Raw genomic sequence first — 144,179 nt, forward strand, 5'->3', positions numbered from 1 at the left:
CACTGGTGTGTCAGCTCACGGTGTTTCTAAACACTTCAGTTTAATTCACACCGTGCCCAACATTGTGAACTCTCACTTGGTGTGTCAGCTGACTGTGTTTCTAAACACTTCAGTGTAATTCACTCCGTGCCCAACATTGTGAACTCTCTCTTGGTGTGTCAGCACACTGTGTTTCTAAACACTTAGTGTAATTCACTCCGTGCCCAACATTGTGAGCTCTCCCCTGGTGTGTCAGCTCACTGTGTTTATAAACATTTCAGTGTATTTCACCCCCTCTCCAACCAATTGAACTTTACCCAGGTGTGTCAGCTCACTGTGTTTATAAACACTTCAGTGTAATTCACTCCGTGTCCAGCACTGGGATCTCTCCCCTGGTATGTCAGCTCTCTGTTTTTAGAAACACTTCAGTGTAATTCACTCAAAGTCCGACACATTGAGCTTTCCATTGGTGTGTCAGATCACTGTGTTCATAAACACTTCAGTGTAACTCACTCCATGTCCCACACTGTGAGTTCTCCTCTGGTGTGTCAGATCACTGTGTTCATAAACACTTCAGTGTAACTCACTCCATGTCCCACACTGTGAGCTCTCCTCTGGTGTGTCAGCTCACAGTGTTTATAAACACTTCAGTATAATTCACCCTGTGTCCTACACCGTGAGCTCTCCCCTGGTTTGTCAGCCACCTGTGTTTATAAACTCTTCAGTGTAATTCCCTTCGTGTCTGACACTGTTAGCTATCCTCCGGTGTGTAAGCTCTCTGTGTTTATAAACGCTTCAGTGTAAATCACTCCGTGTCCGACACTGTGAGCTCTCCCCTGATGTGTCAGCTCACTGTGTTTATGAACACATCAGTGTAATTCACTTCACGTCCGACACTGTTAGCTATCCCCTGGTGTGTCAGCGCCATGTTTTAATAAACACCTCAGTGTAATTCACTCCGTGTCCAACAATGTAAGCTCTCCCCTGGTGTGTCAGCTCACTGTGCTTATAAACACTTCAGTGTAAATCACTCCGTGTCAAACACTGTGAACACTCCCCTGATGTGTCAGCTCACTGTGTTTATAAACACTTCAGTGTAATTCACTCCATGTCCAACACTGTAAGCTCTCCCATGGTGTGTCAGCTCACTGTGTTTATCAACATCTCAGTGAAGGCAACAGTGCATGGTAGCGATAGGGGTAATGATAGCCAAAATTTGACAGAGAGGTACAGAGCGTATACACATAAGAGAGCATTAGAAAGAGGGGTCCGAATAGGGAAAAATAGTTAATAGACATCATTAACAACTCTATATCTGAAAGCAAGCAGCATTCGTAACAAGATAGATGAGTTGGCAGCACCAATAGAAGTAACTGAGTTTGATCGGACAGCCTTTAGACAGACGTGGTTGCAATGTGACTAAGGCTGGGAACTGAATATTCAGGGGGTTTTGGCATTTCGTAAGGATAGGCAGAAAGGAAAACGAGCTCTCTTAATAAGGGTTAACTTCAGTGCGGTATTGAGAAATTAAATTGGCCTGCAAGATCAAGATGTAGAATCAATTAGGGTAGAGATAAGAAATAATAATCGTAAGAAGTCACCGGTGGGAATGGTCTCCAGCCCCGCAAAACAGTAACCACACGGTAGGGCAGAGTATACATCAAGAAATAATAGAAGTTTGTAACAAAGGTAGGGTAATCATCATGGGAGATTTTAATCTTCATATTGATTGGACAAAGCAAAATGGCGAAGGTAGACTTCAGGAAGTGTTCTTAAAGACTAAATGGGATGGTTTCTTGGAACAATATGTTATGGTTCCAGCCAGGGAGAAGAGTATTTTACATCTGGTAATTTGTAACGAGGCTTGATTAGTTAATGATCTCGAAGTGAAGGATACTCTTGGGAAGAGTGATCAAAGCATGGTAGCATTTCAAATTCAGTTTGAGGGTGCAAAAGTTAGCTGTCAATCTAGTGTCTGAACATAAACACAGGTAATTACAAAGGTATGAAGGCAAATCTGGTTAAAGTGGACTGGAAAAAACATGTTAGAGTGTAAAACTGTAGAAAAGCAATGGTAATCATTTAAGGAGACATTTCATAACTCTCAGTAAAGATATTTACCTGTGTGAAAGAAATACTGTAAGGGAAGGATGAACAATTCGTGGCAAATTAAGGATGTAAAGCATGGTATCAATTTGGAAAAAAAAAGTATATCAAAAGTTGCAAAAAATAGTGAAAGGCCAGGAGATTGAAATTATTAAAAAAACCAGCAAAGGACAACTAAAAAAATGGTAAAGGGAGAGAAGATAGCTTATGAGATTAAGTTAGCAAGAAATATAAAAACAGAGAGGAAGAGTTTCTACACGTATATTATAATGTAAAGCGACTAGCTACAGTAAACGTTGGTCCCCTAGAGGATGAGTCTGGGGAACTAATAATAGGAAACAGGGATATGGCTGATATTTTGACCAAATATTTTGTATTGGTCTTCATGGCAGAAGGCATTTGAAGCATGCCAATAATGGATAATCAAAGGGCTACTGGAGTGCGGGGTGGAAACTTGAAACAATGACTGTCACTTGACAGAATGTACTGGGCAATCTAATGGGACAAAAGGTCGACAATTTCCCTGGACACGATGGCCTGCATCCCAGTGCCTTAAAAGATGTGGCTGCAGAGATAGTGGATGCATTGGGTGTAAATTACGATAGATCCCTGGATTCTGGAGAGGTCCCAGCCGACTTTAATCCACAAATATAACGCCCCTATTTAAGGCTGGAAGTAGACAGAATGCAGGGAATTTTCGACCTGTTTGCCTAGCTTCTGTCATTGGGAAAATGCTAGAGTGCATCATTAAGGACATGGTAGCAGGAGAGTTAGAAAATTTAGAGTATAGCCAAGCAGAGTTAGCTTAGTTTTATGAAAGGGAAATCATTTTTGCCAATTTTCTGGAGTTCTTTGAGGATGTAACGAGCAGGATGGATAAAGGGGAACCAGTAGAGATCGTGTATATGGATTTCCAGAAGGTATTCGATAAGGTGTCACATATAATGTTTCTACACAGGACTAGACAGACTAGATGCAGGAAGGATGCTCCCGATGGCCGGGAAGTCCAGAACCAGGGGCCACAGTCTAAGGATAAGGGGTAAGCCATTTAGGACAGAGATGAGGAGGAATTTCTTCACTCAGAGAGTGGTGAACATGTGGAATACTCTATCACAGAAGGCAGTGGAGGCCAATTCATTAAATACATTCAAGAAGGAGTTAGGTATATTTCTTAAGGCTAAAGGGATCAAGGGATATTGGGAGAAGGCAGGGACAGGCTACTGAAGCTGTATGATCAGCCATGATCTCCTTCAATGGCAGAGGAGGCTCGAGTGGCCAAAGGCCTACTCCTTCTCCTATCTTCTATGTTTCTATGTTTACACATGTTAAGAGCTGATGGGGTTGGGAGTGATATATTAGTATGATGGATAGAGGATTGGCTAACAAACATATAACAAAGAGTAGATGTAAATTGGACAATTTCAGATTGGCAATCTTTAACTAGTGCAGTGCCGCAGGGATTGGTGCTGGGGCCTCAACTACTTACAATCTATATTAGTGACTTGGTTGAAGGGACTGAATGTAATGTGGCAAAGTTTGCCGAAGTTAGAAACATAGGTGGGAAAGGAATTTGCGTGGAGGACACAAAGCATCTCCAAATGTATATAGATAGGCTAAGTAAGTGGGCAAACATCTGGCAGGTGGGGTACTGCGAGGTTATCCGCATTGGTAGTAAAAATTAAAAAGCAAATTATTATTTAAATGGGGAGAGATTACAGAATGCTGAGGTACAGATGGATCTGGGGGTCTTTGTACATGAATCACAAACAGTTATCATGCAGGTATAGCAAAAAGTTAGGAAGGTGACTTATGAAAACTACTAGGCACTTGGTCTAAGCATTAAACAAAGCTTCAATCAACTGTTTTACAACATGGAGGTCTAGTTCTGTCCTTCACTAGATCCTGATAAGAATTGTGTGGAAATGCCGGAGTTGTACTAGGGTGGACAAATGTAAGAAGTCACACAACACCAGGTTGTAGTCCAACAGCTTTATTTAAAGTCACAAGCATTCAGAGCGCTGCTCCTTCTTCAGGTGAAGTGGAGAAATGCATAAAGACACAGCTTATATAGTCAGAGAATCATGTCAGATTTTTACAGGTAACCTTTCCAAATGCCATTTATCACACCTCGGCAGAGAGATAATCACAGCAGCCAAAGGTGTGAATGGTGTCCAAACAGGTCAGTCAGGGAAACATTACATCAAAGAACAATGAGGTGGGGTCACAAGGGGTCAAATATTGCAGATGCTGGGGTCTGTATGAAAAACAAAAAAACTGAGAAAAAACATTTTTTTGGCTGGATATCACAGCAGGTCCGGCCGCATACAGACCCCAGCATCTGCAATATTTGACCCCTTGTGACCCCACCTCATTGTTCTTTGATGTAATGTTTCCCTGACTGACCTGTTTGGACACCATTCACATCTTTGACTGCTGTGATTATCTCTCTGCCGAGGTGTGATAAATGGCAGTTGGAAAGGTTACCTGTAAACATCTGACATGATTCTCTGACTATATAAGCTGTGTCTTTATGCATTTCTCCACTTCACCTGAAGAAGGAGCAGCGCTCCGAAAGCTTGTGACTTCAAATAAAGCTGTTGGACTATAACCTGGTGTTGTGTGACTTCTTACACTGATAAGAATGTCCTGCGCAAGCTGGGCCCGTGCCCGAGTATTTATACCCTCCCTGGACAGCGCCACCCACATGCCGCTCAACATTATTTCATAAAACTTTATTTCATGAATGATTGATTCATTTCAGAAGGCAAATGGAATGTTGGCCTTTATTACAAGGGGGCTGGAGTATAAAAGGAGGGAAGTCCTTCTACAAATGTGCAGGGCGTTGATGAGGCCACACCTAGTGTACTGCGTACAGTTTTGGTCTACTTATTTAAGGAAGAATATACTTGCATTGGAGACAGTTCAAAGAAGGTTCACGAGGTTGATTCCGGAGATGAAGGGATTGTCTTATGAAGATAGTTGGAACAGGTTGGGCCTATACTCATTGGAGTTTAGAAGCATGAGAGAGGATCTGATTGATAATTATAAGATTCTGAAGGGTCTTGACAAGGTAGATGCAGAGACGATGTTTCCCCTAGTAGGCGAATCTGAAACTAGGGGGCATAATTTCAGAATATGGCGGCACACGTTTAAATCGGAAATGGGGAGGAATTTGTTCCATCAGAGGGACATGAATATTTGGAGTTCTATTCCCCAGAGATCTGTGGAGGCTGGGACATTGAATATATTTAAGTTGGAGTTAGACAGATGTTTGAAAGGTAAGGGAGTCAATGGTTATGGAGAACGGGCAGGGAAGTGGAGTCCAGGCCAAGATCAGATTAGCAATTATCTTATTATATGGCGGAGCAGGTTCGAGGGGCCAAATCACCTACTCCTGCTCCTGCGCCTTATGTTCTTATGATGTTATGTAATTCACTCCATGCCCAAAATTGCGAGCACTCCCCTGGTGTGTCAGCTGACTGTGTTTATAAACAATTCTGCATAATTCACTCCGTGTCCATCACAGTGAGCTCTCCCCTGCTGTGTCAGCTGACTGTGTTTATAAACACGTCAATATAATTCACTCCTTGCCCAATATTGTGAGCTCTCCCCTGGTGTTTCAGCTCACTGTGTTTATAAACACTTCAGTGTAATTCTCTCTATGTCCGACACTGTGAGCTTTCCCCTGGTGTGTCAGCTCTCTGTGTTTATAAATACACTTCAGGAAGGTTGGGAAAGCACTAGAGACGGTGCAGAGTAGAATTACCAGGTGCTTTGTGCATTGAGTGCTGTTGGAGTTTTGCTAAGTGGGAGAAAAATCATTTAAGTGTATTTTGTGAATTTTAGTGTGTTAAGAAGTCAATTATTTGAAGTAAGTTTAATTTTTTAAGGGTTTTTTAAACTCTTGGGCAGTTTAAACAGGAAGTAGAATCCGGGTATAAAAGGGGAGGGGCTAGTGCGGTGCACGGAGTGCTTTGTGCATTGAGTGCTGTTGGAGTTTTGCTAAGTGGGAGAAAAATCATTTAAGTGTATTTTGTGAATTTTAGTGTGTTAAGATTTCAATAATTTGAAGTAAGTTTAATTTTTTAAGGGTTTTTTAAACTCTTGGGCAGTTTAAACAGGAAGTAGAATCCGGGTATAAAAGGGGAGGGGCTAGTGCGGTGCACGGAGTGCTTTGTGCATTGAGTGCTGTTGGAGTTTTGCTAAGTGGGAGAAAAATCATTTAAGTGTATTTTGTGAATTTTAGTGTGTTAAGAAGTCAATTATTTGAAGTAAGTTTAATTTTTTAAGGGTTTTTTAAACTCTTGGGCAGTTTAAACAGGAAGTAGAATCCGGGTATAAAAGGGGAGTGGCTAGTGCGGTGCACGGAGTGCTTTGTGCATTGAGTGCTGTTGGAGTTTTGCTAAGTGGGAGAGTTCGGATAAGTGGGAGGTGAGGGTGTGTTTTTTGCTCTGTTTTGTTCCCCACTCCCAGGCTTAGACATCACTGCAGAGGCGGAGCAGCGAGACGAGTCAACCAAACAGGCTCCACAGACAGTATTCAAGGAGGAGGTTGGTGATCAGCTGGTTGCTTGGTTTTCTTCCTTCTCTTCTCTTTCATACATTTAAGTTGGTAAGTCCTATTGAATAGTGGTGTGATATTATCATATATATCCGGGCAGGGTCTTCATAACTAATAATAAGAAATTTAATTAATTATATAGAATGGAGCAGGTGATGTGTTACTGTTGCGAGATGTGGGAGCCAGTGAACCCCATTGAGGCTAACGGTGCTTACATCTGCGACAAGTGTTTGCTGCTAGAGGAACTCAAGTTCCATGTTATGGAGCTTGAGACCGAGCTTCGGACACTGCGACACATCAGGGAGGGGGAGAATTCCTGGACTCTATGTTTCAGGAGATGGTCACACCTATGAAGTTAATTACTGCAGATGTAGTCCGTGGTCAGGGACAGGACGGTGTGACTACGAGTGAGGAAGGTACAGGGATCCAGGATGTAGTGTTGAAGGAGACGCAGCCCTTGTTCTTGTCCAGAAGGATCGAGGTTCTTACTCCCTGTGAGGGCGGGAGCGGGGACTGCAGGGAGGATGAGCAACCTGGCCACAGCACCGTGGTACAGGGGGCCATTCAAGTGGAGGGAGTAAAAAGAAATGTTGTAGTGGTAGGGGATAGTATCATTAGGGGGATAGATAGGGTTCTCTGCAGTCAAGACCGGGAGTCCCGAAGGCTGTGTTGCCTGCCTGGTGCCAGGGTTAAGGACATCTCTTCTGGGCTGGAAAGAAACTTGCAGTGGGAGGGGGAGGATCCAGTTGTCGTGGTCCATGTTGGTACAAACGACGTAGATAGAACAAGGAAGACGGTTCTGTTAAAGGAGTATGAGCAGCTAGGGGTCAAATTAAAAAACAGAACCTCAAGGGTAATAATCTCTGGGTTATTACCTGAGCCACGAGCGAATTTGGCTAGGATAAATAAAATTAAAGAGTTAAATGCGTGGCTCAAAGACTGGTGTGGGAGAAATGGGTTTTGCTTCTTGGGACACTGGCACCAGTACTGGGACAGGAGGGAGCTGTTCTGTTGGGACGGACTCCACTTGGCCAGTGCTGGGACTAGAGTCCTGGCGAATCATATAACTAGGGCTGTAGAGAGGGCTTTAAACTAATTAGTGGGGGGGAGGTTTCTAGAGAGCAAATCATAGAAATGACAACAGAGAAGGTCATAGACTTAGGTAGCAGTGGGGGAATTAAAAAACAGAATATGTCAGGAAGGGACAGAAGGTATGGAGTAAAAAGTAAAGTACTAAAAAGGGAAAAAACAGGAACTAAGTGTTACAAAACATATTTGAAAGTTCTTTATCTGAATGCACGTAGCATTCGTAACAAAATGAATGAGTTAACGGCACAAATAATGACATATGGGTATGATCTTGTGGCCATTACAGAAACATGGCTGCAGGGTGACCATGACTGGGAATTAAACATACCAGGTTATTTAACAATCAGGAAGGACAGGCAGGAAGGGAGAGGAGGTGGGGTGGCTATGTTAATAAAGGAAGGAATCACTATAATAGAGAAATGATATTGGGTCAAAGGAGCAGGATAGTGAAACAGTTTGGGTGGAGGTAAGGAATAATAAGGGGAAAAAAACACTAGTGGGTGTAGTCTATAGGCCTCCGAACAGTTGCAACTCTGTTGGACGGAGTATTAATCAGGAAATAGTTGAGGCTTGTAATAAGGGAACAGCTATAATTATGGGGGATTTTAATTATCATATTAACTGGACAAATCAAATTGGGCAGAGCAGCCTTGAGGAAGAGTTCATTGAGTGTATTAGGGATGGGTTTCTTGAGCAGTATGTAACTGAACCGACCAGGGGGCAAGCAACCTTAGATTTGGTCCTGTGTAATGAGACAGGATTAATTAAAAATGTCCTAGTAAAGGATCCCCTTGGAATGAGTGACCATAACATGGTTGAGTTCCATATTCAATTAGAGGGTGAGAAGGTTGGATCTCAAACAAGCGTGCTGAGCTTGAATAAAGGAGACTATGAAGGTATGAGAGCGGAATTAATTAGAGTGGACTGGGAAAATAGATTTAAGGGTAAGACGGTACATGACCAGTGGTGTACATTTAAGGAGTTATTTTACAACTTCCAAGAAAAATATATTCCACTGAGGAAAAAAGGGTGTAAAAGAAAAGATAGCCATCCGTGGCTAAGTAAAGTAATTAAGGATAGTATCCGACTAAAAACAAGGGCATATAAGGTAGCCAAATCTAGTGGGAGGATGGAAGATTGGGAAGTCTTTAAAAGACAGCAAAAAATAACAAAAAGATTGATTAAGAAAGGGAAGATAGATTATGAAAGTAAATTAGCAAAAAATATAAAAACAGACAGTAAAAGTTTCTATAGTTATATAAAAAGAAAAAGGGTGGCTAAAGTAAATGTTGGTCCCTTAGAGGATGAGACCGGGAAATTAATGGTGGGAAACATGGAGATGGCAAAAACACTGAACAATTATTTTGTATCAGTCTTTACAGTAGAGGACACTAAGAATATCCCAACACTGGACAAACAGGGGGCTCTAGGGGGGGAGGAACTAAATACAATTAAAATCACTAAGGAAGTGGTACTTGGTAAAATAATGGGACTCAAGGCGGATAAATCCCCTGGACCTGATGGCTTGCATCCCAGGGTCTTGAGGGAAGTACCGGTAGGGATTGTGGATGCATTGGTGATAATTTTCCAAAACTCACTGGACTCAGCAAAGGTCCCGGCAGATTGGAAAACTGCTAATGTAACACCATTATTTAAAAAGGGTAGTAGGCAGAAGGCTGGAAACTATAGACCTGTTAGCCTAACATCTGTGGTTGGTAAAATGTTAGAGTCCATTATTAAGGAGACAGTAACGGGACATTTGGATAAACATAATTTAATAGGGCAAACTCAGCATGGTTTCATGAAGGGGAAGTCATGTTTAACAAATTTGCTTGAGTTTTTTGAGGAAGTAACATACAGGGTGGATAAAGGGGAACCAGTGGACGTAGTGTATTTAGACTTCCAAAAGGCATTTGACAAGGTGCCACACAAAAGATTATTGCTCAAGATAAAAAATCACGGGATTGGGGGTAATATTCTGGCATGGGTGGAGGATTGGCTCTCTAACAGAAAGCAGAGAGTTGGGATAAATGGTTCGTTCTCAGATTGGCAACCAGTAACTAGTGCTGTTCCGCAGGGGTCAGTGCTGGGTCCCCAACTCTTTACAATCTACATTAACGATTTGGAGGAGGGGACCGAGTGTAACATATCAAAGTTTGCAGATGATACAAAGATGGGACGGAAAGTTGTGAGTGAGGAGGACATAAAAAACCTGCAAAGGGACATAGACAGGCTAAGTAAGTGGGCAGAGATTTGGCAGATGGAATAAAATACTGGAAAGTGTGAGGTTATGCACTTTGGCAGGAAAAATCATAGAGCAAGTTATTATCTTAATGGCAAGAAACTGGAAAGTACTGTAGTACAAAGGGATCTGGGGGTCCTGGTGCACGAAACTCAAAAAGTTAGTATGCAGGTGCAGCAAGTGATCAAGATGGCCAATGGAATGTTGGCTTTTATTGCTAGGGGGTTGGAATATAAAAACAGGGAGGTATTGCTGCAGTTGTACAAGGTATTGGTGAGGCCGCACCTGGAATACTGCATACAGTTTTGGTGTCCATACTTAAGAAAAGACATATTTGCTCTCGAGTCAGTACAAAGAAGGTTCACTCGGTTAATCCCGGGGATGAGGGGGTGGTCATATGAGGAGAGGCTGAGTAGATTGGGACTCTACTCATTGGAGTTCAGAAGAATGAGAGGCGATCTTATTGAAACATATAAGATTGTGAAGGGGCTTGATCGGGTGGATGCGGTGAGGATGTTCCCAATAATGGGTGAAACTAGAACTAGGGGGCATAATCTTAAAATAAGGGGCTGCTCATTCAAAACTGAGATGAGGAGAAACTTCTTCACTCAGAGGGTGGTAGGTTTGTGGAATTTGCTGCCCCAGAAAGCGGTGGAAGCTACATCATTAAATAAATTAAAAACAGAAATAGATAGTTTCCTTTCCGGGGAGCGGGCAGGAAATTGGACATGAGTCTGGGTTCGGAATGGTCATGGCCCTGTGGGTAGTGGAGCGGGCCCAGGGGCCGTGTAGCCTTGTTCTGCTCCTACTGTGTTCTAATTCTGTTAGATTTCAGGAGATGGTTTTATTCCTGTTCCTGGCTGGGGTGGAGATCGCCTTTACAGAAGGTAAGTACTGTAGAAAATATAGGGACAGAGTGATCTCCTGGAAGAATTTCGATCGCCTAGATGGGTCGGAGAGGAATTTCCCAGATTTTTTTCTCCCAAATTGGCCATTGGGTCTTTATCTGGTTTTTCGCCTCTCCCGGGAGATCACATGGGTTCGGGTGGATGCAGAGTGATAGAAGATTTGAGGTTAGGATCAGATCAGCCATGATCTTATTGAATGGTGGAGCGGGCTCGAGGGGCCGATTGGCCTACTCATACTCCTATTTCTTATGTTCTTATGTTCTTAATTGTTCCGGGTTTGGGGGATCTTAGCAGCAACGACAGATTGGAGAATCTAGATTTGTTTTTATTTGAGCAAAGGAGGCTGAGGGGTGATTTGACAGAAGTGTACATGTTTTTGTCGGGCTGGATAGGCAAGGCGGGGAAAGGTTGTTGCCACCAGTTGATAGAACTAGGGCTACGGGACGCAGATTTAATTTGTTGGGCAATAGATACAGTGGTTATGTGAGGAACAGCTATTTTACACAGCGAGTGGTGAGTACCTGGAACTCGCTGCTGATGGAAGTGGTGGAAGCGGAGACACTCAATGTTTTCAAGGGGAGACTGAATAGGCACTTGAGGGAAATAAACTTGCAGGGCTACGGGGATAGAGCGGGGGAATGGGACCGACAGGATTTCCTGCAGAGAGTCTGCATGGACACTATCGGCCGAATGTCCTCCTTCTTTACCGTTATGATTCGATGACACTATGACTATAACTATTGATTGCATTCCTAAATCAGCCTTTTTTACCAATTTGGTTTATGCTTCCCTTGTCCAACTCTTCCAATTTCGATTACATATTTATTTTTAATTTCCTTTTCCATACCATCAATTATCTCCCAATCGGCCTAGTCACGCCTTATCGAAGTTGGTAATTCCAGATTCCTCCATTATTTCCTCAATAACCAGGGCTTCCACATTGGGGATCACCCTTGTGGCTGTTCCCTGCACTGCCTCAAGTATTTGAATATATCCCTTGTGTCTCGGTGAATAAAGGTGGACAGATTTCTTAAGCTTCTGACTGAGCCGAGCTCCACACAATAAAATAATTAATTTCACTGACTTGTACACTATTGCGTTGGATATGTAGTTGAATATGTTATTGATTTTTTGATTGCTGTTTTGCAATGGTAATCCTTGTTGAGTATGCAATCTAATTAGAATCCAAAGGGTATTTCTGCTTTAGCCTCAGCTCAACAAACACTATTCAAATAGTATATGGACGTCCCATTCACCTTACGATGTGTAGTATGTAACGAGATTCAGCATAAAATCACACCGACCGTTATTATCCCTCCCGAAGCTTTTGCCCAAAACGTTGTGTTGTTTCTGAGCTGTGATCTCCGCCAACTGAAACTCCCGAAAATATCTGCAAGACTGACAAATTTACATTGAGTTTCATAGGTTTTATTTTTGAAGTAAATTTGCAATGAAAGCTATCTCAGCACCGATCAATAGCAACCCCACTCAGTAATTTGCCAACCTGGTATAACGCCTGTAACATTTACCAGATGAATTCTACTATTACATCTGTTTGTTATCCATTTGAGGAAAGATATTATTCCAATGTTTGACGTGTCACTTTGCTATTTTTATTCCCATAACAGTATTAACCTGGGAGTAAAGTGGCTGACGCAACCTGTTTGTTCAAATGACTGTAACTAACATCAGTTGCCCGGGGACAGAACTGTTCACTGGAGATTTCCCTGCTGTATAAATAAAGGCTGCCTTCAATGTATCACATCACACTTTCCACCGGGCCTGCTGTGTCCATCACTACAGGGATCATCGCTTCTCACACTAAATGGAAGTCCTGATACTTCAGCAGATAAGCGCCATTTACTATCCTATTCTCGCAGCTGTTGGTGTTCCTGGTGAGTGGTGAAGAAAGACATGAATCTGATAAAAAATCTCTTAACTACAAAGCTTCTCGTGCTGCGTGTCTGGCAAAATGTGCTTTTCTTATTCTCTGGGTAGCACAGTTATGTAAGGTTTGCTGTCAGATTAACCCGAATGTTCCCTGCTTAATTAACGTGGTGTCTTCCTTCACACTGCAGTCTCCAGTGATGATACCATGCTTCTTCTAAAAAGAATGGCATGCAATCTGGGTTCCGGATGAAAGGACACTAAAACATTGAGAAATAGGGTCGTCTGACTTAAATCTGCAACACTTTAATAACTAAATAGAACTGAATCATGCTGCTATGCTCGCTTTCTCCAAAAGTCACTTTCAACTAATAAAGAATGTATTTATTGATGCTCAGTGGTGTTTCTGTATTGGAAAGAAGGGATGCACTACCCAATAACATTATTTCTATTTCAGTGATATTTCTTTTGACTGTTATACAGCGAAAACTTCAGGAATGTTTTCCAGCACAACAAGTTGTAAATGTTAAAGGAATTTCAGTGACTGTGTTTATTTATCTATTGAAGCAATATTCATTCATATATTCACCTTGAGCAATTCTGCAGATCTCACTATTCAGTTCAGTCCAGTGTTGCTCTATATTTCCTGATATGGTGTTTTACTTTCAAACTTTCTTTAATGTATAACTGAATTGCCTTGGGAAGTATACGGTCCGATTTTACATCTTGTCAACTACCTGTCCCTCAGTGATAAACATAAATTGCCACTTTAGAAAGTGGGATTGCTGATTACAAAAGTATTATTAAATTATACGTTAAATTGTAAAATTCTTTACAATATGTATATTTTTAGCTGGTCCTTGGTACCAGCTGCCAATATTTAATTCAGAAAGTTGCCTGTTGAAGTTTCACTCTGCTATATAAACTTGCAAGAAACTGACATTTCCTTTAGTTGGTGCTGCATTGTCAAGGGTGAGGAACCACGTTTCCCCTTTTAAACCAGGAGCCTTTGCAGGAGGGACTGCTCTCCAAGTTTTCCCCTTTTTGTGGCCAGCGTGCCTACTTTAAACCAGCGCCACCGAAAAATGTGTTCATTGGATCTTGCTCGGTTGCTGCTTCAGCTACAACAAACGGGGCAGCGCTTCAGATCTTCATGGGCGCTTTGGGATTTTAGCAGAAGCCATGTCAAAGTGCTAATCTCTGTTTATATTGTGAATCGCACATTCCTGCTGAACAGATGTGGAAGTAGAAATACAAATACATTCTTTAACAGCAATAGGGTTAATCAAAGTAGGCCCATTACAAGAGTGAACCCCAGGAAACTGAAACGTATGTCTGCTGAACCTGATATAATTACCACACTACAAATCAACAGGAGTTCAAAAATAGGTTGAATTTTGAAAGAACAGTGAGTAGTTCAGAGCATAATTCATTGGAGATTGCAGTATTTAATTTGGTTGATAATTCAGTGGATAATCGAGTGCTTACTTCTTTGTATAATATAATGTGTCATTCGCTAGATAGTTGTGTGGTTAATACATTGGATATTTCAGAGTTGAATACTATAGATAACTAAAGGATAATTATTTGTATGTTTCAGTGTTTAATTCGATGGATAATTGTGTGGATAATTTTTTGGATATTTCATAGTTCAATTCGGTGGATAATTGAGAGGATAATACTTTTGATATTTCAGTGTTTAAGTCGATGGATAATTGAGAGGATAATACTTTGGATATTTCAGTATTTAATTCGATGGATAATTGAGCTGGTAATTCTTTAGATATTTCAGTGTTTATTCGGAGGATAATTGTGTGGATAATTATTTGGATATTTCAGTGTTTAATTCGATAGAAACTTGAGAGGATAATTATTGGATATTTCAGTGTTTAATTCTATAGAATATTGAGTGGTTAATCTTTTGGATATTGCAGTGCTTAATTCGATAAATAATTGAGTGGATAAATATTTGGATTGTTTAAATCGGTGGATAAATGAGTGGATTTGTCTTTCCATATATCTATATTACATTCACTAGATAATTGAGTGCATAATTCAGTTGGGAATTCTGTTGATAATTCAGTGCTTAATTCGGTGGATAATTTAATAAATAATTATTTTGATGATTCGGTTGATAGTCGTTTGGAAAATTCTTTGTATATTTCAATACTTAATTCGGTTGATATTTGAATCGATGTTTTCGATGACAATTATTTGACTCCTTCAGTGTTTCATGCGCTGGATAATTCAGTAGGTAATTATTTTATAATTTATGGGATAAATATATATGAAATCCATTAGAATGAATTTCTCGAAATTGCAGAACCAATGAAAGTTCTGTGGACATATCTGCTTGTCGTTCACATAATATTACTTCTCACTTTTCTAATTTAATCCCACTTTAAATCAAACTCAATTTTTTTTTGGTCTAACAACAGAAACCGCTGGAAAAGAATTTTCCAAACCACTATCAACCGAATCATCAAAATAATTATTTATTAAATTATCCACCGAATTAAGCACTGAATTATCAACAGAATTCCCAACTGAATTATGCACTCAATTATCTAGTGAATGTAATATAGATATATGGAAAGAAAAGGCCAGGCAACATCCGTGGAGAGAGAAATAGATTCAACATTTCAGGTCGATACCCTTCATCAGAACTGAGAAAGAAAGGCAGGAAATGAGATAGATTAAAAGGCCATTTGGCGGATGGGAAATGGGGGAGGGGATGAAAGAACAAAAGCGAAGTGAAGAGACATTAGGAGGTATTCAAGACGAGACGAGGTGGTAATAGGACAAGTGAAGAGACTAAAGACGGCTCTAGATGAAGTGTGAAATCCGCTGGCAGAATAAGAGACAGCTAGCATGTGGGAGAGAAAAAGGGGGAAGGCACAATCAAAGGCGTGGATTAAAAATATATAGAAAATTAATAGAGGCCGAGATTGTGATGTGAATTTGTTGAACTCGATATTGAGTCCGGGAGGCTGTAAACTGCCTATTCGGATGACTAGGTTTCTGTTGTTATTTCGGATTTCCAGCATCAGCAATATTTTGCTATCGTTTTAATTCAGCCTGGTGGCGTAGTCTGGGGGGAGGTAGGGAATTCTGCTTCAAATTATCGCGTGTTTTATCCGCAGTTATTAAAACGTTGCTAAGATAAGTCTCTGTGGTCAACATCAGCAACATATTTGATATCAGACAGACAGCAGTGCGGAGCCTAGGCCCAGCACCATATTCAGATCCTCCCCACAGGTGAATGTAAAAGGTTTCTCGGCTTCTATGTATGAAAACACGCCTATCCTCGTATCCGTGCCCAATATCTGCTCCTGGCTTCCCTCCAGTGGTCGCTATTCATGTCCTCTTGCTGCATCCTTACTCTTATTGGGTCCACCTCTAACTATATCACAATGATTCAGCACTATCAACAACTCATTACTTCTTTCTCACTTATCTACTGTACAGCAAGCCCGATTTTAGACTGTAGGAAACACGTGTTCCAATTGTACCTTCTTCCTGCCACGTCCCCATTGCAGCTTTACACCTTCCGGTCCCCAATTCTCCTTCCCCAGGTGCAGTACTCATTGCACCATCACCATGCCGAGTCCCTAATGCAATTTCACCTACCCATACCCCATGTACCTTCCTCCTGCCCTGTTTCCATTGTACCTACACCCCGCAGGTTCCCCTTACATAGAATGGGATAACTTACAATTTTACAGCATAGAAACAGGCCATTCTGCCCAACAGATTAATGTTCCACACGAGCCATTTCCCGCATTTCCTCATCTCACTCCACTAACATATCATTCTATTAATTTTTGACTCCTATAGTTATCTAGCTGCCACTTACATGCATCTTTGCAAAGTTCTGCAAATACTGCATGGCATAGAGTCATAGAGCCATAACGGCAACAGAGGAGGCCAGTCGGCTCATCGAGTGCGTGCCAGTTCTCTGTAGAGCAAGTCCGTCATTCCCATTTCAATCGGGGGTAGTCTTATGAAGAACATTTGAGCAGGTTGGGCCGATACTCATTGGAGTTTAGAATATTGAGAAATGATCTTATTGAAACTTATAATGACCCAGAAATTCGGGTCTCCACGGCTGAGTACGCACGGGGTACTCGCCCGTGGGCCCAATCGAAGTGCCGTTTTCGTGTGTGCACTGCACATGCGCGGGAAAGCAGAACTTCCATTCCCCTGAAAGATGGGGTTAAGAGGTGGAACGCGTGCGTGGGAGAGGCAGCGCGTGCACATTTAACTTACTATTTTTTCCAGGTTTCTCCAGAAGATAAGTCTCCAGAAATTAGAGATGTAAAGTGCAGTCCTCAGGCCTGCTTTTAAAAAGGTAAGTGGTGCATTAATCAATGTTATGACATTTTTTCCACAGGTTTATTATTTTTAAATACTTCAAAGAAAGGTAAGCTTATTTTTAGCCCCGTTAGAAAATGTAATTAATTTTTTCAAAAATTTAAATTATTGTTTAAAATAGTTATTTCATGTAATTTATAGTTATTTTAAAAATGCAATGTTTTTTTTTAATTTATTTGAAATTTTAGTTACGTTTTGGGGCTTATAGTATTTATAGGATTGACAGCTCTTCCTGTCAAACTTATGAATGAAGCATACCCTGCTACCATTGGCTCTCCATGGCCCACGTGATCCCAGGGGGTTGACTTGAACTAACTGCGCCCCTGGGATACACAAGCACTGCACGCCGGCAGTTGGAGGAGGCACAGGATCGGAATACCACGCAGGCCCACATCTCAACGGCCGGCATGCTAGGTAAGTGCACGTCAGAGGCTTGCACCCGCGGGAAGCCACCGAACCGAATTTCTGGGCCAATATTCTAAGTGGGCTTGACAGGGTAGATGCACAGATAATGTTTCCACGCGTGGGGGAATCTAGAACAAGGGTGGCATAGTTTCTAATTGGAGATGAGGAGGCATTTCTTCTCTCAGCTGGTCGTGAATCTTTGGAATTCTCTGCATCAGACAGCTGTGGATGTTGGGTCATTGAATATATTCAAGGTGGAGATAGACAGAATTTTGAATTATAGGGGAATCAAGGGTTATGTGGAGCGGGCAGGGAATTGGATTCGAGGCCAAGATCAGATCAGTCATAGCCTTAATGGATTTTAACGAGTTCCACTTTCTAATATTTTTTGCACTTTCTCCAGTGCTTCTATCCTCTTATTGGGCTAAGCAGATCATAACTGTTCACAGCACTCTAAGTGTGGTCTCTCCAAGGTTCAATATAAGTTTAACACATCTCCTCTGTTATTGTTTTCCATTCCTCTAGAAATGAACTCCGTTGCTTTGACTGTACGCTTAATGGCTTCTTTCATCTCTTTGTGAATTTGTAGCCCTAAATTCCTTATCTTCTCCCACCATTTGGACTCTTATTTTCCAAGTCTCATGTGCCCTACTTATTCCACCTACCAAAATACACAACCTCACATTATATTTACTGAAAATCAGTTATCATTTTCTCTCCATGATTCCATTTTGTTAATAACTTCCTGAATTTTGTCGCAAACATCCGCAGTGTTAACTATACCCCATAATTTGGTGTCATCCACAAATGTTGATATTATATTTCTGATTCCCAAGTCCAACCCACTACTGTAAATTGTAACCAATAGTGACCCCTGTGGAACACCACTTCCCACATTTCCCCAGTCTGAGCAACTACCTTTAACATCTACTCTCTGTTTTCTATTGAGCAGCCAGTTTTTCTATCCATTCGGCCACTTTTCCACTGAGTCTACAGGCTCGTACCTTAGTCACGAGTCTACTATGGCGGTGGAAGCTTTTATAAATGTCTATTTATATTATATTCACTACCTTACCATTATCTACTCTGCTAGTTTTTCAAATAACGCAGTACGGTTGGTCAAGTAGGAGCTTCCCGTTTGAAATCCGTGCTGACTAGACTTTATTATGTTTCGGTTTCAAGAGAAATTTCTTTTTTATGTTTGAGCGAAGATTACTATACCTTTCCTCTCACCCTTGTTAAGCGCACTGGATGAAAGTTCTAAGAATGTTTACATATATTTATATACAGTGCCTCTGCTGTCTCTTCCTTAGCTTTGACTGTGAGTGGAAATAGTCCTTCCAGACACGGGATTTATCCTCTATACATATGTTTAGTTTATCATAAGAACATAAGAAAAAGGAGCAGGACTCGGCCATTAGGCCCCTCGAGCCTGCTCCAACATTCAATGAGTTCATGGCTGATCTTCTTCCTCAATTCCATGCATCGGCCTTATCGCCATATCCCTTGATGGCCTTACTAGTCTGAAATCTATCGACTCCTGTTTTGAATACGCCCAGTGACTGAGCCTCCACTTCCCTCTAGGGCAGACAATTCCAAAGATTCTCCAACCTCTGTGTGAAGAAATGTCCTCTCGTCTCAGTCCTGAATGGCCTTCCCTTTACCCTGAGGCTGTGCCCCAGGTCCTAGACTCCCCAGCCAAGGGATACATTCTCCCAGCATCCACCCTATCAAGCCCTGAAATCATTTTGTATGCTTCAATGAGATGCCCTCTCATTTTTCTAAATTCAAGCAAATACAGGCCTAGTTTACTCAATATCTTCTCATGCGACCATCCTGCCATCCCAGGAATCAATCTCGTTACCCTTCCTTGCACTCCCTCTATGGCAATTATATCCTTCCTTAGGTAAGCAGAACAAAATTGTACACAATACTCCACGTGCGGTCTCACTAATGCCCTATATAATTGGAGTAAGACATCTTTACTCCTGTACGCAAATCGTTTTATAATGAAGGCCAGCATACCATTTGCCTTCCTAATAGCTTGCTGCAACTGCACATTCATTTTAGTGACACATGTACAAGGATACCCAAGTCCCTTTGAGCATCTACATTCCCCAATCTTTCACCATTTAGGAAATATTCTGCCTGTTTGATTTTTCTACCTTCAAAATTATCCACATTATAATCCATCTGCCCTGTTCTCGCCCTCTCATTGAACCTGTCGAGAGCCCCTTGAAGCCTCTTCACATCCTCTTCGCAACAGACACTGCCACCTAGCTTTGTGACATCAGTAAAATCTGGAAATGTGACATTTAGTCCCCTCATCTAAAACATTGACAGAGAACGTGAATAGCTGGGACCTAAGCAATGTCCTTGCGGTACCACTCTAGGCACAGCCTGCCATCCTGAAAAATACACGTTTTTCCCTACTCTTTGTTTTCTGTCTGTTAACCAATTCTTAATCAAGGCTAGTATATTTCCCCCAATTCCATGTGTCCAAATTTTGGTCACCAACCTCTTGTGTGTGACCTTATCGAAGCCTTCTGAAAATCCAAATACAACACATCAACCAGTTCTCCTTTGCCTGCTGCATTAATTCCATCCTAAAAGAACTCCAATAAGTTTGTTAAACAGTATTTCCCTTTCATAAATCCATGTTGAATCTGCCCAATCTTACTATTCGTTTCTAAGTGCCCAGTTATTGCATCCTTTACAATATATTCCAGCATTTTCCCAACGACTGATGTGAGGCTAACAGGTCTGTAGTTCCCCGTATTCACTCTCCGCACTTTCTTAAGTAGTGGGGATACATTTGCTATCCTCAAATCTGCAGGAACCGTTCCTGAATCTATAAAATTTTGGAAGATGAAAAGCAATGCGTCCACTATCCCAATGGCCACCTCTTGCAAAACCCTGGGATGCAGGTCATCCATTCCTTGAGGTTTATCGAATTTTAGTCCCATTAATTTTGCTACTATTTTTTTTTTTTACTAAAAATAATTTCTTAAAGATCCTTATTCTCGCCACAGCTTTCGTTTTCTCGTATTTATGGGAGATTTGTTGTGTTTTACTTCGTGAAGACAGAAACAAAGTATTTATTTAATTTCCCTCCCAATTCCTCATTCCCCATTATAAATTCTCCCGTCTCTGACTGTAAAAGACCTACATTTACTTTCGCCAGACTTTGCCTTTTTACATACCTAGAGAAGCATTTACAATCCGGTTTTACATTTTTCGCTAGTTTTTGCTCATATTACAGTTTCATTTCCTTTATCAAATTTTGGTCACCCATTGCAGATTTCTAAAAAATCCCAATTCTCAGGCTGACCCCTTTTTCTGGCAACTTTTTAAGCTTCCACCTTTGACTCAATACTAGTTCATTTTATTTTGTTTGCCATGGTTGGATCACTCCTCCTTTTGGGTATTTATGCCATAGAGAAATATATGTTTTTTTTCAAAATATGCATTATTACCTTGAATGTTAGCGATTGTATTTCCACCTTCGTACCTTTTCGTATAGCCTCCCAATCTACCATGCTCAACTTGTCCCACATTCCCTTGTAGTTTCCTTTGTTGAGACTGAAGAATTTAGTTTCAGATTGGACGACATCACTCTCAAACGTATTACAATTCAATCATATTATGGTCATTTGTCAGTAAAGGACACTTTAACACAAGATTATTGATTAGCCCTTTCTCATTAACAGTACCAGATCCAGCAGAGTCTGTTCCCTGGTTGGTTCCTTCAAATATCGATCGAGGAAACCATCTTGCATGCATTCCAAGAATTCGTCCTTCACACCATTAGTGGTTTTTGATTTGTCCAATCTATATGTACATTAAAGTCAACCATGATTACTGTATTGCCCGTGTTACATGCACTTCTAATCAAAGACCTCGATCCTGTCTATCTTAGAAGCCTTGGTATGCATTTTGAATTCCTCGGATAATTTCACGCCCACCATGTTTGTGGCCCTGGTAAAAACTGAGGTAAAAGAACTGTTCAATTTATTTCATTTCACTGCTTTTATTTTAGAGTTTATCCTGTCCATTCCTAAGTGGCCATATCCCTATTTTCCTATTCCTATGCTTATAGAATTCTGAAATATTTATTTTTATATTGATTGATAATTTAATTTTGTAATTCGACATTGATTTCCTAATTGTATATTGGCTTATTTCCTAACATCGTGTTGGCATTTGCCTTCCTCTCCTTTATTGTCTCTGTAATGTACTCAATGTATACCTTTAGTTATTATTTTCTCTTTAATCAGCCGGGCTCACTTTGTATTGGCACTTGACCTTCACCCCACAGTCCCAATTTCACCTTCACTCTGCTCAGTCAACGTTGCACCTTTACCTAGCCAGTTCCCCATTGCATCTTCACCCAGCCTGTTCCCCATTGCACATTCACCCCGCCGACTTCCATTGAACGTTCAGCCTGCCCAGTCCCTACTGCACCTTCACCACGCCCAGTCACCATTGCACCTTCAGCTCGCCCAGTCACCATTGCACCTTCACGCAGTCCGTTCTCGATTGCACGTTCACCCAGCCTGTACCGCATTGCACCTTCACCCTGTCCACTTCCAGAGAAAAATCAGACTGTCGAGTCCCTATTGCACCTTCACCCAGCCCGATCCCCATTGCACCTTTGCCTAGTCCGTGCCCCACTGCACGTTCACCTAGCCCCTTCCTCATTGCACCTCCAACCCGCCCACGTCCATTGAACATTCACCCTGCCCAGACTCTCTTGCAACTTCACATCGCCCAGTTTCCATTGCACCTTCATCTAGACTGTTCTCCATTGCAGCTCCACTGCACATCATCCATTGGATATTCACCATGGCCACTTCCACTGAATATTTACACTGCCCAGTCCCTATGGCACCTTCATCCCGCCCAGTTTAATTTGCAAATTCGCCCAGCCAACTTCCATTGCACCTTCAGCCTGCCCAGTCCCTATTACACCTTCACCCCGCCCAGTCAATATTGCTTTTGTAGTGGAAGGCACGGTCGCCAATGGTGGATCGATTGAAATCCAGGATTCCCAAGAGGCCAGAATTGGAGGGGGGCAGAAACCTCAGATGATTGTAGGGATGGAAGAAGTTACAGAGATAGGGAGGGGCGAGGCCAGGGTGAGATTTGAAAGCAAGAATGAGAATATTAAAATTTAGACTCTGATGAACCGGGAGCAATTGTAGTTCAGCGAGCTCAGGGGGTGCTGGGTGAACGGGCCTTGCTGCGAGTTGGGATACAGGCAGCAGAGTTTTGGATGAGCTCAAGCTTAAGGAGGTTGGAAGATGATAGGGTTGCCAGGAGAGATTTGGAGTAATCAATCCTAGAGGCCACCGCAGCATGTATGAGTGGTTCAGTAGCAGTTGCGCTGAGGCAGTGGCTGAGTCGGGTGATGTTACGGAGGTGGAAGTAGGCAGTCTTTGTGATGGAGAAGATATGTGGTCGGAAGCTCAACTCGGGGTCAATTACAATGCCAAGGTTGTGCACGGTCTGGTCCAGCCTCATAAATTTGCCAGGGAGGGATGTAGTCGTTGGCTGGGAATGGAGTTTAAAGCAGGGACGAATACAATGACTTCGGTCTTCCCGATAATATGTTGCAGGAAATTATTCCTCATCCAATCTGACAAGCGGTGTGACAAAATGGGGACAAGTGCCGTGTTGGGAGAGGTGGTGGTGAGATGGAGCTGGGTGTCCCCGGCGTGCCTTTGAACAAGACGTTGTGTTTACAGATGATATCGCTGATGAGTAGCATGTAGATGATGATAAGATGGGGCGAGAGGTAACAGTGTTGGAGCGAGCACAGAAGCCGTTGCAGGCTACGGTTATATAGATAAGAATAGAGCCAGGCGTTTGCAGTCCCACCCAGCTGGATGACGCTGGAGAGGCGTTGGAGGTGGTTTGTCCAGACAAAGGCATGAGACAGGTCGGAAAGGAAGAGAGGGAATAGCTTACCACAGACACAGTTACATAGAATACAAATTCTGACTTTGGTAAGGGCGATTTAGAAGTCGGGCAGGGGGCGATAGCTGATATGACGGGGTCCAAAATGGAATTCTGTGAAAGATGGGCACGGACTTGGGAGGAGACAGCACGAACAAGGACATGGTAATGAAAGGGATGTTGGAGATAGGGCGGTACTTGGCAAGGACACAGGCTTCAAGGATAGTTTTTGAGCAGTTGTTCATGACAGCATGTTTGAAGGGGAGGGGAGAGTATGTGAGGAGAGAGAACCATTAACAATATCAGCTAACATGCGGGCCAGGAAGTGAAGTTGGGTGGTCAGCAGTTTGGTGGGAATAGGAGCAAGTGAGCAGCAGGTGGGTCCCATAGACAAGTTGAGCTCGTAGAGGGCATGAGGGGAGCTAGGAGAGAAATTGGAGAAAGATGCGAGTTCAGCGATGGAGCAGATTGGAAGCAACAGAGCACACATGATATCCCATTCATCAGTGCAATAGCAACCTGAAACTTCACTCAAAATAACTGTAATGCCGATGGATATAAAGTGTGTCTGAGTGGAAACAAATCTCACTGATCTGTGTATCTCTTGCAGTTAACTTGGCGGCGATTGTGATCCTGTCCCGAGGAAAGTGCGGTCTCTCCAAATGTATCACTCGCTACCTGGTCGCCATGGCAACGGCCGATCTCCTGGTAGTTTGTACGGATGTAATATTAAGCTGCATTGTTGAAATTTATTTCCCAGTTTCATTCTTGACAATTACCCCCGTGTGCTGTCTCAATATAGTCTTGCTTTGTGCAGCCACGGCGACATCTGTCTGGTTCACAGTGGTTTTCACCTTCGATCGATTTGTGGCCATTTGTTGTCCGAAGCTGAAAACAAAATATTGCACCGAGAAAACTGCGGCTGTTGTTATCGGGGTGGTGATTGCTCTGGGTTGTTTAATAAACATTCCCTGGTACTTTGTATTTGACCCTGAATATATAATGGAGAACGTCCCCCGGGGTTGTGTCTGGAAACTGACCTTTTTTACTTCACCCGCGTGGGCAGCGTTTGATGTCTTTAATCTTACTTTAATCCCTTGTGTCCCATTCGTTCTGATTTTGTTGCTCAATGTTCTCACCGCTAGACACATTTTAATGTCCAGTCGATTCCGTAGGGGACTCCGGGGCCTCAGCAATGGAGAGAATCACAAGGACCCAGAGATGGAGAACCGAAGGAAATCCATCGTTTTGCTGTTCAGTATATCGGGCAGTTTTATTTTGCTATGGACGACCATTGTTGTTTATTCTCTATCTATCCGTACAACCATCATTCAGAATGATGATGGAAATGACATTGAATCTGTGGGATTCATGCTTCAGGTTCTCAATTGCTGCACAAACACATTTATTTATGTGCTGACCCAGGGTAAATTCAGAGAGGAGCTAAAGAATGGGGTAAACTATCCACTGCATTTAATTGCAAAATTATTTAAATAATAGAAATAGCTGATGTCTATCCATACAATGTTTATCGGCCATTGCAATAAAGATCAAAACCTGTTTAATGGATCAATTGATATTGGTGCAACATTTTAAGCAAAGTTGCAAATCGAAGGTTACTGTAATATATTCTCCTTAACAAACTGTGTTATGTAACGTCACATGTATGATTATAATATTAAATGTTTTCCTGTTATTAACTGTGAAAATTAAAATAAATGCTGACTGAACATGCCCAGGTGATTATTAATGTTACACAGGATGATTGATTGGATGGATTTAGGGCCAGTTGGAAGGATGATGCAGCATCGTGTATCATTGGAGCAACTGTTCCCATCAGAAGGGAACCGTCGCACATCATCACCTGAATCATCTGTAACTAACTCAATATAAATGTAACTTTCAATCAACGGGAAATACCCAGATTGTCTCTTCTCAGCTAAATTTACCTCAACGGCTGATGTACTGCCTAAATGGACCTGAAAATCCTTCACCACCACTCAGCGTCACTCCCCCAGTAACCAGCCTGCTTCTCCTCAGAAAACCTTCATTAAATATTGAGAACGGACGTATTCGCACCCCCTCAGCAGTACTCGTCTGTGGGTGACATCGCTGATGCTGCGACAGCTGAAAGAGCCAAGATAACCAATTCATTTCTGTAGTTAGGGCTACTGCGGGCATCGAAACATAAATTTAAATAATATTAAATTCATGGGTTGCTCGCGGCAATCTGGAAACGTATCGCCCATTTTCCATTTTCTCTCCAATGTAAGGAGGTCCAAGAATGTCATGACCCAGCTCCACAGAGGGTGACCTTGCTAGTGATTGCTATTTCCAGCAAGTTGTTCATGCGGGAATAATTTTACAGACCTTACCAGGCCAGCCAAATAAACTGGACACAAGTATGGCCCGTAAGAGTGCCGTGTAAATAGCATGATTGACAATTGGAGCCACTTTCCTCTCACTGCATCAAACAATATCTGAAATTTACTGTGATACGGCGTTCCACAATATCTTAGACATTTCATTCAGCAGCAATTCTTATTGTCCTAAGATCTGAACACTCTAAGACGCAGTTGAAGGCTCTTGTGACAGATATTCCCTTACCAATATATGATTTCACCCAATCAATGAAAGCGGTATGAAACCACAGTTGGAACATGTATGGTTTTGGATCAGTTTCACTCGAGCAACTTTATTCTAACATGGGAACTAGCCTACAAGCAAAGACAAGGAAAAATTAACCTCAACCCCCATGGGTTCTGCTGTAACTACTCACCCACCAACTAATATTCCTGTACGATAACACCTAATTCTCTCTGAAATTTAGCATTTAATATTTTGTCACCAGTTAAATATACTCTGTTTTTCTATTCTTTATACCAAAGTGAATAACCTCACATTTGCTCACATTTTAGTACATCTGACAGTTTATTGTACAAACACGCAAACTGTCTATATCCCTTTGCAGGATCTGTGTATCCCCCTCACAATTGACTTTCCCACCTAGCTTTGCATCGGCATCAAATTGAATACTTTACAATAGGTTCCTTCATGTAAATCATTATTTATGATTGTATATATTTGTGGTCCAAGCACTAACCCTTGCGGCACCCCACTAATAAGAGCCTGCCAACCGCAAAATGACCCGTTTTTCCCTTCTCTCTGTTATCTGCCCGTTATCCAATCCTCTAACCATGCCAGTGTTTTACACCAACCTAATAAGCCTTTATCTTCCATAACCATTTGTAAGTGGCACCTTGTGGAATGCTTTTTGGAAATCCAAATAATCTACATCCAGATAACCTGCTTCCTCTTCATCTACCCTTGCAGTTGCATCTCAATATACTCCAATAAATTTCCTTAACACGATTTCCCTTTGAAAAAACCATGTTGACTCTGCCTAAACATATTATGATTTTCTAAGTGCCCTGTTATCTCATCCTCAATAATGGTAAGCGATAAAGTTATAAGCGTGATAGTTTTGAACAAATGCATATGGTTCGACTGGATCTGATTAAGCCTGTAAACAGAAAACTGAATTTTGAGGCATTTGGCTCCCTCAAGTAAAACAGCAACTTTGAGTTGTAAGCATTTTTAAGTGTAATTTGAACGACTATTCAGTTGTACATTCAGGTACAGCAAACAATTAGAAAGGTAAATGGCATGTTTGCCTTTAGTGCAATGGGGTCGAGTACAAGAGTAAGGAATTCTTACTACAATTGTACTACAGGGCTTTTGTGAGACCTCACCTGGAGTACTGCGCACGGGGTTGGTCTATTTAATACAGAAAGGGTATACTTGCCTTCAAGGCAGTGCAATGGCGGTTTAATAGATTGATCCATGCGATGGGAGGAATGTACTAAGGGGAGAGTTGAGTAGATTGGGCCTGAACTCTGTGTGGCAAGATGGATGCGGCGATGCTACTGACGCGGAATTAGGTGAACTTTGTTATAGAGTGACTATTGTGTATTACGCAGAACCTATGATCAGAGAGGTGCTGAGGGTCATTGGCAGCTAACGCCCAATGTAGGGATTGATATTGGTGATTAGGATACAATATTTGTGGCTGCGATTAAAGATGATGCATTTAGCCATGCCAATGATTGTTTGGAGAAAATTATGGCTCATTCAAAGCAGGATATTGGAAATGTAGTCCGACATCAAAGGGGGGGGGTGGAGTGGGTGGCGATAGAGGGGACAGAGGATTAAAACTGGTTTCGTCAACGTACATGTAAAAGCTGATCACATATTTGGGAATGAAAGTTTCAATGGGAAGCAGGAGGATGAGGAAGAAGAGAGGGCTGGCATACGGAGAGATAGAAATTAAACAACAATGGGCGTCCATAATAATATATAACAGCCAGATATACTGAAGAGCAAAACGATGGATTTCCTCCGATTTTCCATTTCTGGGTCTTTGTTCAACTGATTGCAGCGCGTAGAGAGGCAGAGGTAACACGGTAAAGAAAGTAAACACTGCAAGAGACGAATCAATATAGGTAAAGATGCAAAGAGTAAGTGATGTAGATGCTGAAATGGATAGTGAAACAAGAGAGAAAGAAGAATAGAGAGACAGAGCGAGAGAGGGAGAAATTATTGGGCAGACACACTGAAAAGGCAGAAAGGGAAACCGGCAAAAGATAAGATGGAGGACAATAGAAAGAAAACATAAAATGAGGGAAATTACATGGACGAAAGCCATAAACAGTAAAGGCACATGCATATAAATTAAGAAAGCAGCACACATTCAGCACAACTTAAGAGAAAAATAGGAGTTTGTGAGCAAGAGAAAGCTGCGAGAAATTGTTGTACAAATGGAGACAGAAACTGAGAGAGGTAGAGGAAAGTTAAACAGGAATAATTGTCACACAGGGGAGTTATCAGCTTACATTCCCACTAATTTCTCCAGCTCTATTATTTTTACTATTACTAAGTTCCTTTAATTCCTCCTTCTCACTAGACACTTGGTTCCCTCGCATTTCTGGAAAGTTAACTGTGTCCTCTTCCATGAAGACAGAACCAAAGTATTTGTTTAATTGCACTGCCATTTCCTTGTTCTCCATTATAGTTACTCCCATTTCTGAATGTAAGTGACGTACATTTGTCTTCACTAATCTTTCTCTTTTTACAGACTTGCAGAAGTTTTTAATCCACCTTTATGTTCGTTGCAAGTTTACTCTCATATTATATTTTTCCCCTCTTAATCAATCTCTTGACACATTTTTGCTGAACTCTAAACTGCTTCTAATCCTCAGGCTTGCTGGATTTTCTGGCAACTTTATATGACTTCACTTTGGATTTAATAGAATCCTTCATTTCTTTTGTAAGCCATGGCTGTGCCTCTTTTCCTTTTGTGCTTTTGCACCAGAAAGGAATGTATATCAGCTGCAATGTCACTGTTTTCTGGTTGAGGGTCAGATGTCGTTGTAATGGCATTAATAGTGTAATACATAGAGTTACACAGCACAGAAAGAGGCCCTTCAGCCCATCATGTCCGTGCCGGTCATCAAGCCCTGTCTATAATAATCCAATTTTCCAGCACCTGGTCCATAGCCTTGTATGCTATGGCGTTTCACGTGCTCATCTAAACGTTTCTTGAATGTTTAGAGTTCCTGCATCTACCAGCCTTTCAGGCAGTTATTTCCAGATTTCAACCAACCAGTGGGTGAAAATATTTTTCCTCAAATCCCCTCTAAACATTCTGCCACTTACCCTAAATCTATGCATGCTGGTTAACGACCACTCTAATAAGGGGGAAAGTTGTTTTATATCTACCCTATCTAAGCCCCTCATAATTTTGTACACATCAACATGTCCCCCTCAGCCTTCTCTGCTCTAACGAAAACAACGCCAGCCTGTCCAATGTCTCTTCATAGCTGAAGCTCTCCAGTCGAGGTAACATCCTGGTGAATCTCCTCTGCAACCTCTCCAATGCAGTCACATCCTTCCTATAGTGTGGTGACCAGAACTGCACATAGTATTCCAGCTGTGGCCGAACCAGCGTAAAGCTCCTTCATAACCTCCCTGCTCTTATAGTCTATGCCTTGGCTAATGAAGGCAAGTAACCCATATGCCATTTTAAAAACCTTATCTACCTGTCCTGCTGCCTTCAGGGATGCACCATGTACATGCACACCAAGGCCCATCTCATCCTCTGTTCTTCCTAGGGTCCTACCATTCATTGTGTATTCCCATGCCTTATTATTATTCTCAAAATGCATCACCTCACACGTTTCAGCGATATATTCCATTTGCCACTGTTCTGCCCATCTAACCAACCCGCCTATATCGTCCTGTAGCCTGAGGCTTCCCTCCTCACTATTTACAACTCCACCAATTTTCGTTTCATTTGCGAACTTAATGATCATACCTCCTACCTTCATATCTTAATCATTAATGTACACAACAAAAGCAAAGTACCCAGCACCGATCCCTGCAGTGCACCACTGGATACAGGCTTCCAGTCGCAAAAACAACCTTAGACCATCATCGACTGTCTCCTGCCACTAATCCAATTTTGGATGCAATGTGTCATATCACCCTGGATCCCATCGTCTCTTATCTTCTTGAGCATTCTCGCATGTGGGACATTTTCAACAGCCTTGCTGAAGTTCATGTAGACTACATCAACTACACTACCCTCATTCACACACCTAGTCAAACCCTCGATAAATGCAATCAAATTGTTAGACATGATCTCCCCCTGACAAAGCAATGCTGACTATCCTTGATTAACCCTTACCTCTCCAATTGGAGAATAATTCTGTTCCTCAGAATTTATTCCAATAATTACCCGACCACTGATGTTGGGCTCACTGGCCTGTAATTCCCTGGTTTATCCATACTAACTTTCTTGGACAATGGTTCTACGTCAGCTGTTCTCCAGTCCTCTGGCACCTCCCCTGTGGCCAGAGAGGTTCTGACCATTTCTATCAGACCCCCTGCAATCTCCTCCCTTTACTCACACAGCAGCCTGGAATACATCGCGTCAGGGCCTGGGGATTTATCCACTTTTATTTCTGCTTAAATGGCTAGCACCTCCTCCCTCTGAATACTCATTTCTTCAAGTATATCACAATCCCCCTGCCTAATTTCTATGCCTACATCACCCTTCTCCATAGTGAACACAGATGCAAAATATTCATTTAAAACCACAACTACATCTTCCGGCTCTCTACACAGATTGCCACTTTGGTCCCTAATGGGCCCTACTCTTTACCTGGTTATCCTCTTCCATTTAATATACTTATAAAAACACTTTGGGATTTTCCTTTATTTTGCCCGCCAGTGTTTTTTCATGCCCCCTCTTTGCTCTCCTTATTTCTTTTTTAATTAGGCCCCTGTCTTTTCTATACTCCTCTAGAGCTTCCATTGTTTTTAGTCCTTTGTACCCACCAAAAGCCCCCCTTAATTCCTAATCCATTCTTATATATCGCTTGACAGCCAGGATTCATTTGGCTTTTTGAACCCACCCTTGACCTTTACGGGAACACGTTGGCGTTGTACTCTCCTTATTTCCTTTCTGAAAGACTCCCATTTCTCTGATGTGGATTGTCCTACAAGTAGCTGATATCAGTCCACTTTGGCCAGATCCTGCCTTTTCATATAAAAATCGGCCTTCCCCCAATTTATAATCTTTATTTCCGGTCCATGTTTCTGCTTTTCCATGACTACCTTGAATCTCACCGAATTATGGAAACTGTCACCAAAATGCTCTCCTACTAACACTTCTACCACTTGCCCGGCTACATTCCCTAGATTTAGGTCCAGTTACCGCCCCCTCTCTTGGTGGACCTTCTACATGCTGGCTGAAAAAGCTCTCCTGGATGCACAGTAAGAATTCCGCCCCTCTAAGCCTTTCACAGTCGGTCTATCCCAGTTAATATTGGGTAAGCTGAAATCCCCTACTATTATTGCCCTAATATTTCTACACTTCTCTGATATTTGCCTACATATCTGTTCGTCTATTTCCCCCTGATTGTTTGGGGGCCTATAGTACACTCCCAGCAAAGTGCTGGCACCATTCTCGTTTGTAAGTTCTACCCATATGGCCACATTAGAGGAACCTGCTAAGATATCATCCCTCCATACAGCAGTAATTGACTCCTTGATTAATATTGTGACAAGCCCTCCTCTTTTACACACCCCTCTGTCTCGCCAGAAAATTCTATACCCCGGAATATTGAGCTGCCAGTCCTGCCCCTCCCTCAACCATGTCTCTGTGATAGCAACAATTTCCTACCCCCATGGTTGCACCAACACCTTCAATTTAGCTGCCTTACTCACAAGACTCCTCGCCTTAACACAAATGACACCCAGCCTTGACATACACCCTTGTGCCATTACATAGTTGCTCTGCCTTACAGGATGACTTGTTTTTTCCTCTATATTTGGCTGTGCAGCGACCCCTTCTATAGCTGCACTCCGTATCCCATCCTTCTGTCAAGTTATTTTAAACCAGCCCCCAACAGTACTAGCAAACTTCCCTACAAGGCTTTTGGTCCCGTTCCGGTTCAGGAGCATCCCTTCCGACTTGTTCAGGTCCCACCTTCCGCAGAAGCAGACCCAGTGATCAAGGAAACTTAAGCCCTCCCTCCTGCACCAACTCTTTAGCCACACATTCATCAGCTCTATCCTCCTATTCCTATACTCACTAGCACTTGGCACCGGGAGAAATCCAGAGATTCCAAACTTTGAGGTCCTGCTTTTAATCTGCTACCTAGCTCCCTAAATTCTTAATGCAGTACCTCATCCCTCTTTCTACCCATGTCCTTGGTACCAATGTGAACCATGGCTTCCGATTTTCACCCTCCCCCTCAAGAATGCCCTACAGCCGTTCAGTGATATCATTGACCCTGGCAGCAGGGAGGCAAAATACCATCCCGGAGTCACGTCTGCAGCCACAGAAATTTTTATCTGTTCCCCATACGTTCGAATGACCTATCAGTATTGCTCACCAAATCTTTTTCCTCCCCATCTGTGCAGCTGAGCCACTGCTAGTGCCACGGACTTGGCTCTTGCTGCATTCCCGAAGAACAATCTCCCCCATCAGTATCCAAAGCAGAAAATATGTTGGTGAGGGAGATGGACCCAGGGGACTCCTGCACTACCTTCCTAGTTCTTTTACTCTGTCTGGCGGTCACCCATTCCCTGTCTGCCTGTTCACTGTTTACCTGCGGTGTGACCACCTCGTTAAACATGTTATCCACGAAGATCTCAGCTTTGCGGATGCTCCGCAGTGACCCCAGCCACAGCTCCAGATCCGAAAGGCGGATTTCGACTAGCTGCAGCTGGAGACACTTCCTGCACACATGTTCGCCCTGGACAAAGAAAGTGTCCCTGACTTCCCGCCTAGCACAGGAGGAGCACTCCACACTGCCGAGCTGCCCTGCCATGCCCTACTCTTAATTTACTCCCTTTACTTTCTTTAAATTAAAGAATAATGGCCCAGTAATTCGGGTCCCAACACGTGAGTATGGACGGAGTACCCACGCGTGGACCCGATGGAAGTGCCAGTTTCTTTCATGCATAGCGCATGCGTGGGAAACTGGCATTTCCGGACCTCTGAACGAATGTGTGCGCAAGGAAGTCTCTACGTGCGCTTTGCACTTACGTTTTTTTTTACAGATTTTTCCGTGAGGGTAAGTCTTTCGATTTTAGAAATGTAAAAATCGGGCATAAGGACTGCATTTTAAAAGGTAAGTGGTCCAATAATTAAAGTTAGAATTTTTTTTCCACAGGTTTATTATTTTAGTAGAGTTTACAGTAAGGTAAGTGTATTTTTGGACGCGATTTCGTGAAAAAAAATGTTTTCCGAAATTTGAATAATTTTTTAAATAGTTTTTTAATGTTATTAATAGTTCATTTAATTAGTGGGATTTTTTTAACTTTTATTTTAAGTTTAAGTACTGTTTTGGGCGCCCGGAGTTTTCATGAGTTTGACAGTTCTTACTATCAAACTCATGAATGAACTTTTGCAACCTCCGATTAGTTGCCCAGTACTCACGTGATCCCAGCTGGCTCATCGAACTAACTACGTCGCTGGATCACGCTAGCACAGTGCGCCGGGACCTGGACCGGGCCACAGACGCTTCCACACAGGCCGAGGTCTGAAATGTCGGCATGCTAGGTAAGTGTAGGTCGGGGGCTTGCACCCGCGGGAGGCCCCCGACCCTAATTTCTGGGCCATTAATTACACTAGGGACCTTATATTATTTAAACACTACTTATTCTAATCTACAGACCTTACTTTTACTTTAACGACTGGAATGTACATATAGTCACGAGGTCCTACTTAGCAATCAGCTCCTTCCATGGTTGTGAGGTCATTTTAGTGGTTTCGCAGTTGTTGTTTGACTGCTCCTGCTCTCGAGCTCGTTACTTGGTGTAAAGTAAGAACCAATTCCTACAGGGTGAAAAGTTAGGAAAAGCAAAGGCGAAGCAAGGGAACTCCTCCTCCCACTCCTCACCTAACTCCCTGATTCACTCAACTCGCACTACTCTGTTTAAAACGCACTCAGTTCAAAATCGCACTGCACAGCCTGTTTTTAGATGTGAATTAACTTAATTGTATAAACAATTTGTTCTAATTTAACCTCATACCTACACAGTCATAAGGACATTTCTGTGGCCGATTATCTCCGTTCGGGAGCATGCGGCATTGAATCCTTAAAGCAATCGTTTCAAACATAGTCATAGAATCATAACGGCACAGATGGAGGTCATTCGGCCCATTGCGTCCTTGCCGGCTGTCTATAGAGAAATCCAGTCAGTGCTATTCCCCCGCTCTTACCCCGTAGCCCTGCAACTTTAATTCCCTCAAGTGCCTATCCAGTCTCCGTTAGAAACATTTGAGTGTCTCCACTTCCAGCCTCTTCTAACGGCAGCGACTTCCAGATCGTCACCACTCGCTCAATCAAAACGTTTTTCCGCACATCCCACCTGTATCTTTTGCCCAAAAGGTTAAATCTGTGTCCCCTAGTCATTGTAACATCAGCTGTTGGGTAGAGCCTTTCCCCGTGTAGCCAAGGCAAGCCTGTCATAATCACCTCTATCAAGTCACACCTCAACCTCCTTTGCTGTAATGATAAAAATCCAGCTTCTCCAACCTGTCCTTGTAACTAAGATCCCCCATCACCGTTAAATCTCCTCTGCACCCTCTCAAGTGTCTTCACATCCTTCTGAGAAACATACAAACAAAGAAACATAGAAGATAGGAGCAGCAGTAGGACATACGGCCCCTCGAGCCTGTCCCACCATTTAATGAGATCATGGCTGATCATCCAAATTCAGAACCTGGTCCCTGCTTTCTGTGATATTTCTTGATCCCTTTAGCCTTAAGAAATATATCTAGCTCCTTCTTGAATATATTTAATAATTTGGCCACATCTGGCTTCTCTGGTAGAGAATGCCACAGGTTTACCACTCTCTGGGTGAAGAAATTCCTCCTCATCTCAGTCCTAAATGGCTTACCCCTTATCCTTAGACTGTAAACCCTGGTTCTGGACTCCTGCACCAACGGGAACACCCTTCCTGCATCTCGTCTGTCTAGTCGTGTTAGAATTCTATAAGTTTCAATGGATCCCCCCTTATTATTCGAAACTCCAGCGAATATAAGCCTCATTGACCCAATCTCTATTCATACGTCATTCCTGCCATCCCAGGTATCAGTCTGGTGAATCTTTGCTGCACTCCCTCCATGGCAAGAACATCCTTCCTCAGATAAGGCGACGGAAACTGCACACATTACTCGAGGTATGGTCTCACCAAGGCCCTGTACAACTGCAGCAAGTTATCCTTACTCCTTTACTCGAATCCTCTCGCTGTGAAGGCCAACATACCAGTTGCCTTCTTAACCGCCTGCTGCACCTGCATGCTTACCTTCAGCGACTGGTGCACAAGGACACCCAGGTCTCCTTGTACTTCCCCTTTTCCGAATCTGTTGCCTTTCAGATAATAATCTGTCTTCCTGTTTTTGTCACCAATGTTGATAACCTCACATTTATCCACATTGTACTGCATCTGCCATGCATCTGCCCAATCACCCAACCTGTCCATATCATACTGGAATTTCTCTGCATCCTCCTCAAAGCACACTCCCCCACCCAGCTTTGTGTCGTCTGCAAACGTGCAGATATTACAGCTAGTTTCCTCGGCTAGATCATTAATGTATATTGTGAACAGCTGTGGTCCTAGCACCGATCCCTATGGTACCCGACTAATCACTGCCTGCCACTGGGAAAAAGGCCCGTTTATTCCAACTCTTTGCTTCCTGTCTGTCAACCGGTTCTCTATTCAATTCAATACATTCCCCCCAATGCCATGTGCTTTAAATTAGCAAGCTGATCTCTTATGCGGGACCTTATCGAAAGCCTTCTGTTAGTCCAAATGCACCACATCCACTGGTTCTCCCTTATATATTCTACTAGATACATCCTCAAAAAATTCCAGTAGATTATTCAAGCATGATTAACCTTTTGTAAACCCATGTTGACTTTGTCTGATCCTGTCACTATTTTACAAGTGCTCTGCTATTACATCTTTTATAATGGACTCTAGCATTTTCCCCAATACCGATGTCAGGCTTACCGATCTATAATTCCCCGTTTTCTCGCTACCACCTTTCTTATAGTGGGGTTAATTTAGCTGCCATCCAATCTATGGGGACTATTCCAGTGTCTATAGAATTTTGGAAGATGACCAGCAATGCATCTACTATTTCTAGGGCCACTTCTGTAAGTAGCCTAGGATGTAGATTATCCAGCCCTGGGGATTTATCGGCCTTAAATGCCGTCAATTTCCCTAACACAATTTCCCAAAAAATACTGATTTCATTGAATTCCACCCTCTCATTCAAACCTATGTTCCCCGACATCTCTGGAAGGTTATTTGTGTCCTCCTTTGTGAAGACAGAACCAAAGTATGTATTTAATTGTTTTGCCATTTCTTTGTTCCCCAGTATAAATTCCACTGATTCTGAGTGCAATGGACCTACGCTTGACTTCACCAATCTTTTGCCCTTCACATATCTATAAAGACTTTTCCAGTACGTTTAGATGTTCCCTGCAAGCTTACTCTCATATTATATTTTCCCCCTATTAATTAATCCCTTTGTCTGACTCATAACATCGTAGTTTACTTTATTTAAATTCAGGACTCTAGTCTCTGATTCAATTATTTCACTCTCCACCTTAATGAAGAATTCTATCATATTATGATCGCTCCTCCCCAGGGGGCCGGACACAAAACCATTGCTAATTAATCCGTTCTCATTACGTAATACCCAGTCTAAGATGGTCTGATCTCTAGTTGTTTCCTCGACAAATTGGTCCAGGAAACCATCCCGTATACAGTCTACTATTTCCTCGTCCACAGTATTGTTACTAATTTGGTTAGCCCAATCTAAGTGTAGATTAAAGTCACCCATGATAACTGCTGTGCCCTTATTGCACGCTTCTCTAATTTCCCGTTTAATGTCAGCCCCAAACTCAGTATTACTTTTTGGGTGTTTGTATACAACTCCCACAATCTTTTTCTGCCCCTCGGTAAGTGTCAGCTCTAATCCTACGGGTTCCACATAATTAGTGCTAATATCCATCCTTGCTATTGTGTTAATCTCCTCTTTTAAATGTGGTGACCACAACTGAACGCAATACTCCCGTTATGGCATAACCAGTGCTTTATAAACGTTCATCATAACTTCAGTACTTTTGTACTCAATACCTTTATTTATGAAGCCCAATATCCCATATGCTTTGCTAACCACACTCCTAATATGTCCTGCCACCTTCAGGGACGTATGCACATTAATTCCCAGGTCCCTCTCTCCCTGCACACTCTTTAAAACTGTGCCATGAAGTGTATATTGCCCCTCCCTGTTATTTCTGCCAAAATGCATCACCTCATACTTCTCTGTATTAAATTCCATCTGCCACTTGTCTTCCCATTTTGCTAGCCTATCTATGTCCTGTTGCAGTCTATTGGTATTTACCCCACTGTTTGTCACCCACCCCTAAGTTTGGTGTCATCAGCAATTTTAGAAATTCTACTCTGTATACAAATATGCAGGTCATTTAAACATTTCAAAAAAGCAGTGGCCCCAACACAGACACTTGCGAAACACCACTGTCTACGATTCTCCAGTCTGCAAGGCAACCATTTACCACAACACGATGTTTTCTGTCCTTAAGCCAATTCCATATCTAACTTGCCTATTCCATGTGGCGCAATGTTGGTACCCAGCCTTCTATGTGGTAATTTGTCAAATGCCTTCCTAAAATCCATGTAGACAACATCCATTGCATTCCCTTCATCAATCCGCCCTGTTACTTTAGCAGAAATTTGAATTGAATTAGTCAAACACGATCTGCCTTTTACAAATTCGTGGTGGCTCTACTTCACTAATTTAAAGCTCCCAAGTGCCCGTTAATTTTTCCCTTGATTACAGTGCGCTTGCTCGGCACCCCATCCACTAGTTTGAACATCCACTTTTCATGAGGGCAGCAAGTTGTTCCAACATCTGAGGCTCCAGCAGCATTGAATTGGCCCGGAGCTGCTCTTCATCAACCTGGACTCCTCAACATCTCAGCTCACAGCAGCTGCTGGCTGACGGGATCGTGTGTATTCACAATGCAGAGCGAGCAGTCACAGCTCTTGTTCCTGTTTGACTCCCTGTCGTTCTTCCACCTCACTTTTTGTTTCGGACATCGGATTTTGGTCTGGTCACAAAACCTTCACAATTGCTGCTTTGCTGCAGTTTCTTTTAATGTTTACAGGGGAGATGAGCAGAAACTTAACGAAAGGAAGTCGGCAGCAGCATCTGAACAGTTTGCTCCAGATCTCGGTAACACCTCGTAGGGAGCTACAGGGTTACAACGGGATTAGTCTGATTGATAGTGGACTGACTAAAGGGAACTGATGTGAGATAGAGAACGAGGATCCTCAGAAACTGATCCTAGTCAACAAGGGCAATGTACATGCTACATGTGAGGATAAGCATTCAGACTGTCAGTGAAAACTTTTGTTCTCCTTACCTAAGGGAAAATACACGTGCCGTAGGGGGAGTGCAAACACAGGTTCACCAGACTGATTGCTGGGATAGGGGGATTGTACTATTAATATATGTTGTGTAGACTAGGCCGATATTCTCTCGAAACATATACAATTCTTACAGGGCTCGACAGGCTAGATGCAGCGAGAATGTTTCATTTGGCTGCAGTGTATAGAACCAGCGGTCACAGTTTGAGAATAAGGGGATGGCCATTTAAGACTGGGAAGAGGAGAAATTTCTTCACTCAGATGGTGGTGTATCTTTGCAATTAATCACCCCAGGGGACTGTGGATGCTCAATCCTTGAGTAAATTCAAGACAGAGATCGATAGAATTATGGATATTAAAGGAATTGATGGAATTGGGATAGTGCAGGAAAGTGGAGTTGGGGTAGAAGATGAACCATGATCTTATTCAATGGAGGAGCAGGCTCGAGGGTCCAAATGGCCTACTCCTGCTCCTATTTCTTATATGTTCTTAGAAGGATAGTTATGGGACAAATAGTGGGCTGTGGGATTAAATTGGATTGTTCTTTCAAAGAGACGGCACTTTCACAACGGAGCCAAATGCCCCTGTTGTGATGTAAGATTCTATGATTATATGTTGTTATCTCTTCATAATGATAAAGGCCTCTCTGAGGTCTCCTCTTAGTCTCCTTTTTCCCTGAGGGAGGAGCCCAAGGAGTCCCCATGTCTTCCTGCTCAATGCCCCTTTCACACTTCTGTGCTGAGCCCTGGTTTCTTCTCTTCACCCACAGTTGTATTAGATGCACATATTCAGTACATACTTGGAGCAAAAAAGGAGCTTATTTTAAGTCCAGCAAATGAATGTTGGCATTGAGAAAGTAAGGAACTCAGTCCTTCTATCCTTGATGTCATTAGCTTGGTGCCCCGGACATGTAGCTCAGTGGTATGCGAGCCTAAGTTGCATCTCCAAGCATTTTCTTTAACCACAGTTGCTGAATGTTGCTTTATGAGGGCAGCAGGTTACAACAGCTGAGGCTCCAGAAACATTCAGTGGGCCGAAGCTGCTCTTCACCCACAGTCACAGACTGGCCAGATTGTGTGACGTCATAATGCTGAGCGAGCAGCCACAGCTTCAGTTCCTGTTTGACGCCCTGTGGTTCTTCCATCTCACTTGCTGATTCAAAGGTCGGATGTCAGCTTGGAAACTAAACCTTGGTCATTGCATTTATGCCACAGACCTGTTTTTGAAATATTCAAAGAGGAGCAGAAACCTTGAGAACAGAAAAGTATTTAAAAGCTGTGAGCCATCAGTATCGCTGGGCAGCTGGCTCTCTGTCAGAGAAAATAGAGATTATATTTTCATAATTACAGTCATAATGTGCTTGGAGAGACTAAAAATTATAACACGTGACCTTGATACATTCAAAGCATGCGCTCTACCACTGAGCTACATCCACACTGACAGCTAAGCACGCAAACCTTAGACAGAGAGAGGAGCGCTGCTGTCCAAGGGCTGCTGTTTGCTTCTTTGAGCACCTCTCCCACAGACTCATCACCTCCAAACATTTAATTATATCGGAGCAGGAGTTAATCTCAGGCTTCCAGAAACAGCTCAGTTCAATGGGTAGTGCCTGAATATGTGATGGTGTCCACGGTGAGCGAGCAGCCCCTCTTGTTCCTCATTGGCTGCCGATGATTGGTCCTCCCACTTTCTGAATCACAGTTCAGATTTCAGCCCAATCTTCAGTTCTCACTTTTACAAAGCGCTGACCGCTGGTCCACACAACGTTTGTAATTTTATCTTTGGGAGCTAGTGTATCATGAGCGATATAGGTTTACCCGCCCGTTAGTGGAGATGTGTGGACGTGAAAGAGGGCGGAAAGTATGTTTTGTGGGGGCTTTAGTAAGGGCAAGGTATTTCCACCCTGTTAAAGTCGAAAGAAAAAATAAAGTCTTCCATTTCACGAACTCAGGAAACACTGTAGAGCAAATGAAGTACGTTTGAGGAGCAATCACTGTTGCAATGTCAGAAATGCGGCATCCAATTTGTGCACAGCAATGTCCCACGAGTGCAATGCGAGGAACAGTACCTCATCTTCCGATTAGGCACTTTGCAGCCTTCCGGACTCAATATCGAGTTCAACAATTTCAGATCATAACCTCGTCCCCTATTACTTTTTTACATATAATTTTTTCCACCCGTTTGTTTTGGGTCTTCCTTCCCACCCGCATTTCCTTCTGTTTCTCCCTCTCACCTGGCAGCTGTCTCTTGCCTGCTAGTTCACTTCACACCTAATCTCAGCTGTCTTTTGTCTCCACCAGCCTATAACCATCTCATTTGCTTTCGAATACCTTTTATTGTCTCTTTTACTTCTTTTGTCGATCGCAGTCCTGCCTTCGATCGATTTTATTTTCTTTCCAATTTTGAAAAATGGTTCCGACCCGAAACGTCAACTCAAATTTCTCTCCACGGATGTTGCCTGAACTGCTGAGTTTTTCCAGCATTTTCTGTTGTTATGAGGTGGAGATGATCTGTTTTAGTTATGTTGGCTGAGAGACAAACATTGTCCAGAACACAGGGGAGAACTCCCCTGCGCATTATCGAATAGTGCCATTGGATACTTTATGCCTACTTGAGAAAGTAAGCGGGGACTCGGTTTAACGTCTCAGCCATTTTTATCTCCTTATCGGAGCAAGGATATACATGCCTTAGGAGTGGTGCAACGAAGGATCAATAGATTCATTCCTGAGATCAGGAGGAATAACTTCATTCAGAGGGTTATGAATCATTGGACTTCTCTACCCCAGAGGGCTGTGGATGCTGATTCGTTGAGCATATTCAAGGCTGAGACAGATTGATTTTTGCACTCTAGGTGAGCCAAGGAATATATATCTTCTCAGATACCTCGATCTCAATTTTTTTCTGATTACCTTCCTGTGAAACACCTTGGACCGTTTAAGGAAAGGATATAAATGCAAATTGTTTTTATTGGACTTTCAAACCTCATGGGACCTTGTAGTAAATAAACAAACACCACTACTGTGTAATTAGACTTCTGCGAAATTGTAATGCCTTTATTCAGATATTGAACACATGACATTGCTGTACGCTAAAATGCATATGCTATTATAAAGCTATTAAATCATCTTCCATGCCATTAACAGTTATAATTATTTCCTGCAACAAAGCATCACCCGGGCAGAGCGCAGAGAGGAAACTCTGGCAGGGCAGGGGGGAATCGCACAGTTTTAACATAATAAACCCCGTTTTTATCAGTGAAAGGAAAGTCAATCCCATTCCTCAAGGTGCGCGCGATACTCTGCGCCAGATTTAACATTCGGCGCTCTGCTATGGTGAAACTTAGCACCCAGGCAGTAAGAGCAAAAACATATTTTACACCAAATTATTTAGAGCAGAATTGACTTCCTGGAGGAAACTCCAGCAGTAGCGGAGAGGGCAAAGATGTTCATGAAGTTTCCTGATCTATTCTAATTTCCCCAAAGTGAGGTCCGTTCTGTAATGTGCAAGCTTAGTAAGAAGTTTTACTTTACTAAAACACAGCTTCTACCCTCCTGCTGCAAGGTGGTGCCGAGAGTATTGGCGAAATTGATAGCCCCCAATCCGGTGGTTAATCGATTATTCAAATTCATGGACTGGGGGCCAAGTTTGCATTTTGTGCCCGGCTACAGAGAAACAGCGATTCAGTCACAATTATCTCAAGGAACATGGCAAAAAGGATGGAATTTAAACTTGAGCTGTACAAATCCTTGGTCAGACCCGGTCTGGAATACTGCGGTCATTTCTGGTCATCGCTCTTCAGGAAGGATCTATTGGCCTTGGAAGGGGTGCAGCGCAGATTCACCAGAATGTTACCGGGGCTTAGAGAGTTACATTCTGAGGATAGGTTGCATTGACTTGGATTGTTCTCCCTTGAGTACAGGAGATTATTGTGTAAATTAATCATGGTTCTTAAAATGTTTACACTATCTGATAGGTTGGCTATAGGTAATCTATTTCTTCTGGTAATGAAATCTATATCAAGGTAATTATAAAATTAGAGGTAGGCCGCTCAGAAGCAAATTCAGGAAGCACATCTTCACGCGAAGTTTTGTAGAAATTTAGAAGTTTACCCGCAGAAAGGCTCTGTGCTGGGGGACAATAGGAGATTTCGAGAGAGGGATTGAAAAGTTTTGTTAGGTCAGCGTATCAAATGATTAGGCACAAACCGGGTAAACCGAGTTGAGGTTCAGACCAACCATGATCTCATTCCATAGAGAAGGCTCGAGGGGCTGAATGGCCGGCTCCTGGTTACCATGTTCTAAAATGTTTGTTTAAATTACGCACAAAGTAAACTAAATACCTGGAGTGGGGTCAGACATTTCTCACAGATTACATTTCTATAGATGGCTTCTTGCAAACACAAAGTCTCGCTGAATAATATTTTAATGGGTGAAATGCTGATGACCATGGCATTGTCCGGTACTGTTGAGATGGATGTGCCTGGTCTTCTAGAGCTTCACTGCTGCATAGAGGACGCAGTCCTCACCGAGGTTTTGGACGGTGTCTCGCTGACTCTGAAAGGAATGGTGCAAATGGTCAGAAATGCAATCGAACAACTACACTCTGGTAACAGTTCAGCGAAATTCTATCAGCTGATGCTCCAAGGCAGAAGCCGAAAAATGTCAAAAGCAGCGTTGTTGGAGTGAGCAGTATTAAACGGGGAATATTGCACTGCTCTAAAGGGTATTAACTGTCTGCTAACGGTTACATTTGCAGATGAAGTTTTCACCTCAGGTAATGCTGTTTGTTTAAAACAAGAAGGGACACTCGAGCAGCAGCAGGGCAACAGGACATGATGGAAACAGAGAGCGGGAGGAATTTTCTACTTGATCAGAGGTGCTGAAGGGACGATAAGGGTTCGGCCACCGATCACTTTGACATCGATGGAAAGGGACATCAGTAAGGTGTAAAATGGGCGGCTGAATCCAGATCACTGTTTTAGGCCCACTCTAAGCCAAAAGTTCCAGCGCCTATCTCTGACAGCATCGGAAAATGAAGGAACAACTTAACTTTCCAGGTGGGATACTAGGATGTTGTGTGTAAGACGTGGAAACCGCATGTTGGTTCAGTGGGTGAAATAGAAAATGGTCTTGTTTATGTCAAAATGCTCTGCATATTCCAGATATTAACCAATTGTTAAACTGTAAATGCTGTACACTGCCTAGATTCGCTTGTACAGGAGTGTGTTTGCAGCTGCATTCGTGGTAATTGAACTCTGTAATTTCCCTTCAGTTCCTATAGCGGGCCGAAATCTACACCTCACCCCTCAAATATTATTGTTCTATTGCAAATACATTTGTTCAATCCGCTTAGAAAAATAGAGATCCGTTCATTATTCTGCATTGGACATCATTCTGTCGCCGTTTAAAGACATATTGAAGTGTGATCAAAAACATTTTTGTCCTCATGTATATTAATTACTGGACAAGGCAATTGTGATATTTCAAAAGAAGAAGAACTCTGTTGGAGAAGGCAACAAATATTTGGACACATCGTTCCAGGAGATGGAATGAGCGAGATAAAAGTCCACATCAATGGAAAAATAAAATCCCAGTGCATTTTTAACTTACAGCGTTTACTCTCGGCAATGTTTGCAGGTTAAGAACAGCATCTAAACAAAACAAAACACAATAACAAATGGATTGATGTTTAAATACTTAGAGCATTTCCCTCTTTTATTAAAGAGTTTTATTCCTATGGAGGTTTTGTTTATCATCATATGGATGGGACACCATCTCCACACTCAATAGTGGGAACTAGCTGGCCATTGGCAACTACCAATGGGTATTTGACTATCCACTAGGAAGTGAATGCACCTCCTATGCTGAGTTTCTCTTCTCAATTCCTCGGTTTCTCCAGGAAGTGGATGGGTTGGCTGAGGTTTCTCTCGACATGGGCAGTAGATTTTCACTGTATGACTTAATGTTTCTCGGATTATCGCTGATGCAGCGATAGCTTGCCTAATCTAGAGTTGTCCTGTGATCTCAATGAGTGCTAAACTCTCGATTGTTGAATATTAATGCATTTTTATCCATGATAATAACTTTAGCTATTTGAATAAGGAAACACTTGATTCCGAAATATTTACATCATACAGGCATGTTGCTACCTCTCTACAAAATCTTACTTGCTGTTGTAAAAATGTTGTCATCCTTTTTGTTCAATCTTTTCTCATTATAATAACCTATGTGATCCTTTATTCTGGAAACTTTATATGTAAATGTCTCACACTGTTGTTACACCATCTAACCACGGGTGGCACTACAACGCATTAAACGTTACTGGAGAAGAAGTTCGATGCTCCTCCTAACCCAATGTGTTAGCTTCACATCTTTGAAAGGGTTTTGCTATTTAACATTAAATAACAAAAAAACGTGAAGTATTGTACAAAAGGGAAAGACGGCCAACATTGGAATTCAATTACATCTGTGAACCCCGGTCCAGTAATCCACTACCCTACAAGAGCAAAAAGTGGAAGGAGCGCACGTCAACCCATGCAGCCCAGCAACCCACCCCTTCAACCACCGTCTGCCCCACCTTTGACAGAGCGTGTAGTCACCTGAGAACTAATTTTTAGTGTGGAAGCAAGTCATCCTCGGTTCCGACTGACACCCTAAGAAGATGACCCTGCAATGCTGCACTTGAAGACTCTACATAGCCCGGACTCCACATGCCTATTGCACTGCGAATTCGATGAGCAATACCATACAAATCTTTTGTGCTCTTTATAAATCGCACTTCCGATTGTAATTAGTTGCTTCACATTGCTCATGATAAATTCCTCTGCTTGATTCACTTGTGGAATCAAAATCTGCGACAGAAATTTGGCATACTGTAATTACATCTATCCACCAGTGGTGGCGTGGTGCAGCTTCTCAGCATGTTTGCAAAAACCTGTGATGCTATTACCGACTCCACTTGCTTCAGCAATTGCCATCTATTACACTACTGTACTGTAAATATATAAATATTTAAAACAATGCATGATCAGATTTCCTATTAGAAACAAATTAGCACAGTGGGTCGGAATAAAAAAGGGGTTTGTTTTACATCTATGTGCCGGGTCCAGCGACCTCTTTCCGACTATCCTCTCTGCATCTGTTGACGACACTCCCTCATCACTCCCTGTCTGAAAAATCACTTTCATTGAATGATGAAAATATATATTCAGAGTTTATTTTGATTCTTGGTCAGATTCACTAAATGATTCAGAATGATTGACAGTATATGTGATTCACAGTTGGCTTGCTAATACAATAAAATGTCTACAAACGGTTACTAGAAATGTAACAATAATATTGTGTTCATTCCTTTTCGTTAACTGCAAGAAAAGCTAAATGCAAAGGAGAATTTTGGATGTACGAATACAAAACTGAACTTACATGTTAGGGTCTCACTGCTTTGGTCACCAGGAGGCGCTGTGTTCCTTAAAACAACATATATCGTCAATTAATCATTTTATTTTCGATGGCACAGATCATTAAATTTTTGATACAGGTATTGATTGGATTTCAGACATGGATCCCATGTTATATGTAGAAGTATCTCTCTGCCCACGTCCTGGAACATGTGTTTATCCAACTGTTCCCAGGCCAGGTTATTCCTTGTTACCCTGGAACTAATGATTAGTTTGACATCTAGGGTGATTAATGAGGACCTCTCTCCTGCTCTCACCATGTGGAGTGGCACCATTACATAGTTTGTGAATATTTCCTCCCGTTGGACAATCTTTTTGGCGAGCAGAATTTCCATTGGGCTAAAAATAAGAATTTGATGAAATCATCACAAACCGATTCGCGATATCGATTCAGGGAGCACAAAGAGGGATTTCATCTCTCATTGAGCTGTTGTTAATATGGGATCCCCAGATGAGAAAGGCTATAGTTTAATGAGATAATGAACAAAAACACATTTAAAGGGATGTAGTGCAGATGCAAACAAAATTACTGAAGTAAGTGAAAACTGCCTGGATTAGTGTTTGAATATAGTTGAGTTTGTGTGATTGTGTGTGTGTTTGAGTGTGTGTGTGTTTTATTATGATTGTGTGTTTGAGTGTGTGTATGTGTGTTTTAATATGTGTGTGTTTGAGAATGAGTGTATGCTTTATTATGAGCGTGTATCTGTGTCTTTCACTGAACGTATGAGAAAATATATGTGTCCTTGTGTGTGAATTTCTGTGATTATGTATACCAGTCTGTGTATATGTATATGAATTTGTGAGTGTATGTATGTATATACATCTAATTGCGTGTTGGAGTGTGTGCGTGAGTGTGAGTGGGGGAGTTTCTTTCTAATATGAAAAGGAAGTGAAGTATACAGGGTACAATTATTCCTGAACATCTGCATCTGAGTTTTATCTTGGCCAGGTGTGGTTGTAATTGACAATTCAACAGTCAATGATCTCACCTCATTTCTCTGCTGCTTCTCCACTTCCCTGAGAAGAAAATGTAAGTGTTAGAAATCTGAGCCAAATAATGGTTTGCAAAATAGGAATAAGAGTAGAGTCAATGAGCTGAAAAGGTCTTTTGGACACAGAAACCTGTGCCCCAGCACCATAACTGTCCCGACACAACCAACCAATGTTTTATGAAGGAACCCGAAGGGGGTACTTTTAAATTAACCCACCGGTGGGAAACGGTCGAATTCAGGCAGGATTTCCATTGTACACAGCGCCCATCTCCATTGCTGTGTTGCAGATTTTCCTCCTCCATACTCATGTACTACCCTAACCACCTCCACAACATCACCTCTCAGCCATCTCCTTCCAGACTAAGAATACCGAGTTTTTCGATTCATTCGTTACAATGTGACACTGTGGGTTGGAATTCCACTTGACTGGTAAAGGAAAATGGGCGGTATCGCTCACTCTGCAAGTTCTACACCCCACAGGACATTCAGTTCCATACATGGGGAATACCATAGGTGGCAAATGCGATATCATCCATCTTGCACGATCAAGTAAGACACATTTGTACCCCAGTAATGCAGTTGCTCAAAATTAGCAGTAGCGTTGAGCCGCCCATTCTACGTTAAAATCTATATTCTATTGAAATCAATGATACTAAATATCGGATGGAGCAAATAACAGGCGGCTATTTAAAATACTCCCGTTATGTGCTTCCACCAAAGACGCATTTCTACCCAGGACCCTTTCTGCTTCGACCCTCGCTATTTCGCCTGTCAGTCAACGATTTCCAAATATTTACAGTCCGAGCTTATGGGTGAAGTGGGAGATGGTTGGAGGAGGTTGTCAGTACTGTGTTCATGGAGAGGCGGCAGTAAGCATGGTCTGCGTGTCTGTAATGAACGGATAATGCATGTTGATTAACCCACCTTTCTTCCAGAAGCACACACCCAACAGAACAAAGATGAGAATCAGACCCACAGCAGAGCCAACACCAGCCTCCAGTGCAAAGGATTTATCTAAGTGAGGTAAAGGGACACAGCGTAACCAAGTTAAACAACAGTTTCTACAAAAAATAGATAATCTGCAGCTTAACAGAAGCCACCGATAGGCAGTGGATCCGGAGTGAATTTCAAAGCAGAAAAAATACATAAGAAATTAAAAGGTTGATATAATATCATAGAATTGCACAGAAAAGAATGAGTCCATTTGGCCCATCGTGCCTGTGAAAGAGCTATACAAATAGTATCACACCTCTGCTCATTCCCCACAGCCCTGCATTTTGTTCTCACTTTCAAGTATATGTCCGATTCCCTTTGGAATGTTACTATTTAATCTGCTTCCACCTCACTTTCAGGCAGTGCATTCCAGATTACAACAACTCGCTTATTTATTTAATAATTTTATCTCACCTCTGTGTTTTGCCAGTGATCTTTAATCTGTGCCCTGTGGTTATCGACCCTACTGCCAGTAGAATCAGTTTCTCCTTATCTGCTCTATCGTAAACCCTCATAATTTTGAACCATTCTATTACATCTCCCCTTAACATTCTCTGCTCTAAGGAGAACGACCTCAGATTCCCTTGTCTCTTCACATAAAATGGCATAGCATTTCCAACACTCGCGATACTTAATGTTAGCGGTTCCTTGGATTTTCACTGTTTCGAAAACGTGCTTCAGATGTTCAAAGTCGTTCTCTCCTCCTCTGTTTTTTATAATAAATGACCCGCATTAAATCAGTGCTGCAATATCAGCGAATCAGTAATAAAGTCGGCGGGGGTTTGGCATGCAGTTGACGTCACAATGCATTGGGAGAACATGACGCAGCACGAAGCTGATTCTCATTGTTCGATTGATTAGTTGCCTCGTTCATTCTTTGATTCTTTCATTGGATATTAACCGTGTTCTGGGACAAAGCGACTGTTCCCAGCTGGCGGCAAAAATATAACAGATTGCACGTAAATTAGTCAGTTTCATTCTGTAAGTTTCATTCTGGTCATTGGGTCAAAACTGCGCATGCGAGGAGAGAATGAGTTGAGCTAATTTTTTAGGCGCGGACCTTTGTCACAACATCCTGCTCTCTCCACAGACGCCGACTGAACTGTTGTATATTTCAAACAGCAGATTGTTTGTTTTGCTTATTGCTTACCAGGTTAAAATGACCTTTTGTTAAAGTCGGTAACGTGAATATTTTTTATTCTCAGCTTCCCTAGGGTTAATCTTGCACTATTATAGAATCGATGAGGAACTACAGAAGAAAGCGAGTGAATCAAACTTTTAATCGGAGTTGGAGAAGTAAAACCATCCAATGGTTAGCGCTTTAGTTCTGCCATCAGTCACGCAGTAAGTAGCAAACACTTAATGGAATAAGAGTCAAAGGGTATTCGAGCACTGGTGTAAAAGTGGGCAATGTCACATCGCCCACCTGTTCAGTCCTGTATGACGGGGTGTAAAGTGGGCAGCCTATGAGTCAACATCCGATAAGAATTTTAACATATTGATGTCATTTACATGCCAGTTTTAATCCTTAAACAGAACAACTGATGCAGACTAACTATGATGCAAGCACCCCTTGTGCTGGGGTCCGATAAATACAGTGACTCTGTGAATCTCACTCACCTCCTACAGTTATATGTACAGGGTCACTCAGAGCCGATGTTAGCCGCCTTCCGCTCACATCCGCTTTGTACAGGCAGGTGTAACTTCCTCCATCGGAATGACCTATATTCCTGATGGTGAAGGTGAGAGAATTACACCCTGCAGCAGCATGCTGGACATCCGAGTGATTCGTTTCTCCATGTCTGTATAAGTAAAATGTGATGCCAGGAAGCTCCCGTGGGCTTGTACAGTTAAAGGTGACTTCTCCACCCTTCACAAGAACATTGGAATCCATTGATATATTTGGTTTGGGTAGACCTGTAATTCGAAAGGAACAAGTAGTGACCATCGATTCAAAATGCAATATAGACTTATTCTTGAGAACCAAAATATGAATGAGCTGGGCTTGTGTACACAGGGGATAACTGAAACGTTTGGAGAAGACAAGACAGTCGAAAATATAGTGAGCCGTGAGAATGATATCAACACACATCAAGGGGACATGATTCTGCTATTCCCATTTACACTTCCTCTAGACCCAGCTTTTGTTTCTTTACTGGTCCCATACCATCTCCTTTTGCATTGTACAATCAGACCTACTGTAATTTAATCTTTCCTGCCTTCCAACCTAACACAGACCTTCCCATTTGATCTTTCCTCCCTTCCCCATTTCACTGCCTCTGCATTTGCTTAAAATGTTTTATAACTCTAAGTTTTCCAGTTCTGAGGAAAGATCATCGATGTGAAACGTTAACACTGTTTCTCTCTCTACAGAGGCTGCCTGGCCTGCTGAGTATTTACAGCATGTTCTGTTTTTATTTCAGGATTACATAGAGAGACTGGTGAAATTGAGAGAGACATGGCAGATGAAATCTAATGCAGATAAGTGTGAAGTGACACAATTTCGTAGAAAGAATTAAGAGGGAATGTTTAAACGAAATTGTACAATTTCAAACGTGGTGCAGGAACAGAGGGACCTGGGGTGCACATGCACAAGTCTTTGAATGTGGCGGGATAGGCTGAGGTTACATTTAAAGAAAAGCTGTATCAAACAGAGGCTTAGACTACAAAGTCAAAGAAGATATGCTAAAGCTGTAGGAATCACTGGTTAGACGCCATGTAGGAATACTGTGTCCCAGAATAGGGCACTACACTTTAGGAAGGATGTCAATGCCTTACAGATGGTGTAGAGGAGATTTACCAGAATGGTTCCAGGGAAGAGGGATTTCAGTTATATTGAGAGACTGGAGAAGCTGTGATTGACTCGTCAGAGCAGAGAAGGTTGAGTAGAGATTTAATAGAGGTGATCAAAATCATGAAGCATTTAGATAGATTAAATAAGGAGAACGTTTTTCCAGTGACAGCAAGGTAGGTAACAAGGGGACGCAGGTCTGATTGTACAAATCAAACTTCCTCTCCACCTTCTCTGCTCTAAGGAGAACTACCCCAGCTTCTCTACTCTATCCACGTAACTGAGGTCCGTCCTCCCCGGAATCGTCCTCGTAAATCTTCTCTGCCCTTCTCTAAGGCCTTCCAACCCTTCCTAGAGTGCGGTGCCCAGAATTAGACCCAATGCTCCAGTTGAGGCCGAACAAGTGTTTTATAAATGTTTATTATGACATCCTTGCTTTTGTACTTTATGCTGCTATTTAAGAAGTTCAGGATCCCGTATGCTTGTATAACCGTTTTGTCAACCTGCCCGGCCACCTTCAACAATGTGTGCACAAATACCTCCAGGTTTCTCTGGTTACACATACACTTTAGCGTTGTAGCTTTTAGTTTTTATTGTCTCTCCTCGTTCTTCGTACCAAATATATCATGTCACACTCTTCCACGTTGATATATTTCGTATTGTTACTGCATCTGTGGTAAATGAATGTAAAGAACAACAGAAATGGATTTCTGCATGTTCTTGTGCCATGAAAGGCTGGTAACTCAATAACGATTGTGACGTGTTTAATTGAAATGTTCGTATCGGCAATTGAGATTCGACAAAAAGGGAACTGATGGTTTCAAAAAGAAAATAAATCAGTTGGGGATCTTGTTCCAAAATCTGGGCTTATCGCTGAAATTTCCATCTTTGATACCAGGAGAAGATATTTTCCTTTGAAATTCACATTTCTGCTAACTTAGTCGAGACATAACCTGAATAAAAAGAGTGAACAACTCCCATAAACTGTGTGGATTTACATTTCACATCAGGCAGTGCAGAGTTGCTCGGCTGTAGGATGTGGGCTTCGCTGGCAAGGCTGGCATTTAGTGCCCGAACCCAGTAGCCCTTGTGAAGATGATGGTCAGTCTTCTTCTTTAACCCATTTATGCTCCCTTAATGCTGTTCGGTATGGGCTTCCAAGATTTTGAGCGAGCGACGATGAAGGAACGCCAAATATATTTCCAAGTCAGGATGGTGTGTGACTTGGAGGTGGAACTAGGAGATTATGCTGTTCAGATGCTACGACTGCCATCGTCCTTTTTTATGATGGAAGTCGAGGGATTTCGAGGTGCAGACGAAATCCATTGAGGGATATGAAACCTTAAATGTACTTAAGTTAAAATATTTTGCGTATCAGGATGTTTTTGTAAATCTCATTCCGCTGTTTCGGTTATCTGACTGAGAATCTGTAATCTGACAAGGCCACCCACACTGGCGGTGCTTCGTGAGGTGACCATTCATTCAGTGGAGTTAAAACTTTGGCAGGAAGAAGCCATTTGACGTTAAACATTCCACTGTGGTAGTTCCAGACATTTAGTGAGTAAAATTGGAAATCAGGGTCAGATTTTGCGTGATTTTAAGAGATAGCCGGCCGCCCCCTGTCAGAATGTGTTGTCTTCACATCGCTAAATATCCAATCTCTCAGCTCCATCAAACAGCATTCCCTCAGTACTCAGTCACAGGGACAATGGTAAACTAGCACGATATTAGATTCCATTTAAGTCAATGGAGGGTATAATTGGGCGGAGAGTAAAATGGAAGGTCGATCCCTATCTGCCTCTTTTCCACCTGGAGGGTGTGGTTAAAGTTACCCTACAAGTGTCGCCATGGACTGTGAGCTCATGTTTTTCGTCGGGATTGAATGCACAACATTCAGACGCAATGGAGTATAAATTCGTCTTGTACAGTAGCCTAAAGCAGGCGATAGCTCAACATCAGCACGTTTTACACATCGCCGGATTTCCATTTCAATTGCCTGCAATGGAATCAGAAATCTGTCGGGTGTGAATCGGGCGGCTGTTTCGCTTTCGCCTGTTTTACGCTAATTCCCGTGAGGAATGTCACAGTATCTCCAGTAATGCCCTTTGCGGTGAGCAGGTGCACAGCGAGTGATTGCAGGGCATGTTACATGAATCCTGTCAAGAGTTGAGGAATCAGATTAAAACCTAGCCCCACTATGTATGAAAGGAGGGAGAGAGGAAACGAGGAACTACAGGCCAGTTAGCCTGACATCAGTAGTAGGGAAATAGTTCGAATCTGTTATTGAGGAAATGGTAATAGGTCACTTAGAAAATACAAATAGCATTGACAGAGTCAACACGGATTTATGAAAGTGAAATCATGTATGACAAATCTGGTGGAGTTTTTGAAGTTGTAAATGGCAGAATTGATAAGGGGGAATCAGTGGAGGTGGTGTATTTGAATTTTCAGAAGGCATTCGATAAGGTGCCAAACACGAGGTTACTAAACAGAATTAGGGCTCATGGGATTGGGGATAATATATTTGCATGTATTGAGGATTGGTTAACGGACAGAAAACAGAGAGTTGCAATAAAAGATTCATTTTCGGGTTGGCAGGCTGTAACAAGTGGGGTTATGTAAGGATCTTTGCTTGGGCCTCAGCTTTTCACAATCTACATCAATGATTTGGATTAGGGGACCAATTGTAATATATTCAAGTTTGCTGATGATACAGAGCTGGTGCAACTTAAGGTGTGAGGAGAATGCAAGAAGGCTTCCAGGTGATATAGACAGGCAAAGTGAGTGGGCAGGGACAGGGCAAATGGAACAGAATGTGGAGAAGTGTGAGTCTAGATCCAAGGTCCACAGTCTCAGGTTAAGGTTTCGGCCATTTAGGAATGAGATGAGGAGAAATTTTTACACTGACTGGATGATAAATCTTTGGAATTCAGCACCCCATAGGGCTGTGAAGGCTCAGTCGTTGAGTATATTCAAGACAGAGGTAGATAGATTTTTGAATATTAAGGGAATCAAGGGATATGTGGATAGTGCAGGACAGTGGAGATGCTGTAGAAGATTGCGAATGATCCTACTGAATGGCAGAGCAAGCTTGAAGGGCCAAATGGCCTTTCCTGCTCCTGTGTCTTATATCCTTATGTTCTTAAAACCAATTCTGTTTTATTCCTCTCTCCAAATATTAAACCATTAATTCAGTTACAGTGATAGAAGCATGATTTTATAAACATACCAAGAGTGCTGGAAAAATACTAAAATCCTCTGCTCCCTGTCACTCACCTGCTACAGTGACCATCACAGACTCACTGCGCTGAGTTTCTAACCACCTTCCATTGACGAAGGTCCCATATTTGCACTGGTACCGCCCTCCTTGGTCAGTACTGTTAACCGGGATTGTTAAAATGTTGTCCTTTCTGACCATTTGATCAGATTGCAGGTATTGATTATCTTTGTATAAGTAGAACGATTTGTCTCGATAATCACCGGTCACATTGCAGGTAATGGTGACCGCCTCTCCTACTACATACACCCCACTCGGTTGATCAAGTGATATCACTGGTGTAGTTAGCGGATCTGTGGTAAAATAAATATAAAGTACAATTAGAAATGGATCTGCGGATTTTCACGTGCAGTGCAAGGTTGGGAACTCATTGATGATTGTGCGGTGTTGAAGCACAGTTTCCCAACGGATACAGAGATTCCGCAATAGGGGAGTTCGGGAATTGATTATAAAAAAAGATTGACTTGCAATTCTCTAGCGCCATGCATAACCATGGGACGTCCCAAAGCAGTTTACAGCCAATTTAGTAATCTTGAAGTGTATTCGCTGTTGTTATGTGGGAAATCAAATGGTGGTGCCAAAGAACCAAAATCCGCTCAAGTTCTCGGTCCAAAGTCCGGTTTCAGGCCAGAGATTTTACTCGGGGATGCGAGCGGAACAAGGAAATGGTTGCTTTGAAATGCCCAGTGCTGTTACTTTAGCAAGGTGAAGATGAGATCAGAGAGAGTGAAAGTCTTCATTATTCCCATAGCAGCGACTGGTACCACTGCAAGTATGATACACCCGCCAACAGAAGGCAGTGAGCAACCAATCTAAGCGAGGCTTTGAGTGTCACACTTTTGAAATAATTTAGCCGTTTTTGCGAGCACACAATTATTTTTATATATACCATTGTGGTTGTCGCTGGCATGTCCAGCAACTACTGTCAATCCCTAGTTTCCCCTCCAGAAGGTGTGGGTGGCCTTCTAATTGAACCTTAGTGAGGCCGGTGTGGTCAAAGTGCACAACAATGTAATGAATTGTAAGCGTTGGACGTACCAACGATGAAGGAACAGCAATATATGTCCAAGTCAGGATGGTGTGTGACTTGGAGGGGAACTTTTCGGCGGTGATGTTCCCATGTGCCTGCTGCCCTTGTCCTTCTAGGAGGAATAGAACGCTGGTTTGGGAGGAGCAGCCGCAGAAGCCTTGGTGACTTGCTGCAGTGCATATTGTAAATGGGAAACACTGCAGCGACTTTGCGCCGGTGGTGGACAGAGTGAATGTTTAATGTGCTGCATGATTTGCCAATCAAGTGAGCTGCGTTGTCTTGGATTGTGTCACGCTTCCTGATTTGCAGCTGCTCTCACCCAGAGATGTGGAGAGTATTCAATCACACTCTGGAGTTGTGCAAGGAGATGGTGGAAAGGCTTTGTGGAGTCAGGAGGTGAGACACTCGCCGCAGAATTCCCTGCCTCAGACCTGCTCTAGTAGCCACTGTGTTTATTTGAAGGTGAATTTGGAGTGGATGTTGTTCCCATGCATCTGCTGCCCTTGTCCTTCTGGCTGGTGGAGGTCCCGTGTAAGTGAAATGCTGACGAAATGCAATGAAGAGAGAGATATGGAAACCCACAAAGTAATTCGATTAAAATATCACACATAATAGGATCATTTTGAAAGTCTTGGCACGCAGATTCTGTTCTCGGACAGAGAAACCTGTAATCTGTTATGGCCAGCCCATCTGGAAAGCTTCTTGAGCTGACACTACACTCAGTGGAGTTAAATCCCACACGCTGTGCTTTCATTGTGGCAATAAAATTTAAAGTTTAAACATGAAGTGGGAGAATTTTTTGGAGGCGGATCCTTGAACATAGTGTTTATGATTCGATTTTATACACATAATTAAATGGAAAGCTTTATCAGGCAGGGCTGAAAACGGGCGGCCGAATCGCTAGCGCCCGTTTTGAGCTACCGCCCGTGACTAATTTCATCGCCTTATCTCCAGTAATGCCCTTTGTCGGTAATGGATTCACATCAATTGAACACAGGTCCAGAATTACATGAATCCTTTCGAGAATTGATCAATAGGTTCAAAACCCATTCGGTTTCTTCCTCTATCCTAATATTAAAACATTCATGTTGTTCCAATGATTAAAGCATAATTTTATAAAAATTCCAATAGCTTGATAAAATCATACAAAATCCATTGATCCCTGTCACTCACCTGCTACAGTGACCGTCACAGACTCGCTACGATGAGATTCTAACCGTCTTCGCTTGACAGAGGTTTTATAGTGGCACTGGTACCGCCCTCCCTGGCCTTTACTGGTAACTGGGATTTTTCCAATGTTGTCCTTTCTGATATTTTGATAGGATTGCAGATATTGATTATCTTTGTAAAAGTAGAACAATTTATCTCGATAATCTTCAGTCAAGGTGCAGGAAATGGTGACCGTCTCTCCTACTACATACACCCCACTCGGTTGATCAAGAGTTATCACTGGTGTTGTTAGCGGAGCTGTGGTGAAATAAATAGAAAGTACAATTAGAAATGCATCTGGGGATTTTCATGTAAAGCGCAAGGTTGGGATCTCAATGATGATATATATCCAAGTCAGGCTGATTTGTGACTTGGAGGTGAACTTGGAGGTGGTGGTGTTCCCATGCGCCTCCTGCACTTATCCTTCTAGGTGGGAGAGGTTGCAGGTTTGGGAGGTGCTGCCGAAGAAGTCTTGGTGACTTGCTGCAGTGCAACTTGTAGATTGTAAACACTGCAGCCACTTTGTGCCGGTGGTGGATAGAGTGACTGTTTAAAGTGCTGCATAATTTGCCAATCAAGTGACCTGCTTTGTCTTGGATTGTGTCACGCTTCCTGAGTTGCAGCTGCTCTCATCCAGAGATGTGGAGAGTATTCAATCCCACTCTTGACATGTGCAAAGAGATGGTGGAAAGGCTTTGTGGAGTCAGGAGGTGAGACACTCGCCACAGAACTCCCTGCCTCCGACCAGCTCTAGTAGTCACAGTGTTTATGTGGATGTGAATTTGGAGCGGATGTTGCCCTTGTCGTTCTGGCTGGTGAAGGTCCCGTGGAATTGAAATACTATCGAAATGCAATGCAGGGAGAGAGATGGAAACCCACGAGATAATTAGATTAAAATATCGTGCATATCAAGATCTTATTGAAAATCTCAGCACGCAGATTCTCCTGTAAGCTTGCAGAGCTTCTTGAGATGACAGTACACTCAGTGGGGTTAAATCCCTGCTGTCATTGTGGCACTAATCGTTGATTGTTCGAACCTCTAGTGATAAACATTTTCTTAGGCGGATCCTTGAATCAGGCGGCCGCAATTTGATTTTGTACACATAATTAAATGGAAAACATAATCAGGCGGGTCATAAAATGAGCGGCAAATCGCTATCGCCCATGTAATGCTACCGCAGGCCATATGTTTCATTCTCCTATATTGTCATTATGTGAGAGACAAGCAGTGATATCCGATTGTATTAAAGTGAAAAAATTGATTCTTACCCATTACCGTTACCTCCACGGTATCACTTCGGTCTGAGGTTATCTGCCGCTCTGACATTGTTCCCTTATACACACAGGAGTAATCTTCTGACCCAGTCCCCATGCTGTCCGTGATGTCAAAGATGATCGCGGATTCCCATGAATTGGCTTTGACCATTTTGATTGGATTATTTTGCCCTCCTCTGTACAAATAGAACATGCTCCCTGAATATGGAGATCGGGCTCTACAGGTAACTCTGACCATCTCCCCTCTCACAAATATTTGATCCAGAAGGTTAAGTGATATTAATGGTTTGTGAGGATGAGCTGTGAGGATAACAAGAAATCAATATCCCGCCGGGCGTGAACGGTTCTGCAATCCGCTTTTCACCCCACACTATTATACTCTCCTTGAAGTCAAATGAAAGTAATTTCCGAAAGGTTGTGACCCAATCAGCCGACCCGATTTTACGTTGTACTGAAGTGAATTAATGGTAAAATCGGGCGGAGTGTAAATCGTGAAACCGGCCCGAAACAAGCTCTTTCCCGCTTGGTGGATTTGCTCACAATTGCCCACCATGAGCTGTAAGCTGTGAGCTGGATATAGCCAGGACAATGTAAATGACCACCGGCCAGTTTTCTGCTGAGCGAGTAGGTTTAATATCACACACAATGGAATCGGATAGCGTAAAAACGTGCAGCCGATTCACTTTCGTCTTTTTTGCTCCTCCACCCGAGACAAATTTCAGGTGCAATATCTCAGTATTGCTGTTAATAACCGTAGATGCACAGCGGTGTATTCAGGGCCATTGTTACACGGATCCTGTCAAGCTTTGAGCAATGAGATCAAAGGCCATTCGCTTTTATTCCTTTCTCCTAACGTTAAACATTTCATTTTGGTATTGTGAATAACACATGGATTTTTGAAAATACCAAGCATGTTGCATAGACATATTAATAAACTCTGCCCCCTGTTACTCACCTACTATTGTCAGCGTAATAGCCTCACTCAGCGGGGAAAATAATTGCATTCCATTGAAGGAGATTCCATATTGGCATTGGTACCGCCCTCTTTGGTTACGCTGTGTAATCAGGAATGTTGCAATGTTGCCCTTTGTTACGATTGGGCTAGAGGACAGCATTGGGCCATCTCTGTCAAAGTAGAAGGCTTTATTGCGATAATCTCCGGTCACATTGCAGGTAATGGTGACCCTCTCTCCGACTACATACACCCCACTCGGTTGTTCAAGAGACATCACTGGCTTTGTTAGCGGATCTGAGGTAAAATTAACGGAAAGCACAATTAGAAATAGATCTGCGCTTGTTCATGTCATTTGTTCACTCAAAAGTGATTGTGCTACGTTGGAGGGAAGTCCTTTCATTGGGGACTGAGATTCCACAAAAGTGGAGTTCGGGACCTGATTAAAAGCAAGAGAAAACTTGCATTTATATAGCACCTTTCAGGAACTCAGCAACTCCTAAATCGCTTCACAGACAATGTAATACTTTGGAGCTCAAGTCACAGCTGAAATGTAGGAAATCAAATGGCAGAGTCAAAGAAAATAAATCAGCTTCGATTCTCTTTCCAAAGTCAGATATTAGGCCAGAAAATTTACTCTGGAATACAGGCGGAACAAGGAAAATGCTTAATTGGGCATCGCTATTTCTGCTAATTTAGCGAAGATGAACACGTGGTAAGATTACTGAACCTCCACGTTAACTCTGCGGATTCGCATTTCAAATAATGGAGTTATTTCGGTGGTCCCAAAATATTTTTGAATCATTCCAGATGAGGCCGCTGATGGTAAGGCCGTCATTTGTTCCCTATATCAAGTTGGCCTTGAGAAGATGGGGGTGGGTATTCTTCTTGACCCGACGCAATCTGTGTGGGGAAGGTGCTCACACAGTGCTCCCGCAGGGAGTTCCACGGTTTAATGCAGTGAAAAATGAAGGAATTACAATATATTTCCAAGTCAGGATGGTCTGAGAGTGGGAGGGGTGCCTTGTGGTGATGGTGTTCCCATACACCTGAAGCTCTTGTCTTCTGGTTGGTGGAGGTCACTGGTTTGGGATTGTGTAATTGTCCTCCGGAGGTCTATTACTGTCCTCCTCATTGCTCACTATATTTCCGAGTTTCCTCTCGTCTGCCAACTTTGAGACTTATGATCTGTATAACCAAGTCCAGGTCATTACTATGCATCAAAAATGTATTCCCTCTTGAATGTTGCTATTGAATATGTCTCCAGCACCCTTCCAGGCTTGGCATTCCAGATCACAACATCTCGCCGTGTAACACAGTGCTCTTTAGTTCCTCTCTGGATCTTTTGCCAATGATCTTAAATCTGTGCCTTTGGTTCAGTTTCTATTTTATTTACTCTGTCGATAACCCTTATAATTTTGAACATCTCTATTGAGCCGCCCCTTATTCTTTTCAGCTTTAAGGTACAAAATCATCTCATCTAGTCTCTCCAGATAAATAAAAAACTTACCAGTTGTGATATTGCAAAAACGCTGCCCGTCTCACTCACCTGTTACTGTTACTCACACCGAGGCACTAAGTGAGGACCAGGTCCATTGCTCGTTGACAAGGTATCCATACTTGCACTGGTAATCTCCTTGCTGATATCTGCTGGTTGACGCAATGTAAGACACTCTGCTGGTAGTGGGAAATGGAAGTTTGCCCCCATCTTTATAAAAGGTATAATCGCTACCCGGGGAATTTATGTCGCCATTGCAGGTAATTGTGATGTTCTCTCCGGGTAAATACACGCCAGATTCTTCATTCAGGGTAATTTCAGGTTTCAGCTGAAGTTCTACGGTAAAAATCATGCTAAACATTTATAAAGCATTGACTTGCTGGCAGCTGGAGTATAGTGTAGTGTTCTGTGCACCAAACTTTAAGAACGATGTCAAGGACTTGTGCAGGGTAAAGTGAAGGTTTACCAGGATGATCCGGGGGTGAGGGACTTCAGTTACGTGGAGAGATTGCAGAATCTGCGATTGTGCAGAGAAGGTTAAGGGAGAACCTTATTGGTGTATTCTAAATTAAGAGGGGTAAGTTTGAGCAAATAGGGAGAATCTGTATCCTCTGTAAACTGGGTCCATAAATAGAGCTCAGTGACTTAAAATAATTGAGAAAGGAACAAGAAGGGACCGGCGGAGAATTTCTTCACTCAGATGATTTTAAGATTGGTAAAGCAATAAGTGAAAAGGTGCTGGATACAGATTCCACCGGAACACTCATGATTCAATTGGACATGTATTGAAGGGCGCTAATGTCCAGCTTTAATTTAAAACCTGGGGTGTGGGACACAATTGTACAGCTCTTTCACACAGCTTTCACAGACATGATGGGTGCAGTGGACTACTTCTGTTCCTGAGAGACGGTATCATGCTATGAATTTATGCTCTACCGAAATAGAAAGGGATTGATGTTAGTGACCTGCTTTTGTGATGGCGTTGTTCGCCGACAGAAGGCGCTAATGCACTTCTCAGGGCATCTAAAGTTGCAAGCAAATGGTGGGATAACTCTTCAAAGCGAGTGGAGAAACATCTTAGAATTCTCCGTCTTTGTGATGTGCGAAGTTCAGTGCAGTAAGTGTTTATCACTCTCTCATCTCTGAGTCAGATGATTGTGGGTTCGAGCCCCATTCCAAACACTGGAGCTCATAATCTGGGCCGACACGCCCACTGCAGTACTGAGGGAGTGATGCACTGTGGAGATACCAAACCTTGGATGAAACTTTAACCCGAGGTCCTTACCTTCCTCACAGGTGAATGGTAAATATTCCCTGGCACTTTCTGCAGAGCAGGGAGGTACTTGTGCTCTCTTGTGTCAAGGGAGTTGGAGGTGGTGTTCGTGCTCAGAACGAGTTCGGATAGGGCATATGGGGAGATGGGAGATAATAGGAAATAAAATGCAATTCAAGTTCAGGGCAGGGTGAGCGGGATAAGGGGATGGTTTCTTTTGCAGGGCAAGGGAAGGAGTTGAAGGATCAGAGGCAGCTGAGTGGATGACCTTAGGAATAGAGGAGTGTACTGAGATGAAAAGTTCTAGGGGAGGTGATGGTGGGTTTGGGTATTAAAGGAGGGAGAGGTTTAGGAACACAGCCGAGCTCCGAACACACGGGGTGGGGAGAGAAACTGACATGGGAACTGAAAACACTGAGGACAAGGAGTCGCTCAATGAACAGGTCCTGGGATGAAAGAGAGAAAGCATATCTTCGTAAGAGACTCGGATGGGAATGGAGTTTTTAAGGCAACTATGTCTTGTGGAGAGACCAGGAGCGTGGATCATGTTGAGGGGGTGAATGTAAGTGTAGGTAACAGATGAGCAAGAGTAGAGTCTGCGCTGAGATTTGGTGATTTGGGCCACAGTGCTACCACAGGTGCTAGAATGCGGAAGCACGTCGGGAGGCTTCGGCGAGGTTCATGATGTTGCCATTGTGAGTCAAGTCTCAGGCAAAGCCAATAGATCAAAGCAATTCAGCAATCACCCACATGGATTGCAACTGCCTTGTTTGTTTGCATTACATTATACGGCAGCACAGAAACAGGTCATTCGACCCATTAATTCCATGTCTGCTGTTATGCTCTACACGACCCTCCTCCCACCCTCTCCTTCTGACCCCATCAACATATCCTTCTCCTCAACTAGCGAGTTCCATATTCTAACTACTCTCTGGGTAAAGAGGTTTTTCCTGGATTCCCTATTAGATTCATCAATGACGATCTTATGTTGATGGACCTTCGAACTGGTCTCCCACGGAAGTGGAAAAATGTTCTCTACAACTGCCCTATCAAACCCGTTCATAATCCTAAAGAGCTTTTTCACATCACCCCTTCGTCTTTATATACCTAGAGAAAAGTGCCCGAGCCTTTTCAATCTCTTCTGATAGTTGCATTATTTCAGGTCTGATATCATCGTAGTAAATACACATTGCACCTTCTCCAGTGCCTCTATATCCAGTTTATAATATTAAGACCAGAACTGTTGAGAGTGCTCCAATGTGGTCTGCCTTAAGAAATGAATCCCAGGGCGTTCTTTGTTTTGTTATGTGTTAATTAAATTGTGTCTCAAATTTTAGTGATTTGTGCCCTGTTCCCCCAGATTCCTCTGCTCTTCAACCCCATTTTGGAAATTAGTTTCTACGTAGTAAGTGTTATCCTGATTTCACTTACATATGTTGATCCACGTATATCCTTCCACTTCACACTTTGTACATATATATAATAATAGTGAACAATTAATCCGGATGGAAATTGGTAGCGGTGCTGGTTGACACATTGAACAACCCAAGGGGATAGTGGTGAATTACTTGACTGGGATGGATAAATAGATTGTGTGATTAGGCTTCAGCAAGAGTGATGGGTGTCGTGATCAGCAACAGAGCAGGAGCAGGAGTGGGCGTTGCTGCTCGTATGAAAAGATTGACAGAAATCTCGATAGACCTTTCAGAGAATGCCAGGAGAGGCACAGAATGCCGCTGTGGATTGTTCACCAATAAATCATTCATGCAAATTAAGGAGAGTGGAATGCCAGGGAAGCTGGATAAAAAGGGACTTGAGTTGTTAACAAAATTATACACAGGTTAGATCAAAATAAGTCATCGTAATATTAAGTCGAGCATTTGTCCGGTAAAGCGCATGGAATTGAAGACAAATTAATGACATTGGTACTGAATTGATTAGCAGTTACGAATCATAGAGCAGCGATAATGTGTCTGTAATCTAACTGGCAAAAAGTGACAAGTGGTGTCCCCAGGATTCTGTAATGCGGCCTCGTGTTTTAACTGCATTGATCTATGAGTTACAGGAACGAATAAAGTTCCAGATATCCAACTCCACTGACGGCACTAAGCTGTATATTCTGGCGATAGCAGCAGACCGTTGTAATGGGACATTGCTACCTTAATGAGTGGGCAAAACTCTGGGCAATATAGTTCAGTATCGGGGGCTGTTTGGTCAACCAATTTCGACCTCAGCAAGATATATATTACACCTGGAATACTGTGAGCACTTCAGCAAACCACACCATAATTAGCATATAGGAACATAGGAATCGAACTAGGCCATTCAGTCCCTCGAGCCTGTTTCTGCCATTCAATTCGATCATTGCTGATCGGTATCCTTACTCCTTCTAACTACTAGCAGATTTCAGTGAACAATTCTGTACTTTCAACATAAAGGAAGCACGGTGGCATAGTGGTTAGCACTGTTGCCTCACAGTGCCAGGGACCCAGGTAAAATCCGGCCTTGGGTGACTGCCTGTGTGGAGTTTGCACTTTCTCCCCGTGTTTGCGTGGGTTTTACTCCGGGTGCTCTGGTTTCCTCCCACAGTCCAAAGATGTGCGGGTGAGGTTGATTGACCATGATAAAAAAGTGGCCCTTAGTGTTAGGGGGGATTAAATACGCGGGGTTACGGGGATAGAGCTTGTGTGGGATGGCTGTCGCTGTAGGGACCGGGTGCTGGGGTTTGGATGATCAGCCATGATCTCGTTGAATGGCGGAGCAGGGCCGAATGGCCTGCTCCTATCTTCTATGTTTCTATAACAAACAACATAATCCCTCCCTGAAATTCATCAATACTATTCGGTTCAACCACTCACTTTGGAAGCGAGTTCCAAATTCTCACAACTGTTTGGGAAAATAAGTTTCTTCTCAATTATCTATTGGATTTCTTGGTGTCACTCTTCTAGTGATGGCCTCCAGTTATGCTCCTCCCCAAAAGTGGAAACATTCTCTCCGTATCCAATCTATTAAAACCTTTCATAATATTAAAGACCCCTATAAGCTCACTCCTCATCCTTCCTTTTTCAAGAGGAATGAGACCCAGCAATTTTATCTTTTCCTATATGTATACCATCACATTTTTGTATCATTCTTGTAAATCTCATCTGCCCTTTCTCCCTTGAATCTAAATCCATTTTAACATATGGCGACCAGAACTGCAAGCAGTACTCTAAATGCAGTCCAACAAAGGTTCGATGCAGGCTCAGCATAACTTCGCTACTTTTCTGTTGTGTCCTTCTAGAATAAACCCTGGTGCTTGATTTGTTTCTAAGTGGCCTTGCTAACCTATGTCGTAAATTTAAGTGAATGTATGTATTTGAAATCAGTGGAAATGTTGTTCCTCTACCCCACCTAGATTCGAACCTACCAAGTGATAAGTGACCTCCCTATTCTTCCTGCCTTAAAGGAATTACCTCGTATGTATCTATGTTGAACTTAATTTGCCAATTATTTGCTCATTCTTCGAGTTTATTAACATCCCCCTATAATGGATTGCACTCCTCCAGATTATTGACTGTTGCCCCAATTTGTTATCATCTGCAAATTCAGAAATTGTGTTTTGATTGAATAGTTTAAATCGTTAATGTAAATTGTGAACAGCAGTGATCTCAGCACTGATCGTTGTGGAACACCACAACGCACCTTCTGCCACTGTGAATAGCTAACCTTTACTCCCACTCTCTGCTTTCTGTCTTGAAGCCAGCTAGCAACCTATTCTGCTACTTATCTCCTGACTCCGCATACTCTGACCTTATTCGGTAGTCTATTGATTGGACAAATCAAATTCGCCAAGGTAGCCTTGAGGAGGAGTTCATAGTGTGTATCTGGGATGGTTTCCTAGAACAGTATAGAAACATAGAAACATAGAAGAGGGGGCAGGTGTTGGTCATTCGGCCCCTCCAGCCTACTCCGCCATTTAATGAGATCATGGCTGATCATGCAAATGCAGTACCTGTCCTGCTTTCTCCCCATATCACTTGATCCCTTTAGCCTCAAGAAATATATCTAACTCCTACTTGAATATATTTAATGATTTTGGCCTCAGCTGCCCTATGTGGCAGAGAATTCCACAGTTTCACCACTCTCTGGGTGAGGAAATTCCTCTTCATCTCAGTCCTAAATGGTTTACCCCTTATCCGTAGACTGTGAACCCTGCTTCTGAACTCCCCGCCATGGGGAACATCCTTCCTGCATCTAGTCTGTCTAGTCCTGTTAGAATAGTACAAGTTTCAATGAGATCCCCACTCATTCTTCTAAACTCTAGCGAATGTAAGCCAAATCGACTGAATCTCTCCTCATACGTCATTCCTGCAATCCCAGGTATCAGTCTGATGAATCTTCGCTGCACTATCTACATGGCAAGAACATCCTTCCTCAGATAAGGCGACCAAAACTGCACACAACACTCAAGGTGTGATCTCATCAAGGAATGTACAACTGCAGCAAGACATCGTTGTTCCTGTACTCGAATCCTCTCGCTAAGAAGGCCAACATACCATTTGCCTTCTTAAAAGGCTGCTGCACCTGCATGCTTACCTTCAGGGACTGGTGCACATGGACACCCAGGTCTCTTTGCACTTCCCCTTTTCCCAATCTATTGCCTTTCAGGTAATAATCTGCCTTCCTGTTTTTGCCAGGGACGTAGATAATCTCGCATGTATTCACATTATGCTGCATTTGCCATGCATCTGCCCAATCACCCATCCTATACAAATCGTACTGATGTTGTTCTACATCCTCCTCACAGCACACACGCCCACCCAGCTTTGTGTCATCTGCAAACTTAGAGATATTATATCTAGTTCCCTCCTCTGGATCATTTATATATATTGTCAATAGCTGGGGTCCTAGCACCGATCCCTGCTGTACCCCACTAGTCACTGCCTGCCACTCGGAAAAAGACACATTTATGCCAACTCTTTGCTTCCTGTCTGCCAACCACTTCACTACCCAAGACAGTACCTTACCCCAATCCAATGTGCATTAACTTTACACACTAATCTCTTACGTGGGACCTTATTGAAAGCCTTCTGAAAGTCCAAATACACCACATCCACTGGTTATACCTTATCTATTTTACGAGTTACATCCTCAAAAAATTACAGTAGATTACTGAACATGATTTACCTTTTGTAAATCCATGTTGACTTTGTCCGATCCTGTCACTGTTTTCCAAGTACTCTGCTATTACAACTTTTATAATGGACTCTAGAATTTTCCTCACTACTGTTGTCAGGCTTACCGTTTCTTAATTCCCTGTTTACTCTCTACCGCTCTTTTTAAATTTTGGGGTTACATTAGCTATCCTCCAATCCATGGGAACTGTTCCAGAATATTTAGAATTTTGGAAGATGACCAGCAATGTATCTACTATTTCTAGGGCCACTTCCTTCGGTACTCTTGGATGTAGATTATCAGGCCCTGGGGAATTATCGGCCTTCAATCCCATCAATTTCCCTGACACCATTTCCCAACAAATACTGATTTCATTCAATTCCTCCCTCTCATTAGACCTATGTTACCCGATGCTTGACTTCACCAATCTCTTTCTCTTTACTAATCTATAGAAGCTTTTACAGTCTGTTTTTATCTTCTCTACAAGCTTACACTTATGAACTATTTTCCTATTCTTAATTAATCCCTTTCTCTTCCTTTGCTGAATATTAAGGGCTCCGAATCCTCAGGGTTGCTGCTTTTTCTGGCCAAATTGTATGTCCTCTCCTTGGATCTTATGCAATCCCTAATTTCCCTTGTTAGCTACGGTTGAGTCACATTTTGTTTTATTTTTATGCAAGCAGGGCTGAAAAAATTCTACAGTTCATACATGCGATCTTTAAATATTTGCCATTGCCTATTCACCGTCAACCCTTTAAGTAACGTTCCCCAATCCATCCTAGCAAACTCTTGCCTTATACCATCGTAGTTTCCTGTTTTTTAATTCAGCACCCTTGTCTCTGAGTCAACTACTTCACTCTCCATTTTACCGAAGAATTTTATCATATTATGATCGCTCCTCCACAAGGGGCCTCACACAACAAGATTACTAATTAATCATTTCTCATTAAATAATACCCAGTCTAAGATGATCTGATCTCTAGTTGGTTCCTCGAATATTGTTCCAGGAAACCATCCCGTATAAACTCTAGGAGTTCCTCTTCCACGGTATTGTTACTAATTTGGTTAGCCCAATCTACATTTAGAATAAAGTCACCCATAATAACTGCTGTGCCCTTATTGAACGCATCTCTAATTCCCGGTGTAATTCCATCGCCAACCTCCGCATTACTCTTTGGGGGTTTGTAGTCAACTCCCACTATCGTTTCCAGCCCTTGGCATTTCTCAGCTCTGCACCTACAGATTCCACATCATCAGAGCTAATAAACTTCCTTACTATTGTGTTAGTCTCATCATTAACCAGCACTGCTACCCCACCTCATTTTCATTTTTTCCTGTCCTTCCTGAATATTGAATACCCCTGGATGTCGAATTCCCAGTCATCGTCACACTGCAGCCATGTCTCCGTAATCCCAATTATATCTTATCCCTTTACATCTATTTGCACAGCTAATTCATCCACCTTATTAGGAAAGCTCCTCACATTAAGAGACAAAGCCTTCAGGCTTGATTTTTCATCACTCGTAGTACTTTTAGAATTCTTATTTACTATGGCCCGGTTTGATTTATAGCCTTGATTTCTCTGCCTTGCACTTTTGCTTTTCTCCTTTCTGTCTTTTGCTTCTATCATTGCTTCCCTTTCCTCTGTCTCCCTGCACAGGCTCCCAACCCCCTGCCATTTTAGTTAAACCCTCCCCAACAGCACTAGCAAACACTCCCCCTAGGACTTCAGTAATGGAACCAAGCAGGCTACCTTGTATCTGGTACTGTGTAATATGATAGCATTAATTAATGACCTCATACAAAAGGATCCTCCAGGAAAGAGTGATCATAACATGATTGAGTTTCAAATTCAGTTGGAGGGTGAGAAAGTTGTATCTCAAACCAGTGTCCTGCTCTTAAACAAAGGTGATGTCAATGGCATGAGGGCATAGCTGGCTATAGTGGATTGGAAAAAAACAAATTAAAAGGAAAGGCAGTTGAAATGTAGTGGCAGATATTTATGGAAATATTTTATAACTCTCAACAAAAATGTTCTCCAGTGAGAAAGAAATACTTTAAGAGAAAGCAGCACTATTCGTGGCTCACTAAGGAAGTAAAGGATGGTATCAAATTGAAAACAAATGCAAACAAGATTGGTGGGAGGCAAGAGGATTCCGATTATCTTTAAACCAGCATTGGATTACTCCAAAAATAATAAAGTGAGAGAATATGAATTACCAGAGTAAGCCAGGAAGAAATATTAAGTCAGATTGTAAGAGCCTCTACAGCTACATAATAAGGAAAATAGTAGCTAAAGTAAATATTGCTCCCTTAGAGGATGAGAATAGGGAATTAATAATGGGGAACGGGGAAATGGCAGAGACTCTGAACAAATATTTAGTATGTGTTTTCACGGTAGAAAACATTAACATTAACCCACTAATGTATAATCAAGGGACAACAGGGAGGGGGGAACTAAAGACTATTACTATCACTAAGAAAAATGTATTTGGTACAATAATGGACTAAACGACGAAAAGTCCCCTGGACCAAATTGGCTGCATTCCGGTGTCTTTAAATAAGTGGCTGCAGTGATAGTGGATGTATTGGTTGCAATCTACCAAAATGCACTGTACTCTGGAGAGGTCGCAGCGGATTGGAAAACATCAAATATAACACACCTATTTATGAAAGGGGGGAGTCAGAAAGCAAGAAACTATAAACCAGTTAGCCTTACATCTGTCGCTGGGAAAATGCTGGTGTCCTTTATTAAGGAAGCAGTGGTAGAGCATTTGGAAAATCATAATGCAGTCAAGCAGAGGCAGCATGTTTATATGAAAGGGAAATCATGTTTACCAAATTTGCTGGAGTTCTTTCAGGATGTAACGAGTTGGGTGGATAAGGGTGAGCCAGTGGATGTGGTGTATTTGGATTTCCAGAAGGAATTCGATAAGGTGCTACATAAAAGGTTACAGCATATGATAAGAGCACACAGAGTAGCGGGTAATAAATTAGCATGGAAGATAATTGTCTAACTAACTAAAAGCAGAGAGTCGGGATAAATGGGTCATTTTCCAGTTGGCAAACGGTAACTAGTGGGGTGCCATAAAACTCGATTCTGGGGCCTCAACTACTTACAATCTACATTAATGACTTGAACGAAGGGACCGTGTGTCATTTAGCCAAGTTTGCGGAAGATGCAACAATAGGTGAGAAAGGAAGTTGTGCAGAGGTCTAAACGAAGCTGCAAAGGGATACAGAGAGGCTAAATGAATGCGCAAACAAATGACAGTTGGAGTATAATGTGGGAAAGTGCGAGGTGATCCACTTTGGCAGGAAAAATAAAGTGTCTTGATATCACATCCTTTATAATTGACTCTAGCATTTTCCATACTACTGATGTTAGGCTAACCAGCCTGTAGTTTCCGGTTTTCACTCTCCCTCCTTTTTTAAGTAGTGGTATTACATTTGTCACCCTACAATCTACAGGAACTATTGCATAACCTATAGAATTTTGGAAGATGACAACCAATGCATCCACTATTCCACTCTCCCGGTGTCTCCTTCAAACTTGCTCTGACGATGCCACCTTCCCTACTAGTGCTTCTGATTTGTAATTCGTTTACATCAGCCGAGGATTCCCCTCTACCATGGTTCACATGGCCCACTGCTGTGTTCATTCCAGTTCCCGCACTTCTGCTTTCATTCCATCCCAACCCTCCCAGGACGACAGTAGGTTTCGCCTTGTCCTCAACTTTCATCCCACCAGCCTGCACCTTCGATGGATCATCCTCCAGGATTTACGAAGTCACCAGCGTGATCTCATCCACCAAACACATCTTCCTCTCACCACTGCTTTGTGCTTTCCAAAGGCACTGCTCCCTCGTCGACACCCTGGTCCACAGCTCCCCCCCCCACAACACCCCACCTCCTTCGCCCAGCACCTTCCCGTGCAAGGGCAAGAGATGCAACAACTGCCCTTTTACCTCCTCCCTTCCCACTGTCGAGAGCCCCAAACACTACTTCCAGCTGAAACAACGATTTACTTGTATGTTTTGCAAATTAGTATATTGTATTCCTATTCACGATGTGGTCTTCTCCACATTGGGTCTACAAAACGCAGATTGTGTGACTGCTTTATGGAACACCCCCATTCAGTCCGTGAGGGTGACCTGAGCTCCCGGTCACCTGTCACTATAATTCTCCACTTCACTCCCACTCTGAAATCTCCATCCTCGGCCTCTTACACTGTTGCAGTGAAGCTTAACGTAAGCTCGAGGAACATTGCCTCCTTTTCGATTAATCACATTAAAACCGTCTGGATTCAACATCGACTTCACCAAATTCAGATCATAACCTCTGCCTGTATCAATTGGTTTCTTTCCCTCACATGGCAGCTGTCTTTAATTCAGCAATTGGCATTTACATTTCATCTAGAACCATCTTTAAAACACAACAGTAAAATATTTTACAGGCACCTCAATAAGTAAGAGAATTGGGATGGGAATAGTGCCATTAACGGGTAGATAGGATAATACCACAGGTAACGATAGAGAGATGCCAGAAACATTAAATAATTATTTTGCTTCAGTATTTACCAGGGAGATAGAACAGGTGGGCATCTCATTTGATGATGAGATTAGTAACGAGATAAGTGCATTTAAAGTAAAAAGGATTTATTAACTAAACTAATCAAACTCAAAGAGAATAAAACCCCTGATCTGGATGGATTGCGTCCACACATTTTAGTAGAATCTAGCGAAGCGATAGCAGAGGTATTACAACAAACATTTAACAATTCGTTTAAAAAAGTGTTGTGCCAGAGATTTGGCGGATAGTGAATGTAATACCTATAGTTAAGAAGGGGCATAGAACATGTCCAGGGAATTATAGACCAGTCAGCTTAACATCGATAGTAGAAAAAAATGGAGCACTTACCAAAGGATAAAATAGAAGAACATCCCGAAACAAAAGACATAGAAATGATTAGTCAGCATGGATTTCAAAAGGGAAAGTCTTGCTTGACCATCATCATTGAATTTTTTGAAGAGTTAACAGAAAGTGTCGACAATGATAATGCAGTAGGTTTAATTTTCCTAGATTTGCAAAAGGCCATCCATAAGGTAACCCATAATAGACTGATATACAAGATCAGATAATGTGCAGTCAGGGAACAAGTAGCAGAATGGATAGTTAGCTGGCTTCAAGACAGAACGCATTGAGTGGGAGTAAAGGGTAGCTTATCACAGTGGCAGAAGTGTGTAGTGGTTTTCCACAAGGATCAGTGCTGGGACAACTGTTGTTCACAATTTATATTTTCGAATTAGATTTGAAATCAAAAACACAATTTTTAAATTTGTGGATGACACCAAATTGGTTGGGGTATAGTCAATACTGAGGAGGACTACAACAAATTACAGGCTGACATGAATAAACTTGCAGAATGGGCATATAATTGGCAAATGAACATAAACACATATAAATGTGATGTATTACGTTTTGGTAGGAAGAACAGGGAAGTCAAATATTAATTGGATGGTGCGAGTCTAGTTTGGGTAGAAGAGCAAAGTGATCTCGTAGTACAACTACACAATTCACTAAACGTTGCGACACAGGTTAGCAAAGCCATCAACAAGCAAACCAAGAATTAGGGTTTATTTCTAGAGGTTTAGAGTTGAAAAGTAGGGAAGTTTTGCTAAACCTGAATCGAAACGTGGATAGACCACACTAACTGCGCTCAGTTCTGGTCGCCATATTTTAAAATAATATAGAGGAGCTGGAGATGGTGCAGAGAATATTTCCAAGGCTGATGCCAGAAATGCGATGGTATACATATCAGGAAAGGATGAACAGGCTGGGTCTCTTTTCTCTTGAAAAGAGGAGGTGGAGGGGTGACCTGAAAGAGGTCTTTAAAATTATGAAAGGTTTTGATAGATTCGATAAAGAGAGAATGTTTAAAATTGTGGGGAAGTTCATAAATAGAGGCCATTAATATAAGATAGTCACCAAGAAATGCAATAGCGAATTCATAAGAAACGTCTTTACCCATTGAATGGTGAGGATGTGGAACTCGTTATCACAGGGATTGGTTGAAGGGAAAAGTATCGATGAATTTAAGGGGAGGCGAGTTTAGCATATGAGGGAAAAGGGAAGAGAGGTTTCTGCTGATAGATTTTGATGAGTTAAACTGGGAGGAATCTCGAGTGGAGCATTAACGTTGGCATGGACTGGTTGGGCTGAATGGCCTGTTTCTGTGTCGTATATCCGAATTAGTCCTATGTAATCCTATGTAAAGTAAATCTCTTCTCAACCATCACTGCTCTCAGCTGAACAAATCCAACTTCTCTGCTGAATCCACGTAACTGATGTCATTCACCCTTTGAATCATTCTCGTAAATCTTTTATGCACCCTCTCTACTGCCTTCACATCGTTTCTATACTGTGGTGCCAAGAATTAGACATAATCGCTTTGAGGCCGAACCAGTGTTTTGTAAAGATTCATCATAACTTCCTTGCTTTTGTACTCTGTGCTTCTATTTATGAAGTTCAGGATCCTGTATGATTTTTTAACTGCTTTCTCTACCTACCCTGACACCTTCAACGATCTGTCGACATATAACCCCAGATGTCTATGTTCATGCACTCATTTTGAATTTTACCATTTATTGCCTCTCCTCATTCTTCTTGCCAAAATGTATCACCTCGCACTCTTCTGCATTAATATATTTGCTGCTGTTAGCGAATCTGTGGTAAAGTAAATGAAAAGAACAACAGAAATGGATTGCTGCATTTTCTTGTGCCGTCAAATGATGGTAACTCAATTACCATTGTGACGTGAAAAATTGAAAGGTCCGTATCAGTGGTTGAGATTCTATAAAAGGGGAACTGATGGTTTCAAACAGAAGTGGGACATAAAATAAACCAGCTGGGGATCCAGTTCAATAACGTGGGCTCATCGATGCAATGTCCCTCTTTGATACCAAGAGAAGGGTTGGATTGAAATTCACATTTCTACTAACTTTGTGGAGACATAACCTGATTAATCAGAGTGAACAACTCCCATGAAACGTGGGGATGTGCATTTCATATGAAGGAATTCATTTTTGCTGGAATTTAGGACGTGGGCGTCGTTGGCAAGGCCGACATTTACTGCCCAACCCCAGTTGCCCTTGAGATGATTGTCAGCCCACTTCTTGAATCCACTTGTGTTCCCACAATGCTGTTTGGTACGGACTTTCAGGCCTTTGAGCGAGCGACACAGAAGGAACGCCAGATACAGTTCCCAGTCAGGATGGTGTCTGACTTGGATGTGGAACTGGGAGATGATGCTGTTCCCATGCAGCTGCTGCCATCGTCCTTTCTGATGATGGAGGTCGTGGGTGTGCGGAGTGCCGTCAAAATGCAACCCATTGAGTGATATGGAATGCTACAATGTGCTTAAGTTAAATATTTCACATATCAGGATGATTTTGAAAATCTCATTCTGCAGTTCCGGTTTTCTGACTGAGAATCTGTAATCTGACATGGCCAGCCAATCTGGCGGTGTCTCGTGAATTGATCATACATTCAGTGGAATAAAAAAATATCAGGATGATGACATTTGGCATTAAACATTTCGCTGTGGTAGGCCCAGAGATTTAGCGAGTAAAATTTGAAATCAGGGACTTTGATTGTGTAATTATAATAGCCAGCCTGCAGTTCCCCTGTCAGAATGGCTTGTCTTCACATCGCTAATTATCGGGTCTCTCAGCTCCATCACACAGCATTCCCTCAGTACTCAGTCACAGGGGCAATTGTAAACTAGCACGATATTACAATCCATTCAAGTCAATACAGGTTATAATTGGGCGGAGAATAAAACGGGAGGCCGATCACTCTCCGCCTCTTTCCCGCCTGGAGAATGTGGTTACAGTTACTCTCCAAGTTTGGCCACGGGCTGCGCTGTCATGATTCTTTGGCCGGGTTGAATTAACAAAATTCTGACACAATGAGGTAATCATTAGTCCTGTACAGTAGCCTAAAACAAGCGATAGCCCATCATCAGCCCGTTTTACACATCACCGGACTTTCGTTCCCATTGCCTACAATGGAATCTGAATTCATGGGGTGTGAAACGGGAGGCTGATTTGCATTCGCTCGTTTTGCGCTTCCGCCCGTGACGATTTTCATCCCATTATCTCCAGTAACACCCCTTGCCGCTAATAGGTTCATAGGGTCTGAATGCAGGGTCAGTGTTACAGGGATCCTGTCAAGATTTGAGCAATAAAAACAAAACGTAACCCCACTATTTAAGAAAGGAGGGCGAGAGAAAAAGGTGAACTACAGACCAGTTGACCTGACATCAGTATTCGAGAAAAAGCTAGAATCTATTATTAAGGACTTAGTAAAAGGGCACTTCGAAAATAATAATAGGATTGGCAGAGTCAACATGGATTTATGAAATGGTAAACGTGTTTGCCAAATTTGTTGGAGGTTTTTGAGGTTGTAACTAGCAGAATAGATAAGGGGGAACCAGTGGATATGGTGTTTTTGGATTTGCAGAAGGCATTCTATAAGTTGCCACACAAGAGGTTATTAAACAAAATTAATGCTCATTCGATTGGTGGTAATATACCAGCATGTATAGAGGATCAGTTAACGGACAGAAAGCAGAGAGTAGGAATAAACGGGTCATTTGCAGGTTGGCAGGCTGTAACTGGTGGGATACCGCAAGATCAGTGCTTGGGCCTCAGCTATTCACAATCTATATCAATGATTTGGATGAGGGGACCGAATTTATTATATCTATGTTTTCTGATGATACATAGCTGGGTTGGAACATAAGTTGTGAGCAGGATGCAATGAGGCTTCAAGGGGATACAGACAGGCTATGTAATTGGGCAAGAACACGGCAATTTGAACATAATGTGGAGAAATGTGAGGCTACCTCCAAGGTGCGCAGTCTCAGATTAAGGGGTCGGCCATTTAGGAATGAGATGAGGAGAAATTTCTCCTCTGTGAGGGTCAAGAATCTTTGTAAATCACTACCCCAGAGGGTTGTGAAGGCTCAGTCGTTTAGTATATTCAAGACAGGTAGATATGTTTTTGAATATTTAATGAATCAAGGGATATGGGGATAGTGCAGGAAAGTACAGATGATGTAGAACATTAGCAATGGTCTTATTGAATGGCGGAGCAGACTTGAAGGTCCAAATGGCCTACTCCTGCTCCTATTTCTTAAGTTCTTATATTCGTAAAACCAATTCTGTTATATTCCTCTCTCCTAATATTAAACCATTAATTCTGTTACAGTGATTAAAGCAGAAATTAATAAACATATCACGAGTGATGATAAAACATATCAAAAATCTCTGCTCCCTGTCACTCACCTGCTATAATAACCATCACGTACGCGCTTCGTAGGGAGTCTAACTGCCTTCCATAGACGGAGGTCCTATATTGGCACTGGTACCGCCCTGCTTGGTCTGTACTGGTAACCGGGATTGTTCCAATGTTGTTCTTTGTGACAAATTGTTCGGATTGCAGATATTGATCATCTTTGTAAAAGTAGAAGTTATTATCACGACTATCTCCAGTCACGTTGCAGGTAATGGTGACCGTCTCTCCTACTACATATGCCCCAGTCGGTTGATCAAGCGATATCAGTGGTATTGTTAGTGGACCTGTGGTAAAATACATAGAAAGTACAATGTGAAAGGATCTGCGGATTTTCATGTGCAGTGCAAGGTTGGGAACTCACTGATGAATGTGTGGTGTTGAAGCGCAGTTTCATATCAGATAGAGAGATTCCACAAAAGGGGAGTTCGGAATTTGATTACACAGAAGGAAAGCCTTGCATTTCTATAGTGCCTTTCATGACCTTGTGACGTCCCAAAGCAAGTTACAGCCAATTTAGTACTTTTGAACTGTAGCCACTGTTGTAACGTAGGACATTGAGTGGCGGATCAAAATAACCGAAATAAGCTCCAGTTCTCTGTACAAAGCCCGGTTTTAAGCCAGAGATTTTACTCTGGGATACAAGCGGAACACGTAAAAGGTTGCTTTCAAATGCCCAGTGCATCTAATTTAGCCCAGATGAAGATGCGATCAGAAAGATTTAAAGGCTCCATTATACTCACACTGCGAGCGCTACCAGTTCAAGTATGAAACCTCCGCCAACCTCAGTGAGGCTGAGACCGTCACACATTTCCAATAACTGAATTGTTTTGGTGGGCCCGATATTATTGTTATCGTTACCACTGGAATAGTCGCTGGCATATCCAGCAACTACTGTCCATCCCTAGCTTCCCATTCAGAATGTGACGGGTGGCCTTCTAATTGAATCGCAGCAAGTCCGGTGAGGTCAAAGTGTAAAACAAAATAGTGAGTACAAAGATTTGGATCTAGCGACGATGAAGGAACAGCAGGATCGTGTGTGATGTGGAGTTGATTTTGAGGTGTTGGTGCACCCATGCGCCTGCTACCCCTGTCGTTCTAGGAGGGAGAGGTCGTGGGTGTGGGAGGTGCTGCTCAAGAAGTCTTCATGAGTTGCTGCAATGCATCTTGTAGATGGTATGCATTGCAGCCACATTGCGCTGGTGGTGGTTGGAGTAAATGTTTAAGGTGGTGGCTGGCGTGCCAATCCAGCAGGCTGCTTTGTCCTGGTTGGTGTCAAGGTTCCTGAGTTCGTGCTACACTCATCCAGGCAAGTGGAGAGTATTCCATCACATTCCTGACTTGTGCATGCAGATGGTGGAATGCCTTTTCGGAGTCAGGAGGTGAGTTATTCGCCGCAGAATTTCTCACCTCAGATCTGCTCTAGCAGCCGTAGTGTTTATATGGAGGGAAATTTGCAATTGATGTTTTTGTTTGTGAATTTGTTGGTGATGGTTACCCCATGTGCATGCTGCCCTGGTCCTCCTCGGTGGAGAAGGTCACCTGTTTGTGAGTTGTTGCCGAAATGCAATGCAGAGACTGATCTGGAACCTCACAATGTAATTAGATTAAAATACAGGACCATTTTGCAAGTCTCGGCACGCAGATTCTGTTCCCTGACAGCGTAACCTGTAATGTTTCAACGCCAGTCAGTCTGGAGAGGTTTCTGAGGTGACGTTACATTCAGTGGATGTAAATCCCTGGCGCCGTGCTGTCATTGTGGCATTAAACTTTGATTGTTCGAACATGTAGAGGATAATTTTTCTTAGGTGGTTCCTTGAAACAAGTGGTCACGATTCGATTTTACACAAATAAATAAATGGAAAACATTATCAGGCGAGGCATAAAACGGGTGGACAAATCCTGTCTACAGTTGAGCAATAAGATCAAATCCCATTAGGTTATCTTCTTCTCTCCTAATATTAAACCATTCATATTGTTCCAATGATTAAAGCATGATTGTATAAAGAATTTCAGGAGCTTGAAAAAAACATACTAAAATCCTCTGCTCCCTGTCACTCACCTGTTACAGTGACCGTCACAGACTCGCTGAGGTGAGATTCTAACCACCTTCCATGAACGAAGTTAGCATATCGGCACTGGTACCGCCCTCCTTGGTCTTTACTGGTAACCGGGAATGTTCCAATATTGTCCTTTGTGACAATTTGATCGGAGTACAGCCGTTGATTATATTTGTAAAAGTAAATGGTTTTATAGCGATAATCTCCGGTCACAGTGCAGGTAATGGTGGCTGTCGCTCCTACTACATAAAGCCCAGTCGGTTGGTCAACAGATATCACTGGCGCTGTTAGCGGATCTATGGTAAAATACATAGAAATAGCCTTTAGAATTGGTTCTGCGGACTTTCATGTGCAGTGCCAGGTTGGGAACTCAATGTTGATTGTGCAGTGTTAAAGTGCAGTTTCACATTGCTTACAGAGATTCCACAAAAGGTGAGTTCGGGATTTGATTACAAGGAAACAAAGAAAGACTTGCATTTCTGTAGCACCTTTCATGAACGCGGGACGTCCAAAATCACTTTGCAGACAATTTATTACTTTTGCAGTGTAGTCGCTGTTGTAATGTAGGAAATCAAACGGCGGTGCCAAAGAACCTAAATCAGCTCGAGTTTGCTGTCAAAAGTCTGGTTTAAGGCTGAACATTTTACTCTGGGATACGAGCAGAACAAAGAAGTTTGCTTTGAAAAGCCCAGTGCTGCTAATTTAGCCCAGGTGATGATACGATCAGAGAGAGCGAAAGTCACCATTGTACCCGCACCGTGACTGGAACCAATGCAATTATGAATCCTCCACCAAGGGAAGGGCATTAGAAACCAATCTCTGCGAGGCTGTGACGGTCACACATTTCAAATAATTGACAAGTTTTGGTGGGCCCGCAATATTGTTATCATTACCGCTGTGACAGTCACTGGCATGGCCAGCAACTACTGACCATCATTAGTTTTCCCTTCAGAAGGTCGGTGGCCTTCTAATTGAACCCATTCAGGATGGTGTGGAACTTGGAGGGAACTTTGAGGTGATGGTGTTCCCATGTGCCTGCTGCCCTTAATTCGAAAAAAAGGAGTGAACAACCTGCTAAACTCCTTGGATTCACATTTGAAACTGTGGGCCCACCAAAAGCTTTCAAAGAGATTTCCAATTAGTCTCAACCGCTGCCCTTTTCCCGGAGCCATACAACTATTCCGTTTTTAGGTATTCATTCAATTCTATTTGGGGGGTAATATTCAATCTGTTTCCACCACCAATTCAGGCAGTTCATTCCAGATCATAAAAACTCGCTTTGGAAAACAATCCCCTTTTTATCCATCCTGGTTCTTTTGCCAATTAATTTAAATCTTTGTCCTTTGGTTGCAGTTTATTTTTATTCATTCTATCGATACGCGTCATAATTTGGAACAACTCTATTGATACTCCACTTATTATTTTCTGCTCCAAGCGTATAACCCCACCTTATCTAGTCTGTCCACATCAAACTACCCGGGGTTATAAGGCACAGAGCTACGTGATGGCTAGCAGGGAGAGAAATACAAAGAGAGGGAGAGAGATTGAGACAGAGATAGACAGGAACAGCGTGGGAGAGGAAGAGAGAGAGATCACGACAAATCAAAGATAGCATCCAGAGAGAGGAAAGAACAATTAACAGGTTAAATGGATTCGCAAAAGAAGTGGAAAAGAGCACACGATAGAAAGAGAAGACGACAGAAAGATGAATAACAGGATTGGGAGAGAAACAGAGAGAGAAGGACTGCGAGAATCATTGAGCAATGGAACGATGGGGAATCAGCGAGACTGGATAAGGGAGATAAAGGGAGATCGAGGGCTGAAGGCCGTACAAGTCTAAGCTCCGGACCGTACTATCTGACAGGGTCGTGGTAACAGATTCCAGAGGAAATCTCGAAAGGCAATTGGACATGTACTTGAAGATGACTAATTTGCAGGATTAAGCGAAAAGCTGAGGAATGGGACTAAAATGGGCCACTCTTTCCAAAAGCCGCGACAGGCAGGCCGGGCCAAATTGCCTCCGTCTGTGCTGTAAATCTTCATGATTCCATGATTGTATGATCAACCGAAATATAAAAGGGATTTAAATTACTGATCTACATTTGCATTGGTGTCTCTCTGGGTAAAGAGTTTCTCTTTAATTCCCTATTATCATCATTAGTGACGAGCTTCTATTTATGGAACTTATTTCTGGTCTCCCCCACATGTGGACTCATCTTTTCTGCGTCTGCCCTGACAAAACTTTTCATAAACTTAAAGACCTACATCAGATCCCCGTCTCCAGTCCTCCCTTTCCTAGAGAAAGGAGCGCAAACCTGTTCCATCTTTCCTGATAGATATAGCCTTTCAGTTCTGGTATCCTCCTTGTCAATATGCATTGCACCTTATTCAGTGCTTCGATATCAATTATATAAAATGGAGGACAGGACTCTGCACAGTGCTCCAAGTGCAGTAAAACCCTCGACTATAAATTGCACCTTCTCCAGTGCTTCGATATCCACTTGATAATATGGAGACCAGAACTCGGCAAAGTGCTCCAAGTGTAGTAAAACCCTGGTCTATGCATTGCACCTTTTCCAGTGCTTCGATATCTATTTTATACAATGGGGACCAGGACTCTGCACCGTGCTCCAAGTTTAGTGTAACTCAGGTCTATACATTGCACCTTCTCCAGTGCTTCGATATCCATGTGATAATATGGAGACCAGGACTCTGCACAATGTCCAAGTGTAGTTAAACCCTGGTCTATACATTGCACCTTCTCCAGTGCTTCGATATCCATTTTATAAAATGGAGACCAGGACTCTGCAGAATGCTCCAAGTGTAGTAATACCCTGGTCTATACAAGGTTAACTTATAAACAAAGAACAGAGAAAAATAGGAGCAGGAGTAGGCCGTTCGGCACTTCGAGCCTGCACCGCCATTCAATATGATCATGGCTGATCCTCTAACTCAATACCATATTCCCGCTCTCTCCCCATACCCCTTGATGCCTTTTGCGTCTAGAAATCTATCTATCTCCTTCTTCAAAACAATCAGTTACTTGGCCGCCACAGCCTTCTGAGGTAGAGAATTACACAGGTTCACTACCCTGTGAGTGACGAAATTTCTCCTCATCACAGTCCTACATGTACTACCCCGTATCCTGAGACTGTGAACCCTCGTTATATACCCCCAGCCAAGGGAAATATCCTCTTTGTATCGAGTCGGTCTAGTCCTGTCACAATTTTATACGTTTGAATGAGATCCCCTCTCATTCTTCTAAACTCTAGAGAATAGAGGCCTAGTCGACCCAATCGCTCCTCATACGACAGCCCTGCCATCCCATGAATCAGTCTGGTGAACCTTCGCTGCACTCCCTCTATGGCAAGTATATCCTTTCTGAGGTAAGGATACCTGAACTGCATACAGTACTCCTGGTGTTGTCTCACCAAGGCCCTGTACAGGTGTAGTAAGACAGCTTTTATCCTGTATTCAAATAAGAACATGAGAACATAAGAAGTAGGACAAGGAGTAGGCCATATGGCCCCTCGGGCCTGCTCCGCCATTCATTAGTATCATGGCTGATCCGAACCTGGACTCAGGTCCACTTCCCTGCCCGCTCCCATAACCCTTACTTCCCTTATAAGCTAGGAAACTGTCTATGTCCGTTTTAAATGTATTTAATGTTGCAGCTTCCACAGATTTGCTACCCTCTGAGTGAAGAAGTTTCGCCTCATCTCAGTTTTGAAACGGCAGCCCCTTCTACTAAGATTATGACCCCTAGTTCTGGTCTCACCCATCAGTGGAAACATCCTCCCGGCATTCACCCGATCAAGCCCCCTCACAATCTTATATGCTTAGATAAGATCGACACTCATTCTTCTGAGTCCCAATGAGTAGAGGCCCAACCTACTCAACCTGTGCTCATAAGTGAACCCCCTCATCTCCGGAATCAACCGAGTGAACCTTCTCTGAACTGACTCGAGAGCAAATATATCTTTTCTTAATTATGGAAACCAAAACTGTACGCAGTATTCCAGGTGTGGCCTCAGCAGTACCCTGTATAACTGAAGCAAGACTTCCCTGCTTTTATACTCCATTCCCCTTGCAATAAAACCCAAGATTCCATTGGCCTTCCTGATCACCTGCTGTACCTGCATAACAACCTTCTGTGTTTCATGCACCAGGACCCCAGATCCCTTTGTACTGTAGCACTTTGCAGTTTCTTTCCACTTAGATATAACTTGCTCTTTGATTTTTCTGCCAAAGTGCATAACCTCACACTTTCCAACATTATATTCCATCTGCCAAATTTCTGCCCACTCACTTAGCCTGTCTATGTCCATTTGCAAGGTTTTTTATGTCCCCCTCACTCACTGCTTTCCCTCCCAAATCATCTTGCAATGAAGGCCAACATACCATTTGCCTTCCTAACTGATTGCAGCACCTGCATGTTTGCTTTCAGTGACTGGTGTACAAGGACAGCCAGTTCCTTTTGTACATCAGTATTTCCCAAATTTTCAACATTTATGTAATACTCTACATTTCTGTTTTTCGAACCGAAGTGGATAATTTCACATTTATGCACGTTATACTACCATGTATTTGCCCACTCACTCAACTTGTCTAAATCGCCTTGAATCCTCTTTGCCTTCTCCTCATAACTCACAAATCCCACCAAATTCGTGTCGTCAGCAAACATGGAAATATTACATATTTCCCTCATCCAAATCATTGATATATATTGTGAATAGCTGGCGCCCAGGCACTGATCCCTATGGCACCCTGAAAAGATCAATTTCTTCCTACCCTCAGTCTCCTGTCTGTTAAACAATTTTCTCTCCCTACCGGTATATTACTCCCAATCCCATGTGTTTTATTTTTGCACACTGAACTCTTGTGTGGAACTTTATCAAAGGCATTCTGAAAATCCAAATACTCCATGTTAACAGTTTCTCCCTTATATATCTGCCAGTTACATCCTCAAACATTCCAGTAGGTTGGTCAAACACGGTTTTCTTTTCAAAGTAAGGCTTTTGACAAAGACTCGCATGGGAGACTGGTCAAGAAGGTTAGAGCCCATGGGATCCAGGCCAATTTGGCACATTGGATCAAAATTGTCTTAGTGGCAGGAGGCAGAGGGTGATGATCGCAGGTTCCTTTTATGACTGGAAGCCTGTGTACAGTGGTGTACTGCAGGGGTCAGTGCATGTTCCGTTGCTCCTTGTAGTATACATCAATAATTTATGTGAGAAGTCACACAACACCAGGTTATAGTCCAATAGCTTTATTTGAAATCACAAGCTTTCAGAGCGCTGCTCCTTCGTCAGCTGAAGTGGAGAGATGCATATATAGTCAGAGAGCACTGCCAGATGATTGCAGGTAATCCTTCTAAGTGCCCTTTATCACACCTCGGCAGAGAGATAATCACAGCAATCAAAGGTGTGAATCGAGTCCCAACAGGTCAGTGAGGAAAACATTACATCAAAGAACAATGAGGTGGGGTCATAAGGGGTCAAATGTTGCAGATGCTGGGGTCTGTATGAAAAACAATAAACAAGCAAAAAACAATTTTTTGCCTGAAATCACAGCAGGTCTGGCCGCAGCTGTGTAGAGAGAACAAGCCAATGACTACTCGAGTCTGGATGACTATACGCCAGGTGGGGTTAGATGTAGCGTGACATGAACCCAAGATCCCGGTTGAGGCCATCCTAATGAGTGCGGAACTTGGCTATCAGTTTCTTTCGACGATTTTGCGTTGTCGTGTGTCTCGAAGGCCACCTTGGAGAATGCTTACCCGAAGATCAGAGGCTGAGTGTCCTTGACTGCTGATGTATTCCCCGACTGGGAGGGAACACTCCTGCCTGGCGATTGTTGTGTGTTGTCCGTTCATCCGTTGTCGCAGTGTCTGCATGTTCTCGCTGATATACCATGCTCCGGGGAATCCTTTCCTGCAACGTATGAGGTAGACAACTTTGGCCGAGTCACATGAGCATGTACCATGTACCTGGTGGGTGGTGTCCTCACGAGTGATGATGGTAGCTGTGTTGATGATCTGGCATGTCTTGCAGAGTTTGCCGTGGCAGGGTTGTGTGATGTCGTGGTCGCTGTTCCCCTGTAAGCTGGGTAATTTGCTGCGAACGATGGTCTGTTTGAGGTTAGGCGGCTGTTTCAAGGTGAGTACTGGAGGCGTGGGGATGCCCTTAGTGAGGTGTTCGTCGTCATCGATGACATGTTGAAGGCTGCGAAGAACATGGCGTAGTTTCTCTGCTCCGGGGAAGTACTGGACGACGAAGGGTACTCTGTTCGTTGTGTCCCGTGTTTGTATTCTGAGGAGGTCTATGCGATTTCTGCTGTGGCCCGTCGGAACTGTCGATCGAAGAGTCGAGCGTCATATCCCGTTCTTACGAGGGCGTCTTTCAGCGTCTGTAGGTGTCCATCGCGTTCCTCCTCCTCTGAGCAGATCCTCTGTATTCACAAGGCTTGTCTATAGGGGATGGCATCTCTAACGTGGTTAGGGTGGAAGCTGGAGAAGTGGAGCATCATGAGATTTTCCGTTTCAGGAAAGGATGCCCCAGATCATGGTACATCAGCGAGGCCATGCAGAAACTGCGACAACGGATGAGCGGATACCGCACAACAATGGCCAGGCAGGAGTGTTCCCTCCCAGTCGGGGAACACTCAGCTCCGAACTTCGGGTAAGCATTCTCCAAAGCGGCCTTCAAGACACACGACAATGCTCTACACATGTGCGGCCGGGCCTGCTGTGATTTCCTGCAAAAAATTGTTTTTTGCTTGTTTTTTGTTTTTCATACAGACCCCAGCATCTGCAGCATTTGACCCCTTATGACACCACCTCTTTGTTCTTTGATGTAATGTTTTCCTGACTGATCTGTTTGGACACCATTCACACCTTCGATTGCTGTGATTATCTCTCTGCCGAGGTGTGATAAAGGGCAGTTAGAAGGTTTACCTGTAACCATCTGGCAGTGCACTCTGACTCTATATTCTGTGCTTGTATGCATCTCTCCACTTCACCCGATGAAGGAGAAGCGCTCCGAAAGCTTGTGATTTCAAATAAAGCTGTTGGACTATAACATGATGTTTTCTGATTTCTCACATTTGTCCACACAAGTCCAACACTGGCATCTCCACAATATCAATAATTTAGATATGGATGTAGGAGGTATGATCAGGAAGTTTGCAGATGACACGGAAATTAGTGGAGTGGAAGACAGCAAGAGGGAAGCCTCATGCTACTGAACGATATAGACGGGTTGATTTGATATGCAGAACAGTGGAAAATTGAATTTAACCCTGATAATTCTGAGGTGATGCATTTTGTGAGGACTAACAAGGCAAGGGAATATACAATGAATGGCAGGATCGTAGGGAGGACAGAAGATCAGAAGGACCTTGGTGTGCATGTACATAGATCCCTGAAGGCAGCAGGGCAGGTAGATAACGTGGTTCAAACGCATATGGGACACTTGCCTTCCTTCGCCGAGGCATAGAATATAAAAGCAGGGAGGTTATGATGGAGCTGTACAAAACGCTAGTTAAGCCACACTATAGGAAGGATTTGATTGCATTGGAGAGGGCGCAGAGGAGATTCACCAGGATGTTACCTGGGCTGGAGCGTTTCAGCTATGAAGAGAGACTGGACAGGCTAGGGTTGTTTTCTTTATAGCAGAGAAGACTGAGTGGGGACCTGATTAAGGTGTACAAAATTATATGGGGCACAGATATGGTAGATAGAAAGGAACTTTTCCCCTTAGTAGAGGGGTCAATATCCAGGGTGATAGTTTCAAGGTAAGAGGCTGGAGGTTTAGAGGGGATTTGAGGAAAAACTTTTTTACCCAGAGGGTGGTTGGAATCTGGACCTCACGCCTGAAAGTGTGGAAGAGGCAGGAACCCTCACAACATTCAAGAAGCATTTAGATGAGCACTTGAAACGCCATAGCATACAAGGCTACGGATCAAGTGCTGGGAAGTGGGATTAGAACAGATAGGGCTTGATGGCCGGCGTGGACACGATGGGTCGATGGGCCTCCTTCTGTGCTGTATAACTGTATGAATCTCTGATTATTTTGCTCATTTATATCACAATTCCCCTGCCTGATGTCTATGTCTACATTGTCCTTCTCCATAGTAAACACAGACGCAAAATATTCATTTTAAACCTCACCTACATCTTCTGGCTCTACACACAAATTGCCACTGTGGTCCCTAATGGGCCCTACTCTTTCCCTGGTTATCCTCTTGCATTTAATATACTTATATATAGCACTTGGAAAATAGTGACAGGATCGGACAAATTCAGCATGGATTTGCAAAAGTTAAATCATGATGGACTAAACTACTGGAATTTTTGAGGATTTAACTGGTAGAATAGATAAGGGAGAACGAGTGCATGTGGTGTATTTGGACTTTCAGAAGGCTTTCGATAAGATCCCGCACAAGAGTTTAGCGTGTAACTTTAAAGAACATGGGATTGGGGGCAAGTTACTGAATTGGATAGAGAACTGGTTGGCAGATAGGATGCAAAGAGTTGGAATAAACAGTTATTTTTCCGAGTGGTAGGCAGTGACTAGTGGGGATCGGTGCTAGGACCCCAGCTAATCACAATATATATGAATGATCTAGACGATGGAACTAGTTGTAATGGGGCAGAAATTCGGGTCGGGGGCTTGCCGCGCGTGCATGCCCCCGATCTACACTTACCCGACGCGCTGGCCGTTGAGCATCAGCGACGCCTGGAATTCCTGTTTTAAAATGTTGACTCCCGGGCAGCGTCTGACGTCACGCCGCCCAGGAGTGCAGCCAGCGCGAAGCCTGGAGCACGCAGTGCGTGTGAGACACGCCCCTTGAGGTCTCATTTTAAAAGGACACGCCCCCAATGTTTCTCACAAGCTGCAAAGCATTTTTACATGTAGAGCAGCATTTTAAATAGGTTTTTGGTATTTTTAAGAAGTTTTTGATAACTTTTATAAACGTTTACTTTTTTTGAAGAATCTGAAGTAGTTTTAAACAGAATTAAAGCCTTTTAAAAGCCCTGAAAGCATTTTTTCATTCCATTTATTTAATTAGCAACGTCGTCGTCGTACGTGTCTTCACACTGTTCCCTTTGGGGAAATGTATGAAGTGGTGGAAGGATTTCTAGCCGTGCTTAACGCTCCTTCTGTGATCGTAACCATCTTTGTACCAGCCATTAGGGTGGTTAGACCTATGGCGGGAGGGTTTTACGGGCTCCCACAACCTATATGAAGGGGGGGGGGCCACCCACACCTACGGACGCAAATATCCCAATTGATGTCTACCCAGAATTTAGTGCCGGAGCTCCGACTCCACTTGCCGGGATTGTCTGGAGCGGGGTTAGAAACCCTACGCCGTGTGGCCCAGCGGCGGGGATGCTACCACTATGCCAAAGGCCCACTCACATTAGCAACGTGAAATGGCTGGAATGAGCACAATTCACGGCATTAAAATAACTCACAATTGAACTGATGATGACCTCAGCAATCTCCTCAACGTGGTGGATGTGCAGCGCCTGCTCATCATTGGTAATGAGAAGTCCAAGGCGCCGCAAAAAGTACAGATGATAGCTTGGTCTTTCAAGTGGCAGCATAGGGCTCCAGTCACGGGGAGGGATAAGGCGCAGGAAACGTATGGGTGTCACCTTTTGCACGGAGTGGGCCTTTTGCGTAGCGGTAAGCATCCCCGCTTCTGGGCCAGAAGGAATAGGGTTGCGAGCCCCGCCCCAGACAGTCCCGGCAAGTGGAGTCGGAGCTCCAACTATAAATTCTGGGTGGACATCCAGTGGGATACTTGCGTCCGCGGGTGTGGGTGCCCCCCCCCTCAGATGGGTTGTGGGAGCCCGTAAAACCCTCACGCCATAGGACTAACCACCCTAATGGCTGGTATGAAGATGGTTATGGTCACGGAAAGAGTGTTAACATGGCCAGAAATTCTTCCACCACTTCATACAGATCACGAAAGGGAACAGTGTGAGGATACGTACGACGATAACCTCTTGCGCAATGCACCTCCTTGGACCCACAGTCGCAGATGCGAGGGGGCAAATCGTGCAATTGTTAACTTTTTCATTTTATTGACTTGTAAAATGCTGGCCCAGTAATTCCGTTCCAAATGCATGAGTACGATCTGGGTGCTCACGCATCTGGCAGGAGGAAATGCCGGTTTTCAGCATGCACAGCGCATGCGGGGAAAACCGGCATTTCCTGTCCTCTGAAAGAAGGGGTTCAGAGGCAGAACGCATGCAACTGCACAGGCAGCGCGTGCGCAGTAAAATTCGCCGGTTTCATTCATGCTTTCATTGAGGTTAAGTCCTTACAACTTACACATGAAAAAAGCATGAGTACAGTTGCTCCAGAGGCTGCGGAGGAAGATATATTTTATCGTGGAGCTTCTGAAAGGCAATATTTTTGTTTGGGAAAGGGAGGAAAGTTATTTTAAGAAATGCTGAGCTAAGTTTTAAAGTTTATTTTTATTTTTAAACGGTTTTTCAGTACTTTAGGTAGAAGGAGCAATTGTGGCTATGTGAATTGAATTTGCTGTGTTTATTAAATGTGAAAATGACGCCAACATTTTTAAGAAAGAAACTTTTCATCAGTAATATATTCTTTTAAGTAATTATGTATGTATGTCTGTATATATTCCTTTGTGTATATGTATGTATATATTCCTTTACTTGTGTATGAATGTATGTTTTTAATTATGACTTTCAGAGAAAGTAACTTATTGGAATATCATAATTAAATACATACGTTCATACACATTAGTAAAGGAATATATACATATACGTAAAGGAATATACGGACATACATACATAATTACTTAAAAGAATATATTACTGATGAACCGTTTCTTTCTTAAAAATGTTGGAAATGTTACATTACTCATTTTAGAACAGTCATTTTCACATTTAATAAACACAGCAAATTCAATTCACACAGCCACAATTGCTCCTTCTACCTAGAGTACTGAAAACCCGATTAAAAAAAGGAATTAAACATTAAAACTTATCTCATAATTTCTTAAAATAACTTTCCTCCCTTTCCCAAACAAAAATATTGCCTTTCAGAAGCTCCACGATAAAATATATCTTCCTCCGGAGCCTCTGGAGCAACTTTACACATGCTTTTTTCATGTGTAAGTTGTAAGGACTGAACCTCACTGAATCCATGAATGAAATCGATGAAGTTCACTGCGCACGCGCTGCCTGTGCAGTTGCATGCGCTGTGCCTCTGAACCCCTTCGTTCAGAGGACAGGAAACGCCAGTTTTCTCCGCATGCGCTGTGCATGCTGAAAACCGGCATTTCCGCCGGCCAGACGCGTGAGTACCCCGACCGTAGGCACGCGTTTGGAACGGAACTACTGGGCCAATATCTCCAAGTTTGCAGACGTCATAAAGCTGGTTGGGCGTGTTTGCTGTGAAGAGGATGCAGAGACAGTCCAGTATGATTTGGAGAGGTCGGATTATTCGGAAGTTGCATGGCAGATGCAGTATAATGTGGATAAATGCGAGATTATTCACTATCGTGGCAAAAACAGGAAGGAAGGCAGATTATTATCTGAACGGCAATAGATTGGGAGCAAGGGAAGTGCAACGCGACATGGGTGTCCTTGTTCACCGGTCGCTGAAGATAAGCATGCAGGTGCAACAGGTGGATAAGAAGGCAAATGGTATTTTGGCCTTCATAGCGAGAGGATTCGAGTATAGGAACAAGGATGTCTTTCCACAGTTGTACAGGGCCTTGGTGAGACCACACCTTGAGTATTGTGTGCAGTTTTGGTCGCCTTATCTGAGGAAGGAGGTTCTTGCCATGGAGGGCGTGCAGCGAAGCCTCACCAGACTGATACCTGGGATGGCAGGAATGACGTATGAGGAGAGATTGGGTCGATTGGGCTTATACTCGCTGGAGTTTAGAAGAATGAAAGGGGATCTCATTGAAACTTATAACATTCTAACAGGACTGGATAGACTAGATGCAGGATGGATGTTCCCGATGGCGGGGGAGTCCAGAACCAGGGGCCACAGTCTAAAGATAAGGGGTAAGCCATTTAGGACAGAGATGAGGAGGATTTTCTTCACCCAGAGAGTGGTGAACCTCTGGAGTTCTCTACCATAGAAGGCTGTTGAGGCCAATTCATTAAATATATTCAAGAAGGAGTTAGATATATTTCTTAAGGCTAAAGGGATCAAGGGATATGGGGAGAAAGCAGTGACAGGATACTGAATTTGGATGATCAGCCATGATCTCATTAAATGGCGGAGCAGGCTCGAGAGGCCGAATTGCCTACTCCTGCTCCTATCTTCTATGTTTCTATTTTTCTATTATACAACTTGAGATTTTGCTTTATTTTGCCCGCCAGTGTTTTTTCATGCCCCTCATCGCTCTCCTAATCGCATATATAAGTGCCCACCTGCACTTTCTCTATTCATCTTGGACTCCCAATGTTTTCATTCCTATGTATCTGCCAGAAGCCTGCCTTTTTTTCCTAATCCATTCTTGTATGTCCCTTGACATCCAGTGTGCGATGGGTTTGTTGGTCCCACCGTTGACCTGTACGAGAACATGATGCCGTTGTACTTTCTCTATTTCCTTTCTGAAAGACTCACACTACTCTGATGTGCATTTCCCTACAATTAGCTGGTCCCAGTCCACTTTGGTCAGATCCTGTCTTATCATATTATAATTGGCCTTCCCCCAAATTGGACACTTTATTTCCGGTCCATCTTTGTCATTTTCCATGTCTTCCTTAAATATCACCGAATTATGGTCGCTGTCACCGCAATGAATGCTCTCCTACTGACACTACTAACACTTGCCCGGATACATTCCCTAGAATTAGCTCAAGTACCGCCCCCTCTCTTTCAGAACTTTCTACATGATGGCTCAAAAAGTTATCCTGGATGCACTGTAAGTATTCTGCCCCCTCTATGCCTTTCACACTCTGACTATCTCAGGTGATATTGGTGAAGTTGAAATCCTCTACTATTATTACGCTATTGTTTCTACACTTCTCTGAGATTTGCCAACATATCAGTTCCTCTATCTCCCCCTGACTGTTTGGCGGCCTGTTGTACACTCCCAGCAAAGTGCTTGGCCCCTTTTTGTTTTTAAGTTCTACCCATATGACCTCGTTAGAGGAACCTTCTAAGATAACCTCCCTCCTTACAGCAGTAATTGACTCCTTGATTAATAATGCGACAACCCCTCCTCTTTTACACTTCCCCCTTCTCGCCTAAAAATTCTATACCTCGGAATATTGACCTGCCAGTCCGCAAACATATCTCTGTTATTGCAACAATATCTGACTCCCATGTTTTTATCACCAACATCAATTCATCTGCCTTACTCGCAAGACCCCTTGCATTAAAAAAATGCCATCCAGCGTTGCCATACTCCCATGTGCTGTTACATATTTGCTCTGTCTTCCAGGCTGACTTGTTTTTTCTGATATATGTAGGTGTGCATCACCCGCTACTATAGCTCCACTCCTTATCCCATCCCCCTGCCAAGTTAGTTTGAACCCCCGCCCCCCAACAGTACTAGCAAACTTCACCACAAATATTTTGGTCCCGTTCCGGTTCAGGTGCAACTCGTCTGATTCGTACAGGCCCCATCTTCCCCAGGAGCAGAACTAGTGATCCAGGAAACTGAAGTCCTCCCTCCTGCACCAACTCTTCAACCACGCATTCATCTGCTCTATCGTGCTATTTGTATATTCACTAGCATGTGGCACTGGGAGTTATACAGAGATTACAACCTTTGAGGTCCTGCTTTTTAATCTGCTACCTAGCTCACTACATTGTTGTTGCAGGACCTCATCCCTCTTTCTACCCATGTCGTTGGTACCAATTTGAACCACGACCTCTGAATGTTCGCTCTCCCCCTTCAGAATGCCCTGCAGCCGTTCAGTGACATCCTTGATCCTAGCGCCAGTGAGCCAACATAGCAACCTGGAGTCACGTCTGCGGCCACAGAAACGTCTATCTGTTCCCCTTACGATAGAATCCCCTATCACTATTGCTCTCTCACTCTTTTTCCTCCCCTCCTGTGCAGCTGTGCAACTCGTAGTGCTACGGACTTGGATCTTGCTGCATTCCCCTGAGAAACCATCTCCCCGATCAGTATCCTAAACTGAAAATCTGTTGGAGAGGGAGATGGACCCAGGGGACTTCTGCACTACCATCCTAGCTCTTTTACTCTGTCTGGCGGTCACCCATTTCCTGTTTCCCTGTGCACTGTTTAACTGCGGTGTGACGACCTCGTTAAACGTGCTATGCACGAAGATCTCAGCTTCACAGATGCTCCACAGTGACTCCAGCCGCAGCTCCAGCTCCGAAGTGTGGAATTCGAGTAGCTGTAGTAATAGACACTTCCTGCACATGTGTTCGCACTGCACACCGAAAATGTCCCTGACTTCCCATATAGCACAGGAGGAGCACTCCACATTGCCGAGCTGCCATGCCATGTCCTACCCTTAATATACTCCCTTTTCTTCCTTTAAATTAAAGAATATTAAATACACTAGGGACCTTACTTCCCTTTAAACATTACTTACTCTGAACTAGAGACTTTACTTTTACTTTAACGACTGGACTGTAGAAATAGTCACCAGGTCCTATTAACAATCAGCTCCTTCCCTGACTGTCACGTTGCTTTTTCGCTTTCGCAGGTTGTTGTTTGACTGCTCCCACTCTCGGACACTTTCCTTGGTGCAAAGTAAGAGCCAATTCCCAACTCGCAGCATCTGTTTAAACCTCACTTAACTTTCAGTCCCATTAAATTCTCCACCACTATTTTTTTAATAATACTAATTTACTTTAATTCCTCCTTCTCACTAGATCCTTGGGTCCCTTGAATTTTCGGGAAGTTATTGCTGTCCTCTTCTGTGAAGACAGAACCAAAGGATTTGTTTAATTGCCATGCCATTTCCTTGTTCCCCATTATAAATTCTCCCGCTTCTGACTGTAAGGGACATACATTTGTTTTCATTAATCGTTTTCTTTTTATATACTTGTAGATGCTTTTACAATACGCTTTTATGGTTCTTGCAAGTTTACTCTTGTACTGTATTTTTCCCTCTTAATCAATCTCTTGGTCATTTTTTGCTGAACTCTCAGCTGCTCCCAATCCTCTGGCTTGCTACTTTTACTGGCAAATTTTTGTGACTCCTCCTTGGATCTTATATTATCCGTAATATATCTTGTTAGCCATGTTTTGGCTGCTTTTCCTTTTCTGTTTTTGCGCCAGAAAGTAATGTATAACTGTTGAAATTCATGCATTCGTTCCTTAAGTTTTTGTCTTTTCCTATCCACCTTCATGTCTTTTAATGAAGCTCTCTATTTTATCTTCCCTGCTTTCCAATTCTCGGCCTCTTGAAATGAATGCCAGGGTATTCTTTGCTTTCCTAGAATCATAGCATCACCGAAATTTCTGGCACAAAATGAGGCCATTCGAGCCATCGTGTCTGAGTCTACCGATAAAGTGCCATCCAGCCTTATCCCATTTCCCAGCTCTTGGTCCATAGCCTTGTAGGTTATGGAACTTAAATGCATATCCAAGCACGTTTTAAATGTGATGAGGGATTCTCCCTCTACCACCCTTTCAGCCAGTGAGTTCCAGAACCCCACTACCCTCTGGGTGTAAAAAAGCTCTCCTCAACTCCATTCTAATCCTTTTACAATTTACTTTAAATCTTTGCCTCCTCTTTATTGTCCTCTATGCGAGGCGATGCAGGTGCTTCCTGTCCACTCAATCTAGGCCCCTCATCATTTTAAACATCTTATTCAAGTCTCTCCTCAGACTTCTCTGTTCCATAGAAAACAACGCGAGCAAACCCACCTTAGTTATGGCCTTATTAACCTGCGTCTCAACTAGAAGTGATTTGTGTGCCTGTACCCCCAGTTTCCTCTTCTCCTCTACACCATTTAGATACTTTTTTTCCAAGGAGTAATTGCCATCCATATCACAAGTATATTGGTTATTCCACGTATACCCTTCCACATCAGACTTTTTATATAAATACATATATAATAGTAAACCATCATTCTGGATGGAAATTGGCAGGGGCGTTCGTTGATCCATTGAAGAGTCCAAGGGGATAGTGGAGGATTCATTGACTGGGACGGATCAGTAGTTGTTGAGATTATGCCTCAGTAAAGGCGATGTGTGTGAGGATCAGTGGAGGATTCATTGACTGGGATGGATTAGTAGTTGGTGAGATTTGGCCTCAGTAAAGGTGATGTGTGTGAGGAGCAGCAACAGTGAAGGAGCGGGAACTGGTTTTGCTGCTCGCATGAAACGATTGATAAAACTCTCGATGGGCCTTTCAAAGAATGCCAGGAGAGGCACAGAGGGTCACTGTGGACCTGTTCACGAATAATTCAATTCTAGAAATGCAGGGGATTGGAAACCTAGTGGAGTAGTGAAGTGTTGGGATATTGGCCATTAATTAAGGGCAGAATAGAGAATTACAGAAAAGAGCGAATTAATAAAAGGGATATGGGACTCATGGCAGATTGACACTTGAACTCCTGCAGCTCATCTCTGGCTCAAGCCAAATGTCAGTATATGGGGTGCTAACAAAATGATCCACTTGTGTGATCAAAATCAGTAATCGTGACATTAAGTAGAGCATTTGTCCGGTAAATCACGTGGAACTGAATTCAACCTATTGACGTTGGTAGCGAATTGATAAGGAGTTAGGAGACAGAGAGCAGGGATGACGGGTATGTAATCTCATTGGCAGGATGTGATAAGTGGTGTCCCCAGGATTCTGTAATGTGGCCTCATGTTTTCACTGCATTGCTCTATGAGTTACAGGAATGAATATAGTTCATTACATCCAAATTAATGTCGAAACTACGTTAGGTGGCATTGCAAATTCAGGAGCTGGCAGCAGAATGTTGCAAGGGGACTTTGCTAGATTAAGTGAGTGTGCAAAACTCAAGTTGATTCACTTCAGTGTGGTTGGAGTGTGAGCTCACCCACTTTAGACCGAAGCAAGATATACATTCCACTTGGAATGCTGAGTGCACTTTATAAACCAACACCAGATTAAGGATGTAAGAACATATGAACAGAACTAGGTCATGAGCCCCTCTAGTCTGTTTCACAAATCAATACTATCATTGCTGATCTGTATCCTAACTCCATCTACCTGGCTTGGTTTTATAAAACGTATTACCCTTTCTTAATACAAATCTACTAATCTCAGTTTTGACATTTCCTATTGATCTAGTCACAACCGTAATTTTGAGTGAGAGTTCAATGTTTTCAGCTTACTTTGTGTATAGAAGTGCTTCATCACATCACCCCTGAAGGACCTAGCTATAACTGTAAGGTTATAAGAACATAAGAACATAAGAAATAGGAGCAGGAGTAGGCCAATCGGCCCCTCGAGCCTGCTCCACCATTCAATAAGATCATGGCTGATCTGATCCTAACCTCAAATCTACTGTCACTCTGCATCCACCCGAACCCATGTGATCTCCCGGGAGAGGCGAAAAACCAGATAAAGACCCAATGGCCAATTTGGGAGAAAAAAATCTGGGAAATTCCTCTCCGACCCATCTAGGTGATCGAAATTCTTCCAGGAGATCACTCTGTCCCTATATTTTCTACAGTACTTACCTTCTGTAAAGGCGATCTCCACCCCAGCCAGGAACAGGAATAAAACCATCTCCTGAAATCTAACAGAATTAGAACACGGTAGGAGCAGAACAAGGCTACACGGCCCCTGGGCCCGCTCCACTACCCACAGGGCCATGACCATTCCGAACCCAGACTCATGTCCAATTTCCTGCCCGCTCCCCGTAACCCTTTATTCCCTTTACTTCTAGGAAACTATCTATTTCTGTTTTAAATTTATTTAATGATGTAGCTTCCACAGCTTTCTGGGGCAGCAAATTCCACAAACCTACCACCCTCTGAGTGAAGAAGTTTCTCCTCATCTCAGTTTTGAATGAGCAGCCCCTTATTTTAAGATTATGCCCCCTAGTTCTAGTTTCACCCATCATTGGGAACATCCTCACCGCATCCACCCGATCAAGCCCCTTCACAATCTTATATGTTTCAATAAGATCGCCTCTCATTCTTCTGAACTCCAATGAGTAGAGTCCCAATCTACTCAACCTCTCCTCATATGACCACCCCCTCATCCCCGGGATTAACCGAGTGAACCTTCTTTGTACTGACTCGAGAGCAAGTATGTCTTTTCTTAAGTATGGACACCAAAACTGTATGCAGTATTCCAGGTGCGGCCTCACCAATACCTTGTACAACTGCAGCAATACCTCCCTGTTTTTATATTCCAACCCCCTAGCAATAAAAGCCAACATTCCATTGGCCTTCTTGATCACTTGCTGCACCTGCATACTAACTTTTTGAGTTTCGTGCACCAGGACCCCCAGATCCCTTTGTACTACAGTACTTTCCAGTTTCTTGCCATTAAGATAATAACTTGCTCTCTGATTTTTCCTGCCAAAGTGCATAACTTCACACTTTCCAGTATTGTATTCCATCTGCCAAATCTCTGCCCACTTACTTAGCCTGTCTATGTCCCTTTGCAGGTTTTTTATGTCCTCCTCACTCACTACTTTCCGTCCCATCTTTGTATCATCTGCAAACTTTGATATGTTACACTCGGTCCCTTCCTCCAAATCGTTAATATAGATTGTAAAGAGTTGGGGACCCAGCACTGACCCCTGCGGAACACCACCAGTTACTGGTTGCCAATCTGAGAACGAACCATTTATCCCAACTCTCTGCTTTCTGTTAGAGAGCCAATCCTCCACCCATGCCAGAATATTACCCCCAATCCCGTGATTTTTTATCTTGAGCAATAATCTTTTGTGTGGCACCTTATCAAATGCCTTTTGGAAGTCTAAATACACTACGTCCACTGGTTCCCCTTTATCCACCCTGTATGTTACTTCCTCAAAAAACTCAAGCAAATTTGTTAAACATGACTTCCCCTTCATGAAACCATGCTGAGTTTGCCCTATTAAATTGTGTTTATCCAAATGTCCCGTTACTGTCTCCTTAATAATGGACTCTAACATTTTACCAACCACAGATGTTAGGCTAACAGGTCTATAGTTTCCAGCCTTCTGCCTACTACCCTTTTTAAATAATGGTGTTACATTAGCAGTTTTCCAATCTGCCGGGACCTTTGCTGAGTCCAGTGAGTTTTGGAAAATTATTACCAATGCATCCACAATCCCTACCGCTACTTCCCTCAAGACCCTGGGATGCAAGCCATCAGGTCCAGGGGATTTATCCGCCTTGAGTCCCATTATTTTACCAAGTACCACTTCCTTAGTGATTTTAATTGTATTTAGTTCCTCCCCCCCTAGAGCCCCCTGTTTGTCCAGTGTTGGGATATTCTTAGTGTCCTCTACTGTAAAGACTGATACAAAGTAATTGTTCAGTGTTTTTGCCATCTCCATGTTTCCCACCTTTAATTTCCCGGTCTCATCCTCTTGTTCTGTACTCTCCCACCAGCTGAAATCGTTTCTCTCTTTCTAACAGATCAAATCCGTTAATGAACTTAAACAGCTGAATTAGATCACCCGTTAAGCTTCTGTACTCGAGCGAATGCAAGCCTAGACTATGGAACCTCTCCCCATAATTAACCCTTATTGACCTGTTATCATTCTGGTCAATCTCCGCTGCACCCCCTCCAAAGCCAATGGGGCAGATTTTGCGGTGTGTATGGCGGCGTACTCTGAGAGTGCTCCGTCACATTTACTGCAAGTTCGGGATTTCCACAAGTGCTTGCACAGGCACTAACTCCCGAAATTGTGATTGTTCCAGGTTCGCCTTAACACATGATCCGCACCGATGGGGAAGTACTAATGAAAGGTGCAGATTTGGCCGAATTACAAACTGCCTAGCAATTACATCCGCATATCTTATGGTTACTGAAAATGGGCACAAGAGGCTGTGTCACATTTTAAAAGATCTGTGACTGTAAATTGTGGACGTTTTGGTGGAGGAGACTTTTTTGTTGTTTGAGTTTAATTTTACTTATTTGGGAAGTTGAAAAAGAAAGTAAAATAAAATGAAATTCTAACAAATTTCAGTGAAAAAATTATTCCAAATAATAAATGAACAAGATAACTTATATAATAATCTCTCTTTATCATGGAGAATAGATTTGTTGATTACCAGCCTAAATGAGGTCTGAATAATATATTTAATACTGAAAATTAACTTTGAATATATGGTTGGGAATCTCTTTCTGAAGTTCAACAACATTACCTGTAAGAGATAAAGGACAATTTTAGCCCTTTACTGAGGATCAAAAAAGGAAGTTGTATCCAAAGGGACTAATAGCTTGTGGGTCTGTATGAAAGCATAAAACAAAGGATTGATATATGAAATAAGACCAGATAAACTATCTTTTTTTAGAAGTTTTGATAAGTTTTGAAAAAATTATATCAATGGAAGAGACTGAAAGAGCCTTTTCTGGGCGTGGTTTATTTTTAACAGAATTTATGGGTGTTTCTTCCATTACGCAGAGGATGTACGCTGCACTCCTGGCCTTAGTGATCTCATACGTGGCACACAACTCTGCATCGCCAAGGAGCAACTATCCATTCTCTGCATCTCTATACTCTGTATCTATGCGCCCGATGCAATTGTTGGGCCATTATATCCTTCCTGAGGCCCGCTTCATTGATCATAATGCAGTTACTCCAGACGGGGTCTAGCCATAGCTCTGTACAGCTCCAGTTACTCCAGATGGGGTCTAGCCAGACTCTGTACAGCTCCAACTTAACTTCCACCGCCACGTATTCCAGCTCTCTTGAGGTGAAGCACATTATTCCATTAAACTTTGTAATTATCTGTACCTGTCCACTAAATTTTAGCTATCCCTGTACTTCGACCTTTAATTCACTCCATGTTTCCAATTTCCCGAGCTTTATAGCAATTAGAAAATCGAAAAATCTTTTTTGTACGTCCAAAGGGAAAGAACTCACACTTTCTCTCTTTAAATTCCATCTGCTACTGTCTTCCCGCTCACCCAATCAAACAATGTCCCTTTACAACCTTTTACTCACGTGTGCATTATGTACTGTGCAACCTAACTATTTTCGCCAGCGAAATTTGATATATGGCTCTCTATTCCTTCATCCAAGTCAGTTATAAATATGGTGAAAAGCTGAGTTCCCAGTACAGATCCCCGGGGACACCATTATTCACATCCTGCCAATGTGAGTTTAGAGCCATTATCCCTACTAACTCTCTCCAACAAAATAACCATTTCATTTCCTATTCAATATGTTGCCTGCAATTGCACGCATGGCTACTCGAATGCCTTCTGGATGTCCCTATAAATAGCATTCATAGACAGTTGTTTAACTCCAATTAGGTACCTTCTCAAAATAACAATTGGTTCGATAGACGTGATTTGCACTTTACAAATCCATGCTGGATCTCTCTGGTCAGTTCATATCTCTCCAAATGCTCAGTCACGCTGTTCCTAATAATAGATTGTAGTGCTTTCCCAAAACGGATGTTGACTGATGGGCCAAAAATTTTCAAGTTGATCTCTCCTCCCGTCGTAAATAAACAGTGCCTGTTAGTTTCCAATCGAATTGGCCAATTCATCAATCGAGAGACATTTGGAAGTTCATGACTAACGCATCAGCAATTTCCTCACCTAGTTATATTAACCGCCCCCACCCCTCCCGCCACACGCCCATCGGGTAGAAACACTCGGGTCCTGGAATTTTTTTCTATCTTTGATGTCATTATCTTCTCCATCACCATTTTTTTACGTATATTGAACCTAGATATGTCTTCCTATATTTATTGTACTTTTCCTTGAATCGCTGACCAAAATGTTAGAAAACAAAGACATCTCTCATAGTACCTGGGCAATGAAAGCTACTGAGATGCAGACATGCATTACTGCTACAAACTTCACAACATGATGCATTACAGCAATGAATTTCAATTACATAATAACAAATTCATTTATTGAGCAGTTTGAAATTTAATTGCTCAATTTCATTATATTAGAGAAAAGCGTCGACACTAACCTTGAGAAACGATTCTCCGAGCCCCAAAAACCACTAAAAAGAGAGAACATGAATCAGTTACTCAAACACCAAAACCTTTAGCGGCTGAATATACTGACTGACTGCCGTGTATTGTTTTATGGACATTTCACAGTGTGACTGAGTTGGTGACATTCTGGCTCCTTTTACTTCAACTCCCGCTCCAGTACATGAACACATAATGTAGGCAGACACTAATTACAGAGAGTTCCAGATTTACACTACACTTTGTGTGAGAAAGTATTTCCAGTTTTCACTCCAAATTATTTGGCATCAGTTTAGATATCCTGCTCCTTGTTTTAGATTCACCCACCGTGACTGAAGAAATTCTACCGAGATGTTCATTTGCATCTAATTCCAATAATGCACGGCAATTAACAAAATGTGCCCTTGGGCCTAATGACACAAAACACGTGAAATGATAACAGATCCATTTTGTGGCTTTGTGACAACGGCACTGAAAGACAAATGAATGCAACTGCATGGAATGTGGGTGCAAACACTGAGCATCTTTACAGATCTCCACATGCGGCTACACCACGATACAGAATGGCAATGGCAGGGCCGGAGCTCCATTATTGAATGGATTCAGGCATTACCAGGGGCAATTTTGTTTGGAGACGTTGTTGATTAAGAGGTTAATGCAGCTCTGTGTCTTAGTAGTGTATTAGTCTCCGCGCACTGTGCAGATCTCTGTCTCAGTGATATGCTCAGCTCCAGCAGATTGAATGAGGAAATGGAATTAAAATACATTCCTGGATCTGAAAGCTGCCTGAATTATTCACCAGAAAGCATTAGTTGTACAGACAGTACACAGACGCTCAACTATATCAAAGAGCACCTAAAATTGTGATGCAAGACGGAAAAGAGAAAGAAGTATAATCAAATAAAGGAAAATGGTCAGTACTGCAGACAACAGTAGCAGCAGTTAGGTGTGAAAACGGAAGCCTGCGGTTTCAAGCCGAAGGAGCTTTAATTCATAAAAAGCGGCACTTAGCTGCTCACAGAAAGAACAAAGTCTCAGAACCAAAGAAAATACTAAAATATATTTACTACAATATACAGTGACTGTGTTAAAATCATTCTCATCCAGTTTCTCTCTCGAAATCTTTAATGCCCCCGGCATTATCTGTTCATGTTTGAGTGCAGACACTGAGTGGGTTGCTTGACGCGAGTTCAGCAGTGGTGAGCCCGGCAGAACTTTAACCTCCTACCGCACATGCTCGCTCTGCAGCAGGCAACAGATATCAAAGAGCTACATCACGACATTTGGCCGAGGCTTCCTTCAGTGGCCTCGGAGCATTAAGCTGAATGGTAGCGCCAGTACCTCCGCTTGTTGGAGATCAGGGAACACAGCAAGGAGCGGATGTTAATCATTCGGTCTTACTATGATTTATTTCTTAGCTCTGCACTGCAGGCACTTACTGAGCTATCAGGAGACCAATATGCTCCACTATTCTCCTGACAATATACACAATTCTCCAAATCCATTCCAGTAACAAATTAAAAAGTGCCGTATAAAACCGAGAGATGATCATTTACTTCAACTTTTCCAAAAAGGAGATTAGGAGACCCATCAACACCCAGAGAGTGGACACAATGTGGAAAATGGGACCACATGGTGTAGTTCCGGTGAATAGCATAGATGCATTTAAGATGAAACTAGTTGCTAAAATGAGGGAAAAAGGAATAGGAGGATATGTTGATAGTGTCATCTGAATTCGATTGCGAGGTGGCTGGTGTTGTGTAGACCTGTTGGGGCCGAATGGCCTTGTCTCTGTGCTTTTATTTCCATGTAAATCTATTTAATTTCAGGCTGAAATTAACAATGACAGCAAATGCTGTAAACGGAAGCCTGTGGTTTCTGCTCTGAAGCATTTCTCCATTGGCAGGTAGTATGTTAACCCCTGACAGTAAGTACAATACATCAGAATCAAGAATGTATATATACACTTCGAAAAAGTATTTTGTGGCAATCTTTCTTATACACTTTCAACCGTATAATTCATTAATTGGTGTCCATAATTGTGAAAGGACATACTTGCTCTCGAGTCAGTACAAAGAAGGTTCACTCGGTTAATCCCGGGGATGTGGGGATGTACATATGAGGAGAGGTTCAGTAGATTGGGACTCTACTCATTGGAGTTCAGAAGAATGAGAGGCGATCTTATTGAAGCATATAAGATTGTGAAGGGGTTGGATCGGGTGGATGCAGGGAAGATGTTCCCGATGATGGGTGAAACTAGAACTAGGGGGCATAGTCTTAGAATAAGGGGCTGCTCTTTCAAAACTGAGATGAGGAGGAACTACTTCACTCAGAGGGTGGTAGGTCCATGGAATTTGCTGCCCCAAAAAGCTGTAGAAGCTACATCATTACATAAATTTAAAACAGAAATAGACAGTTTCCTAGAAGTAAAGGGAATTAAGGGTTACGGGGAGCGGGCAGGAATTTGGACATGAGTCTAGGTTCGGATCGGTCATGGCCCTGTGGGTAGCGGAGCGGGCCCAGGGGCCGTGTAGCCTGATCCTGCTCCTATTTCGTGTGTCAAATTTTGTTAGATTCAGGAGATGGTTCTGTGATAGTGGATTGGCGGTTAGGATCAGATCAGCCATGATCTTATTGAATGGCGGAGCAGGCTGGAGGGGCCGATTGGCCTACTCCTGCTCCTATTTCTTATGTACTTATGTTCTTATGTTCTTAATTATTGGATAATAATTAAGGAGTCAATTACTGCTGTAAGGAGGGATGATATATTAGCGGGTTCCTCCAATGAGGCCATATGGGTGGAACTTAAAAACAAAAAGGGGGCAAGCACTTTGCTGGGAGTGTACTATAGGCCCCCAAACAGTCAGGGGGAGTTAGAGGAATAGATATGTAGGCAAATCTCAGAAAAGTGCGAAAATAATAGGGTAATAAAAGTGGGGGATTTCAACTTCCCCAATATAAATTGGGACAGTCAGAGTGTGAAAGGCTTAGAGGGTGCAGAATTCTTAAAGTGCAACCAGGAGAGCTTTTTGAGCCAACATGTAGAAAGTCCTACAAGAGAGGGGGCGGTACTGGACCTAATTCTGGGGAATGTAGCCGGGCAAGTGGTGGAAGTGTCAATAGGGGAGCATTTTGGCGACAGTGACCATAATTCAGTGAGATTTAAGGTGGTCATGGAAAAAGACAAAGACGGCCCGGAAATAAGGGTTCTAAATTGGGGGAAGGCCGAGTTTAATATGATAAGGCAGGATCTGGCCAAAGTGGACTGGGAGCAGCTACTTATAGGAAAATCCACATCAAAACAATGGGAGACTTTCAGAAGGGAAGTTGAGAGAGTACAACGTCAACATGTTCCTGTAAAGGTCAAGGGTGGGACCAACAAGCAAAGGGAACCTTGGATGACAAGGGATATACAAAAATGCATTAGAAATAAAAGGGGGGCTTTTGGCAGTTACAAAAGACTAAAGACGGAGGAAGCCCTAGAGGAGTATAAAAAGTGCAGGGGCATACTTATAAAAGAAATTAGGAGGGCGAGGAGGGGCCATGAAATAACACTGGCGAGCAAAATAAAGGAACATCCTAAGATGTTTTATAAGTATATTAAGGGCAAGAGGATAACCAGGGAAAGGGTAGGGACCATTAGGGACCAAAGTGGCAATCTGTGTGTAGAGCCAGAGGATGTAGGCGGGGTTTTAAATGATTTTTTTGCATCTGTGTTCACTATGGAGAAAGACGATGCAGACATAGAAATCGGGCAAGGGGACTGTGACATATTTGAACATATTAGCATCGAGAGGGAGCAGAGGCTAGCGGTTTAAGCAGGCCAAAACGTGGATAAATCCCCAGGCCCGGACGAGATGCATCCCAGGCTGCTGTGGGAGGCAAGGGAGGAGATTGCAGGGGCTCTGACACTAATTTTCAGAACCTCTCTGGCCACAGGGGATGTACCAGAGGACTGGAGAACAGCTAACGTTGTACCATTATTCAAGAAGGGTAGCAGGGATAAACCAGGGAATTACAGGCCAGTGAGTCTAACATCTGTGGTGGGGAAATTATTGTAAAAAATTCTGAGGGACAAAATTAATCTTCACTTGGAGAGGCAAGGATTAATCGGGGATAGTCAGCATGGCTTTGTCAAGGGTAAATCATGTCTGACAAATCTGATCGAATTTTTCGAGGGGGTGACTAGTGGGGTGGATGAGGGAAATGCTGTGGATGTGGTTTACATGGACTTCAGTAAAGCTTTTGACAAAGTCCCGCATAGGAGACTGGTTAAGAAGGTAAGAGCCCATGGGATCCAGGGTGCCTTGGCGCGTTGGATCCTAAACTGGCTGAGTGGCAGGAGGCAGAGGGTGATGGTTGATGGTTGCTTTTGTGATTGGAAGCCTGTGTCCAGTGGGGTACCTCAGGGATCGGTGCTGGGTCCCTTGTTGTTCGTGATCTACATAAATGATTTGGATGAGAATGTAAAAGGTATGATCAGTAAGTTCGCAGATGACACGAAAATTGGTGGGGTGGTAAATTGCGAGGAGGAAAGCCTCCGGCTACAGGACGATATAAACGGGTTGGTCAGATGGGCGGAAAAGTGGCAAATGGAATTTAACCCTGAAAAGTGCGAGGTGATGCATTTTGGACGGACAAATAAGGCAAGGGAATACACAATGAGTGGTAGGACCCTAGGAAGTACAGAGGGTCAGAGGGACCTTGGTGTACATGTACATAGATCCCTGAAGGCAGCGGAGCAGTTAGATAAGGTGGTTAAAAAGGCATATGGGATACTTGCCTTTATTAGCCCAGGCATAGAATATAAGAGCAGGGAGGTTATGATGGAGCTGTACAAAACGCTGGTGAGGCCACAGCTGGAGTACTGTGTGCAGTTCTGGTCGCCTCACTATAGGATGGATGTGATTGCTTTGGAGAGGGTGCAGAGAAGATTCACCAGGATGTTACCTGGGATGGAGCGCCTCAGCTGTGAAGAGAGGCTGGACAGGCTGGGGTTGTTTTCCTTGGAGCAGAGAAGGCTGAGGGGGGACCTGATTGAGGTGTACAAAATGATGAGGGGCATAGATAGGGTAGATAAATAGGAACTTTTCCCCTTAGTGGGGGGGTCAATAACAACGGGGCATAGATTCAGGGTAAGGGGCAGGAGATTTAGAGGGGATTTGAGGAGGAACTTTTACACCCAGAGGGTGGTTGGAATATGGAACTCAATGCCTGAAAGGGTGGTAGAGGCAGGAACCCTCACAACATTCAAGAAGCATTTGGATGAGCACTTGAAATGCCATTGCATACAAGGCTATGGACCAAATGCTGGAAAATGGGATTAGACTGGACAGGGATGGATGGGCGGCGCAGACACGATGGGCCGAAGGGCCTCTTTCTGTGCTGCAAAACTCTATGACTCTATGACTCTATAACCACCACCATGTGTGATGGAGTAGCAGACTGAAACGCCATACTGTCATTTATTTATGCAATTCAATTCAAGTCAATTTAATAAAATAAAAAAGCTGCTTCATATTCCACTAGCATCTTGTAACCTGTATAAAAGCAGATGTGTTGTGGGACATCACAGAAACAGAATGGGATAAATCGGAGGATACTATCAGGCACAATGCAGTTTTGCGATAATTCGATACTTCAGCTTGTTTAAGGCCTGAAAGGAAGTTAGATGGTCAGCTGTTCACTAACATAAGTTCAAGGCCAAGGTGGTGGGTTTCACAGGCACATTAAACAGGAGAAGTGCATGTGTGGGGATAGGAGAGACATTAAGGAAAGATGCAGAATCAGAGCTCAGAGAGGGCGGACCCTCAGGTGTTTGAACGTCGTGACCAGGGGAACTGTGTGATGTAGCATCTGAACTGATGGACTTGATCTTAGAGACTTCATCTTTGTAGAGAGATTAGAGAAGCTGGGATTGTTCTCCTTAGAGCACAGAGGTTTAAGCGGAAATTCACCAGAATGACTTGGATTTGTGTCATTAGAGCAGTGAATGTTAAGTGGAAATTTAACATAAAAGTACCGGGAATGAAGGACTTCAGTTATGAGGAGAGACTTGAGATATACGTTGATCTCCTTAGAGCAGAGAAGGCTAGGTGGAGATTTAGTTGTATGATTCCTGGGGAAAGGGACTTCAGTTATGAGGAGAGATGAGAGAAGCTGAAGTTGTTCTGGTGCAGTCTGCGAGGAACTAAGAAGTGGATTTAAATACAGTTAATAATAGTTTTTGAAAATATTTCAGGCTAAAGCTAACACTGAAAGAAAATGTTGAAAACAGAAACCTATTGTGTCAGCTCAGAAGCACTTTACCTCGGACAATGAGGAATTTAATTTAAGGAGGAAAATACATTTTGACAATATTTCTTTTATGTTTCTGGCCATATAATTAATTAATTCTGTGTTTACCACCACAGATAGAATCAGCAAATCACAGAACTTTCCAGCAGCGCTGGAACCACAGCACCATCGTGTCTGTGCTGACTCTTTGCCAGACCAATCACATTAGTCCCACTCATATGTTTTTTCTTCAAAGTCCTGCAAGTTTTTCACTTTGGATCATTTAGCCCATTCCATTTTGACAGTTACAATTAGAGTTCCATAGAGGGAGTGCAACGATGGTTCAACAGATTGATTCCTGGGATGGGGGGATTGTCCTATGAGGAGAGACTGAGTAGTCTAGGCCTATTTTCTCTAGAATTTAGAAGAATGAGAGGTGATCTCATGGAAATATATAAAATTCTTAAAGGGCTTGACAGGGTAGATGCAGGAAGGATGTTTCCCCTGGCTGGGCCGTCTAGACCCAGGGGCCACAGTCTCAGAATAATGGGTCGGCCATTTAAGACAGAGATGAGGAGACATTTCTTCACTCAAAGGGTGGTGAATCTTTGGATTTCTGTATGCCAGTGGGCTGTGGCGGCTCAGTCGTTAATTATATCCAAGCAGAATATCGATTAATCTTTGGATATTAATTGAATCATGGTGTTTAGGGATAGTGCTGGAATGTTAGATGTCCTACTCCTGCTCCTATTTCGTATGTTTTTATGTTCTTAATATACATTTAGAGATAATATTCCACTTTACATCTCGTAAACTGTAAATTTAGTGGTATTATATACAAACACAATGGATGAAATAGAATGATACAATCCGCCTAATAACCCTGTATTGTGCGGCAAATGTAACTGTGCATTGAAATCAATGTAGTTTGTTTCTGAGTCCAATTAATTTAAAGAAATTAGCCGACTTTGAAACAATAAGAATAAAACTCAATTTTGACGTGAATGAAATCCATGTGTTTTATATTCACCATTTCATTCAACTGAAAATCAAGTCAGCTTGGAGCTTGGTTGGAAATGCAGTAAACTTTAAATTGTAGTAAACAGTGAGGGGGATAGCAGCAGACTTCGGAATAGAGACAGTCTTGTGAAGTGGGCAGGTACATTTAATGTAGTGAAATCTGAAGTGATGGAATTTAGGTAGACGAATGAGGAGAGACAATGTATAGGAAATTAAAATATATTACAGGGCGTTCCGAATCAGAGCGCACATTCACAAATCTTTAAAGGTGGCAGGACCTATTGATCAATATGTTAAAACAACCTTTAAGATCTATTGCTTTAATAGTAGAGACATAAATACAAAAGGAAGGAGGTTTGCTAAACCTTTGTAAATCACAGGTTAGGCCTCAGCTGGAGCATGGTGTCCAATTCTGGCCACCACACATTAGGAAGGATCTCATGACCTTATAAATGATGCAGAGGAAATTTAGCAGAATGGTAGAAAGATTGACAGAAGTTAGTTATGTGGAGAGACTGGTGAAGCTGGGGTTGTTCTCCTCGGTACAAAGCAAGCATGTACCCATAAGGAGGAAATATGGGGCTTCCAAAGCTACAGCGCTTGGATGAGAAAGACAATGGAGGTTAAATTAAATTATGACAAATGTCAATTGCAGAATACAGCAGAACACCAGGTAGAATAGGGAGAGTGCAGGCGGAAATTGAAAAATTACATAAGAAGGGAAAGGGGAGCAAATGGAAACAAATTAGCGGGTAAAATGTATCATTTATAAGCATTAAAGTAATGTTGGGGCCGATTAATGTCAAAAGAGGAAAGATTCTTGTGGAGGCAGAGAGCATGACTGGGGTACTGAATGAATAGTTTGCAGCTGTCTTCACTTAGGAAGATGATGAAGTTAATGTTGCAGTAGATGTACTGGATAGGATAAAATAGATAGCAAGGATGTAGAAAATAAGTTGCCGATATTTACGTTAACAATTCGCACGATCCATATGGAATGTATGCTACATTGCTGAGGGAAGTAGTGGAGGAGATAGCTGAAGGTCTGACCACGATTTTGCAAAGCTCCTTGGAAATCAGAGTGGTGCCCAAGGACTGAATCATTGCAAATATCATGTGACTGTTCAAAAAAGTGGAGAGAGATATACCGGTTAATGCCAGGCTAATCAGTCTACTTTCAGTGGTGGGAAAACTACTGGAGACCATTGTTAAGGACAATATTAAGTCTGACTTACAGAAGCATGGTGTAAAAAGGAACAGTCAACTTGGAGCTGTTCAAGAAATATCATGTTTGACTAACTTGACTGAGTTTTTTGAAGAAATAACAAACAGGCCATGCAGCCGATTTTGTATATCTGGAATTTCAATTAATATCACATAACAGATGCGAAATGTAGAAGCACATGACAGTATAGGCAGGATGGTAAATTGAGTACGTAATTGGCTAAGGGATAAGAGGCAGAGAGTAGTGTATTTGCCTTAAAGAAACAAAACACCATTAAGGGATGCACAGATACAAAAATGGTCAATTTTAATGGAGTGAAACCATCATTTAAAGACAAAGCAAGCACCTGGGTGGAGTCTGTGTACAAATAATGAGCATCTTTACAGATTTCCACATGCGACCATACCACAAAACACAAGGCTATCGTGGAATCTCCATTATGGATTAGATGGAGGCAGTAACGGTAGGAATTCAGATTGGGAAAAAATTGAGTTGAAGAGATAAAGTCTAAATTCTGAGCACCAAAGGCAGCTGCAGCATTGTATTGCTTGAAGGACATTCGTCTCAGCCCACTGTTCAGATCTGTTTCTCAGTGATATGCTCAGTTCCAGCAGTCTGAATGAGGAAATGGAATTGAAATAAATTCTTATATCTGAAAGCTGCCTGAATTATTCACCAGAAAGATTTAGATATACAAGCAGTATACACACGCTCAATGATAGCAAAACGTGCCTGAAGTTGAGAGGCAAGATGCTAAAGAGAATGAAAAATAAGCAAACAAAGGGAAATGCTAAATACTGCAGAGAACAGCAGCAGCAGTTAGTTGTGAAATCGGAAGTCAGCGGTTTCAACTCGAAGGAACTTCAGTTCAAAGAAAGAGGAACAAAGCTGCTCGCAGAAAGAACAGTGTCTCAAAACAAGCGAGACAACTACAATATATTTAGTATAATATACAGTGACTGTATTAAAAATTCAGTTTCTCTCGCGAAGTGTCCAATACCCCCGGCATTATCTGTTCATGTTTGAGTGCAGACACTGAGTGGGTTGCTTGACCTGAGGTCAGCAGTGGTGAGCCCGGCAGAACTTTACCCTCCTACCGCGCATGCTCGCTCTGCAGCAGGCAACAGATATCAAAGTGCTGCATCACGACTTTTGGCAGAGGCTTCCTTCACTGTCCTCAGAGCACTGAGCTGAATGGTAGCGCCAGTATCCGCTTGTTGGAGATCAGGGAACTCAGCAAGGAGCCGATGTTGACCATTCGGCCTTACATTTATGTACTTCTTAGGTCTGCACTGCAGGCACTAACTGAGCTATCGGGGGATCAGTATGCTCCACTATTCTCCTGACAATAAACATTATTCTCCAAATTAAGTCGAGTAACAATTTAAACCGTGCTTTTTCAAACCGAGAGATGATGACTTAGTTCAATTTATCCAATAAGGCCTTTAGGAGACAATTGTTCACGCAGTGATTGGACACAATAAGGAAAATGGGATCACATGGTGCAGTTGCGGTGAATAACATAGATGCATTTAATTTGAAACTATTTGGTAACATGAGGGAGTTAAGAATAGGAGAATATGCTGATAGTGTCATCTGAATAGATTGGGAGGTGTCTGATGTGGAGTATAATCAATGGCATAGACCTTTTGGTGCCGAATGGCCTTGTCTCTGTGCTGTTATTGCAATGTATTCTATTTAATTCTCAGGCTGAATTTCACAGTAACAGTAAATGCTGTAAACAGAAGCCTATGGTTTCAGCTCTGAATCGCTTCACCTCGGACAGAGAGTAATTTAACCCCTGACAGTAAGAACAGTGGTTCAGAACCGAGAATGTGTTTAAACACATTTAAAGAAGTACATTGTGGCAATCTTTCTTATACAATTTCAACTGAAAAATTAATTAATTCTTGTATAATCCACCACCGTGTGCGTTGCTTTAGCCGACTGGAAATCCATACTGTCGTTTATTAGTACAAATTGATTCAATTATTAAAATAAAAATAGTTATTTCATATTCCACCAGCAACTTCCAAACTTGAAAAGGGGATGTGCTTAGGGACATCACACAAACAGAATGGGATAAATCGGAGGATACTATCAGACAGAATGCTGTTTTGCAAGTGAATTACAGTAACTGAAGTGACAATAATTCAATACATCAGCTTGTTTAAGGTCTGAAAATAAGTCAGATGGTCAGCTGTTCACTAAAAATAAGTTCAAGGCCAAGGTGATGGGTTTCACAGGCAAACTAAACAGGGGAAGAGCATGCGTGGGGATAGGAGAGAGATTCGGGAAAGACTCAGAGTCAGTGCTCAGAGAGGGCGAAGCCTCAGAACTGTTTGAGCGTTGTTATCAGGGGAACTGTGTGATGTAGCAGCTGAACTGATGGTCTTGATCTTACAGACTTCAGTTATGTAGTCAGAGGAGAGCAGCTGGGATTGTCCACGTTGGAGCGCAGAGGTGTAATTGGAGATTCACCAGAATGGCACCAGGCCTGAGCAACTTCAGTTATGCGGAGAGATTAGAGACACTTGGATTTGTCTCCTTAGAGCAGAGAATGTTAAGGGGAGATTTATCATAAACATACCGGGAAAGAAGTACTTCAGTTATTAAGAGAGACTAGAGAAGATTAATTTTTTCTCCTTTGAGCAGAGAAGGCTAGGTGCAGATTTGTCAGTATGGTACCAGGGAAATGCACTTAATTTATGAGGAGGGATGAGAGAAGCTGGGGTTGTTCAGGTGCAATCTGTGTGGAACTAAAAAGTGGATTTAATTACCGATAAAAATAGATGATGAAAATATTTCAGCCTGAGGTTAACAGTGAAAGAAAATGCTGACAACAGAACCCCTGGTTACAGCTCAGAAGCGCGTCACCTCGTACAATGAGGAATTCAACCCTGACAGCAAGGGAACGGCATCAGACCCAAGAATGAGGATAAACATATTGAATGAAAATGCACTGTGACAATCTCTCTGATATAGTTTAACCGTATAATTAGTTAATACCTTGCTTACCACCACAGATAGAATCAGCGAATCACAGAGCCTGACAGCGGAGCAAGAGGACATTCGGCCCCTCGTGCCTGTCCTGGCTCTTTCTCAGACCCAAAACATTAGACCCCCTCATATGTTTTTCCTCATAGGCCTGCAAGATTTTCCATTTGACACATTTACACTATTCTGCTTTGACATTTACAATTAGAAGTGCACTAACAGAATGATTCTCAGACATTCAATTATTAATGAAATTGAATTCAAGACACTTATTGCAATTATATAGGGCCCCAGTGAGACCAAACCTTCAAATTGTGTACAGTTTTGATCTCCTTACCTAAGGCAGGATATACTTTCCATAGAGGGACTGCAACGTTGTATCAACAGACTGATTCCTGGGATGGGTGGATTGACCTATGAGGAGAGATTGAGCAGACTAGGCCTATATTCTCTAGAGTTTAGAAGAATGAGAGCTAATCTCATTGAAATATATACCATTCTTACAGGGCTAGACAGGGTAAATGCAGGAAGGATGTTTCCCCTGGCTGAGGCGTCCAGAACCAGGGTTCACAGTCTATAAATACATACTCAGCCATTTAGGACTGAGATGAGGAGTAATTTCTTCAATCAGAAGGTGGTGAATTTTTGGAAATCTTTACCCCAGAGGGCTTTGGAGGCTCAGTCGTTAATATATTCAAGTCCATGATCGATCATTTTTTGGTTATTAAGCGAATCAATGGGTATGGGGATAATGCGTGAAGGTGCAGTGGGGTTCAAAGATCAGCCAAGATCTTGTTCAATGACGGATCAGGCGAGAACGGCAGGATGCCCTATTTCTGCTCCTATTCTTATGTTCTTATGTTCGTAAAATATATGAAGAGAAAATGTTCCACTTTACCTCTCGTAAACTATAAATTAGGGGAATTATATAGAAACACAATGGAAGAAATAGAACTGTACAAACGACTACTACACAACTATTGTGCTGCAAATACAACTGAACATTGCAATCAATGTAGTTTGTTTCTGAGTCCAAATAATTTAAAGTAATTAAACGACATTGAAATAAAAAACTTTAAATTGCATTTGGAAGTGCATGAAAGCCAAGTGCTTTATATTCTCCATTTCTTTCATCTGAAAAGCAAGTCAGCTTGCAGCTTGGTTGGAAAAGTAGTAAACTTGAAATATGTAGTAAGCAATGCGCTGTATAGTAGCAGACTTCCGGAGGACAGAGAGAAACTGGTGAAATGGGCAGGTACATTGCAGCTGACATTTAATACAGAGAAATATAAAGTTTTGGAATTTGGGCAGACGAAAGAGGAGAGGCAGTGTATAGGAAATTATAAAATATTACAGGGCGTTCAGAAACAGAGCGCACATAGAAAAGTATTTAAATGTGGCAGGACTCGTTGATCAATGTGTCAAAAAAATCTTTAATATCTTTTGTTTAATATTAGCGACATAATATATAAAAGGAAAAAGGGTTATGCTAAACCTTTGTAAATCACATGTTAGTCCTCAGCTGGAGTACTGTGTCCAATTCTGGCCACCACACATTAGGAAGGACCTGATAACCTTGTAAACGGTGCAGAGTAAATTTGCCAGAATTGCAGGAGGATAATCAGAATTCAGTTATGTGGAGAGTCTAGTGCATTTTGGATTTTCCACCTTATGGCATAGAAGGTAAACGGAAAATTTACCAGAATGGTAGCAGGGATCATGGACGTCAGTTATGTGGCGGGATTAGTGAAGCTGGGTTTGTTGACCTCATGGCAGAGAAGGTTAAGCGAAGATTAACCAGAATGGTAGCAGTGATGATGAGCTTCAGTTATGTGGAGAGACGAGTGAAGCTGGAATGATTCACATTATGGCATGGAAGTTTAATGGAAGATTAACTAGAATGGTAGCAGGGATGATGAACTTCAGTTATGTGGAAAAACTTGAGATGCTGGGATTATTCACCTTATGACAGAGAAGGTTAAGTGAATATTTACCAGAATGGTACCAGGGATGATGAACTTCAGTTATGTGGAGAGACTAGTGAAGCTGGGATTGTTCACCTTAAGGCAGATAAGGTTAATGGAAGAATAACCAGAATGGTAGCAGGGATGATGAACTTCAGTTATGTGGAGAGAGTTGTGAAGCTGGGATTGTTCACCTTAAGGCAGAGAAGGTGAATGGAAGATTAACCAGAATGGTAGCAGGGGTGATGAACTTCAGTTCTGTGGAGAGACTAATGAAGCTGGGATTGTTCACCTTAAGGCAGAGAAGGTGAATGGAAGATTAACCAGAATGGTAGCAGGGATGATGAACTTTGGTTATGTGGAGAGACGAGTGAAGCTGGGATTGTTCACCTTAAGGCAGAGAAGGTTAATGGAAGATTAACCAGAGTGGTAGCAGGGATGATGAACTACAGTTATGTGGAGAGACCAGCGAAGCTGTGATTGTTCATCTTATGGCAGAGAATGTTAAGAGAATATTGAACAGAATGCTACGAGGGATGATGGACTTCAGTTATGTGTAGAGACTAGTGAGCTGGGAATGTTCACCTTATGGCAGAGAAGGTTAAGGGAATATTAAAAAGAATGGTACCAGGGATGATGGACTTCAGTTATGTGGAGAGACTAGTGAAGCTGGGATTGTTCACCTTATGGCAGAGAAGGTTAAGGGAATATTAAACAGAATGGTACAAGGGATGATGGACCTCAGTTATGTGCAGAGACCTGTGAAGCTGGGAATGTTCACCTTATGGCAGAGAACGGTAAGAGAACATTTACCAGAATGGTACCAGGGATGAGGGACTTCAGTTATGTGGAGAAGCTGGAGAAGCTGGATTTGTTCTCCTCTGTACAAAGCAAGCATGTGCCCATAAGAAGGAAAAATGGGGCTTCCAAAGTTAGAGTGCCTGGATGAGAAACAGAATAGAGATTGCACTAAGCGGAGTTCAGGAGGCTTATGACAAATGAGAATTGCAGAACGCAGCATAACACCAGGTTGAATAGGGCGAGTGCAGGCAGAAATGTAAAAACGATATAAGAAGTGCAAAGGAAGCCCATGAAAACAGATTAGTGGGTAATATACACCTTTAATAAATTTTAAAGGAATGGTGGGGCCGATTAATGTCAAAAGAGGAAATATTCTTGTGCACGCAGAGAGCATGACTGAGGTACTGAATGAGTAGTTTGCATCCGTCTTCACATAGGAAGAGGATGGAGTCCATTTTTGCAGTAGATCTACTGGATTGGATAAAATACATAAAAAGAATATGAAAAATAAGATTGCGTTAATTACATTAACATGTCAGCCAATCCATATGGGAGGTATCCTACATTCCTGAGGGAAGTGGTTGAGGAGATAGCAGAAGTTCTGACCGCAATCTTACAAAACCCCTTGGAAATGGGAGTAGCGCCAGAGGAATGAAGGATTGCAAATATCATGTGACTCTTCAAAACGGGGAGAGCGATACACCTGTTAATGCCAGGCTAATCAGTCCACCTTCAGTGCTGGGAAAACTACTGGAGACCATTGTCAAGGACAACATTAAGTTCTCACTTACAGAAGCAAGCTTTTTTCAAGAACAATTGTGTTTGACTAACCTGATTGAGTTTTTTGATGAAATATCCCTGAGGGCTGATGAAAGTTGTGCCGTAGATTTTGTATATCTGGAATTGCAATTAAGTATCACATAACAGAATCACCCGAACTGCAGAGGCTCATGGTATTATAGGGGCGATAATATATTGATACGAGGGAGTGAGCAGTGGTGAATGGAAGTTTTACTGAATGTGTGGAAATATGCAGTGGTATTCCTCCAAGGGGCGGTATTAAGACCATTGATAATCGTGTTCTACCTACATGAATTGGACTTGTGTATAAGGGGTAACATTTCGAATTTTGCACTGATGGAAAATTTGGCAAGGTTATATATAGAGAGCTGGATAGCAGCAGATTCAGGAGGAAATAGACAGAGTGGTGAAATGGGCAGACTATGACAGCTGGAATTTACTGTGGCTAACAGTGCAGTGAAGCACTTTGGTAGAAACTTCATGGCGAGGCATTATAATACAAATGACAATATCTTCAAGTTGTCAAAGAGCAAAGGTAACTGGGAGCACATGCTGACCGATCATTGAATGTGGCAGGGCAAATTAAAGAGGCAGTTAAGAGCGTGTACGAGATATTTGGCTTTGGAAAAAGATGCACTTAATAGATGAACAAGGAAGTCCAGCTAAACATTCACAAATTACTGGTTAGGCCTCAACTGGAGTATTGTGTAAAATTCTAAACACCGCATTTTAGAAATGATTTCAAGTGCTTCGCGAGGGATCAGAGAAAGTTTCCAGGATAATACTAGGTATGAGTGCCATCCATTGGAGGAGCTGAAATTGCTCTCCTTACAACAGAGTTATTAGCAATATATGGGGCTTTGATAGAGCAAGGAGTGATAAACTGTCGGCAAGCAAAGTTCAAAGATTTCAGATAAACAGCTAAAGTTCCAGAGCGGAGATGAGGTGAAATGATTTGACACAGAGGTTTTTTAAGATCTGGAACACACTACCTGAAAGTGTGATTGAATCAGATTCCATATAATCTTTCATATTTTGCATGGTTATGTGTTAAAACCTCGATCCTGGGACTAAATGTCTTTCTTCTGCACTGTAAGATTGAATGGCTAAATAAATAAGGCCTATCGAGACGACCATGTGTAAACAATTTCAAAAATCCATGGCTGGTATCAGGATGTGCCTTTGCCTTGAAGAAACAAAGCCATGGTAAATGATGCACAGATACACACATGGTCCATTTTGTGACTGAGTGAAACCATTACTGAAAGACAAAGGAAAGCAGCTGGGCGGTGTGTGTGTGAAAAAACTGAGCATTTTTACTGATCTCCACAATCGACCATAGCACGGAAAAGAATAGCAAGGCCACCGTGGAATCTCCCTTATGGAATGAATGGAGGTACTGACGGTGGAAATTGAGATTGAAAAAATGGAGTCTAAGAGATAAATTATCAGCACAGCAGGGCAGATGCAGCCCAGCATTTGTTAGCGGACATTAGTGTCCGCACTCTGGGCAGATCAATATCACAGTCAGATGCTCAGCTCTTGCAGACTGAATGAGGAAAAGGGGTTAAAATAAATTTCTAGGTCTGCAAGCTGCCCGAAATATTCACCAGAAACATTTAATTGCACAGACAGTACACGCAGGCTCACAAATATCACAAAACGCCTTACATTGAGATGAAAGTGTGAAAAGAGAATGAAAAATAAGCAAACAAATGGACAATGTTCAGTCATGCAGAGAAAAGTAGCAACAGTTAGGTGTGAAAACGGAAGGCTGCGGTTTCAACTCGAATGTTCACGGAAAGAAAAGTGTCCCAGAAACAAAGGCAGTGCTAAAAATATATTTACTGTAATATCCACTGTCAGATAATATTGTTCTTCTCCTCTTTCCAAACCTCCTAAATTGTAGAAACATGGAAACGTACGGCACAGGAAGCCATTCGATCCATTGTGACTGTGCCGGCCAGAAAGCATCTTCCTTTGCCCACCGGGTACATTCCTGTTCTTTTCCACAGATTAGCCGGCATTACTGAACCGACAGAAGAACCTTTAAGTCAACCGAACAACATTGTGAAACCGCACACCTCATCAGGTGATATTGTGATTTATCAGACATACTCTTAACCGTTTTATTTCAATTACTCTTATCTTTCCCCTCTCCTTTGTGAAGAAGGAGACTCACCCTGGAACATGGCTGTAAGGGCGGCGGTTTTCTGTTTTGCCCTTGGGGAGAGTGGATACATTGCATATCTGATCTCCGACGCTGCAAATCTCTCACCTCTCCCGAAAACTAATACCACTTGCACTGTCTCAATGTTACTCATGGAGAATTCAGCACAAACAAATATCCACTCTGACAGATTGCCGATCTAAAGTGGTCCACTTAGTTTGCCAGGAGTTGCTTTAATCCACTGAACTACCGGAGATCGGTCACCACCGGATTCAGTCCCACTCTCCTGCTTACATTTGCCCACTCAGTTACCTCGCAGACCCAGAATCCAGCAAAGCAGGTATTAAATTGATCACGACTCACCAAACAGCATTAACATGGCGGCTCTCTCCATGTTCTAGTGTGAGCTAAATTGAGAGATGAGAGCTGTAAGTAACGGCGACTGATTGTTTTGCTCCGCCTCGCAGAAGTTCATACCAGGAAGCGTTGAGACACTGAGAGCAGAAAGAGAGGCTGGCAGGAAGTGAGGTGATCCCCACAATTAAAGCAACAGCACTGAGTTTGTTTACAAGCTGGAATGCAGTACGGATTGGAACGTTGCAAGCTCCAGCGTTACAAAATTTGAATATTAGACAATAATAACCGGCAACAACAATCATTAGGGTTGAAAACGGGCTGCAAAATCGCTACCGCCTCTTTCCACCCTGCGATGTGACAATTCACCCCAAACAGTTTACTATCATTCTCTTCCCTGAAGAACCTTAATTATCTAGTTGACTATGTACGACCTCCCGTTGTTTCCTGTTTATTTTCCTGCCGTCAACTAATCAATTACCCCAATTTAAGATTTAAGTTTCCTAAAGTGGGATTATGAACTCATCACCTGTGAGCACCTCAACAGACTCCGGTCCATTAATCTCGGGGAGTGGTTTGTTATTGCTGTTGGGGAGGATTTACACTAACTTGGCAGGGAAAAGAGCACCAGCATATTCAAGTAGAAAAGAGGAATTAGGTGCATAAAAGAGTGCTTGTGTTAGCTAGTACTAGAGAAGACAGTACTTGAGGCGGTAATAATACAATTTTATGTAGGAGCAGACTAAAAAAGACAATGACAAATTCAGAGATGGGTTTAGAATGCATGTACGTAAACTCTCAACGTGTGATGAATAGCGATTTTGAGCTAAAATCACAAATAGCTGTGTGGCAATATGATGTTGTGGCAAGAACAGAAACGTGGCATTAAAACTGTGAGGACGGGACACTTATTATTCAAGGGTACAAGGAATTCAGAAAAGAGGGCAAATGAAAAAAGGGAGGTGGGATGGCAGTGCCGATTAAGGAAAACATTGTACTGTTGGAAAGTGTGGATGTTCTTGAGGGGACAATGACATAATCCATTTGGTTAGAGTTCAGCAGCAAAGAGCGTATGATGACGGTATTCGCGTATTCTATAGGCCTCCAAAGAGTTAGATTGATATACAGGAGCTTGTGGCATTGCCACATTGGGGAAACACTGTGTGTATGTAGATAAACCTGTAAAATCCCCTTTTAACTGCTGTATTCCCCTCCCCCCGCAAGACAGTTTCAAGCTGAGAGGAATAAGGCACGTTCAGACTTGCCTGCTGCTGATAGAAGGAAAACCAATCAGGTTCCAGCAGGTGACCAATCCGTGAGTCATCACAGGTTTGCGGGCTTCACGAATTCAGTACTGTGTTGTGAGAGTTGGAGTAAAGACCTATTTCTTGTAGCTCGCTGTGTTGCCTATTTCTTTACGTGGGAGACCGTAGTCCCCTACATTGGTGACCCTGGATGCCGACGGTCGAAGCCCCCGACTCACGCAGCCCTACAGAGGCCAGTAACGACCCGATGGCAAGCAGCAGCAGCTTGATGTCGGCCGGCGCCGCGTCCTTGAAGCACCTCACCTTCTGGGAACACCAAGCACCAGCTTGGTTCGCGCACTCGGAGGCCCAATTCACCCTTCGCAGGGTTCAAGATGATGAAGAAAGGTACCTCCACGTAGTCTCAGCACTAGCAAGCTCTACCACCACCGAAGTTCTCGACCTGCTGGGGAACCAACCACAGACCGGCAAGTACTCAATCATTAAGGGCCGCTTGCTGCAGGCTTATGGCCTGTCCAAGGAGGAGAGGGCCCGCAGGCTTCTCTGACTACCAGGCCTCGGCGAATCTACCCCAACCCACTTGATGAGCCGGATGCTTGCGCTCCTGGGCTCTGTACCGCAGTGCCTTTTGTTTCGGGCCCTTTTCTTCAGCCATCTTCCTCAGCAGGTACAGACTGCCCTCGCGGGGTCCCCGATCACGGACTGCGTACAACTGGCAGCCGCCACGGACAAAGTTTTCACCATCGCCCAACTCGGCTGTGCAGCCGCGAGGCTCCCCGACACCACCGAGCGCGCGCCACCACGCCAGGCCGCAGAACTATGCTACTACCACGCGCGTTTTGGCCACAAAGCCCAACGCTGCAGAGCACCCTGCTCTTTTGATCAAACCAAGGTGGCCGCCCAGCCCAATGCACCAGCCCCGGGCCACCGCCTAGGCCTGCTTGACCGCACCCCCGCCGCCACGATGGCCATTGGCACCACAGTTAAACTGCTGTACATAACCGACTCTCTTTCTGGGCGCAGATTCCTTTGCGAAACCGGAGCCTAATGCAGCATAATTCCTGCCTCACAGCTCGACATTTAGGCAGGCCGCAGCAGCCCACCCCTCGTGGCGGCAAATGGCGCAGCCATTGCTACTTTCGGAAAGCGACGGGCCGAGGTTTGTTTCAATGGCCAGCGATTTATGTGGGATTTCGTGATGGCCTCGGTGGCACATCCTTTGCTGCGCGCCTATTTTCTTTGCGCCCACGGACTCCTGGTCGACGTCCGCGACAGGCGCCTGATCGATGCAGCAATTTCCCTTCACTGGCCTGCCAGCAGAGCAACAGCCCAGCCCTCGTCGGGTCCTGCATGACAACTACGCCCGCCTACTCGCAGATTTCACTAGGCTCACACAACCGACCCTCTCAGCCACGGCAGCCAAGCATGGGGTCGAAGATCACATCGCCACTACGGGACCACCAGTGTTCGCTCGAGCCAGACGCCTGGACCCATCCAAGATGGCGGTGGCCAAGAAAGAATTCACCACGATGGAAAAACTGGGCATCATCCGCCGCTCGAACAGCCCTTGGTCATCCTCCCTCCATATTGTACCCAAGACGGGCGGTGGCTCTCGCCCCTGTGGCAACTACAGATGGCTCAACGACGCCACCACGCCCGATAGATACCCCATTCCGCACATCCAAGACTTCTCGGCACACCTAGCAGGAAAGTCCATCTTTTCCAAGGTCGACCTGATTCGCGGCTACCATCAGGTCCCCGTCTACCACGCAGACATCCAGAAGACGGCGGTCATCACCCCCCTTCCGACTGTTTGAGTTCCTGCGCATGCCCTTCAGGCTTAAGAACGCCGCACAGGCCTTCCAACGGCTCATGGACTCCGTCCTACGGGACCTGAACTTCCTGTTCGTCTATCTGGATGATATCCTCGTGGCCAGTACCAGCAAGGTCGAGCACATTGCGCATTTGCGCTCCCTTTTCCAGCACCTCAGCCAACACGCTCTAATCGTCAACCTGGCCAAATGCCAGTTCGGAGCAGCCCAAATTGACTTTCTCAGCCACAGAATCTCGCCAAGGGGAGCCATTCCCCTACCTTCCAAGGTGCAGGCGGTGGCGGACTTTCCCCAGCCCACCTCGGTTAAGGCGCTGCAGGAATTTTTGGGGATGGTCAATTTCCATCATCGGTTTGTGCCCAGTGCCGCCGCACTCATGCGCCCCCTCTACAAAGCCACCAGGGGCAAAACGGGCAAAGAGCAACTCACCTGGTCCAGCGAGATGGCGACAGCCTTCCACCAGACCAAAAGCGCCTTTGCCAACGCCACAGTACTGGCCCACCCCATCCCGGGCGCCAAGACCACCCTCACCACGGACGCTCGGATTACGCCGTCGGCGCCGTCCAGCAACAGTGGGTTGAAGGCGTGGCAGCCACTGGCATTATTCAGCTGACAGCTGCGCAAGAACGAGAAGGCTTACAGCACATTCGACAGAGAGCTGCTGGCCCTGTTCCTGGCAATCCGGCACTTCCATTTCCTTCTGGAAGGCCGGCCGTTCACCGCATTCGTGGACCACAAGCCGTTCACTTTCGCCATGGCCAAAGTAACCAAACCCTGGTCCGCGCGCCATCAGCGCCAACTCAACTTCATCTCGGAGTTCACCACGGACATCCGCCACGTCGCCGGCAAGGATAATTTGGTGGCCGACTGCCTCTCAAGACCCTCGTTCCACGCAGTGCACCTGGGCATCGACTACACCGGCATGGCGAGAGACCAGGCTGCCGACGCGGAGATCCAGGCCCTCAGGACGTCAACTACCAGTCTCACCCTGGCCGACATCCACTTCCACGCAGCTGGCACAACCCTCCTGTGTGATGTCTCAGTCCCTTCGCCTAGGCCGGTCATTCCATCCGCCTGGCGTAAGTGAGTTTTCGACATCATCCACGGCCTCTCACATCCAGTAATGCGTGCGTCTCAGAAACTTATGTCCGCCAAGTTCACCTGGCCTGGACTCCACAAGGATGTGAGAGACTGGACCAACACATGCATGCCGTGTCAGCGTGCTAAGGTCCAGCAGCACACCAAGGCACCATTGGAGTGTTTCCCGGTTCCCGAGAGGCGTTTCGACCACGTCCACGTCGATCTGGTAGACCCTTGCCGCCATCGCATGGTTTTACACACCTGCTCACGATCGTCGACCGCACCACCAGAAGGCCCGAGGTGGTTCCCCTCGCCTCCACCACCACGACTGACGTCGCGCGAGCATTCGTCTCGACATGGGTGGCCCGGTTCAGTGTGCAGACCGACATATCACCTCCAGTTCACCTCACAGTTGTGGAATGCCATCATTGCCGGCCTCGGCACCAAGTTGCACAGGACAACAGCCTACCACCCGCAGGCCAACGGGCTCTGCGAGCGCTTTAACCGTTCTTTGAAAGCCTCTCTCTGTGCCAGCCTGGTCGATACCAGACAGATCGACAAGCTACCCTGGGTTCTCCTCGGATTGCGTACCACACCCAAAGAGGACCTCCGCGCCTCTGCGGCCTAGATGGCCTACGGCTGACCACTCAGAGTACCAGGCGACTTCCTCCCCCTGACAACGGAGCCGTGGTCGGCCGCCAAACAGCTTTCCCTGCACCAGGACGCGGCCCAGCAACTCTGTCTAGTGCCCACTTCGCAACACGGCCCGCAGCTGTCCTACGTGCCTCGAGACTTCCGACATGCGGAGTTCGTCTTCGTGCGCCGGGACATGCACAGAGGCCCACTGCAGGCACCATACACCGGCCCCTTGCCAGTATTGGAGACAGAGGAAAAAGATTTTCTTATCGATGTCGGCGGGAAGCCGGACCTTATTTCAGTAGACCGCCTCAAACCGGCGCACCTGGACCTTAGCTTCCCGTTTCGGTCGGCTCTTCCCCCATGGCAGGGCAGACCTCCTGTGTTGGCGGCGGCCCCAGCAGAGGACCAAGACATGCCAGAACCTTACTTTCCGGCCGCCGCCCCACCTTCGCCGGCAGCCCGTTCAGCCAGCCCACCAGCAGACCATCCGCCAGACCAGCCGACGAACCAACCGGCCGACCTCCCAGGCAGCCCTCCTCACACGCCAGATCGCTACTACAGCCGCTACGGCCGCTTGGTCAAACCTCCGCAGAGACTGACTTTTACAGTTAACGAGGATTCTGGGCGGGCGTATGTGCCGTTGCCACATTGGGGAAACACTGTGTTTATGTAGATAAACCAGTATAATCCCCTTTTAACTGCTATATTCCCCTCCCCCCGCAAGACAGTTGCAAGCTGAGAGGAATAAGGCACGTTCAGACTTGCCTGCTGCTGATAGAAGGAAAACCAATCAGGTTCCAGCAGGTGACCAATCCGTGAGTCATCACAGGTTCGCGGGCTTCACAAACTCAGTACTGTATTGTGAGAGTTGGAGTAAAGACCAATATCTTGTAGCTCGCTGTGTTGCCTATTTCTTTATGCGGGAGATCGTAGTCTCCCACAAGCTAATCTGCAGGGAAATTGCAGAGACATGCAAAAGCTTTAGAGTGGTGATATTGGGGCACTTGAGTTACCCAAATATCGATTGGGATATTGCTCCGGTAAAGGGAAAGCAGGGGCAGGAATTTCTGAAATCAAGAGTGGAGTTTCTATACTGGAATAGGGCTAACTTCAATGGGATGTGAAAGGATCTAGCCCTGGTAAAATTGAAAAACAAAGACTGACAGGGAAAACTGCAACGGAACAATGAGTGATCTTTAAGGAGGAGATGATCCATTCCAACAAGGGCTCCTTGGATGACGAGGGAGATAGAGAAGATAATGAAACAAAAAAGGGGTTGCATGATGCATGTCAAGTGAATTCTTCAAAGGAGAACCAGACGAAATGCAATAAGTTGAGAGGGGAAGTGATGATGAAAGGAAGATTGACAAAGAGATAATATGATAGTAGAATGGCAGTTCACTAAAATCTTCTACCAGCCTGTAAAGTGTAAGCGGATAGTAAGAGACGGTGTGGGGCCTATTAGAGACAAAGAAAGTGCTATTATGCTTAGAGGCGCAGGGCAAGGCTAGAATATTCAATGAGCACATGTTATCAGTGTATAATAAAGAGGTGAATGCTGTCAAAATAACGATAGAAGAGCAAAAGCGAGAAGCAACAGAAGGGTTGAAAATTGATAGACAGGATGTACTAGAAAGATTGGGTATGCTTAGAGCGGACAAGTCGCCTGGTCTAGATGTCTTAAATCGCAGGTTGCTAAGGTAATTGGGGGAGGAGATAGCGGAAGGGTTTGCCATAATTTCCCAATCTTTCCTAGATGTGGGGGTGGTGCCTGAGGATTGGAAAGTGGCAAATGTGACACCATTGTAGAAGAAGGGTGTAAGGAAAATCCTAGTAGCTACTCCTGGTCAGTTAACATAAGTGGTGGGTAAAGTTGTAGAAACAATGACCAAGAAATAAATTACCGGGCACTTAGAGACGTTCAAGCTAATTAAGGGGAACCAACAGGGATTTGTGAAAGGCAGAACGTGTTTGACTAATTTAATTGAATTTTTTGCTGAATTAACAAAGAGTATTGGTGAAGGGAATGCAATGGATGTTGTCTACATGGATTTTCTGAATGCGTTGATAAAGTACCCTATAGAAGGCTGGTTATCAAAATTGAGGTGCATGGAATAGGTGGGGCAGTGGCAGCTTGGATAAGGAATTGGCTTAAGGACAGAAAACAGCGAGTTGTGTTAAATGGCTCTTTTTCAGAGTGTCTGATACCAGACAGTTGTGTTCCTCAAGTGTCAGTGCTGGGGTCACAGCTTGTTTTGAGATATATCAATGACATGGATATTGGAATGCAGAGCAAAATTGCTAAATTTGCTGATGACACCAAATTTGGGGATATGGCAAACAATGATGTTAATACCAATCGAAAGCATCAGGACATAGAAAGACTAGCAGAATGGGCAGACAAGTGGCAGATGGCATTTAATACAGAGAAGTGTGAGGTGATGCATTTTGGCAGAAGGGACAGGGAGAGGCATTTCACATTTAATGGCATAGTTTTAATTAGTGTGCAAGGAATGAGGGGCCCTGGAGTTAATGCACATAGTTCCCTGAAGGCAGCAGGGCACATTGAGAGAATTTTTAAGAAAGCATATGGGATCTTGGGCTTCATAATAGAGGTATTGAGTACAAAAGTAAATAAGTTATGCTAAATCATTATAAAGCACTGGTTAGGCCACAACTAGGGTATTGAATACGGTTCTGGTCGGCCCACTTTAGGAAGGATGTGAAGGCCCTTCAAAAGGTGCAGCCGAGATTTACCAGAATGGTTCCCAGGATGGGGGATCTTATCTACAAGGACAGGTTAGAGAAGCTGGATTTTTTTCAGCAGGGCTACGGGGATAAGGCGAGGGAGTGGGACTAACTGGTTCACTCAGCAGAGATCCGACAAGGACTCGATGTAACAAATGGCCTCCTTCTGTGCCGTTATGACTCTATGACTGTAGTGCGTGAAGTTGGATTTGATGTAGAGGATCAGCCATGATCTTATTGAATGATGGAGGAGGGGCAAAGGGAAAAGGGCCTAAATCTGCTCCTATTGCTTATGTTCTTAAAATACATGAAGAGATAATATTCCACTTAACATTTCCTAAACTATAAATTTAGGGGGTTTAAATACAACACAGTGGAAGAATTTAAGGTTACAAGCTGCCTATTTTCGCTGTATTGTGCTGCAAATGTAGCTGTGCATTGAAATCAATGTAGATTGCTTCTGAGTCCAATTAATTTAAAGTGGTTTAACGACATTGGAACAACAAGAACTAAATTCTGTTTCGACGAAAATTAAAATGATGTTGTCTGCATTCCGCATTCTTTTCATCTGAAAAGCAAGTCAGCTTGGAGCATGGTTGGATATGTAGTAAACTTGTAATTGTAGTAAGCAGTGAGGAGGATAGCAGCAGACTTCAGCAGGACAGAGGGAGACTGGAGAAAGGCCAGATACTTTGCCGCTGACATTTAAGGCAGAGAAGTGTGAAGTGATGAATTTTGGGCAGACGAATGGGGAGACGCAATGTTCAGGGAATTGAAAAATATTCCAGGGCATTCAGGAACAGAGCGCACATACACAAGTCTTTAAAGGTGGAAGGACCATATGATCAATCTTTAAAAAAAATCTTTGAAGACCTTTTGCTTTAATAGTAGAGATATAGGCCCAGAAATTCGGGTCTCCACGGGTGTGTACACATGGATTACTCACCCGTAAGCCCAATGGAAGTGCCGGTTTCCTGCTTGCACTGCGCATGCGCAGGAAACCGGCACTTCCGTTACCCTGAAGGAAGGGGTTCAGAGTTCAAACAAGTGCACAGGAGAGGCTGTGCATGTGCATCGAACTTACATTTATTTTGCAGGTTTTCCTGGGAAGGTAAGTCTCCAGGAGTTGCACATATACAAAGCAGACGCAAGGCCTGCTCTTTACAAGGTAAGTGATTAATTAATCAAAATTAAAACATTTTTTCCACGGATTTATTATTTTTAAATACTTTAAAGAAAGGTAAATTCATTTTTAGCCCCGTTAGAATATAAAATTCATTTTATTCAAAAATTTAAATTAGTTGAAATAGTTATTTCATGTATTTTAAAAATGTGATTTTGTAAGAAAAAACTTTGAAGATTTAGCGATGTTTTGGGGCTTATAGCTTTTATAAGTTTGACAGCCCTTCCTGTCAAACTTAGGAATGATGCATTCTCTGCTACCATTGGCGCTAAAAGGCCCACGTGATCCCAGGGGACGCATCGAACTAACTGTGCCCCTGGGATAAGCAAGCACTGTGCGCTGGCAGTTGGAGGAGGCCCAGGATCGCAATTCCATGGGGGCCCACAGCTCAACTGCCGGCACGTAAGGTAAGAGCAGGTCGGGGGCTTACACCCGCGGGAAGCCCCCGACCCGAATTTATGGGCCATAATGTACAAAATGAAGGAGTTATGCTAAATCTTTGTAAATTACTGGTTAAGCCTCAGCTGGAGCTTTGTCTCCAATTCTGGCCTGCAAATATTAGGAAGGATCTCATGACTTGGTAAATGGTGCAGAGGAAATTTACCAGAGTGGGAGGAGGGTTGACAGAATTCAGTTTTGTGGAGAGTCTTGAGAAGCTGGGATTGCTCCACTTGGTACAAACCAAGCATGTGCCCATAAGGAGGATAGAAGGGGCTTCCAAAGTTAGAGCGCCTGGAAGAGAAACAGAATAGAGATTAAACTAAACAGAGAAAAGGAGGCTTATGACAAATGTGAAATGCAGAATACAGCAGAACACCAGAATGTGGACAGTGGAGGCAGAAATTGGAAAACGATATGAGCAGCGAAGAGGGGGCGCATGAAAACAGACTGGTGGGTAACATAAATCTTTTATAAACATTAAAGGAATGGTGGGGCCGATTAATATCAAAAGAGGAAATATTCTTGTGGAGGCAGAGAGCATGACTGAGGTACTGAATGATTAGCTGCATCTGTCTTCACATAGGAAGAGGATTATGTTCATGTTGCCGTAGATCTACTGGACAGGATAAAATAGATAGGTAGGATGTGGAAAATAAGTCGACGTTATTTACATTAACAATTCACCCGATCCATATGGGATGTATCCAACATTGCTGAGGGAAGTGATGGAGGAGATAGCAGAATTTCTGACCACAATATTACAAACTTCCTTGGAAATGAGACTGATGCCAGAGGACTGAAGTATTGCAAATGTCACATGATTGTTCAAAAAAGTGGAGAGCGATATAACTGGTAACAGCAGGCTAAACAGTCTGCCTTCGGTGGTGGGAAAATTACCAGAGACCATTGTCAAGGACAATATTATTTCTCCCTTACAGAAGCATGCTTTAATAACGGACAGTCAGCTTACAATTGTTCAACTGAAATCGTGTTTGACTACCCTGACTGTGCTTTTAATGAAATAACAAATAGGCCGTGCAATCTATTTCGTATATCTGGAATTTCAATTAAGTATCACATAACGGACTCACTCGAAAAGTAGAAGTCATGGTATTATAGGCATGCTGGTAAATTGAGTACTTAATTGGAGAAGGGATAAGAGGCAGAGAACAGTGATGAACGGATGTTTCACTGACAGTGTGAAAATCCGCAGTGGTATCCCCCGGAGGTCGCTGTTAAGGCCATTGATTATCTTGTTATATGTAAATAAATTGGAATTGTTTATAAGGGGTAACATTACGAATCTTGCATTTGCAGCAAAATTTGGCTACCTTGTAAATAGTGAGTTGGCTAGCAGCAGACTTCAGGAGGATATAGTGAGAGTGGTAAAATGGCCAGACAGATGCCAGATGCAATTGACGGTGGCTAACTGTGCAGTGAAGCACTTTGGGGGAAACAACATGGAGAGGAAGTACATTGTAAAGGAAACTGTCTTCAAGGGGTAAAAGGGCAAAACGTAACTGGGGAAACATACTCACAAACATTGAAGGTGACAGGTCAAGTAGATAGATCAGATAAGGCCGTGTATGGGTTAACTGGATTTGAAAAAAATAGGTTCTGATTAAAGAACAATGAAGTCATTCTAATTACTTACAAATCCCTGGTTAGGCCTCAACTTGAGTTTTGTGTACATTTCTAAGCACCACACTTTAGGAACGATATCAAGTGCTTCCGGAGAGTTCAGAGAATGCTTGCACGATAATATGAAGCATGTGGGCCGTCCTTTGGAGCAGCTGGAATTGCATTGCGTACAACAGAACATGCTAATGGGAGAACCAACAGAGATAGTGGCAATAATATGGAGCTTTGATAGAGTATGTAGCGAGATATATTGTCGGCAAGCAAAGTTCGTGGATTTTGGCAAAGGGCCCAGAGGGAAATGAGGTGACATTATTTGACAGAGTCTGGTTAAGATCTGGAATGCACCACCTGAAAGTGTGGTGGAATCAGTTTCCATAGGAACCTTCATAAGACCATTGGACATTTACTTGAAGAGCACAAATTTGCATCTTTATGGGTTAAAAGCTCGAACCTGGGACTAAATGTCCTCCTTCTGCACTGTAAGATTCAATGACTCTAACCAAATAAGAACTATTGAGATAAACATGTGTAAACAATTCCAATAATCCATGTCTAGGATCAAGATGTGCCTGTGCCTTAAAGAAGCAAAACACATTTAAATGATGCCTAGATACACAAATGATGAAGTAGTTACACAGATACACAAATTTTGAAGTAGGGTTTAAACCCGAAACGTCAACTCAAATTTCTCTCAACGGATGATGCCTGACCTGCTAAGTTTTTCCAGCATTCTCTGTTGTTATTTTACACAAATGATCAATTTTGTGACTGAGTGCAACCATCACTGAAAGACAAAGGATAGCAGCTGGGTGGAGTCTGTGTTCAAACAATGAGCATCTTTACACATCTCCGCATGCGACCATACCAAGAAACAGAATTGCAAGGCTATCGTGGAAAATCCATTATGGAATGGATTGAGACATTATCGGTGGGAATTGCGACTGAAAGGATTGGAGTTTAAGAATTAAATTCTGAGCACCAAAGGAAGCTGCAGCAGTGTGTAAGTTGAAGGACATTAGTCTCCACCCACTGTGCAGATCTGTAATTCAGTGATATGGTCAGCTCCAGCAGACTGAATGAGGAAGTGGAATTAAATTATGTTCCTTGATCTGAAAGCTGCATGATATATTCACCAAAAAGCTTTAGATGTACAGACAGTACACACACATCCAAAAATATCAAAAAGTGCCTGAAATTGAGATGCAAGATCGAAAAGATAATGAAAAAACGCAAACAAAGTGAAAATGGTCAGTACTGCAGTGAAAAGTTGCAGCAGTTAGGTGTGAAAACGGAAGGCTGCTGTTTCAACTCGAAGGATATTCAGTTCAAAGAAATTGCAGCTAAGCTGCTCACAGAAAGAACAGTGTATGAGAACCAACGGCATAGACACAAATATATTTACTATAATATACAGTTTCTCTATTTTAAAACTTTCTCATCCAGTTTCTCTCTCGAAATCTACAATACACCGACCCCGCGCATTATCTATTCATGTTTGAGTGCAGACACTGAGTGGGTTGCTTGACCTGAGGTCAGCAGTGGTGAGCCTGGCAGAACTTTGCCCTCCTACTGCGCATGCTCGCTCTCCAGCAGGCAACAGATAATAAAGAGCCACATCATGGCATTTGGCCGAGGCTTCCTTCAGTTGCCTCGCAGCACTGAGCTGAATGGTAGCGCCAGTACCTCCCCTTGATGGAGATCAGGGAACCCAGCAAGGAGCGGAAGTTGATCATTGGGTCTTACTTTGATGTATTTCTAAGCTCTGCACTTCAGGCACTAACTGAGCTATGGGGAGACCAATATGCTCCACTATTCTCCTGATAAAATGCACTATTCTCGAAATCCAGTCCAGTAAAAAATTCAACAGTGCCTTTTCAAACCGAGGGATGATCATTTATTTCAACCTATTCAATAAGGAGTTCATGAGACACTTCTTCACCCAGAGAGTAGACACCGTGTGGAAAATGAAACAACACGGTGTAGCTGTGGCGAATAGCATAGATCCATTTAAGGTGAAACTAGTTGGCAACATGATGGGGAAAGGAATAGGAGGATATGCTGATAGCGCCATCTGAATTAGATTGGGAGGTGGCTGGTGTGGTGTATAATCAATGGCATAGACCTGTTGTGGCCGAATTTCCTTGTCTCTGTGCTGTTATTTCCATGTAACTCTATTTAATTTCAGGCTGAAGTTCACAGTGACAGCAAATGCTGTAGACGGAAGCCTGTGGTTTCAGCTAAGAATCGCTTCACCTCGTGCAGAGAGCAATTTAACCCCTGACAGTAAGAGCAGTGCATCAGAACCAAGAATGTGTATAAACACATTGAACAAAATACATTGTGCAAATCTTTCTTATACACTTTCAACCGAATAATAAATTAATTATTGGATAAACCACCACCATGTGGGGTGCAGTAGCAGACTAAAACTCCAGACTGTCAGTTATTAATACAATTCAATCCAAGTCCAGTTATTAAAATAATAAAAATATTTTTCATATTCCACTGGAATCTTCTAAACTATATGAAAGGGGATGTGATGCGGGACATCACAGAAACAGAATGGGATGAATCGGAGGACACTATGAGGCACAATGCAGTTTTGCAAGGGAATTACCGTAACTGAAGAGAAAATAAATCAATTCTTCAGCCTGTCTCAGGTCTGAAAGGAAGTTAGATGGTCAGCTGTTCACTAAAACAAGTTCAAGGCCAAGGTGGTGGGTTTCACAGGCAAATTAAACAGGAGAAGAGCAAGTGTGGGGATAGGAGAGAGTTTGAAGAAAGACTCAGAATCAGAGCACAGAGAGGTTGGAGACTCAGAGGTGTTTGCACGTTGTAACCTGGGGAACTGTGTGATGTAGCATCTGAACTGATGGCCTTAATCATAGAGACTTCGGTTATGTAGAGGGACTAGGGACGATGGGATTGTTCTCCTTAGGGCACAGAGGTTTAAGCAGAAATTCACCAGAATGGCACCAGGGCTGTGCAAATTCAGCTATGCGGAGAGATGAGAGACACTTGGATTTGTGTCATTAGAGCAGTGAATATTAATGGGAGATTTAACATAAAAATACCTGGAATGAAGGACTTCAGCTATGAGGAGAGTCTAGAGAATATTAACTTTTTCTCCTTAAAGCAGAGAAGGCTAGGTGAAGGTTTACCAGCATGGTACCTGTGGAAATTCACTTCGGTTATGAGGAGAGATGAGAGAAGCTGGGGTTGTTCAGGTGCAATCTGCGTGGATCTAAATAGTGGATTTAAAAACCGATATAAATAGATTATGAAAATATTTCAGACTGATGTTAACAGTGACTGGAAATGCTTACAACCGTAACCTGTGGTTTCAGCTCAGAAGTGCTTCACCTCGGAAAATGAGGAATTTAACCCCTGACAGTAAGAGCAGGGCATCAGACCCAATACTGAGGATTAACATATTGAATGATAATGCAATGTGGCAATCTCGCTGAGATGGTTTAACCGAATAATCAGTTAATTATTTGTATACATCTACAGATAGAATCGGGAAACCACCGAAACTGACAGCAGAGCTGAAGGCCAATCGGCCCATCCTGACTGTGCTGGCACTTTGGCAGACCACTCACATTAGTCCCTCTGATATTTGGTTCCTCACAGCCCTGCAAGCTTTTCCCTTTGAAACGTTTAGCCAATTCCCTTTTGACAGTTACAAGTAGAGTTGCAACAACAGACATATTCTCAGACATTCAATTAATAATAACATTGAATTCAAGACAATTAATGCAGTTATGTAAGGCGTTGCTGAGACCAAACCTGGGGTATTGTGTACAGTTTTGGTCTCATTTCCTAAGGAAGGATATACTTGCAATAGAGGGAGTGCAAAAGATTGATTCATAGAAACATAGAAACATAGAAGATAGGAGCAGGAGTAGGCCATTCGGCCCCTCGAGCCTGCTCCGCCATTCAATGAGATCATGGCTGGTCATCCAAATTCAGTACCCTTTCCCTGCCTTCTTCCCATATCCCTTGATACCTTTAGCCTTAAGAACAATATGCAACATCTTCTTGAATATATTTAATGAACTGGGCGGGGGTGATTGTCCTAGGAGAAGAGATTGCGTAGACAAGGCGTTCGTTCTCTAGAGTTTAGAAGAATGAGAGGTAATCTCAATGAAACATACAAAATTCTTACAGTGCTTGTCAGGGTTGTTGCAGGAAGGATGTTTCTCCTGGCTGTGCCGTCTAGAACCAAGGGTCACAGTCCCAGAATAAGTGCTCGGCTATTTAGGACTGAGATGAGGAGAAAATTCTTCACTCAGAGGGTGGTGAATATTTGGAATGCACTACCCCAGAGGGCTGTGGATGCTCAGTCTGTCCAGTATATCCAAGCAAATATCGCTAATTTTTGGAATATTAAGCGAATCAAGGGGTATGGGGATAATGCGGGAAGGTGGGGTTGAGGTCGGAGATCTGCCATGACCTTGTTAAATGCGGATCAGGCTGGAATGGCAGCATGTCCTAATCCTGCTCCTATTTCGTATGTTCTAATGTTCTTAAAATACATGGAGAGATAATATTCCACATTTATCTCGTAAACTATATATTTAGGGGAACATGCAGACACAATGGAAATTCTCTCTTCACAAAGGACGACACAAATAACCACCCAGAGATGGCGGGGAAAATAGCATCTAATGAGAGGGAGGAACTGAATGAAACAGTATTTTTCGGGAAATGGTGTTAGGGAAATTGATGGGATTGAAGGCCGATAAATCCCCAAGGCCTGATAATCTATATCCTAGGGTACTTAAGGAAGTGCTCCTAGAAATAATAGATGCATTGCTGGTCATCTTACAAATTTCTATAGATTCTGGAACAGTTCCCATGGATTGGAGGGTAGCTAATGTTACCCCAAATGTTCAGTACTGCGGCAAACAGTAACAGCAGTTAGTTGTGAAGACGGAAGGCTGCGGTTTCAACTCGAAGGAGCTACAGTTGAAAGAAAGAGGAACTGAGCTGCTCACAGAAAGAACAGTGTCTCAGATCCAAAGTCAGATCTAAAATACATTTAGAGTAATATCCACTGACTGTTAATGTTTTTCTGCTCCTTCTCTCTCCATACATCCTGAATTATAGAATCATTGAAGCGGAAGGCACTGGAAGCTATTCGGCCCATCGTGTCTGTGCTGGCCGGAAATGAATATCCTTTGTATACTGGACACATTCCTGTTCTGCTCTACAAATAAGCCGGCGTTACAGAACCGACTGAAGAACTTTTAGTTCAACTGATATCTTTGTGAACCCTCAAACCTCATCAGCTGATATTGTGCATTATCAGACACTAAACTAACCTTTTTCGTTCAATTAATATAATCTTCCCCCTCCCCTTTGCGAAGGCAGCGGCTCAACCTGGAACACCTTTGTAAGGCCGACGCATTTCTGTTTTGCCCTTGCGTAGAGTGGACACTTTTCATATCTAAGCTCAGACTATGTGTGTCCGTGAACAGTCTGATTACAGAATGTGTAATCATGGAACCTGACAGTGTCCTCAGTGAACATCCACTAATCAACACTGTACACCGGGGCCAAGAGGTAATGATCAGCAGCAGGAACTTTACTTCTCTCTAACTCACAGTGTCCTCAGTGGATATCCACTAATCAGCACTGTAAACAGGGGCCACGATGTAACGATCAGCAGCGGGAACTCTCTCTACTTCTCTCTACGCACTAAATCCCCCACCTTTCCCAAAAACTGATACCACTTGCACTCTCTCAATTTTACCTACGGAGAATTCGGCACAAGCATGTAACGGCTCCGACAGCTTTCCAATCTAAAGTGGTCCACACAACACTAGGAGCTGCTTTACTCCACTGAGTTACCGGAGACCGGTCACCGCCGGACTCAGTCCCACTCTCCCGCTTATATATTGCCCACTCAGTTACCTCACAGTCCCGGAATGCAGTAACTTAGGTATAAAATTCTTCACGACTCAGCAAACAGCATTAAAAAGGCGGCTCTGTCCATGTTACAGTGTCAGTTAATTTGAGACATGAGAGCTGTAAGGAACAGCGACTGAGTCTCTTGCACCACCTCGCAGAAGATGATACCCAGAAGCTTGAAGACAATGAGAGCGGAAAGAGATGCTGGGAGGAAGTGAGGTGGTCGCCACAATTAAAGCAACTGCACTGAGTTTTTGTACTTGCTGGATTGCAAGATGGATTGGAACCTTGCAGGGTCCAACGTGACAACATTTGAATATTAGACACTAATCACCGCAAACACAAATCAGGATGGTTGTAAAACAGGCTACCAAATCTCTACTGCCCATTTCCACCCGGCGGTGTGACAATTCACCGCATACAATTTACTAAAATGCTCTTCCCTGAAAGACGTTACTTATCCAGTTGACTTTTTTGACCTCCCGCTTGTTTCCTGATCACTTTCCTGCCGCTAGCCCATCAACTGCCCCAGTTTAAGATTCAGTTTCCTAACCTGTTACAGTGGGATTATGAATTCATCACCTCTGGGCAGCTGGTCGTCTGGGATTGACAATACAGAATAACGACATGTTTACCTCTAAAATAGAAACATAGAAAAATTACGACACAGAAGGAGGCCATTCGTCCCATCGTATCCGTGCTACCCAGCCTAATCCCACCTAGCAGCACTCGGTCCGTAGCCCTGAAGGTTACCTCTCTTCAAGTGCACATACAAGTACTTTTTAAATGGGATGAGGATTTCTGCCTCTACCACCCTTTCAGTCTGTGAGTTCCAGACTCCCCCGCACCCTCTGGGTAAATAAAAAAATCCGCATCTCGACTCTAATCATTCAATCAAGTACTTTAAGTTCCCCCCCTGGTTCTTGAACCCTCCTCTAAGTGAATTAGTTCCTTCCTAGCCACTCTTGCTAGGCCCCTTATAATTTTATACATTTCAATTAAATCTCCCATCAGCCTCCTCTGTTCCAAGGAAAACTACCCCAGCCTATCCAAACTTTCCTCATAGCTAAAGTTTTCCAATACTGGAAATATCCTCGTAAATCTCCTCTGCAACCTCTCCAGTGCAATTACATCCTTCGTGCAATGTGGTGACCAGAACTGCCCACAGCTCGCAAGCTATGGCAGAACCAGTGTTGTATTCAGTTATAGGATAACTTTCCTACTCTTATATTCAAGGCCTCAGCTAATAAAGGAACGCATTATCTACGCCATTTATAACTACTTTATTGACCTGTCCTGCTACCTTTAAGGATCTGTTGACATACACTCCAAAGTCCCTCTGTTCCTGCACTCCTCTCTGTATCCTCCCATTAACTGTGCCTTTATGGCAGTCCCCAAATGCATTGACTCACAATTTTCCAGTTGAATTCCATTTGCCACATTTCTGCTGATCTGACCATTTCATCATATCTTCCTCCAGTCTAAAGCTTTCCTACTCATTGCTAACCAAACGGCCAATTCTTGTATCATCTGCAAATGTATTTATCATGCCCCCTTCATTTAAGTCTAACTCATTAATTTATACCACAAAAAGTAAATGATCGAGAACCGAGCCCTGTGGATCCCCACTGGAAACAGCTTACCAGTCGCAAAAACACCCCTCACCCATTACCCCTTGCTTCCTGCCACTGCGTCAATTTTGAACCTAGTTTGCCTCTCTCCCTTGGATCCCATGGGCTATTACATTTTTAATGAGCCTGCCATGTGGGACCTTGTCAAAAGCCTGCTAAAATCTATGTAGACAACGTCAAATTCACTGCCCTCATCGACCCTCCTTGTTACCTTCTCAAAGAATTATATGAAGTTAGTCAGATACGGCTTTCCTTAATAAATCCATGCTGACTGTCGTTGATTACTCTCTGTCTTTCTAATTGAAGGTTGATACTGCCTCGAGAATTGATTCCAGTAATTTGCCCACCACCGAGGTTAAGCTAACTGGCCCTTAATTGCTCGGTTTAACCCTTCCCCCCTTTTTAAATACAGATACAACATTAGCAGTCCTCCGATCCTCTGGCACCACTCCTGTAGCCTGGGAGAATGGTCAGAGCCTCCGCATTTTCCTCCCTTGCTTCCTTTAATAGGCTCGGATATACTTCATCCAGCTCTGGCGATTTATCTGTTTTAGCGATGCGAAACCCATTAATATTTCCTCTCTCTGTTTATCATCTCCAATATTTCACTATTTTACTCTTTAAATTCAATGTCGGTATCGTCCCCCTCTTTTGCGAGGACAGCTGCAAAGTTTTCATTAAGTACCTTACCCATATCTTGCGCCTCCACACAAGGATCACCATTTTGGTCCCTGATAGACCCTACTCGCTCTTTAGTTACCCTCTGCTCTTTATGTAATTATACAAAATCTTTGGGTTTCCTTTATTTCTACTTGCCAGTTTTTTTAATGCCTTCTTTTTGCTTTCGTAATTTCCTTCTTAATGTCATCCCTACATTGTATATATTCTTCTTGACTTTCTATAGTATTGAGCTGGTGATATCTGATATAGGCTTCCTGTTTTTGTCTCACCTTACCCTGTTTGCACCTTGTCATCCAGGGGGCTCTAAATCTGGCAGTTGTTCCCTTTTTCTTTGTTCACCTTGAAATCCCTGTATCTCCCTCTTGAATGCCTTCACTGCTCTGACACTGATTTAGCTTCAAGTGACTGTTTCCAGTCCACTTTTGCTAAATCACTTCTCAACATAGAGAATTGGTCTTCACCCAATTTAAAACACTTTCTCCTGTTTACTTCTTTGTCCTTTCCACAATTGTGCTAAACCTAACTGAATGATGATCATTAGCACCAATATGCGCACCCACTGATACTCCTTCCAGCTGCCCAGCTTCATTCAGTAAAACTGAACAGAGAACTTCCCCCTCTTCACCTATTAACCTGGTAGTATCCCAGTTAATTATTGTGGTAATTGAAATTCACCATTATTACTGCTTCCTGCTTCTGAACTTGTCAGCCATTTGCTTAGCAATTTACGCTTCTATCTCCTTGGGTCGAGGCCTTCCCCGCTAAGAGGAATACAGCCGAAGCAGCTGCGAAAATCCTAGCGATGGAAGTCATTCCCCGATGGGGGGTGCCTTACCAGATAGATTCCGACCAGGGAACCCACTTCACCGGCATGGCCATGAAACAGGCTTTAGCCCTCCTGCGGGTTCGACAACGGTTCCACATCCCTTACCATCCACAATCCTCAGGAATGGTGCAACGGATGAGCCGTACTTTAAAACAGTCTGTGACTGAGGACAATTTACAGACCGGAAAGGGTTGGCACATTCCTCCCCCCCATTCCTTGGGGCATACGAGCCACGCCGACCAAAGGCACTGCCTTAACCCCGTTCGAACTAATGACTGGACGAGCTATGCTGTTACCCCAAGATGCACCCCCTCAGGGTATGGGGGACACTTCCCAATTCCAGACAAATCTCCTGACATATCTATGCCTGATCAATGAGACCAATCAGGATAGATACTTTCGGGTTCAACACTTACAGGAGGCAGATGATGCCAAAATACAAAGGGGAATTTAGGAAGCGCCCCCTCGGGTAGGACAGTGGGTGGTGGTTCAGCGACCGGTTCGAGGTACCTTTGAGCCCCGGTGGGATGGGCCCTTCCAGATCCTCCTAAGTACAGGAACCTCCGTTTGCCTACAGGAAACATTTGATGTAAGATAGAGACACTGGAGCCATTCCAAGCCGGTGATGGAGCCCGGGGAAGATATTCGCCCATCTCTTGGGGACCCTATGATTAAAAGGCAATAATAACGAAATAATAACCTGTCTTTTCTCCCCTATATTTGATCCGGACCGGATTTCGAAGGACGAAGTCGATTCTTCGGGTCGCTATTTTACCTGTCTCTTTCTTACAGATGTGCGGGCCTGACCTCATTACTGTCTGGGGTTGTTGAACTTTCGACGGTCCAGTTTATTGACTTAACCGGAGATCCTGCGAACTCTCACTACTATACAACTCTAACCTTCCTCGGAACTCATCCCTTCACTCTAGAGTTCCGATTATCTCCCTTTTGTGGTAGGACTACCGGACCCCTCTTTCTACATCCCAACAGAACTCAGAATCTTTTATTAACCCTACTCAGCCAGAGGAGATACACCGGTTCTGCGACACAGCTGCTCTTTGGGAACCGCTGGTGAGGGACTAGAGGACATTCCCGAATGGATATTCAGCCCTTTTAGAGGCCCTCCTGCCTCTGAAGGAGGACAGTGCAACCTGTATTCTTACATTCCCGTCCGACGGCTCCTAATTCTCACCGAATTATGATAAGTCAATGAAGTTACATTGAGCCACTGTTGCACGGCCACCGCCTCCACCTCAACGCCACGTATGAAGTAGCCTCAATATGAGAGTTTGCCAATTCCGAGCCATGGTATGGGTATATCCCACGCAGGTCGAATGCAAACCAGACGGGGTTCGGGAGCTGGGTTTCATTTTGGTCGTCCCAGTGATGACACCGGAGACACAAGGGCGGGCGGTATATCAGGTACAAAATATTTGTATACTAAAAGATGGCATACATATATCTTACAACAATATGTTACCTTACACAGTGATAGTGAAATGAAACTGGATGGGTACCAAGCTGGAAGGATGTGTCTCCAGAGATGCCATCATCATATGCCTGCATGCAATCAGCCAAAGCCCGCAAGCCCAATGTGGTTCATTAACACAGGCATGGAGATTAATTGCACCATGGAGGCATTGGATGCAGCCTCAAAACCAACCCAGATGGCATACGCCGGCAAAGATGAATACTGTGTAACACCGACTTGGAGACGTTTGAATATGCCAATCTAACTTGCGACATCCCCAGTACAGAGTTCTGCTTCACACCAGCAGTTCCAGTACGGATTGGACATGAGGAGTTGGTGATCATACATCAGTTTAATATTATCTCTCTTCAGGTGCCTGAAGACATCAAGTATGGATTGTGGAACTACATCAACACCTTTGAGTATCCTATACCCCTACTGCACGAGCACCTGAGGCAATTACGGAAGGAGATACGGATCTCCCAAAAGGTGTAATATACTCTGCAACAACGGAACACGGATTTGAAGACATCGACGCGATCAAGGTGACCACGTGGGTGGATGACATTTGGGACTGGGGACGAAATATACAGATCCATCCATGGATCCGACTGATTTCACATGTATTAGTCGTGGTGCAGTTAGTGATTGTCCTGATCTTGTTATGTATGACATGCAGGAAATGTAAACGGACTCGGGCGAAACAAATTGCAAAACAAGTGGTTAAAACTGGTAATGCTTGTACTGCTCCTACTCCAAGCGTTTCAGATGATGACTTTAACAACTTGTTGGAAAAATCATGTGTATGAATAATGAAGCAATCATATAATGAATCAGGGAATGACTAAATATTAACTTTACTCATCTGATGCATATCTGGTGACTCGACGGGTGGCCACCCAGACTGGATTCACACTATACCATATGCAACAAATGTGCGGCCTACCTGGAATAGCCAAAGGCCTGGGGGGGGGGAAGTATAGAACAAATTGGGGGGGTGGTTACAGGAAAACCTTCATCATTCGTGCTATTTGATCTGGGAAAACGCATATGCATTTCTGGCATACTATAAACCCAGCAGCTTATCAGATTATCGTAGCGTAGAGAGCACACTCTCCAACCCCGCTTTAAGCTCCTTTTCTGGGGTTCGGATGGGGGAACTGAAAGGTTCAGCTTGTTCCCAATGAATTCTGGGATACTTGACTATGTTAACCTCCTATTTAGCCATAGTGTAGGTTTAGCTGACTGAAGCAGATTTGCAGACTGCAAGATGCCATTTATTTAACAAAGTTCGGAATGTTTGTGTTCACAGCCTCAGTAGAGCCATTGTCCAAACAAAGCCTGTCCACCCAGGAGATAAGGGCGCAATTAACAACGAACATTGTTCCAATCACAGGGTACATGAATCACTGCGGCCTGTATCCATCCTGCTTGATCGACAGTTAATGGTAAAATATATTTTTTCAAACTATAAACTATGCCGACAACGGGGAAGAGATAACAGCAGGAATGTGGGGAGTAGGATGAAACGACTAACATCTGTGACTGGCATGGTCAGAGGGTGCCCGAGTTCAAGTGGTGGGCACGTCAGTTGAGTGACTAACCACATAAACCAATAAACAGTAACTGCTGTGACACAATTTGTACATGTACACCCCCATTCTGTAGTAGGTGGGCGTTGCTTATAGAAATGTATAACTTGAATGAACCGCTCTTTGTCCCTCGAGAGTGCACCCCTAGCTTGAGGAAGCTGGGTGGCTCTCCCTTGTGCACAAGTCTTTTGGTTGTTTTAATAAATTCTGAACTTGTCCTCAATTCCGCCTCCATCTGTGTTTTCTCAATATTCGAATCGAACCCCATTGCAATGTTCTATGGCACTGCAACTGACGGTACTATTGCAGAGAAATTCCTTTGCAACGTTCTATTGCATTGCAAATTCCTTTTAAATAGCAAAGTGATATTCCATTGCAAAGTTTTCTTCATTGCAAATGACGATCATATTGCAAGGCGTTATTCCATTTCAATGTTCTATTATATTGCTAATGACTGCTGTATTGCAAAGTGATGTTCCATAGTAAAGTCCTATTGCATTGCAAATGACGATCATATTTCCAAGCGATATTCAATTGCAATATGCTTTTGCATTGCAAATGACGATCATATTACAATACGATATTCAATTGCTATGCGCTATTGTACTGCAAATGTCTATTTTATTGCAAAGTGTTATTCCATTGCAATGTGCAATTGCATTGCAAATGAATATTATATTGCAAAGTGACATTTCATTGCAATATTCTATTGAATTGCAAAAGACATTCATATTGCAAACTGATACTCCATTGCAATGTTCCATTTCACTGCAATGACTATTCTGTTATAAAGGCATATTCTATTGAAATGTTCTATTGTATTGCAAATGACGATTGTTTTGCAGTGATATTCCATTGCATTCTTCTGCTGAAATGTAAATGACTACTATGTTGCAAACTGCAATTCCATTGCAATGAGATATTGCATTGCAAATTATTATAAAATTGCAAGTTAAAATTCCATTGCACTGTCTATTGCATTGCAAAAGAATATTATATTGCAAAGTGAAGTTCCATTGCAATGTTCTATGGCATTGCTAATGACTATTATATTGCAAACAGATATTCCATTGCAATGTTCCATTGCATTGCAATAATTATTATATTGCAAATTGATATGCCATTGCAATGTTCTATTGCACTGCAGCTGATGAAAGTATTGTACTGAAATTCCATTGCAATATGTTATTGCACTGCAAATTGCTATTATATTGGAAAGTGATATACCACTGCAATGTGTTATTCATTGTAGATGGCGATTATATTGCAAGGCGATATTCCATTTCAGTTTGCAATTGCATTGCAAAAGACTATTATATTGCAAAGTATTATTCCATTGCAATGTTCCATTGCGCTCCAATGACTATTCTGTTGTAAAGAAATATTCTATTCCAATGATCTGTTGCATTTCAAATGCCGATTGTTTTGCATTGATATTCAATTGCAATGTTCTGTTGCAGTGCAAATAACTACTATGTTGCAAAGTGCTATTCCAATACAAAGTCCTATTGCATTGCAAATGAATATAATATTGCAAATTAAAATTCGATTGCAATGTTCTATTGCATTCCAAATGAATATTATAGAGCAAAGTTATATTCCGTTGCAATGTTCTACCATATTGCAAGTTACTAATAAATTGCAAAGCGATATTCAAGTTCAATGTTCTATTACATTGCAAATGACGATCACATTTCAAGGCAATACCCCATTGCAATGTGCAATTGCATTGCAACAGACTAAAATCTTGCAAAGTGATATTCCATTGCAATGTTCTGTTACATTGCAAATGATGTTTATATTGCAGCGATATTCTATTGCAATGTGGTATTGCATTGCAAGTTAAATTAAAATTGCAAGTTGATATTCCATTGTAATGTTAAATTGCATTGCAAATGACTATTATATTGCAAAGTGATATTCCATTGCAAAGTCCTATTGCATTGCAAATGATGATCATATTGCAAAGTGATATTCCATTGTAACGTGGTAGTGCATTGCAAATGAATAAAATATTGCTAGTTAAATTTCCATTGCAATATTCTGTTGCATTGCAAATGGCTATTAATTTGCAAAGTGATATTCCCTTTCAATATGCTTTGCATTGCAAATGACTATTATACTGCAAAGAGATATTCCATTGCAATGTTCTACTGCACAGCAAATGCCATCATATTGGAAATCGCTATCCTATTGCAATGTGCTATTGCCTTGCAAATGACTATTATATTTGAAGTGATATTCCACTGCAATGTTCTATTGCATTTCAAATGACGATTATATTGCAGTTATATTCCATTGCAATGCTCTGCTGCATTTCAATTCACGACTTTGTTGCAAACTCATATTTCATGGCATTGGCCTACTACATTGCAAATGGCGATCATATTGCAGTGATATATTACATTGCAATGTGCTATTATATTGCAAAGTGATATTCCACTGCAATAAACTATTGCACTGCAAATGACATTTGTATTGCAAACTGATATTCCAATGCAATGTTGCATTCATAGAGTCATAGAGTCATAGAGTTATACAGCACAGAAAGAGGCCCTTCGGCCCATCGTGTCTGTGCCATCCATCAAGCCCTGTCCAATCTAATCCCATTTTCCAGCATTTGGTCCATAGCCTTGCATGCAATGGCATTTCAAGTGATCATCCAAATGCTTCTTGAATGTTGTGAGGGTTCCTGCCTCTACCACCCTTTCAGGCAGTGAGTTCCAGACTCCAACCACCCTCCGGGTGAAAAATTTCCTCCTCAAATCCCCTCTAAACCTCCTGCCCCTTACCTTGAATCTATGCCCCCTTGTTATTGACCCCCCTACTAAGGGGAAAAGTTCCTCTTTTTCTACACTATCTATGCCCCTCATCATTTTGTACACCTCAATCAGGTCCCCCCTCAGCCTTCTTTGCTCCAAGGAAAACAACCCCAGCCTGTTTAGTCTTTCTTCATAGCTGAGGCGCTCCATCCCAGGTAACATCCTGGTGAATCTTCTCTGCACCCTCTCCAAAGCAATCACATCCTTCCTATAGTGAGGTGACCAGAACTGCACACAGTACTCCAGCTGTGGCCTTAACAGCGTTTTGTACAGCTCCATCATAACCTCCCTGCTCTTATATTCTATGCCTCGGCTAATGAAGGCAAGTATCCCATATGCCTTTTTAACCACCTTATCTACCTGTTCTGCTGCCTTCAGGGATCTATGTACATGTACACCAAGGTCCCTCTGACTCTCTGTACTTCCTAGCGTGCTACCACTCATTGTGTATTCCCTTGCCTTATTTGTCCATCCAAAATGCATCACCTCGCAATTTTCAGGGTTAAATTCCATTTGCCACTTTTCCGCCCATCTGACCAACCCGTTTATGTCATCCTGTAGCCTAACGCTTTCCTCCTCGCAATTTACCACTCCACCAATTTTCCTGTCATCTGCGAACTTACTGATCATACCTTTTACATTCTCATCCAAATCATTTATGTAGATCACAAACAGCAAGGGCCCAGCACCGATCCCTGAGGTACCCCTCTGGACACAGGCTTCCGGTCACTAAAGCAACCTTCGACCATCACCCTCTGCCTCCTGCCACTCAGCCAGTTTAGGATCCAACATGCCAAGGCACCCTGGATCCCATAGGCTCTTACCTTCTTGACCAGTCTCCTATGCAGGACTTTGTTTGCCCTCC

At 43.1% G+C, this 144,179-nt stretch overlaps 3 protein-coding genes across 3 annotated transcripts; 1 reads left to right on the forward strand and 2 right to left on the reverse strand.

Moving 5' to 3' along the window:
* Window positions 1-23,599: 23,599 nt before the first annotated feature.
* LOC147087163 (putative G protein-coupled receptor 139) lies at window positions 23,600-25,293 on the forward strand. Its single transcript, XM_085978071.1, has 2 exons — window positions 23,600-23,673; window positions 24,072-25,293. The coding sequence occupies exons 1-2, from the start codon at window positions 23,600-23,602 to the stop codon at window positions 25,003-25,005; spliced, it is 1,008 nt and encodes a 335-aa protein (XP_085834197.1). The 3' UTR covers window positions 25,006-25,293.
* Window positions 25,294-41,587: 16,294 nt separating this feature from the next.
* Window positions 41,588-60,230, reverse strand: LOC147087164 (Fc receptor-like protein 5). The gene is made up of 10 exons (XM_085978072.1): window positions 60,089-60,230; window positions 58,526-58,819; window positions 56,260-56,553; window positions 54,056-54,349; window positions 49,609-49,905; window positions 47,920-48,009; window positions 46,993-47,020; window positions 45,969-46,012; window positions 44,157-44,197; window positions 41,588-43,100 (listed from the first exon to the last, which is right to left on the reverse strand). Exons 1-10 carry the CDS (start codon window positions 60,228-60,230, stop codon window positions 43,035-43,037), a joined length of 1,590 nt encoding a protein of 529 aa, XP_085834198.1. The 3' UTR covers window positions 41,588-43,034.
* Window positions 60,231-75,198: 14,968 nt separating this feature from the next.
* On the reverse strand, window positions 75,199-117,660 carry LOC147087165 (Fc receptor-like protein 5). The gene is made up of 4 exons (XM_085978206.1): window positions 117,556-117,660; window positions 99,935-99,967; window positions 77,870-78,163; window positions 75,199-76,094 (listed from the first exon to the last, which is right to left on the reverse strand). Exons 1-4 carry the CDS (start codon window positions 117,584-117,586, stop codon window positions 75,793-75,795), a joined length of 660 nt encoding a protein of 219 aa, XP_085834332.1. The 5' UTR covers window positions 117,587-117,660; the 3' UTR covers window positions 75,199-75,792.
* Between the last annotated feature and the right edge of the window lie 26,519 nt (window positions 117,661-144,179).

The sequence above is a fragment of the Somniosus microcephalus genome, unplaced genomic scaffold, assembly GCF_052327205.1.
Source record: "Somniosus microcephalus isolate GS21.2 unplaced genomic scaffold, FLI_Smic_1.0 unresolved_chr6, whole genome shotgun sequence".
Lineage (NCBI taxonomy): Eukaryota > Metazoa > Chordata > Chondrichthyes > Squaliformes > Somniosidae > Somniosus > Somniosus microcephalus.

Excerpts from the sequence above, each read along its gene's own strand:
- LOC147087163 (XM_085978071.1), top strand. The coding sequence starts at position 23,600 with ATGACGGGGTCCAAAATGGAATTCTGTGAAAGATGGGCACGGACTTGG. Across the intron at positions 23,674-24,071 it reads ACAGCACGAACAAGGACATG|TGTGTCTGAGTGGAAACAAA; the intron begins GTAATGAAAGGG and ends ATGGATATAAAG.
- LOC147087165 (XM_085978206.1), bottom strand. The coding sequence starts at position 117,586 with ATGGAGAGAGCCGCCATGTTAATGCTGTTTG. Across the intron at positions 78,164-99,934 it reads TCGGAGAATCGTTTCTCAAG|ATCCGCTAACAGCGCCAGTG; the intron begins GTTAGTGTCGAC and ends ATTTTACCATAG. Across the intron at positions 76,095-77,869 it reads TGTGACGGTCACTGTAACAG|GTCCACTAACAATACCACTG; the intron begins GTGAGTGACAGG and ends ATTTTACCACAG.
- LOC147087164 (XM_085978072.1), bottom strand. The coding sequence starts at position 60,230 with ATGGGGGCAAACTTCCATTTCCCACTACCAGCAGAGTGTCTTACATTG. Across the intron at positions 58,820-60,088 it reads TCCTCACTTAGTGCCTCGGT|ATCCGCTAACAAAGCCAGTG; the intron begins GTGAGTAACAGT and ends ATTTTACCTCAG. Across the intron at positions 47,021-47,919 it reads TGTGTGCTTCTGGAAGAAAG|GGAAGTGGAGAAGCAGCAGA; the intron begins GTGGGTTAATCA and ends TTTTCTTCTCAG.